Source organism: Gymnoscopelus microlampas (genome assembly GCF_963454915.1).
Source record: "Gymnoscopelus microlampas genome assembly, chromosome: 11".
NCBI lineage: Eukaryota > Metazoa > Chordata > Actinopteri > Myctophiformes > Myctophidae > Gymnoscopelus > Gymnoscopelus microlampas.
In genome coordinates, this window is record NC_139948.1 from 29,294,675 (window position 1) to 29,403,175 (window position 108,501).

At 41.7% G+C, this 108,501-nt stretch overlaps 8 protein-coding genes across 18 annotated transcripts in view; 4 read left to right on the top strand and 4 right to left on the bottom strand.

Annotated features, from left to right (window-relative positions):
• Positions 1 to 435, bottom strand: part of slc25a39 (solute carrier family 25 member 39) — an 11,258-nt gene extending 10,823 nt beyond the window's left edge. For both annotated transcript variants that reach the window (XM_084072681.1, XM_084072680.1), the window contains exon 1: positions 119 to 435. In XM_084072681.1, the coding sequence (XP_083928807.1) occupies positions 119 to 136 (18 nt within the window). In that variant the 5' untranslated portion in view covers positions 137 to 435. The remainder of the gene's footprint in view (positions 1 to 118) is intronic.
• Positions 436 to 1,010: 575 nt separating this feature from the next.
• grna (granulin a) lies at positions 1,011 to 23,022 on the top strand. 6 transcript variants are annotated; one of them, XM_084072661.1, is made up of 18 exons: positions 1,014 to 1,273; positions 2,688 to 2,828; positions 3,542 to 3,679; positions 4,560 to 4,706; positions 7,193 to 7,346; positions 7,903 to 7,974; positions 8,292 to 8,425; positions 9,443 to 9,733; positions 10,149 to 10,439; positions 11,214 to 11,480; positions 11,842 to 12,111; positions 12,515 to 12,781; positions 19,176 to 19,442; positions 19,844 to 20,110; positions 20,263 to 20,553; positions 20,825 to 21,061; positions 21,279 to 21,554; positions 22,183 to 23,022. In XM_084072661.1, exons 1-18 carry the CDS (start codon positions 1,265 to 1,267, stop codon positions 22,324 to 22,326), a joined length of 3,663 nt encoding a protein of 1,220 aa, XP_083928787.1. In that variant the 5' UTR covers positions 1,014 to 1,264; the 3' UTR covers positions 22,327 to 23,022. The 6 variants fall into 6 exon arrangements, with proteins under 6 accessions (XP_083928792.1, XP_083928790.1, XP_083928787.1 ...); XM_084072666.1 differs by lacking the exon at positions 19,176 to 19,442 and having other exon boundaries at positions 1,011 to 1,273; positions 12,515 to 12,684; positions 19,984 to 20,110; XM_084072663.1 differs by lacking the exon at positions 19,844 to 20,110.
• Positions 23,023 to 26,346: 3,324 nt separating this feature from the next.
• On the top strand, positions 26,347 to 31,711 carry rundc1 (RUN domain containing 1). Its single transcript, XM_084072669.1, has 5 exons — positions 26,347 to 26,879; positions 28,622 to 28,780; positions 29,025 to 29,223; positions 29,372 to 29,467; positions 29,604 to 31,711. Exons 1-5 carry the CDS (start codon positions 26,493 to 26,495, stop codon positions 30,464 to 30,466), a joined length of 1,704 nt encoding a protein of 567 aa, XP_083928795.1. The 5' UTR covers positions 26,347 to 26,492; the 3' UTR covers positions 30,467 to 31,711.
• Positions 31,712 to 34,879: 3,168 nt separating this feature from the next.
• On the bottom strand, positions 34,880 to 38,087 carry rpl27 (ribosomal protein L27). The gene is made up of 5 exons (XM_084072682.1): positions 38,026 to 38,087; positions 36,975 to 37,057; positions 36,366 to 36,535; positions 35,643 to 35,753; positions 34,880 to 34,965 (listed from the first exon to the last, which is right to left on the bottom strand). The coding sequence occupies exons 2-5, from the start codon at positions 37,053 to 37,055 to the stop codon at positions 34,917 to 34,919; spliced, it is 411 nt and encodes a 136-aa protein (XP_083928808.1). The 5' UTR covers positions 37,056 to 37,057; positions 38,026 to 38,087; the 3' UTR covers positions 34,880 to 34,916.
• Positions 38,088 to 41,417: 3,330 nt separating this feature from the next.
• ifi35 (interferon-induced protein 35) lies at positions 41,418 to 45,862 on the top strand. Its single transcript, XM_084072679.1, has 10 exons — positions 41,418 to 41,454; positions 41,708 to 41,748; positions 42,190 to 42,267; positions 42,465 to 42,623; positions 42,994 to 43,110; positions 43,580 to 43,727; positions 44,104 to 44,213; positions 44,355 to 44,538; positions 44,969 to 45,078; positions 45,412 to 45,862. The coding sequence occupies exons 2-10, from the start codon at positions 41,734 to 41,736 to the stop codon at positions 45,613 to 45,615; spliced, it is 1,125 nt and encodes a 374-aa protein (XP_083928805.1). The 5' UTR covers positions 41,418 to 41,454; positions 41,708 to 41,733; the 3' UTR covers positions 45,616 to 45,862.
• Positions 45,863 to 46,513: 651 nt separating this feature from the next.
• Positions 46,514 to 67,008, bottom strand: LOC311056215 (branched-chain-amino-acid aminotransferase, cytosolic-like). 2 transcript variants are annotated; one of them, XM_084072677.1, is made up of 18 exons: positions 66,763 to 67,008; positions 66,611 to 66,649; positions 66,320 to 66,417; positions 65,484 to 65,550; positions 65,273 to 65,364; positions 64,797 to 64,901; positions 64,629 to 64,696; positions 64,390 to 64,486; positions 57,059 to 57,130; positions 56,145 to 56,345; positions 55,052 to 55,162; positions 53,644 to 53,763; positions 53,146 to 53,309; positions 50,652 to 50,794; positions 50,419 to 50,504; positions 49,035 to 49,175; positions 48,793 to 48,867; positions 46,514 to 48,623 (listed from the first exon to the last, which is right to left on the bottom strand). In XM_084072677.1, exons 1-18 carry the CDS (start codon positions 66,851 to 66,853, stop codon positions 48,582 to 48,584), a joined length of 1,812 nt encoding a protein of 603 aa, XP_083928803.1. In that variant the 5' UTR covers positions 66,854 to 67,008; the 3' UTR covers positions 46,514 to 48,581. The 2 variants fall into 2 exon arrangements, with proteins under 2 accessions (XP_083928803.1, XP_083928802.1); XM_084072676.1 differs by lacking the exons at positions 64,390 to 64,486; positions 64,629 to 64,696; positions 64,797 to 64,901; ... (3 more) ...; positions 66,611 to 66,649; positions 66,763 to 67,008 and adding an exon at positions 58,241 to 58,270.
• Positions 65,563 to 74,185, top strand: kcna7 (potassium voltage-gated channel, shaker-related subfamily, member 7). Of its 4 annotated transcripts, none has more exons than XM_084072672.1 (4): positions 65,563 to 66,128; positions 68,708 to 68,742; positions 68,994 to 69,709; positions 72,353 to 74,185. In XM_084072672.1, the coding sequence occupies exons 3-4, from the start codon at positions 69,044 to 69,046 to the stop codon at positions 73,316 to 73,318; spliced, it is 1,632 nt and encodes a 543-aa protein (XP_083928798.1). In that variant the 5' UTR covers positions 65,563 to 66,128; positions 68,708 to 68,742; positions 68,994 to 69,043; the 3' UTR covers positions 73,319 to 74,185. The 4 variants fall into 4 exon arrangements, with proteins under 4 accessions (XP_083928798.1, XP_083928797.1, XP_083928796.1 ...); XM_084072671.1 differs by lacking the exon at positions 65,563 to 66,128 and adding an exon at positions 68,228 to 68,314; XM_084072670.1 differs by lacking the exon at positions 65,563 to 66,128 and adding an exon at positions 68,269 to 68,321.
• A 6,553-nt stretch (positions 74,186 to 80,738) lies between these two features.
• On the bottom strand, positions 80,739 to 96,920 carry slc1a9 (solute carrier family 1 member 9; the record flags this gene model as incomplete). The annotated part of the gene is made up of 10 exons (XM_084072668.1): positions 80,739 to 80,924; positions 81,083 to 81,527; positions 82,821 to 82,955; positions 84,052 to 84,246; positions 85,162 to 85,395; positions 88,026 to 88,152; positions 88,270 to 88,375; positions 92,211 to 92,470; positions 93,207 to 93,359; positions 96,776 to 96,920. 10 exons carry the CDS (start codon positions 96,918 to 96,920, stop codon positions 80,739 to 80,741), a joined length of 1,986 nt encoding a protein of 661 aa, XP_083928794.1.
• Positions 96,921 to 108,501: the final 11,581 nt, after the last annotated feature.

Below are 108,501 nucleotides of genomic sequence, written 5' to 3' on the forward strand. Positions count from 1 at the left end.
GTAACATCATCTCAAATCAATATGGTGGTACATCATTGGCTAACAAGAGCAGATTAGCAAGGTATAAAGATAGAGATAACATTATGGACAGCGTGGCTTGAATAGGTTAAATACTCACGGCTTCTTTTCCTAACATTGTCAGTGTGTCGTTGAATCCGACGTGTTTTCATTCATTTTGTTCACAATAACGTTACCACGTTCAAGTGCTAACGTTACATAAACGCATGCTAGTAGCTCTCTGTACAGTCCATAGAGTTTAGGTACAGTCAGTCAGTGTCCACCATTATTACCAACCAGCAATGCATGTTTCCAGCTTGCGTTTTCAGAGCCGTTCATAAGTGTGAAATCGTGCTCAAAGATTATATGCAGATCTTTACAAACTGGAGAACACTCATTCCATACGTAAAAGCGATACAATACCCTGCAGACTGCTGGGAGATCAGTTACATTTTGCCAGGAACCTTTAGCACCAGTGTTGCCATACTTTGTGTGAGAAATAAGCAACCAGGTTTAAGAAAACAAGCCCAAACAAAGCAACTTAGGTCACATGAGCAGTGAGCACTTTAAACCTATATCTATTTCAAAATAGCCGATCTACTTGTAGATCTGCTATTTTCAAAAACTCTTGAAATAAAATGTAGAATATTTGGAACATTTTTTCGGCTGGCAGCCTGGCACAAAACATTTTCATGAAAATATTTGAGAACCACTGGTTTAAATAATATTTGGAAGCAAGCCTAAATAAGCAAGTAGGCCTACACTTTAGAGACAAGACCAAAAAAACTACAAACCACAACTACCAATTTTACAAGCAACTTTACAGAAAAACATACCCGGCTTACATACGCTTATAGTAAGCCGACATGGCAACGCTGTGTACCACGCCTCTTAAAATTATAGAATCGCTACTGTTTTCCATGTCCAGTATAATATCAGACAGAATCTCCAGCGCTCCCTGGCGGATTAACCTTGACGTTCATCATAATAGTTGGCATTTGTAAACGAAATATTTCCTTCCTAAAAGGTGTTCGACCTCTGGAATGAGCGCAGTCTCAGTGCACTCTGTACAATTTAACAGATTCAACAGCATGAAGATGTTTTTAATTTTTTAATCTGTGAATTCATTAAAACATGTGTTTGCAGGTTTTGAATAGCGGGAACTCTCATATAGGGATGTCTTTCGATTTATCGGGGGCGTGTACATGCTTTGTAATATAAAAGAAACTTCCCAAACACCTGACTGACCACAGCAGCCTGGACGTCCATGGGAGAGGTAATGAGCTATTTACCGTATGCATTAGCGTTATAGTATAATATATAGGCCTACATAGTGGTGGAAAAAGTACTCAAATGTTTTACTTAAGTAAAAGTATCAATACAGCAATGTAGAAATACTCTGTTACAAGAAAAAATCCGGAATTCAAAATTTTCTTGAGTAAAAAAGTATAATACCAAAAGTACAATTATTTATTATGCAATTATGCAAGGTCCTATATCACAAGTTTTCAATTGTATAAAATGTGTAAAGTCCTTTGAAAATAGCAGATCTACAAGCTCACAGCGCTTCCAAAGCGACAATAATTGTGAAATCATAGATCGGCTATTTTCAAATAGCCAAAGTAATATAGGGCTTAAGTGGATAATGTATGTTTTAAGTAGCTAGTAACTCAAGTCTTTAGTAAAAAAGTACAATATTTGACTCTGAGATGTAGTGGAGTAAAAGTGAAAGTATAAAAAAATCGAAATACTCCAGTAAAGTAAAAGTACCTAAAAATGTTTACTTTACCACTCATAGTATAATATAGCCTACTGCCAAAATTGTACCTATTATGCAATATTCTCCTTTGTGGATATGCAAAAGTTTTTCATCCGTTTCTTTTATCAGTCCAATGTCGTCACAGTCCAATGTCGTCATGATGACATGAGGAGTAAGAGGGATTTTAGAAATGAATGCGTCCACTAATATAGCTTAATATCACTAGTAACTATTACTAACTTGTGTTCTGCATAGTATTTTACTTAGCTTTAGCTAAATAACATTAAGAAAAGGATTTAAAAATGAAATCTTCATTATTATTTTATTTTGATATGTGCTTTTAAAGTAATATTTTATTGGTAAATTAAGGGACAAGGGTTGTTATCAGGAACTGAAACAGGTGGTCTTTTGAGATGGTTCAATTGTATGTCAAAACATTTAAGTTCCTTCCCTTTGCAGTAGGCTGACAATGACATCCAAGTGAGAGAATCAGGTGCACATCCAAGGCCTTTATTTTGTCATGGCTTGCTTGGCAAAGTTAAAAATACAGTTGACCGAATATTGGTACGTCAGTTTGTGGGGGGAAAAATAATCAAATTGAAGATATACCATCATTACACAAAATGATATTTTTAGGAAACATTTCATCTAAAACCACATGAACCCTATAGCATCCCTATTCAGGGCATGTTAAAATAGGCACACATTTTGCGAAAATTTCAGATCTACAACGCACTCACAACGCATTGCCGGCGGCGTTGCAAGCTTGTAGATTGTTTATTTGTGGTGAAGTGATGTGGTGTAGAGGATGTAAAGGACCCCTCCTTTTCACCCCTGGGGGACCCAAGTGAGGTCGAAAGAATAAACAACTCCTACTGAACCATGACCTTTCATTCTCTCTGTTTCTTTCTTCCCCTTTCTCTCTGTACAGATGCAGAAGTGGGTTGTATTGGGTTGGGCCCTGCTGGCCCTGGTTTGTGCTCATGATTGTCCAAACGGAGGCCATTGTGAGAACGGCCGCACATGCTGCAGTTCCCCGGAAAATGGCTATGACTGCTGCCCATTTCATCAGGTACACACAGAAAAATAACGTTTTTAAATGGTTCTTTGAATTAAAGCCATTTTACCATTTTATTTTGTGAATGGTTCTTCATGTTCCTCATATGGTTCTAGAGAACCTTTTTTTGCCAAAGTTCTTTAAGGCACTTTTAACCACCATGTCTTAATAAGCGAACAGTCGCCAAAAGTCGAGTTGTTGCAAAGCGTTGTGAGCTTGTAGATCGGCTGGAGCGGGCCAAGTACAGAGCCCTGAGAGACAGCGGCCAATGAAGTATATAGGATTTAAAGTGTTTGAGGGGTCTTTCTAGAACCATTCAAATAAATGGTTCTTTAAATAACCTTGGTCTAAAAGGTTCTTTCTGGAACAAAAAAGGTTCTTCTTTGGCATCACTCTGAAGAACTAGTTTCGGTTCCAGTTGGCACCTTTAGTGTTCAGTGTGTACACATAATTCTGAATGCTTCACTTTACAGTCACTCAACCACAGATACAACAATGACATATAGTAGCTGAAAGTTATGGTTGCTGAAATGTACACAGAAGATATACTGTCTCTCAGATAACTCCTACTCTAAAGTAGATAGACCAATGTTTGCACACTGATGCTATTCATCTTCGATTGTATTTAACTGTTTTATGAGATTGCCAGTACCATAAACTTCAATGGACCTGTATGATAGGAGCTTTAAAATCACTTTGGTAGTCAAATTCCATTGTTCCCTCTATAGGCTGAGTGCTGTGAGGATCATATACATTGCTGTCCTGAAGGCACACTCTGCAATGTGCAGGAGTCTGGCTGTGTAAATGCAACTGTTTCATTCCCATGGGCTAAGAGAGTTTCTTCCGGACCACTCAGACTTTCGAAAGTAAGAGATGTTACCAGTGGTGGACAGTAACAGAGTAAATGTACTTGAGTACTGTACTTAAGTACAGAATCTGAGGGTCTGTACTTTACTTGAGGATTAGATTTTAGTATTAGATAGATACTTATTACTGTTACTTGACAAATGTTTCCAAGACAAATATTTTACTTTTACTTGAGTACATTTCTAGGAAGGCTATAAAGTACTGAGTACTTTTAGGTTGGCTGTTTTTTTTTCTTCCCTAAAATGCAATTGGGCACACTTCTGCTCTCACACTAGCTGTGTTTCTGGCTTCCCCCTCCGCTCACCTCTTTGTTACATCTTGTATGGGTGTATAGGAGTAAAAGTATTTAGTTCTGGTCCCTCAGTCATTTCAACCATCAGCAAGTACATCAGATGCAGTGCAGGTAGAGTTACTCTGAAACAAGAGTTACAAGGTCCTATAAATTCATCGTGAAAACATTACAGCAATATATCATTGATATAAAAATTAAGAAATGTACTCCTTATTTTACTTTTACTTGTACTTGCTTTTTTAGCAATGACTTTTTACTCTTACTTGAGTAACATTTTGACTACTTTTACTTGTAGTGGAGAGATTTTGTTAAAAAAAAAACTGTACTCTTACTCAAGTACTGGGGTCGAGTACTTCGTCCACCTCTGGATATTACCCCCTTACTATTTCCCTGTGTCATATGTGCTCATGTTGTACTTAACCACTTACCCAAAGCTGTTGTGAGCTTGTACAGTAGATCTGTTATTTTCTAAACACTTCAGAAATTGTTGCTTATACTGACATGACCAAAATTGTGTCACCAGGGTTAAAATGTGTATATCTGTACATCTACTCTACTTGTCTAATAAAACGATGCCATCCCTGCAGTCTTTTCGAATGATCAGGCCATACTTGGGGGATGATGATGAGCTAGTTAGTGCAGTGATGTGCAGTGACGGGAAATCTGAGTGTCCTGAAGAAACCACCTGCTGTGAAGCCCCAGATGGGAACTGGGGTTGTTGTCCCATGCCAAAGGTACAGATCTACTGAGGGTCTTTTCTTTACTGTATAGAGTAGACAGACATCCAAAGATGCTGACTTTGGAAAAAAGATCATTCTATGGTCTTTGTGGTCAGCCATGTCTTTAAGAACTCGAGGGTCTTTTTGGTTAATTTTGGTTAAAAATCCAGAGAAAATATACATTCATATCGTTCTCTGGACAAACATGCTCAGGTTTGGATTTTTGAATGTGAACCCCAACTATTTATATCAGGGGAGTGGCACACCGCAAATCAGCATATCATTGGTCCAGGTCCATTACTTGTTTAGTACTAGGCTACTGCTACAGTATTTTTCAGATACAGCTAACAAGACAGTTTAGACAACAGTATTGAGAATGAGTTCGGGAAGCTACGCCATGAGACAAAAGGCACATAATATCAAATCATATCAAATGGAAAATTTGTTTTGCGACAAGCAGCACCCATCAGGACCCAAAAATCACAATACATAAACAAATACACAATACATAGACAGATCACACAATACATTGACAATACTACACAACAATAGAGAGGAAATGGAATATGCTACCAGTCATAGTTCGAGAGGCATCACATTACACATTATGCGCAGAACTGAGATTGAGCCTGTTTGTTCAGAATGCCTATACTTGTGGGGACAAATGATCTCTGAGCCCGAGCTTGCAACTGTGGTACTGTGTACCATCATCCTGATGGTAAAAGGCGGTATTGACTGTATGGTGCGTTCTATCTTGCTGGATACATTGATGATTTTATGGAGTTTGTTTATATTAACCAATAACCAATGATGTTGAGCCATACCAGTCAACAAAACAATAAGCAAATGCACTCTCCACGAAGGATCGATAGAAGAGTACCATTAGACTTTAACCACGTTATACTGTCTCAGTCTGTGCATCAAATGTAGCCTCTGCTGACCCTTCTTATAGATCATCAGTGTTGGAATTCCATGTCAGCCTAGAATCAATCGTTGAAGAAAGGGAACTCGGAAAGACCCTTTCTGACAAACAAATCATTTCACTGACTAAATATTTGACTCATCAGCTACAACTGTGCAGCGATGGAAAAGAAAGGGAACTTGGAAAGACCCTTCTGAAAAAATACAAATCCTTTCGCAAGACTTTTCCAGCAGACAGTGAACTGAAAAAAAGAAAGAAGGAACTGAAATCTCAACCATAGTGTATTTGTTTATGTCTACTGTACATGAAACTGGATTAAGTGCTGTCTTCAATATCTTAGTTCCATAAATCATATTTTAATTATTGTTTGATGCGCAACACGTTATTATTACTAGACCGTTGCTTGCCTGCTCAGAGCGATACAAGTCAGGAACAATGCATGCCCCATCCGGTTATCCAATAACCGTTGTCAAGAGTACCCGTTGTACCCGTCTGTCTGTGTCCCTTATGCTCATATATTATGGAGATCTCTGTATCTGTCAGTTTGTCTGCTGTGTCCCTTTTATGCCCAAATATGGAGATCCCTGATGTCAACAGTATATGCCCATATACTGTATGGGCATGACCATACAGTATATGGGCAATGTGATCAGCTGTTCTGGACAACCGGATCTCCACATATGCCTATATATGGGCGTATCGGTTGGATCCGACCGTCTTGACACCACACATACAGACAGACAGACCATAGAGACAGGTATACAGAGATTTTGCTTATTCATTATTGTCTCCGCCAGGAGACATTGTTTTCACTTTCCACATGTCAAGCTAACATTGGTCAAGCCTCACGTGACACGTGACAATACGGTGAAATAGTGTGATCTGATTGGCTAGTGACGTATAGCGGCCTATAAATACATGTGTCACTTTGAAAGAGTCTTAGCCTCTTTCAAAGTGAGGTAAGACAGGAATAATCACGAAATGGCTGAGAAATGGCGGATACTGTAACAATTGGATAGGACACTTACACAGACAGGACAGATAGGACACTTACATAGGACACTTACATAGACAGGACGGATAGGACACTTATACAGACAGGACGGATAGGACACTTATACAGACAGGACGGATAGGACACTTATACAGACAGGACGGATAGGACACTTATACAGACAGGACGGATAGGACACTTATACAGACAGGACGGATAGGACACTTATACAGACGGATAGGACACTTGTGAACATTCCCAACATTCCCAAGTCTGCTGGCGGAGACTTGTGCTCCGAGGAGCACTTTTTCTAGTTTTGTATTTGTTTTACTTATGCTATTTTTGCATTATTCTAATGCAACTTATAATTAGACATAAAAACTTTTTTTTTTCACTGTCTGGTGATGGTACAGTAGTTCTTCTCACTAGCCTTGGAAAAGAGTTAACCAGATCTTGTGCCTGAAAAGGTTGCCCACCAATGGTCTATGAGGGAAAAGAAAAAAGACACTATCAGGTTATTTGACCTCTGTGGCTTATTATCCCATTGTGGTTGCTAGGATATACTTAATGTTTCTTTATTAACAGGCTGTGTGCTGTGAGGATAAGACACACTGTTGTCCCAAAGGAAGCACCTGTGATGTGAAGCAGTTGAAATGCATCTCCTTATCCACCAATAAAGCTATGCCCATGTGGGCCAAGCTGCCTGCCAGAAAGAGAGCAGACTGGGAGAACCAGAAAGGTCAGGAGTTACATGTTTTATACGAATCCAAACTTACTTCCTGCTCTCCCTGTTCACTGTCTATATGGGTGCAGTGGTGGAAAGTAAAAGTATCAATACTGCAATGTAGAAATACTTGTTATAAGTAAAAGTCCGGAATTAAAAATGTAAAAAAGTTTTCAAATGTATAAAATGTCAAAAGATCTTTTGAAAATAGCTGATCTACAAGCTCACCAAGTGTTGCATCGCAACTCATTGTGAGCTTATAGATCTGCAATTTTCAAATGGCCAAAATGTAAATAGGGCTGCAGTGTATGTTTTGTAATAATAATCAAAATCTACAAAGTATTAGTAACTAAAGTTTTCAAATAATTGTAGTGGAGTAAAAGTATAATATTTGCCTCTGAGGTGTAGTGGAGTTAAGTAAAATTACAGAAAATTGGAAATACTCCAGTAAAGTAAAAATACCTCAATGTTTTACTTAAGTACAGTACTTGAGTAAATGTGCTTAGCTGCTTGACATCACTAGATGGGTGTGTGTTCATGCTGCTGTCTCTGGGTCTATGCTCACTTTCAGAAGGTGCACAAGTAACAGCACAAGTTATAAGAGGGAATGAAGTGACCACATCACCTTTCACTGAGGAAGCAGGTAAATGCTTTGTCCATTGTGGAAGGTTCTCATTGATATCAATTCATGTTTTCCAAAATAAATAGGGAACCGTTGGAATGGAATATTGCCCTCTAGAAATAAGCCAGTGGAGGGGGGGGGGGTCCAGCTACATTTCTTAACACAGCATCATAATGATTTTAACCACTTTATCCAAATTTTATACATTGGCTATTCAAAAATAGCAGATATACAAGCTCACAGTGCGTCTCTTCGTGCCGCACTTTTCTTTTTTAATCTCGAAAGTATTACGATATTTTTCTAACACAAATCTTCTCTTCTGGGGGTCCCTGGCGCAGAGCATGTACTAACAATGCTTAGAGAAGGCGAAAAGGCGTGTAATGTATCGTGTGACTCCACCACCTCTTGTCCAGACAAGACCACCTGCTGTAAGACTGCAGAAGGAGGATGGGCCTGTTGTAATCTAACTGAGGTAAAGAGAAGTAAAAGTAAATTATCTTGAAGTATTTAAGGAAGAGATAATGCAAGGTTTCTAAAAAGGTTAAGTCAACGTTATTGAAAAAAGTCAACATGACTACTCTAGACTGTTCTGTCCCTTTTAAAGGTAAATGAAATAAAGTAGCCTGATGAAAAGGTGCCTTTTGGTCTAAGGGTGGTGCTAGAGGAAAGGCCACAGGGTCACCAAATTCAGCATGGTTCATTCTTCAGGGTGGCAGGTGAACTGATTAACAACCCCCTCAACCTAGAATAAATAAGAAGGATGGATTACAGGGGCGTGCTGGGGGCGTGTCCCAGCGTAGTACCGGGGTATTGCACATGCGCAGTGTTATCAGGAAGTGCACGACGGAGTGTTCCAGCAGAGGCGCTACATAAAACCCCCCAGGATCCCTTCTCAGTCGGTCGAGGTGTGTGTTTGTTGTTCTCTCCACTCAGCACCTAAACAGCTGGAGGTTTGTAATTCTAATACACAAGTGGACTAAATGACTTACATAGTTATAAAGAACAACAACAAAGTGACATAAACCCCCATATCCAAGTTTGGGCTAATATTCATTCAGTGATATGCCACACAATTGTGCCTATTATGGCACTAAATAGGCCTACTTGTTTTGGCCATATTAACATTTAATTTCAGCAAATAAAGATCTTCAGCAGGTCTCCGTGGCTACTGAAGTGACACAAAACAAACACTACCGTTTAAGGGTCACACGCTGCCATCTACTGAGCCTTTTTGTATGTTCAGGCAGGATTTTACTGCGCATGTGCAATACCCCGGTACTACGCAGGGACACGCCCCCAGCACGCCCCTGTAATCCATCCTTCTTATTTATTCTAGCCCTCAACAAGGAAATACATGGACTTTTATGATGACTTGCTTGGAGAACCAATTGAATGAAAGCTTTTCGATAACTTCAACAATTATTTTACTTTGAGCCCAACCCCTTGAGTAGTGGCCATAATCTCTGTCCCTCTCATTTTCCTCATACAGGCTGTGTGCTGTGCGGACCACGTACACTGCTGCCCCCATGGCACCACCTGTGATCTGGCCGCCCAGAAATGTCATGGTCCTTCGGGGTCTGTGCCCGCTTTGAAGAAGGTACCAGCTTATACAACGGTGCCCCCCAGTAGTCAGGAAAACACCCAGGGCACAGAGAATGTGCCAACAACCTACGATGAAAAGGCATTTAATGTAACATGTGACTCCACCACCGCTTGTCCAGACAAGACCACCTGCTGTAAGACTGCAGAAGGAGGATGGGCCTGTTGTAATCTAACTGAGGTAAAGAGAAGTAAAAGTAAATTATCTTGAAGTATTTAAGGAAGAGATAATGCAAGGTTTCTAAAAAGGTTAAGTCAACGTTATTGAAAAAAGTCTACATGACAACTCTAGACTGTTCTGTCCTTTTTAAAGGTAAATGAAATAAAGTAGCCTGATGAAAAGGTGCCTTTTGGTCTAAGGGTGGTGCTAGAGGAAAGGCCACGGGGTCACCAAATTCAGCATGGTTCATTCTTCAGGGTGGCAGGTGAACTGATTAACAACCCCCTCAACAAGGAAATACATGGACTTTTATGATGACTTGCTTGGAGAACCAATTGAATGAAAGCTTTTCGATAACTTCAACAATTATTTTACTTTGAGCCCAACCCCTTGAGTAGCGGCCATAATCTCTGTCCCTCTCATTTTCCTCATACAGGCTGTGTGCTGTGCGGACCACGTACACTGCTGCCCCCATGGCACCACCTGTGATCTGGCCGCCCAGAAATGTCAGGGTCCTTCGGGGTCTGTGCCCGCTTTGAAGAAGGTACCAGCTTATACAACGGTGCCCCCCAGTAGTCAGGAAAACACCCAGGGCACAGAGAATGTGCCAACAACCTACGATGAAAAGGCGTTTGATGTAACATGTGACTCCACCACCGCTTGTCCAGACAAGACCACCTGCTGTAAGAGTGCAGAAGGAGGATGGGCCTGTTGTAATCTACCTGAGGTAAAGAGAGTAAAAGTATATTATCTTGTATTTAAGGAAGAGATAATGCAAGGTTTCTAAAAAAGTAAAGTCAATGTTATTGAAAGAAGTCTACATGACTACTCCAGACTGTTCTGTCCTGCTGTTGAAACAATCTTTCAAGGTGAATCAAATAAAGTAACCTAATAAACGGTGCCTTTTGGTCTAAGGGTGGTGCTAGAGGAAGGGCCACGGGGTCACCAAATTCAGCATGGTTCATTCTTCAGGGTGGCAGGTGAACTGATTAACAACCCCTCAACAAGGGGCACAGTAGCGGAGTCTGTAGCGCTGTTGCCTCACAGCTAGCAGATCCTGGGTTCGATTCCCGCCGGAGACGCTGTAGGTGCTGGGGGCATGTCTTCTCCTCTGCGTCATCAGCGACCATACCCTAGGTGGGGTTGAAAGGGCCGACTCTGTGTGGAGTTTGCATGTTCTCCCCGTGTCTCCTAGGGTAGTTAATACCCTCACAAAAACATGTAGTAATCCTGGTCGCCATACCGCCTCCCCAATGACAGCCGGGGCGCCTGATGGAGGGGAAGGGTACTCGTTGGAATAACGTGTTCCTTCCATGCGCTACGTCCTTAAAAAAAACTCAACAAAAGAAAATACATGGAATTTCATGATGACTTGCTTGCTTAGAGAACTAATTGTTTCCTTTAATGAAGACTTTTCGATAACTTCAACAATTATTTTACTTTGAGCCCAAACCCTTAAGTAGTGGCCATAATCTCTGTCCCTCTCATTATCCTCATACAGGCTGTGTGCTGTGAGGACCACGTGCACTGCTGCCCCCATGGCACCACCTGTAACGTGGCCACCCAGACATGTCAGGGTCCCTCGGGGTCTGTGCCCACTGTGAAGAAGGTACCAGCGTATACAACGTTGGCCCCCAGTAGTCAGTCAACCTACAGAGACAATGAAAAGGCGTTTAATGTATCGTGTGACTCCACCGCCTCTTGTCCAGACAAGACCACCTGCTGTAAGACTGCAGAAGGAGCATGGGCCTGTTGTAATCTACCTCAGGTAAAGAGAGTACAAGTATATTAGTGTGAAGAAAATGCAAGGTTCATAAAAAACAAAACAAAATGTAACTGTATTGTGAAATAATTAAATGAGGAACATTTAGTTGAAAGAAGATTAACAAGATCATACGCTACCAGACAATTGTGTTCTGTCTGTTGTAAACGAAGCAAAAGCTTATAGTTGAATAAAGTGCAATATTAAGAAAAAAGCTAAAAAATGCCTTTTGACCTAATAGCGCCGCTAGAGGAAAGTACTTGAATCCTTAAACTTATGCTTTTCTATACAACAACAATTATTTTACTTTATGCCCAAACCCTTCAGTAGTGGCCATAATCTCAGGCCCCCAATGTTCCTCATACAGGCTGTGTGCTGTGAGGACCACTTATCCTGCTGCCCCCATGGCACCACCTGCGACGTGGCCACCCAGTCGTGTAACGGTCCCTCAGAGTCTGTGCCCGCTGTGAAGAAGAAGGTACCAGCTTATACAACGGTGGCCCCCAGTAGTCAGTCAACCTACAGAGACAATGAAAAGGCGTTTAATGTATCGTGTGACTCCACCGCCTCTTGCCCAGACAAGACCACCTGCTGTAAGACTGCAGAAGGAGCATGGGCCTGTTGTAATCTACCTCAGGTAAAGAGAGTACAAGTATATTAGTGTGAAGAAAATGCAAGGTTCATCTGTCTGTTGTAAACGAAACAAAAGCTTAAAGTTGAATAAAGTGCAATATTAAGAAAAAAGCTAAAAAGTGCCTTTTGACCTAATAGTGCCGCTAGAGGAAAGGCCTCAGGGTCACCGAATTCAGTAGGGTTCATTATTCAGGTTGGCAGGTGGACAGCCGTCCTTAAAGAGCAAAAATGTCATTACCACCCCCCTACACACACAAACAAAATACACAGTATCTTATGATGACTTGCTTGGCAAAGTACTTGAATCCTTAAACTTATGCTTTTTTATACGACAACAATTATTTTACTTTATGCCCAAACCCTTCAGTAGTGGCCATAATCTCTGGCCCCCAATGTTCCTCATACAGGCTGTGTGCTGTGAGGACCACTTATCCTGCTGCCCCCATGGCACCACCTGCCACGTGGCCACCCATACGTGTGACGGTCCCTCAGAGTCTGTGCCCGCTGTGAAGACGTGGCCAGCTTATACAACGGTGGCCCCCAGTAGTCAGTCAACCTTCAGAGACAATGAAAAGGCGTTTAATGTATCGTGTGACTCCACCGCCTCTTGTCCAGACAAGACCACCTGCTGTAAGACTGCAGAAGGAGCATGGGCCTGTTGTAATCTACCTCAGGTAAAGAAAGTACAAGTATATTGGTGTGAAGAAAATGCAAGGTTCATCTGTCTGTTGTAAACGAAGCAAAAGCTTAAAGGACGACTTCACCCATTTTCAACCTATCTTCATATAATTGGTCCTCACTAATACTCATGATAAAATGGTACAATTTTTTTCTACTGGGTCTGTGTCTCATAGGAGGACTGTGGACAGTTCAGAAACCCGTCTACCAGTGACATCATCGTTAGGCAGGAGGTTTTTTTCCAACAAGATTTAAATGTTTTTATTTCAATTTTTATTAACGCGAGAACAATGGCTTCTATTATTGCATTGCAACTTTCCAGGAATACAAAGCCTGCAGTTTCTATTAGCTTGGATTCCCCATCGATGATTTCACTGGTAGACGGGTTTCTGAACTGTCCACAGCCCTTCTCTGAGAGACAGACTGAGTAGAAAAAATCACACCCAGTGTGAAATGGGCGGTGTGTGGTCATCACAACATGACTCACTTTTAAAAGGATAAACGACTTTTTTTAAAGTCCATACTGCTATTCATAGGGCTGCACATGTGTCATGTGTTTCGCTAGCCAATCACAGTCCTGAATTTGCAAAGTCAGCCAATCACATTACAGTTAGTGGTGATGACACTAGCTGTAATGTGATTGGCTGATATGAAAAAGTATCGATTTGCATTAACAATGGAAGGGTTAGGGGGTACACAAATTTTTGGTCGGTGTCCAAAAATCACTTATAGGGGGCGGCTACACCGCCCCAAAAAATGTTACCATTTTATCAGGAGCATTAGTGAGGACCAATTATATGAAGATAGGTGGAAAATGGGTGAAGTTGTCCATTAAAGTGCAATATTAAGAAAAAAGCTAAAAAGTGCCTTTTGACCTAATAGTGCCGCTAGAGGAAAGTACTTGAATCCTTAAACTTATGCTTTTCTATACAACAACAATTATTTTACTTTATGCCCAAACCCTTCAGTAGTGGCCATATACCCAGGGGGCAAAGGGGGGTATGCTGCATTTGCTCTGCTATAAAAGGTTGGCCACCAGAAATAATATCTATGACCCCGTAGGATCACAACCTATATGGACAACCCGGTCAATTTTTTGCTGGAAATCCAATATGGCCGCCTCAATATTGGCCCCTATCAGTACCCAGGGGCAAAGGGGGGTATGCTGCATTTGCCCTGCCATAAAAGGTTGGCCACCAGAAATAATATCTATGACCCAGTAGGATCACAACCTATATGGACAACCCGGTCAACTTGCTGCTGGAAATCCAATATGGCCGCCTCAATATTGGCCCCTATCAGAAAATAGCTTTGGCAATAACTTTTGAACCAGATGGGCTAGAAATAAAAACTTGGTGTCTATTTCATGGTTTCAGAGCATGAGAAACTCAATGGAATACTTATCTTTATGATTGGGTGTGTCTGGACCTTTAATTTGCATATTTCCAAGATGGACGCCACGCGAAAATGAGTTTTACCATGACTTTTACAGTGACAGCTGTTATGGCAAAAAGTCAGCTTTTTAAGCAATATGAACACATTTGGTCAGTTTGAGCTTTCATTTCTATTTTGTCAATATGGCTGCAGTCACAAATAATGTATGGTATTACATTTTCCCCCAGATTTATTGATTTATAGATCTATAGTTGTGGGGATGATTGCAGAGAAAAATCGAAGAAAAAGCCCACAATGCATATTATGTATCATTTTAATAAACTAAATACAATATAAACATACACATGCACACTCCAAGACTTGCCAAAAACTTCAACTTTAGGGCTATACAAATTAACATAGTGGTATGCATTCAAGTAACATAACAAAATATAGACTACTTAGTGACAAATAGAGTAAAGGCGGAGTTGATGTTGCCTACAAAAGGTTAATTTTGACCTCTATGGTGCTGTCTTGCCTGCTTCTAAAGCCAATGATACTATGGTACAATGCTATTCACTGTCACTGTTGTCATGTGTTGCACTGATCCTGCTGCATCGTGTCTCCAGTACCTGGCAACGGCATCCTAAGTAGCATGGAATTGCCTTCTTTGGACAGGAACAGAGGCATGATATTGCCTTGTTCATTGACAAAGGCAAGGCTGGCTCGGTAGATGCAAGGGGGACTGCATTGCTAGCACTGAGAGACCATCCATACTCTGTGAAAGAAGGAATATCCGGCTTGGCGATATGTGCACATTTATCTATTATGGTTGCTAGAGCAGCTCTTCTCAGGTGCAGGTCAAAGGCATTCTCTGTCGGAGGCAGCAGCTTTAAGAGGGTTGATATATTATTGAGGAACTTGTACACTCTAAGCTTACTCAGGTCAAAATCCTCCGGGTGGTCCGCTTTGGATGTATATACAGCAATTGTGAGGTCTCGTGCCTGATTGATGACGTCATATGAGAGGGAATCAGAAGAGTTTTCACCAAACTCCTCAAGTGCAGGGAGATCCAGACGCATGCTGGCCTTGAACCATGACTTCTTCCCAGTGAAGAAGGGATAGCTGGTGGTATCTCTGCCACTTAAACTATGGATAAAGGGCAGGGCACGACACTGTGCAAGCCCCAGTGCTGATACCATTTGATGGATAGGAAGGTATGAATTTTGTTTTGTTCTCACCCACAGTTCTGGAAGGCATCTGAGATGGGTTGCTGCATAGTAAAGGCACATGATGATGATGTCTGTGTCATTGGCATGGATGACAACTCTGTCAACTTTGTCATTCTGGACACTGTACAGGGTGTGGAGTATTATTCTTGTATCAGCTTCCTGTTGTGTGGATTCTAGTGCAGGGACATCTTCAATAGACCCCTCCTTGATCACCACACTCCTTGTCTCTTCTTTAAACCACCCACCCAGGTAAAGATGTGTTGGACCAAGGGCCGACTTAAGTTCTCATTTTCACACCATTCGTCACAAACTCAATAGGTTTGCCTTGTTAGCTGACACAGCAAAAACTCCTGAGGATCTGGAGCTGTGTAACGCATACTGACTTCATATTCTTTGGTAGGTTTTGGTCGAGCATATCTGTGTTCTTGCTCAGCTGTCTTAAGACTAGGTCCACTGTACCGGTCAGAACAGAAGTGAATGATCTCTGTGCCAGCAGGCACATCATTCAACAGCAGACGTTGGTATCGTTCAGCGATTGTTCCAAATGCTTCACCTTTCAGGAACGACCAATGGCGTATGGCATACATGGCATCAATAACTACTGCTGTTTTTCTGTCTTCTGTAGGCAGGTCAGGGATGCATGCAACTTTGGTCTCCTCTTTCAGGACCTTCACAAGGCTTGCCTTGGTACCTGTTCTCATCCTGCCATCTTCCTGGAAGAGGGAAGGGGGAAAGCCACTGCACTCGTGGTTGCCTATAAAGTCAACAAGGTTGAGTTCTCCACCACTGGCTATGATTTGGGTCATGTGCAGGAGGCCAGTAATTTCATTGCTCTTGCCAGGTGCTGAGGTTTTCCCCTTAGATTTTTTAGATTTTGTGTTTTGAGTGTGTTTTAAGCTTCATTATGCTTGTCTTCTTCTGTTCACTGGACAATGACTCACACAGTGCCTTCAGACCCAGTTCTTTCACACTCATCAAGTGGTCCTTGACTGTGGAATCAGCACACTGTCCTGTAGATATGTTGATCGTGGATGATGTGCTAACTGTAAATGGGTTAGTCTCCACTGCTGCCATGACCTTGACTACCATCTCTGCATCCCGGGTTACACGACTCTGACCAGACTCATGGTGTGAGTTGGAGGAGTGGAGGTGGAGCATAGACTTGAGCTCTGCAGAGACAGCTGCAGTGAGTGGTTTTGTGTAGACCCATTTTGTCCTGGCAGCAGGGCTGAGTGTAATGCCATCCAGACTGCTTGCTTCCTTGGCATCGGCATTATAGGTCTGCTCCAGTAGCATGTCAAGAGAAACACTGTTGTGGCTGCCATCTGCTCGTCTGCCAACAAATACACCTGCCATCAGTGCTTCATGTACCTCTGAAGCTGTTTCTGGTAGTTTCTTCATCTCAGCTAAATACAGAGGTAAAGATTGCTGCCCGTACTTGTAGTGGCCTGCTGCAGTGAGGTAGGGTAGTATTCTTGCTGATTCACAGAGATGTCCTGTCCAGTCACCTTCCCGATCGTAGTAGATAAACCTTTGGAGAATATCTGACATCTCCAGGAAGGTTGCCCAGAGGACTGCAGTTGGTTGCCCATTCAATGATTCCTGAAAAAGCAGCAGCTGCTCTCTTAGGACTGGCATCTCTGGACTGCCATCTCTGTTGCCATAACAGTCAGCTGTCACTGTAAAAGTCATAGTAAAACTAATTTTTGCGTGGCGTCCATCTTGGAAATATGCAAATTAAAGGTCCAGACAGTGATGTTGCTAGGTTTTCAATGTAATGGGTCCTGGGATGCAAGGGTGGTCTTTTAGATGGGTCCCAGGGACATTTTATGGGTCCCCAATTACACGTCCCCCCCCCTATCGTTTTCTTTGATCTCCAATCTCCATATCTTCTATGCGTGTGTGACTGTGTACATTATATCCTGATGCAGTGGATCTCAACCTTTTCAGGCAGCGACCCCCCAAAATAATCATATTTTAACTGGGGACCCCCCACCCTGAGGAATTAGGAGTTGAGGCACTTAATTTAGTTTGATTCAGTTCCACAGATACATTGTGAAAATAGCAGATCTAGATCAGTGCGACCCGTTCCTGCTTTTCAAGACCGATACCGATATATATACATATATTAAAAAATCATAAATATATTTTTTCAAATGTATATGATTCTGTAGTATTAGCACACCTTATGGTAAGAAATACTAGTAGTGGGCAACAGGTGGATTTAACATACCTTTGACCAATAGAATACATTTAATCATAGAACCTTTTAATCATTATTATTATTTTATTTTGTATTATTTATGAATGTAGAATTTATTTTTACTATTTATTGTGTAGACTGAAAACACTGGCTTACAGTGGAAGTATTGGCAAATAAAGAAATAGGAATTCAAGAAATAATGAAGACAAATACTGACAATGCCTATGAACATTGGCTTGCAGTTATTGCACATAGTCAACATGCAATAATACTATTAGGCTTGTCATTGAGAAAGGAAAATAAAGTTGTCTTTTTGAGGAGAAGTGGAACCTTATAAGTCACTTTAAGTTTAGCATGAGGGAGAGGGTCTACCCTCTTCAGGGAATTAATTGTTATGATATCTCTAAGCTACAGAAAACATCCAGTTGCCTATTAAACATACACAAGACACAGACGATAGACAACCGGTTACTTACAGCTGCCATTAATTAGTGCTTTTGTTTGCCTTTGTGGTCAAATCAGGGTCAAATGCATAGGATCAACGAGCCATCGTTAACCTGCTAATGTTACACAGCTGATTGGCAACATGCGTTAATCCACCACTCACTCTGATCTCCAAGCAAGTGGGAGAACACTCTAAAATCGGGGATTATACTTAGGCTGGTCAATTTAAGATGACAACAGCAACAAAGATTAGTAGTAGGCCTGTATGTATGATGATCAGTTATTATTCCAGACAGTGGTCTATCCAAGACGTTTTAACACGTTTAAGAGCAGGTCCTCATGCCGTCTCTCTCTCTCTCTCTGTGTGTGTAGCGTAGACTAACAGCGAGGGGCTGTGCTGCTGCTTCTGCCACACAACGCCGTTTAACCGAGTTATACTTCTCCAGTACAACGGTGTCTAACCGGAGAGTTATACTTCTCCACCAACGGTGCCTAACCGAGAGAGTCCATGTAGATCACAGCTGACAAATATTATATATTATCGGAGCTAATCGGAGCTGCGTCCCATGGACGCACTAGAGTTGTCATGAATGCGTCCTTTCGCAATATGGTGCGTCAGCGACGCAGGACGCAGGCCTACGAGCATCTCTGTCCAGACACACTTAATCATGAAGATAAGTATTCCATTGAGTTTCTCATGCTCTGAAACCATGAAATAGACACCAAGTTTTTATTTCTAGCCCATCTGGTTCAAAAGTTATTGCCAAAGCTATTTTCTGATAGGGGCCAATATTGAGGCGGCCATATTGGATTTCCAGCAGCAAGTTGACCGGGTTGTCCAGGTTGTGATCCTACTGGGTCATAGATATTATTTCTGGTGGCCAACCTTTTAGGGCAGGGCAAATGCAGCATACCCCCATTTGCCCCTGGGTACTGATAGGGGCCAATATTGAGGCGGCCATATTGGATTTCCAGCAAAAAATTGACCGGGTTGTCCATATAGGTTGTGATCCTACGGGGTCATAGATATTATTTCTGGTGGCCAACCTTTTATAGCAGAGCAAATGCAGCATTCCAAAAAAAAGGGGGTTTTGCCCCCTGGGTAATAATCTCTGGTCCCCAATGTTCCTCATACAGGCTGTGTGCTGTGAGGACCACTTATCCTGCTGCCCCCATGGCACCACCTGCGACGTGGCCACCCAGTCGTGTAACGGTCCCTCAGAGTCTATGCCCGCTGTGAAGAAGGTACCAGCTTATACAACGGTGGCCCCCAGTAGTCAGTCAACCTACAGAGACAATGAAAAGGCTTTTAATGTATCGTGTGACTCCACCACCTCTTGCCCAGACAAGACCACCTGCTGTAAGACTGCAGAAGGAGCATGGGGCTGTTGTAATCTACCTCAGGTAAAGAGAGCACAAGTATATTAGTGTGAAGAAAATGCAAGGTTCATCTGTCTGTTGTAAACGAAGCAAAAGCTTAGTTGAATAAAATGCAATATTAAGAAAAAAGCTAAAAAGTGCCTTTTGACCTAATAGTGGCGCTAGAGGAAAGGCCTCAGGGTCACCGAATTCAGTAGTGTTCATTATTCAGGTTGGCAGGTGGACAGCCGTGCTTAAAGAGCAAAAATGTAATTACCACCCCCCTACACACACAAACAAAATACACAGTATCTTATGATGACTTGCTTGGCAAAGTACTTTAATCCTTAAACTTATGCTTTTCTATAAAACAACAATTATTTTACTTTATGCCCAAACCCTTCAGTAGTGGCCATAATCTCAGGCCCCCAATGTTCCTCATACAGGCTGTGTGCTGTGAGGACCACTTATCCTGCTGCCCCCATGGCACCACCTGCGACGTGGCCACCCAGTCGTGTAACGGTCCCTCAGAGTCTGTGCCCGCTGTGAAGACGTGGCCAGCTTATACAGCGGTGGCCCCCAGTAGTCAGTCAACCTACAGAGACGATGTTAAGGCGTGTAATGTATCGTGTGACTCCACCACCTCTTGTCCAGACAAGACCACTTGCTGTAAGACTGCAGAAGGAGGATGGGCCTGTTGTGAAATACCTGAGGTAAAGAGAGTACAACCAATTAGCGTTAAGAATTTAAGGATGAGAAAATGCAAGGTTTATAGAAAAAACGAATTTAACTGTATTGTGAAGTAAAGGAGGAAGATTATGTTGCAAGATGATTAACAAGACCATCACTCATTTTCCCAATAAAGGCTGTGTGCTGTGAGGACCATATACACTGCTGCCCCCATGGCTACACCTGTGACCTGGCCTCCCAAAAGTGTAACGGTCCCTCAGATTCTCTGCCCATTGTGAAGAAGGTGCCTGCTTATACAACGGTGGCCCCCAGTACTGTGGAAGCCACAACCCAAGAGCTAGAAGAAGAAGAAGAAGAAGGGGCAGAAGACGGAATTCGATGTGACCAACACACCAGCTGCCCAAAATACACCACCTGTTGTTTCATTGATAAAATTCAAAAGTGGGGATGCTGCCCAGTGCCAGAGGCAAGCTACTCTTGATAACTAATAACAATTTCCATCTTAAGACATTATTATAGACTATATTCACACACTGGCCCTTTTGCCGTTTTGCACACTGTTGAGAAACTTCAAGTACTGTATAAGAATGCCAATACCTATATTGTATGTGTACAATGAGTGAGAAACCTCACTCTGAATATGATCAATAGATAACCATCATACCACTCATGGTTAATAAAAGCACTAATTAAGACATGAAGTCAATTTGAATACTTCTTCTCTCACTTCTCCATAGGCGGTATGCTGTAAAAATGGAGACCACTGCTGCCCCAAGAGCTACTCTTGTGATCCGGATAAAACTGCGTGTCGCAAAGGGGAAGTGGTGATTCCATGGTACAACAAGCTCCCAGCTACTAACAGCCAAAACGCTGCTCCCAACTCTGTGGAGTGTGATGTCCAGAATGCATGCCCTGAACACTCCACTTGTTGCCGGCTCTCCACAGGACAGTGGGGCTGCTGCCCTCTACATAAGGTGTGTGTGTTTTGTGTGTGTGTGTGGGGGGGGGGGGGGGGAGAGACAGACAGAGGTAAAAGAGATTACATAAGAATTTTGTTTCATCAGCCTACATGACATGCAATATCACTATGGATTAACCTTATCAGAATGACTAAATGTAAAACACACATGCAGCGTAGTATAAATCGTCTATTCTTTACAGTAACATCCTTTGTATCTTGTCTTCCTTCAGGCTGTGTGCTGCCCAGATATGGAGCACTGCTGTCCACAAGGTTACAGCTGCAACCTAGGCTCAGCATCCTGTCTGAAAGTCACCATACTACAGCTACAGAGAGTGCCATCAACCCGGGTTTCTGGGCTACCATCACTGTCGCAGCCCAAAACCCAACCCAAGTTGTATGACTTAGGGAGGGTTGTCCAATGTGAGGGTGCACCTGGTACCTGCAAAGATGGAGAGACATGCTGCAGGACATCCACCACTACATGGGGCTGTTGTCCGTCTCCGAATGTATGACATACAGTACAATAACATTATAGCACATTTTATAGAAAGGAAAACAAGCACCGACAAGTGAAAAACAAAACACCTACAAAATGAAGTTTTATTCAGGGTTGCATGTCTAATTGCTACTTGAGGCTGTAGCCTACGGTTAGTCTCACATAGCCAGACGATCAGACATCTCCGCCTACTGATATGTCTGGGGAAGTGGGTGTGGACGCTGAAGAAAACTAGCTGTAACAAACCTACGCGTGCTGCTTCGAAAACCAATCCTGAAAACGTCCCATATGAAGGCACGCACTAATTGGTACTGTGATGCTGTTTTTTCAGTTTTACACACTGGACTGAATTTAGATCAGACATATCATTCAGTTCTCTGATGGTCTGGCTATGCGAGACTAGCCTACAGTAAACCTACAATTGTCTTGCATACTTTATATACCGTAATTGAGCCGTGCACGTTTCCACCATAGTTATCAAACTGCAGTTGTATCAACAGTAGTAGAAAGACACCATATCAGTATGTCATTTAAATATTGCCTTCGGCTGAAGGAGCCATATTTGAATATTCAGTTCCATAATAACTGTCATGTCCTTCTTTCCTCTCCCTATTGTTTTATTCCCGACTGTCCACCAGGCGGTGTGTTGCAGCGACATGAAGAATTGCTGTCCTGCTGGCCATACCTGCAACAAGGATGGGACCTGCTCACAGAACACAGAACTCAGCTGGGACAACTGGCAGCAATTCTTCTTCAACAAGAAACGAGCTCTGCTTTTGTGAAAACACACTGTGTCTCTCTACTGTACTTCATTTCCAAATGCAATGTAGTTTAGGGAATTAGACAATGAATAGATGCTCTTTTTCCTCAGGGGACATTTTGAATGTAGGTTGGGATACTAATTGCACTACGCTTGCACTCAAAGACAAAGACAAATTGCACTATTGCTATATTTGCTACTTGAAACCACCCTTTGGGTTCAAAATATGTGTGTTTAATTTGAAACACTTCAGATCATTTTGGTTCAATGTTGTCATTTTTACACTGCCAAATAATAGCCACCATATTGTGTTTGTTTTAATTTAAACACACTGCTTCTGCTGCTTGCTTCACAGGGTACATTTTTCTGTAGGTACAGAATGTCCTTCCAATTTAGTGTTCAAATGAAAATGAATGAAGTGAAATTGTTAGCTGATGTTACATTGTGATATTTGTATTGTTATATTTTGTGTAACATGCATTTCTCATTGAGTTCTAAAAATTCTACAGAGTTCTACAAAGATTTCACATCAATTCTACACCTGTGGCACAGCTTCATCTCAGACCTTGTATTGGCCTACATCACTTTCTGACATTTCTACATTCAGTAGGCTTATAATTTGATTTGCGTTTGTATATTTCCACCACGAAATAATGGTGCACAATCCAATATAAACAATGATTTGTATTTTTGGTTAATTAAATAATTCTGATGAAAACAGTGTTGTATTTAGCGGACAACAAAATAGCGACATTTTCTTCTTGTGTGTTAATTCTAGTGTGACACAGCTAATATAATGATAGCATACTATCATTGGCCATTCAAATCAAAGAGTCAGAGAGAGAAAGCCCTGAAGATTTGCACTTTTATAGGAACTCAGAGACAAATGTAATCAAATGGACTTTACATTTGTACACTCTGTTAAATCACTGGGGATTTTACAGTGCAAGTAGTGTGCCACTGTCAGTACTTTGCAGGGGTGTGAAGCAATCCGAGAAGGGCATTAGGACAGTAGTTAGTGTGTTTGTCATTCGAAGGGGAACAGTTTATCTGGACTATGTGTTACAGGCCAATGCCATATGAGGTGTCTCAGAGAGTAAGGACATGGTGCAGAGGATGTGGGAAGGATAACCATTATGAGGAGGATCACAAAGTAGAGGAAGAGGAAGCAGTGTCTGCACTTTGAGGGGAATTACTGCAGGCTCAGCACATATCCATTTCACTTTCACTAAGAATGAAGGAAGTGAAAGTTTAAAACAATGCGTTTGTTCCTTTTGCATTTAACAAAAAAATATTCTCAAACATACATCTCCCACCCACCACCCTCTCCCAGCCTCTCCTTGACAAGAACTCAGAAAAACTAGACATACAGACATTAACACATTGAATTAAAGATAACAAAAACATGAAGTAAAATAAAGGTGTGCATCTCACCATCACAGGCAATAGTCTAACTCTGGGTTATTGAATATGACCCTAAGACCCCCACATCCATCTCCTCCTGTTGCTGTAGGTTACTGTACCAACACTGGCATTACTTTTAGTAAGTGAATAGGTCTCCAGATTTCTTCAAATTTGTGAGTTTTTTGACTAACAATACAAGTAATCTTTTCCATGGACATAGATGAGGACATTTCCGTACACCACATATGAATCTGTGGGCATTAACATTTTTCCAGCCTAAAGCAATTATACATTTTGTTTGTAGGATACTCATGTCTATGAATTTAATTTCTTCTCTTTGCAAAACAGGGGTCTCAGGGTAAAAGCCCAGAATACAAAAATTTGGGTCAGATGTTCACTTTTACGCATTCCCAAATACAATTAAACAATGTTCCTCTTTCTTGAATCATGCCATTTAATGCAGGTATGTGGGATGTTATCATTGAACTTGTGCAGTTTAACAGGGGTTATGTGTATGTGCATCAACCATTTATATTGTAGTGATTGCATGTCTCCACTTTCCACTTCCAAAAAAGTAAGAGTTGCCATGGCCAATTCATGTTTTTGAGGTAGCCTATTTGAAGAAGTGTTTTCTTGGAATGTCTTATTTAGCTGACACTTCTTCAAATTACATAAAGAACTGCATCTTTGTAGAAGGAAGTGAAAGTGCAGAAAAGGCGTTGTCTTATGCTGAAGCTGCTAAGACATTGGAGGGAAATGGAGGCAGTGCAAAAGGAACTGGAGGAAAAAAGGAATGGAGCTGAGCTGACCAGAATATCTGCATACCATGGACAAGAAAATATATTTGGCATTCATTGCCATGGTTATAAATTGTGCTGTTGAAATACAGAAGACATCAGAAAGGATTCAGATAGGGGCGGACATAGCTGAATGGGTAGACTCAGAGAGGCTGCCTGGGAAACAGAAAGTCCCAGGTTCGATTCCCAGCCCCAGCAATGTGTTGAGGTCTTGACCCCTAACTTGACCCCTAACTACTCCCCCCTGCACTGACTACTTGGGCAGCAATCAGCTGGGTGAAGCTGAAAACTGAATTTCCCCTGTGTGATCAAACAGGTCTCGTCTTATTATTAATTTATTGTTCAGATGATGCAGGATATAGCCAGGAGATTTTAGAACATTGTGTGGAGATCTAGATGATACACAGAGGGAAGGACCCCGATTTGCACCAACTCAAGACAATTCAGGCTGGATTACAGAACAGAGTAGACAATGTTGTGAATGCTATCACTGGTGGACAGTGGACACTAAATTAATGTATGTAATTACTGTTTATGACCCAGTAGATGGCGGTAACGCAACATTATGGATGCAAACTGCCATACAAAAATCAACAGTGTCATTAGTTTGGTTTCTCTTTGCAAAACAGGGGTCTCAGGGTAAAAGCCCAGCATACCGAAATTTTGGTCAGATGTTCACTTTTACGCTTTCCCAAATACAATTAAAAAATGTTCCTCTAGAGTTTAGGGGAGCCAAAAGGATTCACTCATTGATCTCTCCCTGTGGACCACCACCACCAGTCCTTTAGCGATCAGGTCCGGTACTCCGACCGCTAGCCAGGGCCCAGTGGCCGAGTCCGAGGGCCACCAAGTGTGGGCCAGTCCGAATTTGGGCACATTCTGGGCCCAGCACGGTTTGAATTGGTCTTCAGCAGCGGATCTCAGACACGGTCCTCACACTACGTTTTAACAGCGGGCGTTAAAACGCACCGTTCAGAGTCGCCATATTTTCTGTCTGTGTCTGTTGGACTAGGCTTTTTAAAGAAGGAGCGGTCAGATACATCACATTTTAAAAGCTCACTGAGAAAGTGTAGCCAGAACTTTTAAATGGGTGGGAGTGGGACCCTTTAATCCCTTCAGGAAAATAAGACATTGAAGTTTTTTGTTTTAGTTGTAGTAGGGGCAGAAAAAGATAGGCAGTATCTCCGCCAAGAGGTGGAGAAGTGGGGCCAGTCTTAGCCATAGAATGGCTGTGATATTATTACTGTATATTATTTATTACATATATGTATGTAATATCACAGCCATTCTAGGGCTAGGCCAGTCTATGACTTATCTGACTGACACCATATTTGGGCCTGTTCCAACCGCCCTTGACTTCCACACTTGTGTGTGTGTGTGTGTGTGTGTGTGTGTGTGTGTGTGTGTGTGTGTGTGTGTGTGTGTGTGTGTGTGTGTGTGTGTGTCTGTCTGTCTGTCTGTCTGTCTGTCTGTCTGTCTGTCTGTCTGTCTGTCTGTCTGTCTGTCTGTCTGTCTGTCTGTCTGTCTGTCTGTCTGTCTGTCTGTCTGTCTGTCTGTCTGTCTGTCTGTCTGTCTGTCTGTCTGTCTGTCTGTCTGTCTGTCTGTGTGTGTGTGTGTGTGTGTGTGTGTGTGTGTGTGTGTGTGTGTGTGTGTGTGTGTGTGTGTGTGTGTGTGTGTGTGTGCGCGCGAGACAGTCCTTGTGCGTAGAGGGGTGTGTTCTGTGATCTCTCCTTCTTTAACATACTCCTTAAGAAAATACGGAGAGTTGACGTTGCACTGTTTTCAAGTTTCAACTCCTCGCCCCTCCCCTTGTTTGACGTATGAATCATCCCTTTCAAAGATGGCGATGCACCTGTTTCATCGGCGGTAATCCCTAACATTACGGCGTACAACCGTAGAAAACGAGTGGAAGCCCTGTCACAACAATAAGACCACCCGGTGTTCTTTAATAACGGACTCAAATCGACCCCTCGGGTGAAACAACAACATGTCTACAGAAGAACTGTCCACCTCGGACAGCGAAGGCGTCACAGCTGGCGCTGGGGAGCGATGGGCGCCCGTGGGGGCTGTTGCCAGTCCGACTCCCGAGGACGCAGACACTCCTTTACCGAGGCAAGGAGCCGCGTCCTCGGCCACCGAGGAGGAAGGGTCCGCCAGGATGAGGAAACTGGAGGAGGAACAGCAGCTGCTCAACTCCTCTCTCCTCGCCCTCACGTCCCACTTCGCACAGGTGCAGTTCCGCCTGAAACAGATCGTTCACGCTCAGAGCGAGGAGAAGGAGAGGATGCTGGTGGAGCTGGAGGAGTTCGCGTTCAAAGGGTGTCCTCACGTTGTGGGCTGCAGAGCACAGGATGCCAAACAGATGGAGAACGCGGTGAGTGTTGTTTATGTGATGTGATGGCGGGGATAGGATCGATCTATGGCTGTGTATTTGGAATACATGAAATGTTATGTATGTAATGTATATCACAGCCATTCTAGGGCTAGTGGTCTGGTTGTTCGTTCATTTTACACGATCAAATCCTGTGTTCATTTAACTCTGAGCATGAATGTTATTGTATAGCCTACTCTCTCAGAGTTACAAGTGGATAACATTAATATTATGTGAGTGAATTAAGTGGATAACCAGTCTATAGCAGATTATACAACTGAAATAGGCATACAGTATATGTATGTAGGTACCATTCTCTAAAACATTTTGCTGAAATGATATAGGCAGAATTACTGTGCAGTTTCCTGCACACCGCAGAAGATGAGCATAATGTCCAAAACTGTAATTACATGCTTTTTTGTGTCCACAGTTGATTCACTTTCTTTGTCAGTTGCATTGTCTTGTCAAACAAAGCAAGCCCCCTGAGGCACCTTAGTGAATATAAATGACCTAATCTAGCTGCATCTGCCGGCCCATATCACCCAGTAGATATCAGCACGACCAAACGACATGTCAACACTCTCACAATGCAAACATGTTGACATTCACACACGCACCATACCCACACATATGAGTGCATATTAAAATAAATGACATATACACAGACAACACCGACACACACAGAGAGCAGCGGCCACAGTTCACAGGAAATTAAATTATCCTGCTGGGTGGCTGCAAGGCTTCTGATTAAAGCTCTGTCAGTGCCTGTTGCGTCACACAACAGGGCTGTGTTTGTGTTCCCTGAGATCTCTTATCTGTGGAGGAAATCACAAAATGGTGGTGTTTGACAAAAGCGGGTGATTCAGAGCACAGGCTCAACAAACATGCCTCTAGCAGATCTGTAGTACCTGTATAATGGGCCTAACAGCTTCTATGTGCACAGCAACATTGAACCGAAGCACTTAGGCCCTGCCATTGTTTACTCCCTGGTCCCGGGTCCCCGCCTCTTTCCATTTAGAGAGACATAACCTGTAGGACTTCACCTCCTTTTGTAATCAAATTCCAATTATTTCTCTTCATGTTTTTCTCTTTTGACATGCTTTACATGTAGGAGGACTTGGTGAGTATGATACCTATAGATTGTGTCAATAGATTTCAGGGTTTTGTATGTACTGCATACTTTATTGTAAGACTTAGTCGAACCCCTGCCCCCAAATGCTCAGCACAGTAGATTACATAAAATTGGTAGATTAGATTTCATTTCAAGAAGTTTTCTGTATTAGGACTTCATTAAAGGATTGATCAAACATAAATGCTATTTACGCTTAACTTTGCTCATTGTTCAACTTGTTGTGCCCACCATTTATTGGAGGTAAATATATATTTAGCAGTTTGGATGTATATGTCCAATATTCTGTACATTATACATATTGTAAATAATAGGCTAATGGATACAATTGTGTCCTATATTGATTAATAGAATATTGTGTTATAGTCAATCTATTTAGGTATATCCCCTTATTTTCTGAAAGAAGTCCCCCGTACGCCAGTGCGTTTGTTCCAGTGTAGCAGAACGTGCAGCTCTACTTCAACCTCTCTCTGTGATAAACGAGACATCAGACCTCTCCTCTCTTGGCAGGCGTCCATGTCTGCCTGTGCCTCAATTCCTCAATAGAAAAGGCTGCCGTCACTCTGTTTTGTAGATTTGTCTCTCTCTGACTGTGCTGTTCTGTTTGTCCTGTCAGAGTGAGAGGGAGAAGAGGGAGCGCCTGGAGGCTCAGAGGGAGAAGCAGAAGGACCTCATTGTCCAGCTGAAGACTCAGCTGGATGACCTTGAACACTTTGCCTACCAGGAGGGAAGCTACGACTCCCTACCGCAGTCGGTCGTGATGGAAAGACAGAAGGTACAGACCAGTCTATTGGGGGAACGAAACCTAGTTTATGTTAAATCCTAAACCAAATTTAACCTGTTGTGCAAAGTACAAGGCTTTACATTGCCCTCAAGTGTCTGTTTGTTTAGGCAAAATTCATATTGAGCATTCAATGTGGTATTGCTTCCCTGTTCTTTTGAGTGAGTTACAACACATGTCACAGCTCATCGACTGCATTGGCCACTCTAACATTAACCACCTGTCTTGCACGTTTCAGGTCATCATTGATGAGCTGATTAAAAAGCTGGATGTGAACCTGAATGAGGACATTGGGAACGCAACGCCTGAAGAGCTGAGGCAGAGAGTAGATGCTGCCATTGCTCAGATCGTCAACCCAGCCAGGGTCAAAGAACAGCTGGTGGATCAGCTTAAAACCCAGATCAGGGACCTGGAGATGTTCATTAACTTCATCCAGGGTGTGTACTGTAGAACCACTTGAATCGGATGTTAATCATTTAGTGGTTTGTATTTCCTGACACTGTCCACATATTTCCTTGTGTATGACTCTTGGCATATTTTGCTAGTTTGGTTTCATAATTATGTACCTTGCTCCTTTCCCAACAGATGAGGTGGGGAACCCTCTTCTGTCCGATTGCGAACAGAGCCAGCAGCCACAGGCAGCAGGGACTAACCCCAGAGCTCCAGGGGTGAAGAAAAAAGGTCAGTCGGTCATTGTATACCTCACACTAACTGTAGTCAGCATGCACAATGTCTTCACATTGTAGTATAGTCTGCTGCACAGTTCTGGACATACTGTAGTGTACATATTCTGACGGATCTCCTGTTCCTGCCGTAGTGGACCCAGAGCAGGCCCAGAAGATACGGGAAACAGGCCTGCAGCTTATCCAGAAGGCACTGGCTGTGCTGCAGATCTTTGCTCTCAGCCAGTTCGGCTGTGCGGCCGGGCACGTTCCCCAGAACATGTGGTCTCAGGGCGAGACAGGACAGGATTATGGCCCCCTGCTGCAGCGTCTGGAGGCAGCTGTGGACAAGGTGCGGGTGCAAGCTTCGTGCAGACAATCTTCTGTCGAGCATGTGGTGAACTACACCAGTAATCCCTCCCTGGGGCCCAGAGATGAGCTGACAACGTCTGTGAGGAAGGAGCTGGCCATGGCCCTCAGAGATCTGCTGGCCCACGGCCTCTACACACCCTCCCAGGGCATGAGCCTGGTGCTCGCACCCATCTCCTGCCTGCTCCCTTATAGACCTGGTCCACAAACCATGCACCCCTGGGAACTCTTTGTCAGCTATTACCATTCCAAAAATGGAAAGGCCTTTGTGGAGACTCCAGCCCGCCAGCTGTCACAGTCCTATAGTCTGCCTGTGGGGGGTGGCCCAGTCACCATCACTCCTAAACAGTCCTTGCTGTGGGCCATTCACACTGTGCTTAAGGAGCACGGACGCTACAAACGAAGTGCGGACTCTGAGTTTAAGGCACTAGTGTGTATGGCCCTAAATGAGCAACGGCTAGTGTCATGGCTTAACCTGTTGTGTAAGTCAGGAACACTCATATACCCACACTACCAGCCATGGAGCTATATGGCCCAGACTGGTTTTGAAGGGGCCCTACGCACCCTCGGTCGCATCAGCCACCTCAAATTCAACCTCCCGGTGGACCTGGCTGTTCGGCAACTCAATAACATTAAAGATGCTTTCTGAAACGGACCAAAGCGGCCAACATATCATGGATTCATCAGAAAGGGCAGAAGAGATAAAGTTCTTTATAAATTTGATTCCTTTAGGCCTATATGTTCTGTAACATCTCTGTTATTTATGGTTACCCTGTACTGTCCTTACCTGGAAATTAAGACTGTACTTATGCCTTTATTCCTGAAGTATTGCACCTTTGACTATACTACCCATACCACACCCCTTAAAGAGGTTACTTAAACAGCCAATCAACTAAGATAACGTATGTTATGTGTGCATGCATGGATGATTCAACTGTATGTTGTGTAAATCAGCTTTCTGTCAACCATGTTCACTAGCCCACAATTCTGAGATGTCACAGGGTCTGTCTGGAATAGCATAGATACTTGTACTGTTACATGCCTTGGAATGAAGGATGAGATTACCTCTTCATTAGTCAAAACCATTGTGACCTGTGCTTATGATACTATGTCCCTCTGTAGATTATATTATCCTGACCTATGCAACAGATGTTGTGGGATGAGGTCTGTCGCACTAAAGATCTGATGGGATGCATGATCACCAGTGAGACATTTCATTTATTGTGTACATGCTGTGGCTGTTACACAGAAAACAAAAGCTTGCCATATATTCTGGTGCTTGTGCTGTTACCTTTATTTTAGATGGAAAGATAATGTGCAAAGATTTCTACAGTGGAAGGAATTACTTTTTGTAGGAAATCAGGTCTTGAATTTGTAGCAATTAAGGCTAAACCGTGCACTCAGGACAATAGGAGATGGAGCCGGTGGTATGGTACATTACAGGAAATGTAATTTTAAAAAGTGCAGTAAAATTGCTTCAATGAATTACAACTACACAGGTATTACCCTTGGTGAGTGATGTTCCTCTATTGAAACTATTAAGATTTTGTCAGTTCTTGCACATTATGTTGGGGACCTTTAGACCCTGTATTAACTGCTGCTTTTTTCTATTCTAAATATAGTAACATTTGAAAGAAAATGATGTATGTAAACAAAACAAAAAATCATTATGTATTGCTACATATTTCATTCAAAATCTAAGATGATTGTTGGATGTGAAAGGTTTTAAATTTGTTAGTTTTCTTTTAAATAAGGAAATTCAATGTTTTATCTTTTTGTGACATGTGAATCACATGTAGTCTATCCTGAAATACTGAATGTAAAAACCACAGATGCTGTCAAACTGACTTATGTTGCGCCTGTGCCACATTAAAGTTTGTTCATAACTACTGTTTATGTTTTCTCAATTTCCCATTTCTGTGGTACTGTACTTAAGCAACCGTGTTAGAACTGGAACTGCCAAGTGTTGATAGAACGATCAGTCAATGGTTTATACTGAAAAGTGGAACTGATCCTGAAATGAAATGCCATACATTTTTGGCAGCATGTTTTTGTTTAGTGTGTATATAGAAATTGGTATCACAAATATATTAAAAATACATTGCAGTGGCTCAGGAGGTAGAGCGGCCGCTTGGGAAATCGGAAGGTTCCCGGTTCGATCCCGGGCTCCCACCACTGTGTTACTGTCTGAGTGTCCTTGAGCAAGACACTGAACCCCTAACAGCTCCCGTTGAGCAGGTTGGTGCTTTGCATGGTTTCCTTCGCCATCGCGTGAATGTAGTGCACATTGTAAAGCTCTTTGGCTACATAAATGCACCATTTACATCCATACATTCAAAGGGTTGTTTGAATAGGATTTATTTGGTTTGATATTAAATACAGCGAAACATTTTTTTTTTTGATTAGTGGACATGTTGAGATACGTGGGTCGCACTTTGTTTATTCGTTTTTTTGCCTGGTATACTTTATATTCTTAATGATGGCGTAAATATGTAATCTTAGTTTTTATGTGATGTAACATACAGTATGTTATTATAAACTTGTAGCCAGAAACAAATATTTACAACGTGTAACTCCACAACATAAGTAATGCATTAATGTGTCACTTTAATGCTGCAGCTGGTAAAGGTGAGGCTGATTTTAGTTACTTTAGTGTGCTGCTGGGTAGCACAGTGGTTCTCAACCTGTGGACCTGGACCCCAGATGACAGTTAAGAAAACTAAAAAGAAAGAAAAAATACCATTACTGCATCAAAAGTATAGAACTGGTCAAATATAGGCCAAATAATCTAAGAAAGAGGCAAATAATTTGAAAATAGCCGATCTACAAGCTCACAACGCCTCTCAACGTTGTGAGCTGTAGATCTGCTATTTTCATAAAATGTATCTGGAACCGAGTCGAACACAATATAATGTCTCAACTCCTACAACTCCCAAGTGCTTGTAAAACCTTTTGGGGAGTCGTGGCCTGAAAAGGTTGAGGACCATTGGGGTAGCACATAAAGTAGCTGGGTACAGGCCTACAGGGTACCTATCATAATAATGAAAGGGAACGCACATCGACTGGTGGGTGCTGGGCTAAAGAGCCTTCAGTTAAAAGAGGGAAAAACCTGCATAAAGCTGGACTGTCAACAAAGCACTTCCGTTCATCAGCACCTGAAGTAGTAAGAGCACAGCAAGTATGGCACCTACAACTAAACATGGACGAACATTCAATGTACATTGTTCTTTTTAAAGATGGATACAAGCCGTACAAATTATAAACAATATATTGATATTTTTTTGTGATAATAGAACCAATGTCAGTGGTAGAATGCAAGTTAACTGAATGTTTACTTAAGTAGTACTGTACTTAAGAATTGTACTTCAGAACAATTTTGAGGTACTTTTACTTTACTGGAGTATTTCCATTTACAAGTCATTTACAAGTATTTAGTTACAAGTCTTTTTGCAGATTTGTGTTTTCTTTGGTGCTCTGTATTTGCTACAACTGCACACTAGCAATTTAACTAACTTTCAGTTACAGGTAGGATGATCTGAATGAGTGGCAACCCTGTACACATTATCCTGAGACCCCTGGTATCCACTGCCTTAAAAATGTTTTTTTGATTGATTGATACCAGACATCATCCACACTAGCATTAATAAAACATATGTACAGTAAACAGTTGGGGTGGGGTCATTTCTGGTGCTAAGCTTAGACTTAATAGGACCAGTTACCATTTGCAGACAGGTGCTCTTTTATGGCAGTTTTGAAGGTAAGTCAGAGTCACACATTGAGGTCTGTAGGTAGGACCAGGGGTGCAATGCTCAGTGGACGGGGTTGCACGCCAAGCAACCACTTATTTGGCCAGGGGGACGCGCAGGCACACGCATAGATTTAAAACTACTTTAAATTCACACTTCAAAGTTTACAAAGGCTCCCGACTCACGCCAGGTACATTAACATAGGAATTAGCCTATATGCATATCAATTGTCCATTGTGTGACCTGTAGTGACGTGCGCGTCACGTCATTAAAATAGAGCAACCACTTCTCAAATGAGCATAGCATCACTGGGTAGGACATTCCACATTCTGGTGGCATAGCAGTAACCACTTACTATGTGAGTAAGGGCTATGGGGTGCCATTCATTTAGGCTGCTCACTTTCTGCTGCTTGGGAAATGGGATTTTGATGCTAGTTTTAAAGCAGGTGGCGACAGAGCTGAGGGAAAGAGTCTGGTTGAAAATGTCAGGGACCCACACCATGACAAGCACTTGGAATTGTAGGCATTACATTTAGTTAGACTCGTTTCCACATATTAATATTGTGAAAATAGCCAAAACACAAGATCGCAGTGCTTGTAGATCAGCTATTTTCACAGCGTTTGCCTCTTTCTCCCATGACAATTTGGTTCTAAGTCAATACATTGTAACGTGCCGATACCCTGTATACACTTACACTGCATGTTTGTTTACTGTTGAGTGAGAAAACAATGTTGCACATCACGCTCATCTGGGGAGCCCCCAAATGAATTTGGCAAATTAATTTGGGGACCCAAACCTTCAGTTTCAGAACCACTGCACTGTCAGTGTTTATTAAACTAGAAAATACTGTTCCAGAAGTGTGGGTTGCCATGTTGAGTGTTAAAGGTCTAATATTCTTATTCTAAATTATAAGTAGACTTAAAAATGATCAGTTTAAGTCGTTATTTTAGTCATCTTCACATTATCTACAACTGTGATATCACCATATTGCAATTTATGTTAACTCATGACGCATTGTATGCCAATTTTTTGTAATCCATAAGATCCAATGTTTGCAATCAATTATTCCCAGAATCATACACCAAGTAGTGGAGAAATACACTACTGTGATGGTTGCCAGTTCCGTTTTAGGAGCCACCAACCAGTAATACTAATCAGACACCAGTTTATCCGGGACACTAGGAGAACAATTAACTGGAAAAACGAACAGTACCATAAGATGTCAATACAATTAACACATTTTATTCAAACTACTTTTTCAAGCCACATCCAAAACATGACAAATATAAAAGAAAAAAAGACAAAAGTCATGTGATCAATTTTTATACATTTATTTTGGGAACCAATGGAGCCTAGAATCTGAGCTTCTGGAAGAACCATTTGTTCTTGCCTGTCTTGTACCTGTGGAAAAAACAAAGACTTTAGAAAATACTATTTACAGCAGAGCTAACACTGTACATTTTCACGCCAACACAAGGTTGTTAGACATAACCCTTTGACAGAAGACAAAGTTAATCATAATTAATTAACTCAATTCTTTGACAGTGAATTTAAAACCATCTTGTCTGGGAGAAGGTTGCCTTTTCAGCAGAAGCATGTTTTCAAAATAAAATTTCAGATAGAGCAGTAATTCTGCCATGCTACTTTTCTGAACAGAAGAAAATGTACCACTTTTCTGTAATTTCAGAATTAAGAAGCAAGGTATTACTTGGTTTACAGGGCAAATAAGACTTGCTGCCCAGAGTTAAATGCAGACTTGATGTCATGCTCAGTTGACTGGCTGTTATAGGTGATCATTCAATACAAAAAATTAACTGTTACAATGACATGGCAGTATACCAAACCATAAAAAATGTAATAATGCAGCAGCATATCTAAAGCCTCACACCACTTAACAATTTTGATGTGCACAAGCATTAAGCAAAACAGATGAATTTTAACTTTTTAGAACTTACGTTGTGCAATCATGTGGACTTGTATGTAGACGGTACATTACAGGTGGATTTTATGTCCATATACATTTCGTCAAAGACCCCAAAAAATAAATTGCTCACAAAAAAAAACTAAAATAGTCTCACCTCTCCTCAAACTTGACCTTGGCTTCCCGCCTGGCTTTGCGTTTCAGGGCAGGGTCCCTAAAGACATCCTTGTTGACGACGGTTTTGTCCAGAGGAATGTCCACAGAGTATCTGAAAAAGAATTAGCAGTAATTAGTCAAAAGCCCATAGATTTTTAAACACTTTTGTTCAATGCATTTCCTGATCATGCAAACTTTAACTAAACCACGCTTTACATTTACTGTCAAATCTGAACACCATCTAGTCGAGTGGCAACAACATTGAGCGGTGTAACTATAGCAACTGGGGGTTGTGAGCATTGTTAAAGGCAGCAGTGTGGTTGTTGACGCAGCTATCCTAGTTTATTAAGAGGTTGGCCTCTGTTGCGCTGAAATTTCTCTCAAACCAGAGTTTGCTGGTATGGGGCACACTAGATCAGTCACAATTATTACCAATTTCCTGATTGCAATTATTTGAATCGTTAGTCACGAGTTGTACTGCAATTAATGGTCAACAGAAATGTCAATCGTGACAACTACACACCAATGTGGTACACTCACGCATGCAAAAGAACAGAAATGCCAACAGGACTTTAGCAGTGTTGGACGGTCTATGACCAGACTGTTAAACCTCTCATTTCAACATAATCTGTTGCTTGTTCAATGTAAAACAATATATATAGTCTGTTATAGAAAACATCTTATTAGATGAAACTATTATCCACATCCATCAGCTATTACTGACCTGGTGGGCATAAGGTGATTGTAGTTGAACACCTTCACGAAGGCCTTGATCTTGGACCTCTTGGCAATCTTCTTCTTGCTCATGGTTGCGGTCACCTTACGAGGGTAGCGGTCGATACCTGAGACCAGAGCGTGGCTGTAGGGTCGGTCAGACGTGCCATCATCGATGTTCTGCAAAGAGCAGCAAAACGTGTTGCTATAGTGTGCAACAAGACAATCAACCCCAGTTCAAAGAGCAGCAGCTTGGCTGCTTGCACTGAATTATGACCAATTAGCTGTGTATAATTACATTAAGTCATGTTTCCACTTGAATTCAATTATTTCATTGAAATTAAGCCATATTAAACAATGGTGAGTCAAATTGGGGGTAATTGGAGGGTATTGACATGTACACACAAGTAGGTGAATATATAACTTGAAACCCATGAAAATGTGACATGCCATTTACTGCTGTCTCAGTTAATTGAACCAGTTAATTGAACCTCAATGGAAATAAGCCATAGGCTTGTTTGAGTTATCCTTTTGTATAAGTCTGTACCACTGTGCCTTTATCGCAAACTGTTCAATCAATCAAGTATTCAATCTACATATTTATTAGTGTAGCCTTTACCTTCACGATGACGGCTTTACGCCCAGCGTAGCGTCCAGCGAGGACCATCACCACCTTCCCAGGTTTCATGAACTTGCCCATATCTGGAACAAACAAAACACAGTAAGCTCTCTCTCACACACACCACATGTTTATATAGACACCGGAGGCTTTGCATGCCGTCATGTAAACTGCACAAGCAAACAATATATTATGTGGAATCGTATGAGTTATTATGGTTCAAAGCAGCCAGCTTGATTACGCAGCAGTGTTGCCAGATTCTGTGAGAAATTAGCAACCAGGTCTGGAAAATGAGCACATAAGCAGCGACTATTGGTCACATTAGTGCTTAAAACATACATCGGATATTTGAAAATAGCCAATCTACAAGCTCACAACGCACATATAGGCTACAGGCTCACATCGCGAGCTTGTATATGGGGTCCCTGGCACATACTATTTTCAGATGGGGGGCCGGGGGACAAATACATATTATAATGTCGGGGTCCTTCCCATTCAAATGTTTTAGAGACACTGGTTTAAACATTAGGAAACGAGCCCATATAAGCAAATACACAAGCCCAAAAAAAACGCAACCATCAATATTTACAAGCAACTTAACAGAAAAACAAGCCCGAAGTCACTTATAATCAGCAGACATGGCAACACTGTTAGCCAACCGAGCTAACATTAGCCAGTGGCTGCGGAATGCCGGTTACAACCACAAAAGGTTATTATAAATATTTCGGGTGGCCAACAACTCAATGTGAGCAGATTACGCATTGAAACCAGGTCGGTGTCCAGACACCTAAAGCCAAATAACAGTACGGTTCACACTGTAATGAACAGAGAGAGCATCTACGTGCAGGAAGCTGCCATGTTGGAATGCTGGCTACAGAGACCAACTCTTAAAACAGTTAATTTTCCTCCACTGAAAAATCGAAATGAACGGAAATAACGGACATATCTGAGCTTTATGTATGTTCACTGCACATACGTTGTAGTTGAAACGATTAAAACGACTAGGTTTTAGAGGATGATTGAAGATTAATAAAAGGGGAATATCACTCACTGGTGCTGTTCTATGGACACCGCTATCAGGAAAGGAAGTAGGAAAGGTTTTTCTAACCTTTCACACCAAATTGGTAGACGTCACTTCCTGCTGAACCGTCAGAAACAGCGTTGCCAAATTGTGTGAGAGAAATAAGCAACTAGGTCTGTCTAGCCCAAAAGAAGTGATCCGATCTACATGCTCACAACGCGTCACGATGTGACGCGTTGTGAGCTTGTAGATCGGCTATTTTCAACAACAAAAAAAGCTTCTAGAAAATTTGGGAAATGTTGGAAAATGTGGAATATTTTTGAAACATTTTAACAACTCAAATCTTGTATGGGGGTCGGGGGTCCCTGGCAAAACATATTTTCAGATGGGGGTCCGCAAACATATTAATTTGGGTGTTCTTGACTTGAAAATGTTTGAGAACCACTGGTTTAAACAACATAGGAATCAAGGCCAAATAAGCAACTAACTTTAGAAACAAGCCCAAAAAAACGCAACCACCAATATTTACAACAAGCAACTAGAAAAACAAGCCCAAAGTTGCTTATAATAAGCCGACATGGCAACACTGAACACAGGTCTGCAGGCCTGAGTCAGAAATGTGTTAGTGTTTTAACTTTAATGTTAATACTTTATTTACGATTGTGAATACATTGTCAATTAGAATGTACTTGTGAGCTAATTTATTATTTATTTGAAGGTAATATTATTATTTAATCCCAAATTGTATTTTCATTTTTTTCTTGATGTTTAGTAAACAGACTATGATGATTGTGTTGAAATAACACAAATCAACAGGACTTCATAGAAAACGAAACAAAATAAGATAAAAGAGACAATACAAAATAAAATAAGACAACTTAGCTCACTGCATATTCATGCCTTATATTCAAGTATGACATCATGTCTGTGTTTCTGATCATGGGGCTTTATCCTAACCTGACTAGCCAGATGAGGGCGGTATTGATTTGACGGTGTCAGGTTAGCTTTATCCATCCAGTTCAAATAATATAATTTCTTGCACCTAAATGTACTTTTCAGTAAATGCGTAACTTTATACATGACTAAGTTTTATTGTCCTTAGCACAAAATTGATTAAAAGTAACACATCATAAAAGTGAATTTTGGTGTGTGTGTGTGTGTGTGTGTGTGTGTGTGTGTGTGTGTGTGTGTGTGTGTGTGTGTGTGTGTGTGTGTGTCAGCAACCCCTGATTTACCATAGCAACCATCAATTTCACCTTAGCAACGGCCAGGTTTACCGAAGCAACCGCCGGTGTTACCCTAGCAACCGAATGTTAGACTCTAGCAACCAACTATTAAACCCTTGCAACAGCTAATGAGACTGTTACGTTCCACGTAGTTTTGGTTTTGTTGTCTGGGATGTCTATGTATTCCTCCTCCCCCTGTCTCTCCTTCCCTCTATCACTCTATGCAGGTCTGAAGTCACCAATCACCTCATATGCTGTCAATCAACTCATTACCTGACTCCACCTTCATCCATTCATAACCATCTGCTGGTTATAAAAAGCTGGGTCCCACCGTAGCTCATTCTCTCTCATTCCTTTGACCTGTCAGCTTGTAGCCTTATGTTTGCAGCCTTGTGTATTTGCCTTGTGTTTTGATTACCCAGAGCAACCTTTGTATATTTTCTCCTACTTAAGAAATTGTATAGGCTCTGCCTAGGGACAGGAAAGACAGAGGCCTCTATACATAGGCACCACGTAGGCAGAACCTTTTTGTTAAGCACACTTGGCCACTGTATTTTTGAACATTGTTTCGGTTAGAGTTGTCTGTTAGGTAGGCAGGCTTTTTGTTTTCACTATCGATCCTAGTTAATTAGTTAGTCTGTCTTTGTTTTCCCTAGCTGCTTATTGTTTTGGCAACATCTGTGTCCCTTTGTAGTGGCTTGTTTTTGTTTATTCCCTGTGCATATCGTGGTGTAAACAAGAAACTCACTAAAATGGCACCTTTTGCACTTTGAAACCTTGTGTGGTCTCCTTATATTTGCACCTCATGCTCAACAGCCCGATAATTCCATCTTTGTTACAAACTCATCCCTAGACCTAAAAGGATTTTGTAACAGAGACCATAGCAACCACCACATATTAGACCCTAGCAACCGCCTAATAGTCTATAGCAACCACCTGTTTTACCCTAGCAACCACCTACAAGACCATAATAACTGCTTTTACCCTAGCAGCCACTTGTTTCACCCTAGCAACCACCTATAGACCCTACCAGTACCAACCGCCTAATACACTAGCAACCATAAGACCATAGTAACTGCTTTTTAGCGGCGCTAGCCGCTCTATACCTTTAGGTATAGAGCGGATATTAGCCCTCTATACCTGGCTTTTGCGTCAACGTTCTGATTGGTCAGGTCCGTCAACGTTCTGATTGGTCAGGCTCGCCAAGGTTCTGATTGGTCAGGTCCGTCAACGTTCTGATTGGTCAGGCTCGCCAAGGTTCTGATTGGTCAGGTCCGTCAACGTTCTGATTGGTCAGGCTCGCCAAGGTTCTGATTGGTCAGGTCCGTCAACGTTCTGATTGGTCAGGTCCGTCAACGTTCTGATTGGTCACTATTCATGACATCATAGTGATGTCATGAATAGTAACATAGTGATGTCATGAATAGTGACCAATCAGAACGTTGACGGACCTGACCAATCAGAACGTTGACGGACCTGACCAATCAGAACCTTGGCGAGCCTGACCAATCAGAAATGTTGACGCAAAAGCCAGCTATAGAGGGCTAATATCCGCTCTATACCTAAAGGTATAGAGCACGAAGTTTGTACATCTGCTACAAAAAGCTACGAAGATAGAAGCTGATAGAGTGGGTACCTAAAGTTGACAGATCAGTTTTTGCCACTTACCTTGGAATGCATTTGGTGATTCGCTTCCAATGGCACTATTTAGTGCCACTGGAAGCCTTTTAATATTGTTTCTCTAGTAGAAACACATATCTATGACAAAATATATCAAAGGCGCCGCTACCTTCACACAGGTGTGATTTTTTAACATATAAACTGCCTGTTTTACCCTAGAAACCAACTCTTAACACTACTTAAAACGTGACACTGTCAATAGGCTACTTAACACCATCAACACTCTTTACACTAACAATACTTAAGCCCAGTCTGTGCACTTTGTACATTTATCATTGGTTCTTTTGACCCTCAAGTTGTTGCAAGGAACAGGGAGGGTTATTTCACCAAGGACAAGGGTCGACTGGAACAATTATGACATTCCAGGCAATAGAGCACAGCTGTGTGTGTGTTGTTCCACCATGGTTCCGCCCTAGTTCCACGCTCAGCCAGTGAGGACTCAGAACGCCCTCCAGTGGAGAGACCTTTGTATTACATACAAGCCATCCTGTTGGTGGCTAAATAGAAATAGAAACCGAAACTTATTCAGATTTAGTACACATCGACACGACTGGTGAGTTGAGACCGTATACGTAGTTGTATTACGAGTCAAATACAATACTTTTGGACAATTTGATCAAACTTGTTAAACCAATAATTGAACGTTCAAATGTTGAGGACTATTATAGATTGAGTTAAGTACGAGTCCTCCTACACAAGATGTAAAGGGGCATTTTGCTGTTTGTTATTCGTTAGCTATCTGACCAATCTTGTAATTAGACCATTAGTAGTTATATTGATTCATAATCTATGTATACTTCTTCCAGATGGTGTCAAGTGTCAACACTGTACCATGTATTCAGATGAGGTGAGGTGAACCTGTGGACAAATCTTGTGTGTGTGTGTGTGTGTGTGTGTGTGTGTGTGTGTGTGTGTGTGTGTGTGTGTGTGCGTGTGTGTGTGTGTGCGTGCGTGCGTGCCCCACATCATATCCACCTGTTTCTTGGCTGTGTGTTTTCCACTTCCTGTTGGATTTCATTGGATATCATTAGTCATCTGACCGGTTTCATTGGATTTCATTGGATCAAAAGACAGGTAGTGGAACACACTACACAATGAAAAGCCTAGGAAACAGGTGGATACATCCCATCCAGATAGATATAATTTTGACAGATGTTTGATATCATTGATTTATATCGAACATAACACATTTCAACTAGATCATTGAAGTGAGGTCAACCCTTTCATTACATTTGGGTGTTTATTGTGAAAGTGACAAGTGTGAATACATTTTGTTTTCCCCCTCCAGGATTTTTCACTTGTGTTAGAAAACAAGCAGCCCATGGAGACCTTGGAGGGAATCAAAAAGGCAATCAGCAATTACAAGGTGGATAACAAAACATTACAAAAACAATTATTGCACAAATTATGTTGTATGACTTGCATTTGTATTGAGTCTCATTTTTGAAGATGCTAAATGGGACCACTCTCTCCCTCCCTATCAGTTCTTTACCCTGAGCTGTTTGATTGGTTATGATCACTGCATCGAAAAATACAAGGATTCATTATATCCTCTGTCCACAGATGCAATATGAGCAACTCCTTCAGGAACAGAAGGAGCTCTCTGATTCCAGGCATGAACAAAAGGACATGGCAGAGAAGTTCAGGCAGCGCTCTCAAAAACTGATTAAGGGGTTGGAAGAAGACCAGCTTGCCCATACCAAGGACATTGATTTCCAGAAGGTAAGGCGTGGAGAAGTACATTGTTAAGAGATAAGTACACATTTACAGTGTCATTTAAAGGCATGCTAATCTCAGTGTGTCTTAGAAACAGGTTCTGGTCGTTGTAGCATTAAAATGTTATTTAACCACTTAAACCCAACATCCATATTGTGGGGAGAGCTTTCGCAGAAAATAGTAGATCGACAAGCTCACAACGTGTCGCACTGCAACATGTCGATCAGCTATTTTCAGCAAAAGCTTTCCCCACAATAACAGAAAACAGAAAATACACTAGTACAGAGCCCTGAGGGACTCCAGTCCACCATATAGGGTTTATGGTTAAAACCATAGAGGTTACTAACTATTCTGACTGATGTTTTTCTCCCACTAGGAGAAGCTACACAAACTACAGCGAGAGGAAAGCCAGCTAAGGAGTGAGCTCAAGGTGTCGGCGGCTGCCCTGCATGAGACAGAGGCAAATAATAGTAGTCTAAAACAACAGACTGATGTAAGACACTGGTTCTCAAACTTTCCATGTTAAGGACCCCAAAATGAATATGTGTTTGTGCCAGAGACCCCCATGCAAGATTTGTGTTGTTAAAATGTTTCACTTTTTTTTTTTTTAAAGAAAGAAATTCAGGATTATTTAAAAATAGGTTTTCAAATCACCAATGCATATAGGGGTTAAAGTGTTTAAACTGATGTTGATGCTATATTGTCTAATCGTGTAGGGTCCCCCTGAAACCCCCTCAGGGGACCCCACTTTTAGAACCACTGATGACACACCTCAAATCCATGTATACACCGTAAACTCCTCTGTGTCATTTTAACTCTTGATTTACAAACGGGGAAAAAATGATTACACTAAGGATTTTCACTGTGTACGGATTCTATATCACCCCTTGCTTTACATTGTGACTTTCTTTTTCGGGGTTCTTTTGTTCCTAATCCATTAACACAGTATATTCTCATCATAGTTGTCTACAGCTGATGTGCCTGAAAAGAAGGTTGTCTTCACTGGAGGGACTGCGGATGCAACCAGTACACAGACATTTGACATGAAGGCCCATATAGTCTATCCAATGGAGGGGGGGACTGCACTGATTACTTTTGAGGAGGAAATAGGTGAGGTTGTGATTTGAATGTGACATGTTTTATTTGTTAACAAATAGCAGGGTTTGTCTGGACTTATCCATGCAAAGGTAACATAAGCAGATGCCTAAATTGATACGTAACAGGCTACGGACTCCAGCAAAACAGTTAATCAGTAGTCCTGCATTTTCTGAAGAAAACACCACAGTCACTCAACTATTTGAAAACATGCTAAATGCTTTTACATTCTAGTCTAGATCAAAATAATCTACACATGGCTACAGTTTGAGCACATACACTGTTGGCAGCCCAATAGTAATTCCTGTTGGAATCTGAGTTCATGCACCTGACTGTTATTGACTGTTATTTTGTGGCTATGTGGACTGAATGACTCATGCTTTGTGATCAGTGGCCCAGAAAATCCTAGACACAAAGAATCACAAGGTCGACCTTGGAGACGAGTGTGCTATCACTTTGGAAGCAAAACCAATTCAGCTGATGATGCCCCACATTGTTGAGGTAATGGATTAGAAGGTGAAGGAATAGATTCAGCGAGAAATAAATCAGTGTTCTATCTTGAAGTCAACTTAGATTCCAGTGCACATTGACCTTGGTATTCTTATTATTTATGTATTTTATGTCTCTCTCTCTCTCTCTCAGATGGACACCCAGGTTTGTCCTCGGCGTATCCTGGTCTCCAATCTGCCTAAGACGGATTGCGATATTCTGCTGGACAAGCTGGAGATCTACTTTGCGAAGCGTAAAAACGGGGGAGCAGAGGTGGAGGACTGTGACATGCTGCATGACTCCGGCAATGTGGTCATCACTTTTGTTGAGAAAAATAGTGAGCCACTTCTGATTCTCTTATACCTTTATCATGACTTACTTTTTACCTGTGCAGTTGTTAAAGCAAATCGTATTTTATCAATTTACTGTATGAAATGTGTCTTCTAACTAAAGTTTCATTTGATTTGTTATAAGTTGAATTAACCATTACCATAGAACTAGAGGCCATTTTAGACGATTGGATTGGAAATAACAGCAATATCCCCCCTTTAAAAAATAAATGATTTTTTTTTGGGGCCTTTATTGATAGTACATTGATAGTAGGTTGAGAGAGATGGGGAGCGACCCGCAGCAAAGGCTGTCGGGATCGGGACTCGAACACGAGACGCGCTGTCACAATGAGCCTAGGTGCCCGGACGGCCAGCTATATCCCCCTTTAAGGACAATTTATTTGTGTTAAATTGTGCCTGATCTTTCTTTACCAACAGTTGCCAAATATTTGGCTGATAAGCAGAACCATGAAGTGGCATTTGAGAAGGGGAAGAAGCACAGAGTGAAGGTGACTCCTTTCTTGAATGGAGAGATCACAAAGTTAAAGGTAAGCATAGTTTCTTTAAATTCTTTCAGTTCTAGTCGAGCAAAATAAAGAAGGGTTTAAAAGAGTTTGTACTAACTCATTTGTTTTGAGGTTGAACTAGAGAGGTAATATTTAATCCTTTTTTTTTAATGATTTTTTCTTTTTGTTTAGGCTCTATGAATTTATTAGTTATGTGTGTTTTGGCTTTGTTTCTTGGAGGACCTTTCTGCTTTTCTGACTTGCTCTTGTAAAATGTGTCCTTGGGTTAATTAGATGTGCTTATAAATAAAGTTGAAAATGTATTATTGTTAAAGTTCTCCTTTGATGTGTGATTTTGTGTCGATTCCCTACCAGAACGAGCAGGCAGTGTGTGCTCGTACTGTGCTGCTGACGGGCATCCCTGCCATCATGGAGCAGGATAACCTGCAAGACTTGCTTGAGATCCACTTCCAGAAGCCCAGTAATGGTGGAGGGGAGGTGGACGCTTTCCTCTACAATCCCCTGGGTCAGCACACCTTAGCCCTTTTCGATGAGGAGGAGGATAAGAGGATGCCTTAATGTGTAGACAGAGCAATAGCGATGATGCACTGTGGCATCACTTTATGATGTGTTGGATACATGCCTTAATTATTGTTTACTTCCAACAGTCACATTATCTGTTAAAGATGGATGGTTGCGTGAGTGATTTGGGCAAAGATGGTATTCTTTCATTTGGGTGAAAAGTTGTAATTGGTTATAGTTTGTTATGTAGCCAATGATGAGTTTCTTTACTTTTTCGGAAATTAAACAGAAATTTAAAAATGTCTTGAAATTGTATATATATTTGAGTGAACATACTGTTGTTGTACACCTCCTTTAAAAAAAACGATAATCCTACTGGAATTTCCCAACAGTGTTATGTTATTGTGCTGTGTTATGTTATATAAGCTCCAGGGAAAATTGGGCAGCTGGCCAATCATCGCAAGCTTATGAACCTCTGTGTTGTTTTATCACTCCCCTCAACCGAGGCAAATAAGGGCTGGGTGGGTATGTAGTAAAATATACCATGAAATTGTCACTGCTCAGACAATGACAGAGCACCAGTATCAATATCTCACTCATGTATTATTGCTTAAATGACATACAACAGGGTTGTTGTCCATCTTATGTCTTTGCATTTCAAACCTTCTTCCAGGCTTAAGGAGTAGTTCACCAAAACAATTACTTATTTTCTATCAATTACACTCCCTATTGAGCCTTGAATTCATGGAGATGTTTTTGTCACATTAATTCATACTACAATGTTCTGTAATTTTTGAATAATTATTTGAAGTTTTTCAGAAAACTTAAGTCAGGATTTAGAAGGCGTTTTTAGAATCGGCCTCAGGTCTAAATGGGTTAAGGAGATGTTTTCCCCAACAGCTCTAAATAAAAGTATATTCTCAAACTTACTACTGACCATTTAAAAAGAAAAACATTGTCCACAGATCTGGTTTATTGTAAAAACACAACCAAATAAAAGTAACATTTTTGCACATTAAAAGTAATAAAGTCCCACAAATAAAACTAAACTCACATCACTAACAGAACAAAGAATCCAGCAATAGCCCCTAGTGCAGTCACTTAAAAACAAACCAACAAAGCAGGATAAAGATCAATGTAACACAGTAACAGAGATACGTAGGTTAGGCACTTTAGACAGAGGGGGAGACAGGTATATGGAGTGATAGGTATAACCTCCCATGACAACATAAAGGCAAATTTATACTTCGTTGCATTACCGTGTCGTATGCTACTGGCCATAGATACGACCATGTTGTGTGACAAAAACGACATACTTTCAACTGAAAAAAGTGTCGATTGTTGCTGAAAGTATGTTATTTTTGTTGTTCGACCCAGCTGATGAATTATAAATTAGCCTTAAAAATACATTCAAGGGCAAGAAAAGCAGCAAGAAAAGAGAAGGACATAAAGCTGGATAATTTACAGCAAACATTGGTTATACAGCAAAGCAAACACTTGGGAAGACAGTAGTTATAATTCCATACCCAAAAGGACAAACATAATTTAAAATCCCCCTAATTTGTCTTTTTTTTTTTTTTATAGAAAAAAATATTTTTTGTTACAATACAGTTTACATAATGATAACACGCAAACTAGTGCAGTGTTTGTCAGCAAATCTAAAATGGTCTCTTTCTCGTTGCTGAAGAGTAACTATATCTACAGCATCTAGGCCACAGCCTAATGTTACCCCGCTATTTGTGCATACTTACTGTAGGTTTACCTAGACCTCATCTTTAAAATCACAATCGGCAGTAACATCTTTACAGTCAAAATAGAAGGACATGTTCCTTTTAAAGTAAAACAAACATATTCACATGACTGACTGACATCCTCCAGGTCATAGTAAACCCAGTTCTACGGTACGACGCCGTTTTAAAAAGCACCTTTAGTGTCACACTGACATGGACCCATGACATCTAAAGCAATACTCTATACACTAACATCCCCTGTAGTTCGTTATATATATATATATATAGATATGACAGTATCAGTACTACATCCAAGGTTGAATTTCACATTTCTAATTATTTTTTTAAGGCCGTCTTTGCTATGAGATTATTTTCATACCATAGTAACATAAGAAAATAGAATACAATGTTGCTGTTGCACACTTAAAATAAACATGTTAAAACTTCTAAATTATGAAGAACAGTACCTGTAGAATGCACTTCACTAACCAACAAAACAAACATGTACTGTAACTGCTTCTGTATTGCTAGTACTTCAAGTCCTAGGATTGGATTATGTCATATTGTTTGCGAAGATGACCATATTTGCAAGCTTAATTTGTATATGTGCAATGAGCTACGAGGAACACTTTGTGTAGCTCAAAATGTGCAGAGATACGAATGCATACAATGATATGAGACAATATGAGACATTTAAAAATAATGCACTTTTGAATGGAGTGTAGCCATTTTTGGAAGCAGCATAATTGAGCTGTTCAGATGTTCAGCTGTTTTTTTTTATATTACCCAATAGACTTGAATCAGTCAAATCAAAGTAGAAAGGACATGACTACCAGGCCAATCCATCAAATGTCATTAAACCTGTGCAGTATCCATACAGGATACATTTTATTTTGTTGATTAACTACTTTCTTCTTGATTGGTTAGTTGTTTTTGCTTGCTACTTATTATTTTGCTTTTCTATACACAGCCGGCTAACACTGGTATTCCTGCCTTGTGGCCTACCCCTTGGGGTTAGGGTCAATGCAAAGACAGTCGACATTGCATATCATGGTTAATATTGCTTTCAAATGCAAGTTGTCACATTCAAAAGATGAACCTTATTCCTTGGAGATTCTGTATAGAAACTGTGATTAAAATATTGTGCCTGAGAAGCATAACAGGGGAGTCTTCTCTGGCCAGCCAATCAGTAGGAGTGCATTAGTGGGTTGAGGGAGGGGGCAGGGACTGCTGGTGTTCCAAGCTGGAATTATGGGACTTTCTTGATACAAATGGCATGTGCAAGTGGGCAATTTAAACCACCAATGGAGCCCAGTCACTCTGTTTGCGTCCATACTGGGTAAAGCAAGGGAGCAAGTGCAAAGAAAGGACAGGAAAGGAAATTAAAACTCGTTGAATGCTTGATTTGTTGTTTTGTAACAACAAATGTTAAGTACAGTATGATTCGTGGTGAGTGTAAAAGTATGAAGGCGAGCATTAGCGCAATTAAGGCTTTTAGGCTTACCTGAATATCAGTAAGTTCTTTATGGAATCTCTTGGCCAAGTCTGGACCATTCTGCATAGTGGGAATCTGGTATGTCTGAGAGAAAGAGACAGGTTGAGAGTTTAAAGATGGAGAGAATAGAATAAAGAATTTAATCAGTACTTTCTGCTGTTAAGGAAGAACAGAAAATGGTTTGGACTCAAAACGTTTGCAGAAAGCTAAAAGATATGAGGAAACTAGTTGGTTGCACTAAAAAGTCTTACCTTTCCTTTGTACAGCAGGCTGCCAACAGGACAAACGACACAGGCAGTCCCTGCTCCGAACACTTCCAGAATCCTTCCCGAGTCCAAGGCTCCAAGCATCTCCTTCATGCAGATTTTGCGTTCTGTCACTTTAAACTCACCCTGGAGGAAACCAGGGAAACAAGGAAGACTCAGAACAGGATTGGTGGCTTGGTGACTTTGTGTGTGCCCTCCCCGACCTCATTCACTAGCCTCAAGAGTAGAACTGCTGCGAATGCTTGTGAAGCATAGCATGTGAGCTATGGTGACCATCCTTTGGTCACCAGGAAATGTGAGAAAGAAATAAAACACCTCATAATAAATCAGCATCCTATTATTCTTGAGAAATGATTCAATAAATACATTCAAAATACATTGTTTGAATGAGGATAATCCTTACAGCCCCACTGGCACAACACACAATGACATAATTTGCATTGGCAAAACAGTTGTTGTAGGGCATGTATACAGCATACTATGCAACCTGATTCTAGGTCTCCGTCTTTAGTGATTTGTTTTGTTGTGACATTTGTGACTACCAGTATTGTGCTGTGGATTTTAGAGGATTAAATAATTAGCTTTATCATTTCAAATACCCTGTTCAGCATGTGCCACTATTAATTACTGTGCAGACAGTCTTTTTGCTTCACTTGGCATTTTGTTTCCAAGCCAAAATGGAGCTGGGATTGGCTTGGGAATTCTGTGGTCAGCCAAGATCATTAAGTAAATGCATTGTCAGAGATATTAAATCATGATGTGGAATTAGATTAGACATTTACTCTCAAGGCTTGATCAGTAAATAAGCAGAACGGTAACAACCAGAGTAACTGGCTGAGAAAGGCAAGCCCACCGTAAGGTAATACTGTAGATGACTACTGATGGTTCTCTTAAATCACAGGTTCTCAATATGGAACCCAGCAAAATGACTGATACTGGACCCGTATTTGTGCACTCTCAGAGTTAAATGAACACTGAGGTTTGTACACTGATTTTACAGTGTAGATTTGGCTCCCAGAGATAAAGAATCGTATAAAATGGGGGTACGTGGGCTACTGCATATCAAACTGGTGGTTCTTCAAATAAAAAAGGTTGAGAATGACTGCCTTTCCCTCTCTTAAAGGAGTAGTTCACCCCAAGATTCTGAGCCAATAATTTGATGACCGGGTCATCGGTCAGTAGGAGACTCAATTGAGTCTCAATTGAGTCTCCTACCGGAGACTCCACCGGTCATCAAAGTTTTGGCGCAGGAATGCCACAAAAACAAAAATCTCCAAGGCCAATTTCTACTTTGCCACACACACCTTCAATAATTGTTTTGGCATGCGACACCGTCATGCAATGAATTATAATATAAAGTAGGCGTTACCCATTTTCGGGCCAGGTCAAGCAAAGACTGCCTTGTGACTCCAGGTAGAATAATGCCATCCAGAGGAGGGGTGAGCAGCTCCTTCTCTGTAGAGACACAAACAAACTCACTCTCACAAAAACACCCATCTTTATTTATATTAATACAAATCAACCTTTCTTTCAATATGTACTGTTTAAAATGAGAACACACACACACACACACACACACACACACACACACGATGGCCTGACCTCCAGTCTCACTGGTCCAGTAGATAAAGAGGTTCATCGTGCCGACCTCGGTGATCTCCTCCTGTTCTCCATACAACCACAGCACCTGCTGACAACCCTGCTTAATTGCCTCGTTCTGCACAGCTATTGTGGGACCGTAGTTACTGAAGAATGAGAACAAACATTTACATAATTATTATCCCAATGTCTTGTGTAACAGGGTAAAAACACACCAAAAGTGAAGCCCAGGTCTTGCATCACATTAGCGGAGGTTATTTTGCAATGATGACATGTTCACTGTACATTATATTATTTCATGCCTACTACTTACAACCTAAATCAATAATGTAACATTTATTTAAAACTGATTTTTATTATAAGCTTACAATCCTCCGCTAACAATGTAACCTGGGGCAGGTTAAGTCTAACCTGAGGTAGGTTATGTCTTTTAATTTCCCCCCTTTTTTTTTTTTCTTCCAATGTAGTCACCGTGCCAATACTTGATTTCCCCATGTATTATTAGTCCCATCATGTCAGTCCTAACTCCTACAGTTAGTCCAAGAGAGAGCACAAACAACCATGTGTCTCCTCCGATATACATGACATCAAGGCCGCTTCTTTTCACCTGACAGTGAGGAACACAGTGAGGTACACGCTATTCATCCTAGTTCCACACCCCACTTAACAGGCACCCTGACAAGTAGGAGTCACTAGTGCACTAACAGGCAAGAAGGAGACACTGCGGCTGATTCAAACCCCTAGTCTCTGCACTGGTAGGCAAGAACTTTACCCCTGTGCTATACGAGTGCCCTGTTGCAGGTTATTTTTGAATGACAGACAGCAGAATGCCTTGCTTGACCAATCACAATCAAGTATTCAACAAAGCTGTAAATGCGTAATAAGCTTTGTTACAAGCAAGGAGTAGTAAACATAGTGCAAGAGCCCTGATGGATCCCTGGCAACATTCCAGTGGCGTTAAATGACAATGTAAAAGGATGTAAAAAAATAAATAAAAAGGAAATAATAAAATAAAAGAGACCACAAATAGCTGAGATAAGAGGATCATCTTAGAGATATTGGTATACAGTATGGAAATCAGTGACAGGGTTTTAGTACACTTATCATCTTCTTTAACAGCCACCACATGACACAGAAGAAAAACTAAAAATAAGCTAGCTAATGCTATAGCAGTGAGTACATTTCTAACTAGACTACAATTTAGGCCCGAAATTCCATTAAAAAAAAAACCCTCCAGTCATGAATTGTTCATATGAATTTTGTCTTTCAGTGATTATCAGCTACTCCCATCTGTAGTCTACTGAACTGTCGGGGTGGCTGAGAAAGGCAAGCCGACCGTAAGGTAATACTGGATGAGTACTTATGGTCCTTTTCTTTTTGCTTACAGGTTCTCAATATGGACCCAATCAACCCCTCTACCCACCCAGCTATGGCAAATGTTACCAGTGTCACTCTTGACTGCTGATGACTTGCTAGCTTTAGCCCTGCCTTTGACCCACCTCATGTGTGCATGTGGACACAAGATGGCGCCAGTCCTCACATAACCTGCATTTGCTAAATTTACTGGCTTGATATCAGACCAAATTCTTTCAACTAAATTAAGTTTGACCTGAATTGCCAGCCCCAATATTATACATCAGAGATTTGTGTCTACAACATTGCCACCTGTCTTTAGGACTCTGAAGCTGATGCAGCACATTCTGGCCTAGAATAAAGTCTCTGTACAGTTCCTTCATGCTAATAAGTGTCACTAAATGTGCATAAGGTGGACATGAAACTAATGTTTCTGAATTAAATGAGTGATTGACAGGTGTAGCTGCAATGGAAAACAAACGGGGAGTGGCTCCAATTCTAGAAGCTCACTCTAAACCACATATGGGCAACATGCAGCCCGAGGGCCGGAACCGGCCCGTGGACCATCTCAATCTGGCCCGCAACGTCCTCAAAGGAAAACAGAATGACCCTCCACCAAACAACGAAATGATAAAAGTCAGAATTATGTTAATGTTTTCAAGAGGAAATTATTTAACTCAATTCCAAATAATGGTAATTCATATTTACCATTTGAGTAGATACCCGTACTCAAATATTAAATGTTTGTTTATAATTGTGAAACAGTCTGCCTTGAGTCCATATTCATAACATAATACAAAACATCAAAATACATCAGAAAGACACATACTCAAAAACAATCTGTCATATCTTTAACATAATTCAACGTGTTTCAAGTTTCATTTGAACTGTCCAATGCGTGCCCCCTCGCTCACTTTATCAAAGTCACTATGGCCCTCTCAAAAGAAATGCTGCCCACCCCTGCACTAAACCCTTAGAATTGAGATCAATGTGCATAGTGTGCGTCAAGTGGCATTATATAATCTAAGCTGAGCCAATGCAGGTCCAGCATGACAAGAGTCATGTGGAACGAGGCCTGTGATTAGGATGTACATGGAATCATGTGTGGGGGTGTGGCCATATCAGGGTAGGATCCAAAACTCACCCTCCCATCTTATATTCGCCGACGCCTCCTCTCCAAGCTCTGACAAAGGCAGGGTCTGCCAGCAGGGAAACCGGGTTGAAGGAACCCGTGGCAAAGTATGGCCCCACAGGTCCAACGATTACAAAGATCAGCGCTTTACCTGCCCTGGACACTCCTAAGGAGGGCTGAGTACAGTGAAGAAGGACAGAGATTCAATATTTCTTCGGAAAACAGAACTTCACAATGTATTATACAAAATCTTCCAACATTCTGTATTACAGAACCACGTGCTCAGTTACATAGCCATGTCACTGCATGTTCTCAAACGTGCTGAGAGCATTTCATTACCCCTTAGCAACAAGTACCATTACCAGCAGCATGCATCAACCATCTGTTGAGTGCTACTAGCAAAACAAAGATGAGTCCAGTGTGGTCACAGGGGCTTATAAATGTAATGTTTGTTTTTCTTTGACTTTTTTGCCTGTACATGGAATTAGCTTAATGTCACTATAGGCTCACCTCAATTCCTATGAAGGTTGGTCTGATGTAGAGACTAGCATCCAGGGAGAAGGGAACCCACTCCTGGTCTACCTCCACTAGCTTCTTTATACACTCCAGTAGTTCTCCTTTGTCAAACAACTAGATGCACCAAAAGAGGGACAGTAGTTTAATGATTTCACTTCAAAATATTGCATACATGCAAATTCATACCTAAGATTAATTACTTGGTATTTCATAGATAAAGTTAACAGGACGATGCCTTATTAATGAACACTGATACACTCCAGGAATTCATACAGGAGGCGAACATATTTTTCTAGTTGCTTCATTCATGTGATTTTGGTCACTGGGAGAAATTTGTTCATTCGCATGTTCCCTAATTATTCGAGCAAACACTGTGACGCAAATGAGTGTCTTTTCCTCCTCCCACCTGTCAGCTTTCCTGGCCGGGATGAGATTGTGGAGCTCACACGAGGTGAGACACCAAACGTCTGAGTAAGAAGAAAGCAGTTTTGTTGACTCAAAGACCAACTGGGGGGTTTGTAATAACAGAAAATGTGAATAGGGACTCCTCCTGCATTCATTTACCAGTGTTAAGGGCCATCCACACCAAGCACTATAACTGTAACTATAACAATTAACTATATTGTTCACCACTGACGTCGTTATAGTTGTGGTGTGGACTCTACCATCCACTTGAGTTTTTTAAAACTATATATTTATAGTTATAGTGCTTGGTGTGGACAGCCCTGAGAGTGTATAAATGTAACGAAATGGTATAACCATTTTGTTACATTTGTACACTCTGTACACACCCTTCTTTTACAGAAAATACCAAGGTCTTTCTTTGCGCCATCAACCATGTCAAATATCACCACCATCGCTGCGTTGTTGTGCCCAGTGAGGAAGTCCCAGACTTGGCACAAAGCCAAACGCTGTTGTGTTTGGGTACACAATGTACCCGAACTACAGGTATGAGGTACTCCATCTCCATCCCAGCTATGGAGTGCTTAAGTCTCCGGGGAGTTGCAGTTTCATCATTGTTGTGTCAAAATCAATTAGAATTCACTGTATCTAAAAATGCACTATGATTGGCTGTTGTGATGCGAATGTTTTGCTGAAGTTGTTGCCGGTGCAAACTTGTGTCTATTTGTGTCTTGGCATTGACTTTGTAATTATGCTGCATGAAAAAAATACATTCACCTCCTGTGTGAACACACCTTTAGAGGCTTATGTTGCCTGATATATTCACTGGTAAACACTTTCTAAGAGAATGTGTCAGTGATCTCAAATGGTGCACATCTGATTTTGGATTGACAGAAACTCTTTGGCTGTCAATTATTGTTATCAGATATTTATGGTTTTACAACAAATTGAGTTTTGTGTGAGCCGTCATTAACAGGGGAACAAGAGGTTGAATGCTTACAGGGAGGCAGCTCCGGTCTGCACTGCGATGCATCCTCTCCATGTTCAACATGGGCCTGTACATACGGATGTGGCTGTCAACCCCACGGAATGCCTTCATGCCTTCAAACAGCTGACAGTCAGGAATGAATGAATGACAGATTACAGACTGATTTCATACTGACACAGTATGGGTGTTTGGATAATGGATTATCACTGGAGAGCTGACAACCACTACCAACACACAGTAAATGGTGAATGGTGCATTTATATAGCACTTTATTCAAAGTGCTTTACAATGTGCATTATATTCACCCATTCAAACACACATTCACACATCGACGGCAGACACATGCAAGACACCAACCTGCTCGTCGAAAGCATTTTAGGGGTCCAGTGTCTTGCTCATGGACACTTCGACACTAACACAGGGGGAGCTGGAGATCGAAGCAGGATGATTCCAAAGCAGCCGCTCAACCTCCTGTGCCACTGCCGCCCCAGTAAAATCCTCTGTGTTAATTTAACTCTGAGAGGGTAAAAATGTAACTAAATATACCCGAAAAAGGGTCCATTTACACTCCCAGAGTTACAAATAGATAAATTAATACTGAGGATTATCACTGTGTAAGAGCAACAATGTGTGCCAAAGTGTGTGTCAAGCCAAAGTCTATGCTAGGGCTGTCAAGATTGTGAAATTTTACATGACGATTAATTGTCACTCAAATAATTGCGATTAACGATATAATTATGTTTTTGTCGTTGAAAATTACATTTCTGTTTGGCTTTATAGGCTTTGAAGTTGCACATGGCAAATATGACACATAATCTAAATATACAAAGAAATGACTGACCTAATTAATAACTTTATACTTAAAAGAAATACATGAATAGTGTAAATAGCCAATCTACAAACTCACACCGCATCGCATTGTGACGTGTTTTGAGCTTGTAGTTCGGCTATTTACACATTTTTTTTAAATGTTTGAAAATAGGAACCATTTATCATGGAAATGATCATGATGATTATGACAAAATAATTGTGATTATCTCAAATAATTGCGATTAGACGATTATGTAATAATTGTGACAGGCCTACTGTATGCTTGGGGTCTCACCTCTATGGAGTAGTGCAGGCAGGAGGTGGCAGGGTGTAAGGACAGGTTCTGAAAGGGCTTTATCTGAGGTACCTCCCAGCCCTGCTTTTCTGACCAGTAGATGGTCAGCATGTGGTCAGAGAAGTGTTTGCCGAACACCAGGCTGGAGGAGTCAGGTTTAGGCGCACAGTTTGTGTTCCGCTCAATAGTGAGGTCTGCCGCCTGAGGTGTATTGAGGACACGGGGAGAAAGAAAAGGTCCCAGAGAAAGACAAGCACAGGAAGAGAGCAAGCAACGAATATAGTGATTTTCTTCATTATTGATGGTGCATGCTTTAAGTTTGAAATGGACTCTGACAGCATGCTTATGATGAGAATTAATTTTACATCACGAAAAGCCAAACCACAGAGTAATCGGTTCAATCATTATTGTTTCTTTTAAATTAAAGTAAATTAAATGACAACGTACACAAAGGGAAAGAGGGAAGGGGAAGAGAACAGTCACAATTGTATATACTGTAGGTCTGAAACATGACTTTACAAATGTTACTTTTCAAACTCTCAACATCCAAACGGGAAAGCATATGTGTCATTTTAGATTTTTGTGTTGGCAAAAAAATAGCAGATATACAAGCTCACAGTGTGTCACTTTGTGCCACGAGCTTGTACATCTACTATTTTTGAACATTTTTGAAAAATCTTTAAAGTGTGAGAACTACTGATTAGAAGGCATTTGTAGAATCGGCCTCAGGCTCTTAAGGGTTAAGTGAGAAAACAACAATAATGTCATGTTTGTTACAACCTTCCTTCCTGTCATAAAGACACAACAGCGTAGGCTGTGCTAAAAAACACACTCAGGCTGTTACGGTAATAAATTCCATTGGGTGGCCACTAGCCAGGGCCAGTCAAGAGACGTTTGCTTTGTTTTTAAATTACCTTAAAAGAGCTGGCAAACCGCAGTGACCCCAAGGAGAAGGGGAGGGCCTGAACAATCCGTCCATGAAGTGCCTATACAAGAACAGAAAACAAAGTTCAAATATGGGAAATCATGCAAATTAAGTGTGTAACTACTGCAGTGTGACTAACTATACTAATGTTGTGCTGAAAAATGTCCCTGGTGCAAGACATTATGCAATAGGCTTTGCACCACAGTGGGGAAAGTAGGCTATGCCTTTCAGCCAAGGTGACATTTTATTCATTTGCAGGTCCCACCAAGCCAGTTTGTGTGTTTGTGTGTGTGGGCTCAAAGAGACAAATGCATCCAAGGGGCGAGCTTTAAATAGCATCACACAAGCACACATGACAGCAGGTCTGATCAGTGACAGCAGAGTGACAACAAGCATCATGATAAAGTAGCCCAGGTGGCTTATGTATTAAAATGCTCTGTGTTTCATCCAGTTGTAACTGTTGACTGTTTGGTTACATTACACTCTCTGAGTTACATTAACCATTTTTTACAGTGTACACAATCAACAGGACAAATGGATTGATATCAGTAAATGTAACAACACTTGGTGTTTTCACAACTTCACTTTCTGAAGACAGTGGAGGGCGTGTACACCCCCCCCCCGGCCATGAAACAAATATCCACTATTAAGGTGTAATAATAACGTCGTGAATATATCAGTAGGAGACATGAAATAAAGTTGGACCCAAGCTGTTCCCTAGCAACACATTTCCACTGACAGTCAAGGACCATAACTAAACATTTACACAAAATTAAGCATAACATTTCGGCTTAATATTTAACACCCATATAACGACAACGTGACATCATCTACAGTATATAATCCACGTATTATGCAATAAGACAAACGTAATAAAAATGTGCGCCGGGCTTTAAAACCGTAAGGGAGTGTGAATAATCAATGTAACGGTTAATAACTATTTCATAAGACATGTAACCAGAGAGAAAAAACGTTTCTTCGCTTTCCTTCCTTTGAGTCTTGACGGGCTGCCCAGTCAGTAAAAAGCAATCAACCAAATATCAATCATCTGACTATTATCTGCTGACTAATGGGTCATTCCTTTAGTTACTCATTGATGGAAACCGTCCTGGGAAAGAAACAGACAATATTATTGAGAGATAAAACAGCGATCTTTGGACTCGGGACTCACCGTTCTGATGGCTGCCATTGCTGCTGTGTAATGAATTAGTGTTGCCAGGTTTTGTGAGAGGAATACGCAACCAGGTCTGTGAAAACAAGCCCAAAAGAAGCGACCACTAGGCTACATGAGTTTTGATTGGTTGAATACTTTATTTAGAAAAGACATGGAAACAGTACATGGAAGTACAATTCACAATACAAGGTCCTCAAATGTATCGCTCATAAAAGCACAATGGCTTACTTAAAATGAGATCCCCACGCACTCAAATCATGATGACATTTAAGAAAACAGACAGATATTCACTACTAGTATGCAGAACGTCATGCATCCAGCTTACAGGTTACTGGTATGAAAACAAGAAATATGTGCATACAATTAACAGTTCAAGGAGGGGGGGTTGGTTAGGACTTTGACAGGGGCCAGTTTGGAATGCAGTTTGGAATTGCAGCCTCCTGAAGGTGTTTTTTTAGGGCAGATTTGAAAGTGAGTAGGGTTTTGCACTCCTTTACTCCTTTTGGTAGGGCATTCCACATTTTTGTTGCATAGCATGAGAAATAGTTTATTCCCTTGTTTGTGTTTTTGTTTTTGAAGTACTTTCACAGGTACATGGGTATCTTAAAGACGGGGTGCTGTGATTTTCAGTGATTTTTGAAAAAGGTCTTCGGGAAAAACATTAAACATTTGAACAGCAATCTGGTAAGGGGGTCCCAGCTATTTTCAAAAGAATCTTGAAAAGAAAGACACATTTTGAAAAAAAATCAACTATTTTAACAACACAAATCTGGTATGGGGGTCCGCAAACAAATACATTTTGGGGTCCATGACATGAAAATGTTTGAGAACCAAACGACATTTAGGAAACAAGCCCAAATAAGCAACTACACTTTAGAAACAAGCCCAAAAAAACTGCAACCCGCAACAACCAATATTTACAAGCGACTTTACAGAAAAACAAGCCAAAAGTCGCTTATAATAAGTGGACATGGCAACCCTGAATGTAATGAATTCTAAATCTGCTCGTGTGGGAACACATTGACATATCAGTTCCGGTTTGACAACTGTTAAATTTTCCACGTGAAAGCTGCTTGAATTTCATCCTTAAAGCCCAAAACAATGACGCGTTTCTTATCACAATTTACTGTTTTAGGGACCATTCTTTATTTTACATTAACCCGTTTATTCCAAATTTTAAATTGCACTGAGAAAATAATGTAATATTGCTCTTCGGCTCACGTTAGATTACCCTTTTGTTTTTCTCTTATGCTTTATAGTTCTATACATTTGCATAATGATCCAAATTAATATGATTGACAACGCCAAAAAATGTTGTCTAAATACTGAGCTACACGGTGTCTGTAAAGAGTTCATACGGAAGTAATTGGTAGGCGTGACAGATGTCTGCCATGTGGTTGGACAAAAAAAGGAGGTTAGTTGAGTTCAAACAGGCCATTGGACTGTCAGTGGGGAGTGGTGGCAGATGTATAAATATTTAGTTGGTGTGAGTGTGACACTGCCAAAAGGAGGACCTTACAGTATCATGTCTACCAACCAACACACAGCAAAACAAATAAACATGTGCTACTAAAATGTATTGAAATATGAAATTAACCTTTATTTCATAATAGAGTACACTTTAGGTCCCACTCTTAGGCATGTTTAGGCTTTTTCATTATTATTATCATCATTCCTGAGTATCTATTAAACAAATGAAAACAACATTGACTTGAATAGCTATTCCTTATTAAACTAAGCAGTCAGTTAAATGAATTACATGTTAAGCTAAATCATTTCCATTCTGTCGTTGGTCACTGAAGAGGTCCAGGCAGGTACTGTTAGTTATGATGATGGGATCTGACTCTTGAAAGCATAGTTCAGCTCAGCTCCTCCACTCATCAGCACGTCGATCCCAGTGCAGAAGGTTGCATCAGCAGCAAGAAATAAGGCAGCCAGCCCCATTTCAGCTTCCGTCCCCATCCGACCCATCAGCTGTTTGAGGGAAATGACGAGTACAAACATACTTCTTAGTGCACTGGTTCTCTAAGTGGGGTCCGGGGACCTCCAGGGGTCCTTTGGGGGGATCCAGGGGGTCCTCAGCAAAATCATTAACAGTTTTTAACACAACTTTTTTTCCCCGACTATTCAAAAATAGATGATTAACAGGCTAACATCAAGCTAGAATGGCTATTAGAAAAGAGCACATCTACAAGCTGCGATGTGTTGAGCTTGTAGATCTGCTATTTTTGTAAAATGTTGACAAATCTGAACAAATCTTCTGTTATGGGGGTCCCTGGGCTGGCACAAAATATGTTCAGATGGCCAAATACTTGTCAATTTGGGGGTCCTTGAAATGAAACTGTTTGAGAACCACTGTTTTAGAATATCATATATTCCTATGTGATTCTCATAATTTCACTCAGTTGCCAACAGTGAAAGTGTGGTTGTGTTAGCTCCCACATGCGAGTGAGTGTATGGAATTTGGGCTCTCTGTGATCATTAGTGGATAAAACATTAGGGGAATTCAGTCTGGATTACCCCATTCTGTGTCAAAACACATCATGATGCAATGCATTGTGAGCTTGTAGATCTGCTATTTTCACTATTTTCTTAAAAGTTGTATTATTCTTCTTTTTTTTTTTAGTTTATGAAGTTCTTTTGAAAAATGTAACATTTTTCTTATTTCTGAAAATGTTTGATTTAGTCTTCTTTATTTTGTTTACCTTTTTAATAATTAAAACAAAAAAAAATTAGAAACGGAAAAAAGGGATATTTACTTGCGAGTCCGCAACCTACAAATGGGTCCCAATCCAGTGTCTGGGACACACTGTTTTAGAGCTCCATCAGCTAAAAACATCCAACTTGTACCATATCAAGCATTTCATTTACAAAACACTAAGTGAGCATGTAATATAGAATTAATCAGAGTTAAGAACAATATATGAAGTGAACAAAGGTCGTTATCTGAACTAGACATGACACAGTAATTAACTGTTTGTTGTGTTCTCAAACTACTGACACAAATTATAGCAGTTTTAGGATCATTCTGTTGTGTGCTTTACCCAGCCTTGCCTAACTAATTTATGTTAGCCTAGTTGATTAGTTGATCGAATCTTAGCCTAGAAGCCTAGTTGATTAGTTGATTGAATCCAACATGGAATAAAATACTGGTATGCATTTTCCCACACAAATACAGAAGGCAAGACATTTTGAAGATATAGAAATAAAATTCAGAGCAACTTGCCAACTTCATGCACCTCTATTATTCTTAAGATAAATAGAAAGTATTAGAATAATTAGATGGTGTTTTTTTTCCCCTTCAAATGAGCCTTAGACTTCAAATCCACAAAACATTCCTGTAAATAGAACAAAAGCCTTCATCAACCCTTGTGCAATGAATAATGAAGTGCAAGTTGAGACTCTACTCTCGAGCCAACATTACACACCCTGCGAAGTTAAAAGACCAGTCCCAACAAGGACTGGTTTGGAGAGAACTCTGTGTTTAACATTCTATAGGAGATAGTTAGTATAGTTCAGTATAGTTCATTCCACAGCTTGTATGATGAGAGGCGGAATCTTTAAAAAAATAATTCTCAACCTGGTTACCCGCTTAAGTACAGACATTTTTACCATTGAGCCAATAGAGCCTGCCTGCTTGCTCAGGGGCTCAACATTTGTGTCAGACACTGTGTATAGGTGAGACATGACCCAATTTGGGGGTCATGTCTTGACACAATCTAAAGATCTCAATAGAAGAGCAGGGAGACAAAATACAACCACCCCAATTGTATAAGTTATATTGTATTAACATACTCTACCATACAGAAAGTTACATAGTGCGTGAGGCTTTAACTGCACTCTTTTCATAATCTCTGCTCGATAGGCGCCAATATGATCCATCACCTCCCTCACTTGTTCTAGGTTTGAGTCCATGATGTGGTTCTTCTGTCTGGTCATTTAACAAGTACAGATTACAAAGGATCACCATAAATACCATGTCCATGTCCTCATGTTAAGTGTTGGGCAGTATTGTGTATAATAATATTATTATTATTAAACAAAAAGTAACTTTTTCACGCCCCCTGATGGAACTACGGACCAAGACATAGTGGGTGCGTTCGGAAATGCACACCGGGAGTGCACTCACGTATTAGTTTGTATTGGCCAGTGCACTCAGTGCTATATATCGGAACACACCTAGTATGTCACGTGATTATTATGATTTGGCTGTTAATCTGTTATTCTCACAACTGTTATGTTCCCATATCCCGCAGGGATGCCTTTCCAATGTCAGAACACTGATGTTCCAAATGGCATCACAACACATTTAATCCAGACAGTATTTCCTCTTATCAGGAAATACTGTCAAATGTTTCACGAACAAAATATCATTATTGTTTCCAAACGCGGTAGGAACAGCCCAATGGATTTTTTGAAAATAAATATAACAAGTAGTGTAACTAATTACTGTTGGCAGGGAGTAATAAATCACTTTTTTGAGTATCGAGCCAAACACTGCTCATGTTGTAATGGCCTTGTTTTTCTTTTACTATAGGGTACCGATGGGAGATCTGCTTCTCACAGACAGGCTGGTTGTAGTGGTAAATGGTGCATTTTTATATAGTGCCTTTATTCAAAGTAAAAAAACACTTCGACACTAACCCAGGGGGAGCCGGCGGGGATCGAACCAGGAACCTTACGTTTCCCAAGCGGCCGCTCTACCTCCTGAGCCAATGCCACCCACAGTGGTTCTTTACCACAGCCATGTGTAGGAACATCCATACAGGATGGGTGGACGAGAAGACAGCTTCAAATACTGTAGTTTCATAATCACACTGAATGGGGCATCGTAGTTGGTACGAATGGAATCCGTTTATTTAAGTGCTTTACTTTCTCCTCCATATGCATTTTCAGTTAGATCAGGACACTTATACCAGCAGTGAAGATACTGTAGCACCAACGACAACGTAGGTGAAATTACTATTAAACTATTAAAGAACCAAGGTAAAATTAGCTGACTATCTTAATCTGAGCCTATAATCACCATGAACTTTGTTTTGCTTTCATGACATATTCACTAAAACGTCCTCCAAGGTAGAGTTATTCTATAATTCTATAAGTAATATGTATCAGTCTAGCTGAGGCACAGTTCAATGGTAACTAGCCACAATGACGGAGTTGAACAATTGTATACTGTACACTGGAATGTTGTCCATGACAGAGGCAGAAACACATCTGGACTTATTCCATCAGGTACACTTCCTTTATCTGGCTTCACTCGGTTGTTAATCACATATTTGATGTCCTTTGATATGATTGGAGCACCAAAGAAATGTCACGCTCATATTCTGCTGTGCTCAGTGAGTTTATTCTTTCGCCAGCAAGGGATTGAGCAGCCCTTGCATATGCTCCTGTTTCAGTTTCCGAGGGCCTTGCTTGATGCAGGGTAGGATCAAATTCCCTTTTCCATTCAAAGGCCTGCCATAACATTTTTGCATCATCACAGTTCATTATGCGCTGCCTTCGGGGTGGCAAATATTCTGGGACTAGGGGCAGGGTGTGCTCAGCCTGAGGTGTCTAATTTAATTACATCAAAAGGCATTTCCATAGATTGAATGATTGTATGGTTTGATTCTCTTAACGTTTTATTTCTCACTATACACTTTATTTTGTATGCATGTATAAAACCTGCATTAAGTCTGATGATAGTATGTAATTTTGCCAGCATGTACACTTAAAAGTTTTGTTTGTTTTGCACACATACTGTTTTGCACACGTGTTTTTGTTCTGTTTGTTGGATTTGATTTTCTTCAGTTTTATGTACTCTTTATGTACTATAAATGGTGGTGGTGGTAGTAGAAGAATTAAGTAAACTTTTTAATGCACAACATTTACTTTTATTTGAGCATTATTCCATTATGTTATTGATTTTTTTGTGCAGTTTTTAACTACCACTGACTTTATCAGTCATATGGGAAGACAATACCTCATGGACTGACAGTGGTGGACATATAATTACCTAAGGAATGAGCAATACCTTTCCAGATTTTTGACAATTCCCAAGAATTTTGAGACCTAATCCTATACTGTTTCCAATTCTCTAGATATGTGCAGTGACCCTGTATTCAAATATGTATCTTAACTTATTCTCCTTGAAAACTTGCCTGACAATTCTCTCCTGCTTTTATGGCTGCAGCAGCATCTGTCGTCTGTCCAGCTAATTCTTCCCACAGAGGTGTCAGAACATTACCTGGGGAGAGGCTGCAATGAAAGTCAAATAGAATACAATGATATTTATTGAAATTGCAAAATAGCTAGTTAAATGGCTTTGTTTATATCACATTCTGTAAAACAGGAAACTTTAAATCGCACTACAGTATGTGAGAAAACCTGTTTGGCTCACCTATTAACTCTCACTTTGTATTGGCTCTCATCCACAGCCATTGCTCTTGTCATGGCATTTATCGCCCCCTTGTGGAAAAACATTCACACAACAGGGCTTTTTTTTTCCTATGGAGTCTGACAACAGAGAATTAGATCTGGGCATTTCTTGTCTGGTCCTGTAACTCACCTTAGTGGCGACATAAGGTGCAGCATCTTTCTGACCAATGGTGCCCACTAGACTGGACACATTGATGATGCTTCCTTGACGCTGTCGCAGGTAAGGCAAAGCAAACTGGGGGAATACGGAGGAAAAGTAATTGAAACATTGTTTGTGTGTGTGTGTGTGTGTGTGTGTGTGTGTGTGTGTGTGTGTGTGTGTGTGTGTGTGTGTGTGTGTGTGTGTGTGTGTGTGTGTGTGTGTGTGTGTGTGTGTGTGTGTGTGTGTGTGTGTGTGTGTGTGTGTGTGAGTGAGTGAGTGAGTGAGTGAGTGAGTGAGTGAGTGAGTGAGTGAGCGAGCGAGCGAGCGAGCGAGCGAGCGAGCGTGCGTGCGTGCGTGCGTGCGTGCGTGTTCTTTTGAATGCTTTTTTTGTCTTAGTGTATTGATTTGGGCATGCATATACAGGTACTTTGTCTTAATATATTAGAAGAATTGTGTATATATACTTTAGAAGCCAAGAAGTAGCTGATGAGATTCAGATTCAACAGATCTCTAAATTCATCTGCAGTGGTTTCATCAGTAGGCTTATGAGGTGGATCTGAGGGGGAGAAACAGGCACAACTATAAGTTAAGTAGCATAGACAGTTAGACACATGTTCCTACACGTTCCCACACAACATCATCTATTCTCTTCAGAGAAAAAGATAAGATACTCACGCCACCCAGCATTGTTAACCAAGCAGTCTATTTGTCCATAATGCTCAACAGTCACTGCAATGAGTTTCTGGGGAGAGATATTTACTCTTTAATTCAAATGCACTGGAAAGAAGTTGCCACAGAAACCGGTTAGGCAATTCATCATAGTCAAAGGCACAATGCAAAGCATGAACTATAATCCAGGTGAACAAACAGAAGCTCACAAAACATGGGAGTGTTGTCATATTCGCAAAGGACACTGAGCAGCGTGGGTTAATCTGCGGCAGTACTACTGTATGTGTGAGATACCTGTGGAAGAATTATATCTTATATTGTTATGTTGTTCACCTTTGGCCTGATGTTATGATCTGACCGTCTGAATATGCCATGGCACAGGCCTGGTATTTATTGTTTTGGGTACAGCTTGGTCCTGTGACTGAAGTACTTCCTCCATAATCTTTGTATATAGCTATGCTTTTTCCTTGCTTTCCTTAGAGCCATGGCATCTTGACTCTTTGATATTCAGATGGTCAAAATATATAATTAAGGCCAAATGTGAACATAATAACAATACACGGTGTAATTCTACCATAATTCTTATGATATTCATAATATGCCCCTTTCAGTGATGGATGCTTGGGGAGATGGAAACCACAAACATAAAAGGTGATGAATATTTAATTATTCTGCATAATTCCACAACGAAAGCTGCAACCAAAATTGTCATACAAACAAAGTTGTTTATGTTTATTGGCCTTGGTCAGATGAAGAATTGGATAGAATCCAAGCCAGTCTTGTGATCATGTACCATCACTAGACTAGGAAATACCAAAGTAAGCTAGCATGTATCACTTTACCTTGATGTCGTCCTCTTTGCTCATGTCACAACTCACAAATTTGCATGACCCTGGACCTGCCTTGTTGAGCTCCACCTCTAGAGCTTCACCTGATGCAGCTGAAAACATTCATAATGTTAACAACAATAATATGCATTATAGTATAATATAGATATAGTATAATTCCCATTAGTGCTCTTTCCGTTTTAATACAACAAATTAATATGATATATAGCATGTGTTTTGGGGATATTCATTTGTGTGGTAGGCAATGATTTTTTAAGGCAAGAAGTAATAAAACATTTTACCAACCTCCTCTTGCACAAAATACTACTTTGGCTCCATTCTCCACTGAAATTATGTAAGCGAAATTGTTATAGTGCATCCTTCCTGTGATGATGACCACAAACTGATTATAACTAAACTTACTGAAAAGTGCAAAGAGAATGATATACATATCCTACCAAACACTTGCACAATGCCCTTGCCAATTCCTTTCGATCCTCCAGTGACAATGGCAACTTTGTCATGGTACCGCAGTGAACTGACAGACATTATGATGCTGGCAGAGAAACGCAAAGATTTGGCTGTCAACCCGCTCGTAGGACTCAAAATGCTTGATGTGGGAAGTCACGCGACCTGTTGCACTTGTTTGTCGAGCCCTGGCTGCAGGCAAAGCTATTTGCGTAAAGTTTTACGCACTCCTGTTTCCTCAAAAGACACGCTTGACGCTTCCTTTTTCAGTTCATGTGATAAAAAGGAGGCGTGCACGGTGTCTGTCATCACAGTTTGTTTATCTTTCATTTTATTCCTTTAAGTTCAAAGTTCCCCAAAATCATGCACGACCTTGTGGGAGTTGTAGTTTTCTTGAACACAGATATCTATTATGTTTGTGTATTGTTAAATAATTCATTGTAATATCCATTACTGCTTTTATGGGTCACAAGTAACTATCCCTTCATATTTTGTTTCCTATATTTTGTTTTTAATTATTATTTCAAAACACTTTCGTTTTTAAAAAAAGCTAAATCTTTCATCCTTTCACATTTCATGAATTAATAAAAGAAAATCCATAAACTAGAAAACACATTTTAAGAAGTAGTGAAAATAGCCGATCTAATAAGCTCACAACGTGGCATGAAGCGACGCGTTGTGAGTTTGTAGATCTGCAATTTTCACTAGTTTGAGTCCCGGCCAAACATCTGATTTCTCTTTTGGGTCTTGGGCTAAAAAAGTCCCCCTTACTTTTTTATGAGCCTGATAGGTTGATTGCCTTAAAAAAAGAAGAAAAGAGCATCAGAATGGGCTAGTTTGAAAGAATCCAGAATAAAATAGATGATCAATTACGGTATATATTACATGTCAAAGAGAGAGAGGACAAGACAGAAGTACATGTAACTTTATGCCTTTACTGAAAAGCGACATGTTCGTCCCATTGCAGTGTTGTTCACCACTGCATTGCACATCTGTGGGTCACTGTTGTCTACTCTAAGTACAGTAGCTGCTCCCTCTGAGCAATGTGGATGCATGTATTTACTACGTGTCTAAAAGGGATTATTGGGGCAGGGGGGTATAGGAGGTTGACATTTTAGGGTGGGAAGGTTGTTAGGGGTGGGATAGGCCGGGGGTGTGAGGCTGCACTTGGATAGCAGAGAGTTGAAGATTGAATTTCGACCTGACAGCATTCCCTGGAGACTCCGTGGGCGTGAGAGAGCGTGAGCGAGAGCAAGCGAGGGAGACTGCAGATAGTGACCTACAAACAAGCTTAGCTCTCTTAACTTCACCCAGGGTGGGGAACCAGGAGACAGATTAACGCTGACCCTGAGGGAGCCATGGTGCTTGCCCGTCCCCTCCCAAAGTTGGCACATGAAGATGGCATGGGACGGGAAGGGTGCAATGAAGGAACGGATGGGGGGGGGGTTTGTGTCTGAGAGAGAGAGATGAAAGAAGGAATAGACAAACAGTGTAGAAGGCACACACAAGCAGACAGGCACCTGGAGGGACAGTAGCAGAGGGGTGAGAGGTCGGCTTCTATAGTAAATTATATCAGCAGTCTGGCATGCACTGTAGTAGGAAGTGGATTTGCTGTACATGCTAGTAACCTATGCGATGTTAACAAGCATGAAGCTGATACTGCAGGGAGATTATTTGCATGATGATGTCTTGATGAGTGGTCTGGGAACCAGCACTAGATTAACTTTTGAGTGGAACTGAATTTACATTACTATTTTGTAACAGATCAATCACATGGATTTCAGAACAATCTAACGTCACTTACGTGCATCCACTTAATAACTGTCATTTTAATACTTCTAGTTATTGAATAGCTTTAGTCATGGATATTCATTCATTGCTCCTACTATGTTAAGCGTCATCAAATTGAAGATTATTTCATTTTGTGATTTCCAGAACATTGATTGGTTGAATCTACAAAGAACATTCAGGTGAGATTCTATATAATATATAATGTACAGTATAATGTTCACAAAGATGTGCAATTAAATTTAGAGACTTTGTTAGACATGACTATCTTCACTTAGACCTTTGATTCTTAGACATTTGATTCATGCAAAGTTGTGCACATACTGTACATCAGTGATCTTTGCATTTGTTTGTTTTTCTTCTTCAAACTTCATGTTATTTCATGACTTTATTACGTGTTAAAGTTGAAGTTTTCCATTTTCATCCTCCCCAGAGACAAGCAGCTGACAAGTACAACATCAAGCAAAACAGTAGGACTGAGGGATGGAGAATCATGACAAGGGAGGAGAAGGTGAAGGAGGAGAAGCGGAGACAAAAGACAAGCACAACAAGGAGAACCAAAACAAGGCAGAGAAGGGAGAGAAGGAGAGCAGTGAAAAGGAGAGAGGCCATACGAGGGTGGGCCGTCGCCCGTGGAAGAGTGGCTGGACCCTGACGGAGCGTCTGGCCATCAACGTGTCAGGGATGCGTTATGAGACTCAGCTCCGCACCCTTGCTCAGTTCCCCGACTCCCTGCTGGGCGACCCCCAGCGGAGGCTGCGCTACTTTGACCCCTTGCGGAACGAGCTCTTCCTGGACCGGAGCCGCGTCTGCTTTGACGCCATCCTGTACTTCTACCAGTCTGGCGGGCGGCTGCGGAGGCCAGCCAGCGTGCCCCTGGACATGTTCTTGGATGAGCTAAAGTTCTATGAGGTCGGGGAGGAGATCATGGAACGCTTCAAGGCAGATGAAGGCTTTGGCAAGGAGGAGGAGGAGGCGCTGCCCACTAACAACATACAGCGACGCCTCTGGATGCTGTTTGAGCACCCAGAGTCCTCCCACGGATCACGCATCATTGCCATCATCAGCGTCATGATCATTGTGGTGTCCATCCTTATCTTCTGCCTGGAGACACTGCCCGAGTTCAGGGCTGATAAGGAAAGGAGAGAGGTGAGAGGGAGCGGTGTGTGGTTGGTGGGTACCGGATGGGAGGGGGTGGTAGAAATGGTATAATCAATGACCAAACAATGCATCACTGAATGACCGTCGGTGACAATGAGTGAAAACATGAAGGCATGAGAGGGCAGGTGATAGAGTGCCAAGAGAACAGGGGTTAACACAGCAAGGAACTGATGAGGCAAATGGAAGCATGACAGGTGCTGACAGGTGTCACCTTGTCAAAAATAAATGCCATCTGACTAAATATGCTCTATTTGCATAGGGTTAAACGTAAGAATTCACCTTGAGTCCAATTTCACATAAGGCAAGACATACAATACAATGCATGAGGGCAAGGGAACAAAGGCACATTATAGTAGTACTTAAAGCCGGGAAGGGGGGTTAAGGGGTAATGGTTTATGTCAACAAGCTCAGTATGAAAGGAGAGGCTACGGGAATCGATGCAGTGAAAAGGAGATGGAAGTTATGAGAGATTATTTTAGACTTGTCGTTAAATCTGATACAGTTGAGATTTACGTGGAAGGCACGTCAAGAATGAGGGGGGCAGTTAATCCACTGTGGAAAGACAGCAGCAAAACACGGAAGATGAGAGAAAAAGAAAGCAAGATGGTTATTGAAGAGGAGTGGGGGCGTGAGAGGAGAGAGAAGCAAGAGAGGGGTTCAGAAAGCAGATGTAACAAGAGCAGCTGGTTTGAGTTTTGTTTGAAGAACATTATACAGTGGTGGTGGTGTTATGTTCAGGTCTATTTGTCTACCACTGAGCTGTAAGGATCACCATAAGACCCAGCAAATGTGTGTTGTTTTGTGTTGGACTGGAGAGGTAGAGATGGTTGAACCAAGAAACGTGACAGAACGTAGAGTCGAGACTTAGGTGGACAGAAGTGTGAAGGCAAGGGAAGGAGAAGAGCTTGTCTCACGTTACCCTTTGGAGATCTAAGGAGCTATATATAGAGGAAGGACAACCCTAAGAGCACATCAACACATAAACGAATGTCTGTATTAATAAGCACGGTGACTCATGCACCGAGAAAGTGGCATGGAAAGACACTTACAGATCACCTTTTTGATGACTGTCGCAAAATGAAATTAGCGGCGCACATTTAGTTGCATGGGGACACTGCGGCTTTGGTTTGGGACACCCGTGCAGCATTACGCTGAGATGCAGCACTTACTGGGTTTACGCCCTACACTGCCACCTTCAAACATCGAGAACTCCCATACATAGACTCACTCTCATGAGAGAGCATTTAACACCATGGATGCAACATAAACAAACACAAACAAACACAAATGCACTCACTCAGTCACTCAGTCACTCAGTCACTCACTCACTCACTCACTCAGTCACTCAGTCACTCAGTCACTCACTCAGTCAGTCAGTCAGTCAGTCACTCACTCACTCACTCACTCACTCACTCACTCACTCACTCACTCACTCACTCACTCACTCACTCACAGATGATTGAGATAATGCACGATTTCAACATGGTTGACAATGCTGATGACAGATCATGATGCAAAAATTGCATAATTCTGTGACAAGAGATGAATGAGCCTCTTATGCTAGCGTTTTTTACAAGTGTCTTTCAAGCAGGAGATGTCTCTTGAGGAGAACATAAATTGTTAGCAGATCAGGTCTGCTGTATGTACATAATGCACAGACAGTGAGAGTGATAGAAACAAAACAAATACAACACAGAGATTTAAGACAAACACAATTTTGAAAGGAAGAGAGAATTAATCTTAAGAACATGGTATGGCCAGCATGTTGTAACAGCTTAGCTTAAAACAATCCTTTACATCAAACAAGCAGCAATATTTATAAGAATCTAATGTTTAATATGGCTTATATTCAGTGGTGGAAAGTAACTAAGTACATTTGCTGAAGTGCTGTACAGTTTGTAGATCGACTATTTTCTAAAACGTTTGACAAATCTGAGAACTTTTACTTTTTTGATGCCAATCCTTTTGTAACATTTTGAATACAGGACTATTTACTTGTAAGAGAGTATTTCTTGTGGTATTGCTACTTTTATTTAAATAAAAACAGTACTTCTCTCACCACTACTTATATTAAACAACAGTGTGTACTAGTGTGAAATCACATTCATCAGCCATATCAGTGTATGTCTGTAACCTAAGGCAGGGTCACATGCTCTTAATGTTTTTTTGTACGTGTTTAAATATAGACTAACAGATTCATATAAGTTTCTGTGAAGAAAAGAGGGTGAGTGTAGGAAAGACGAGCGTGTGGAGAGAGAGAGCAAGAGAGAGTGAGAGAGGGGGAATACGATATCAAAGATCTCACAATCCCAATAAGAATGTGATGACAGACACATGCTCTGAATGTGCTGAGGACAAACTCAACCACTTTTCTAATGATGATATCTTCTCACTTACCACCCACACTAACTTGTTTACTCTCTCCATGTTTTCACTTGCCTTAGGGCTCCTCTAACTTTATTCACCATAGAGCTGTTGATTATTTCACCATGCATTTATCTTTCTCACTCCTATGGGCTAGATTCATGACAGAAGATGATAGTAGAAAGTGAGTTGCATCTGTGTAAGAGAAGTTTGTTCATGTCTGAGCACAACTGTAACCACTCTTTTTTTCTCCCCTGTCCATTCCAGGCACCCTACACCATACCGCACCCCACCATAGCTAACGAAACCATCAGGGTCTTTCCTCCTTATGCCCCCTTCGAAGACCCTTTCTTCATAGTGGAGACCATCTGTATTATCTGGTTCTCCTTTGAGCTCAGCATGCGATTACTCTGCGCGCCCAGCAAGGTAGTGTTCTTCAAAGACATGATGAACACCATCGACTTATTCGCCATCATTCCCTACTTTGTCACGATTGCCACGGAGATCAACAAAGACCACGATGCCCCACCATCCGCCTACCTGGCCCTGATCAGGGTCATTAGGCTGGTGAGGGTGTTCAGGATCTTCAAGCTCTCGCGTCACTCCAAGGGTCTCCAGATCCTGGGCCAGACACTCAAGGCCAGCCTGCGAGAGCTCGCCCTGCTCATCTTCTTCCTCTTCATTGGAGTCATCATCTTCTCCAGCGCAGCCTACTTTGCCGAGGTGGACAACCCTACCACATCCTTCACCAGCATCCCAGAGGCGTTCTGGTGGGCGGTGGTCTCCATGACGACAGTGGGCTACGGCGACATGTACCCTGAGACGGTCGGCGGGAAGCTGGTGGGCTCCATGTGCGCCATTGCCGGCGTGCTCACCATCTCCCTGCCCGTGCCTGTTATTGTGTCAAACTTCAGCTACTTCTACCACCGCGGGACGCTTCCTGCGGAGACCTCTGAATTCACCCACGTCCCCACGTCTCTCTGGGAAGAGGACACAGACGTGGACGAGGAGGAGGACGCTGTGGAGGGTGAGGGCGAGGATGGTGGGGACGATGATGCGTCCCCACCCGGGGGCGTGAACGATTTCCCGCCACTTTATATGAGCAGCAACATGAACGTCTGCAGCCCACTGAACGAGAACTTCCTGTCTGAGCTGCAAGCGGGGCATGCTCATGTGGATCAGAGAGGGGTGAACTACTTCCCCAGACCAGAGCCTCTGGTCACTCAGGTCTGACAGAGGACAGAGATTGGGGTAATTGTGCCAGACTAACTTTGGATCTCTTCGGAAAGAAACTCCAGCGAGATAGAAGAGAGGACTGGGATGGCAGAGTGAAGTAGCAGAGAACACGAGACCGATGCTATATTTATACAGGGACTGACTTGCACAGACATTGCTACTTAAAGCTGCAACCTGGAACTTATTTGAATGAATAAAATGTTGTTTTAACCACTCTGTATGGTAGAGTATGTTAATTCAATACCTGCAGTGATTGGAGGTGCACTCCCTACATATCCGCTGGTGTCCGCTAGGACACCTACTTGTTGACATCTCTCCTGGCCAATCAGGGATTCCAACTTAACGGTACAACTTTGATCTCCCACACGGGAGATCTGGGTTCAAGTCCTGGGTAGGAAATGAAACTTATGGATTGCAGACTGTAATTTGAAAATGAAGGCATCTGGGTAAAAAAAGCTGGCAGATTAAATTATTATTTATTTATTAGAGTGTTTTATTTATTGTATGTTACTATCTAAATTATAAAGTGGACTGCAGTGCCATTAATTGTTGCAGTGCACAAATGACAGTATTTAATCTGAATGAATCCAACTGGTGTAAGTACAGTAGAGAGAGAGAGAGAGAGAGAGAGAGAGAGAGAGAGAGAAACACACAGACAGACAGACAGACAGACAGACAGACAGACAGACAGACAGACAGACAGACAGACAGACAGACAGACAGACAGACAGGCAGACAGACAGACAGACAAAGAGACAGAGACAGAGACAGAGACAGAGACAGAGACAGAGACAGAGACAGAGACAGAGAGACCACAGAGAGAGAGAGAGAGAGAGAGAGAGAGAGAGAGAGAGAGAGAGAGAGAGAGAGAGAGGAGAGGGAGAGAGAGAGAGAGAGAGAGAGAGAGAGGGAGAGGGAGAGAGAGAGAGAGAGAGAGGGAGAGAGAGAGAGAGAGAGAGAGAGAGAGAGAGAGAGAGAGAGAGAGAGAGAGAGAGAGAGAGAGAGATAGAGATACACAGTATGACAGAATCACAGTGCTGTAAACTTCTGCTGACAGGTGAAACACTATGAGATTGGTCAGGGGGCTACAGTGAAGGCCAAGATCACGCCTACGACTTGTCAGTTTATATGCTATAATGTAATGGATAGGTAGGCCGAGAATGTTAATCTTGGGCCAGCCACAGGGCTGCCATGGACATTAAAACGTGGCCTGTCTCGCTAACAGTGCAGAGAATAGGGGCAAATATTGTCTGGGAGCTATACTGAACCCCAATGGTCTGGTGTAGAACAAGCCACTACCATCAATACTACTTGTACTATAAATACTAATAATACAAGTTCTTCTAGTAGATGCACTTCTACTGCACAGATTTGTGAAAAGTTGTGCCTTATTAATCCTCAATGTGCTGGGGAGGAGGGTTGTCCTTGTATGTATGCACACGCGCGGGTGTAGTATCTGTATTTGTTCTGGTGAGAGTGACTGCAAGTGAGCCATGTCGATGTGTCTTACTTTATTTAATAAAGACAACTGTATTTTATCAACTGCAACAGTGATTTCTGACTTTTAGTAAAAAGCAAAAGTAACTAAAATGTCTGTCTGTCTGTCTGTCTGTCTACTCGGGACTCTTGAATCGCTGACCTCCACACTCTCCTGTCTAGCGCTGCAGTACGTCTACGTGGGTGGTGCGCCTCTTTCCCTTCCTGGCTGTGCCTTCACTGCCTTGGGTTGGCTCCCACAGTTCAGTTTGCTTGCCACCAGTTCTGGGTGCATGACAGTGCCCAGCCAGCATCCTTCTCTCTCTGACCTTGTCTGTGACCCGTAGTGGGAGGTAGAGGTACACGTTTCTGATGTGGTCCGTCCGTGTGTCCCCATGTGCCATTCGTAATATTGTTGTGTAGACTACTAACCGTGTCAGTACACATTCCTAGTCCATGTCAAGAAAACAGTTTCAATGTGCATCTCAATACGTAACAGTCCTGTTACAGATGCATTTGAGGTCCGAATCCAAAATGAAATTATTGCCGAAATGAGTACAATTTTTGGGAATTATTTTGGATAACAATAAAAAAATTGAAAGGCAGGTAAAGCATATTATGCAAGAAGGTTAAACCGAACTTAAACTGTTTTCGTCATATTAGAAGGGACTTCTCATGTAAAACTGCACAGCTGTACATGCATGCTATGATTTTTTCATACTGCATTACATCATGGTCACAATGCTCTCAAACTGTTAGGCTAACATCAATATACAAACAGGTTATAAAAATCATGGATCAGAAACCGATGAGATGGCACCATGGTGGTATTTTAAGAAAACCTTTTTACTTTTGAAAATGTTGTGGGTTTTTTGTACTATCAAATTGGTTTTAAAATGTTTACATAATCATGTTTCGTAGGCGTCAGAGCTCTGGTAGAGCAACTACACGAGCATCAACAAATGGTGACTGTATTGTTCCCATAAGCAAGAACACATTCGGACAGTCTGCCTTCTCAGTAAAGGAGGTAAACCTTTGGAACTCTTTGCCTATAGTTCTAAAACTAGAGAAGGATGGTAATGTGTTTAACAGAGGACTCAAATTATGTTTGAAATCAAATCAACTGTGCTCACATGTATACTGATTGGTTATCTGAATGATTATGTCTTCTTTTGCTTTCACAAGTTAATGTATTGGGTCTGATTTTGATTTTGATTATGTTAATTATTAGTTTATATATTAGTGTATATATATATATATATATATATATATATATATATATATATATATATATATATATATATATATATATATATATATATATATATATATATATATATATATATATATATATATATATATATATATTATTGTACCTGATTGGGTTTTGCTCTATTTTTGAAAGGTTTCCTGTTGACAGGTGTTGAAAATTAGCACTCGTGCTATATACACTTTAAACAATGCATCTGGTTTCGTCCAATGTAATTGTGATGTCCATATCAAATAAATAAACATAATATCACATAACATCATGCAATAAACACCTCATGCCTCTAGATGGCATAAGTTGTTCTAAAAACACCACCACTGCACAAAACTTGACATCACTCATGCTGGCAATGGATTGGGTTTATGCCAACTTTCTATAGTTTGAGTACTGTAGTACTCAAACTATGAAAACAACACTTAATTGTCTCCGCCAGGCCGAAAGGCATGGCGAGAGAGTATGTTTTACCCTCCGTCCGTCCTTCCGTCCGTCCGTGTGTCCGTGTGTCCTGTCTGTGTGTTACCAGCTAATCTCCGGCACCGTTGGTCCGTTCGCTCCGAAACTGTGCACACACACTCCCTGGATGCCAATTCAGAACCTCTGCCCCAATTTTTTCACATGGGCCTGTTATAGCGCCACCAGGAGGCCGATTTGTGCAAAACACATTTTTTTACATTACTTCTACAGATTTTATCCAAATGTCATGCAAATCGGTACACAGTATCTCTATAGTCATGAGATCAACACGGATCTGTCCGATTTCCCATTCCAACCTGATTGCCTATGGTTGGCTTCCAAAGTTTGCAGGATTGGTCCGTTTTGAACAAAATGCCTCAAACTATGCATGCAGCTTGCGATTTCCGTGAAATTTCACACACACATTCCCACTAGGCCGAGGAAGAAATGCCACCCTTTTCACATTGGCCTGTTATAGCGCCACCAGCAGGTCTAATTTAGCAAAACACATTTTTGGAACAAAATGCCTCAAATCATGAATGCAGTGCGTCTGATTGCCGTGAAAGACCTAAGAATAAATGGCACCCTTTTCACATTGGCCTATTATAGCGCCACCAGGAGGCCAGAATAACGTACCTGACCTGGCGGAGACCTGTGCTCCGAGGAGCACTTTTTCTAGTTGTATTTCAGACTGGTAGAATGCTACGCAGTGCACCCAGTGTGTGAACGCTCTTGTCATAATTCAATGAGTTGAGTGAAGGTGTTGTCATGTTCAGTAATTTCTTCATCATTGCCAATAAAGTAGGCAGATCGCTGTCTCTGTTATGCTGTTAAAAGTTATTTTACTGGTTGTGTGTTAAATAATGCTGATTACTGTATATAAGCTCACATTACGTTGCATGTTAGCTTATAGACTGGCAGTTTTACAAATAATTTACAACATTTTAGAAAATATTCTGAAAATAGGCCTTGGGCTAGGTGCTTAATTAAATACCTCTAAAGTCACATCTATTTTACATACAAATCACTTATGTCCAAACTACATTTTGTACATTTAAACAAAGATCACTGAATAACACTTAGTCTAAGTGAGCAATTTTATAGGTCTTTGCAATCAAGGTGAATAATGGCTGAGACATCTTCTTATAGAAAAAATGTAAAAGTAAAAAAGAACCCTTAAGTGGTTAATTGATTCGTTGATATCTGAAAGATGTAAAACATATTTTTACAAAAATTGCTTTTCAATTATTAGATTAATTGAAAAAGCAATCGATGGATTCATCGCTGAAAACATAATCAATAGTTGTACACTACATGCAATGGGTGAGATTAGTTTTATTTCACAGACATCATCAGCTGTTGTAACTTTGCTGTGGGCAGTTTTTATTTGCATTATGGTCTATGTGTGAATAACTCACAATGTTGTTTGATATGCCTACCGATCAGTGTTGGGGAAGTTACTTTAAAATGCTACTTATTACATTCAATGCATTATATTACTTTTGCGTTACTTTCACAAAACACCCTTAAATGAAGCAGAAAAGGACTAGGCATAACATTAAATGGAAGAGATTAGTCTAAATGGAATAGAGAAGAATGGCATTATATTCTATTTGTATTAAAATGTCACACAAACAACTCTGCTGCAGCACCATCTATTGGTACAGGGTATATATTTTGCTAAATCAAATATAAGTCTGTAGACAAACTGCATTGTCTTTAGTGTGCATCATGAATGTGTGAGTTCAATAATATTGCGTTACCCATCCAACACTGCTACTGGGAAATGAGGAAGAGTCCTGCAGACCTGAAGCGTCTATCTTTGTCCTCTTCTTGCACTATCTTCCCATCTATCCCTTTAGTTTATATGATGCTCTAGCGCAGGGGTCCTCAACGCTTTTCAGGCCAAGGACCCCTTAGCTGAGAGAGAGATGAAGCAGGGACCCTACATATTGGATTCATGTTAAATGTGTGTTTTCAGACATTTAACGACTTAAACCCTCAATACTTTGCAAACTTGGCCTTTGGCTTCGTACTTGGTATGCTCTTTTTTCCCTGTACACCAAACCTGTTTGCCGAAGCGTTGTGAGCTTGTAGATCTGCTATTTTTGTCTAATGTTCCCCCCAGAGTACGGATGCTAGTGTTCAAGTGGTTAATGTAAAAATAAAGATAAAAGTCCCTATCACTGTTGAAGACCCCTGCTCTAGGGTCATAGAAAGGGATAGATAGAAATGGACCAGCACTAATGTCAGTCCCCTTTGCAATCATCCACAATGCCCCTATGCTGTCAGGGAAGAATGAGAAGGATTGACGTCTTTCTGGCCATCTGCCGCCCTCCTATATCTCTCCCATGTTTCACTCTCTGTCGCCTTGCCCATCCCCAGCTCTTCTTTGAGAGGATTAAGTGTTGGTACTATGTGTGTCTTCATCTGTATGTTGTTGTACATTGTGTGTACATGTCATGTAGTACTGTGTGTAATTTTCTTGTGTAAGCGTGTAATCACTGTGGCGTTCATCGCAATGCCAGCATCCAATATCATTGCTGTCCACATAATTTGTCCTCTGTCTTAGTCACCACACACTGTTGTGTGTTCCACCGCCCCCCCCCCCCAATTCCATCACAGTTTACAAGGTTCTTAAGCGGCACAAAAATACCATGGAATTGTCATTCATATAAATCTCCAAGATTTTATTACATATCTTACACATCTGGGCCTGTAAAACCGATTTAAGACTTTGGGGAGGCAGTCAATGATTTTCTGTTTGAAACAAAAGGCAATTCAGACACGGAGACAGAGAAGGTACAAGGTAAAGTATGATAAAACCCGATTATGTTGTTTTACAATCTTGAAGAAGTCCGCAAGAACAAAAATATGAGTAAAAGTAAAGTAGGCCTAATAACTTAGAACATGGAACAAATTTAAAACAAGTATTGTGCATTTGAGCAAAGACAGCTAATTATCAGCATTTTGGAAACCAGACCACAAAATAACTTACAAAACAATAGACCAAGTACAGTAAATGACAAACACTTCATGGGGGAGAATTTGGTTAAACTAAAGTGGAGGACAAATGACAAGAATACAGATTAAACAAGGAAGCTGACAGCATAACTATAATGTTTGCTGACAGCGCAGTCTTTACATAATGCAGTTTATATTCTTGAGGTAACTTGAGTGATATTCTTTCATTCACTTCCTTGTATAAGGAGAGATGCATGGCACTATACAGTATACAAGTGAACAACTGAAGAGATTTCATAGTTTCATAGCATTTCCTGAATGCTACCCAAACAAGACTATATAAATAAATACATCTAGCCGCAACACCACAATACTTCTCTCATCAGGGGCAGACATACAATTGACCGGTATCAGGCAAATTACATGAAGGATGTATGACTTTGGTCATGAAATGACGGCAGCAAGATAGCGATTTCTGCAACTGTAAATAGGAATGAACCTTGAACCTTGAAGCGAGTAAAACAATCCCCATTAAAGTCTTATTTTACAAACATTGAGCAAAAGCCTCTGGCTATTTTCGGCGAAGAGATTTGGTGTAGACGGGAAAAAGGAGCGGGCCTACTATAGTGCTTGGCAACGTGTCGTCAACACGGGGGGGGCGGGGGGCGTGGCATAGTAGCTGACATATTGGCGGGGTAAGAATCAATGTTAAGTCAAGCTGTTTATGACCCAACAAGATGTCCGCCGCTACCAAGTGACACTTGTTGATGCCCCCCTTCAGGTTTTTTTGCTACGCACTAGACCCCCGGGGCACTACGGTCATTGAAGTATATAAGTGGTTAAAGGGTGTTGCCATGGCAACATAATATCTATGAATATTATGCTGCAAATAAACGTATTGATTACTCGAATCGAACAGGAATCATATCGACCGAGATGAATGAATGAATGAATAGTTTATTTCGGTCATTAAGCCATGTACAGAGTTTGACATTTCCAAGGAAGAAAAATAATACAATTCATGGACCGAAAAGGTGTAGGCTGAAGCCGTAGCTTATAATGAGATCATTGAAATCAAACAATAATACCTCTAAAAGGTGATCATTTCATGTGCCTGAAACCCACTGTGGGCCCTGGAACCCATAACCACACCTTTGCAACACAGTGGAGAACTGTGTAAACTATGAAAATGGGGGAAGTGGCAGTACAACGGAAGCAGATGTACAGAGAAACCTTTGTCATGGAGGGCTCCCATCAAGGCAGGTCAATCAGTGGAATGGCATGCCTCCTATCATATGCAGTGTCGTCACTCTCCTCCCCGTCGCTCATTTCTATCACCAACTCTTCCTCCGTTTCGCTTTCGAATCGTAGACGCTCTTTTTCCCTTTCCCTTTCCCTTTCCCTGTCCCTCTCTCTGTGGGGACGGGGAAGCGTTGTGATCTGGACACACAAAGGAGAGAGAACAGACAAAATGGCAGAACTGCAACAAATGCAGGCATTATAAAGAATACATTATTTCACCATATTATATACCATATTAATACGTGACTAAGTATGTTCTGCAACTGTAGAACCAGAGGCTAGCGTTAAAGTGATACCTGGTTATCATGGCTGGGCACGGGACAGTAGCCAGGCTCTACCCTGTGCAGAAGGCATGGCGAGTGGGGGCTGCGGAAGGCGGGTCGGGGGGAGCGGGAACAGACAGAGCGAGGGGAGGGGGAGCAGATTGTTTGCGGTGACGGAGAGCGGATTGAACGGGCTGGTGAGTAGGACATGGAGAGCGACTGGGAGAGGGTGGGGCCGGTGTGGTTCAGTTTGGGCGGGCGAGGGGAGCGTGGGGGTAATTCTGGTGGTTTGACAGGGTCCATCAGGTCCATCTCTGTGAAGATCGGAGGAGGAGGGAGGAAGTCGAGCTCTTCCTCCTCGGGAAGCATTTCCATTTCTGCCATGTCGAGCTCAGCGAGCTCCGCCTTTGACAAGTGGTCCACGATCCCAGCACCGAACGAGTCGCCCACAACGTTAATAGAAGTACGCATCCTGTCACTGCACAAACAAAAAGTATGAAGTGGCAACAAGTAAAACGGATGAATTGCATCTTTTTTTCTTTTTAATTTATGTTTTCTTTTTCAACTCTTTTTAGTTGCTTTTCTTTTTTTTTCATCCCAAAAGCCTATTTCCCCCATGTTTGCATAGTCCCCCGTCAACACCAACCCCCAATGCCTGGTCTGGGGAGGGTGTAAACCATAGGGTGTTGGTTTCCAAACGGTGTGCATGAAGCACACTGGTGTGCCGTTAGACAAGTCCAGGTATGCCTTGGGATTTTGCGGCAACCACACATTATTAGGATTAGTTTTTAGTTTTTACTTATATAACAAATTCAAATTGTATACCCTAAAAACATAGGGTTCATATTTTGGGCATGTCATTATAGGCAATGTTCCTTATATATATTTTAGATATTTGGACTTGCCCATTGGTGTGCCTTGGCCCTTGGGCACCAAAAGTTTGAAAACCACCGGTGTGTAGACAACCAAACACATGGAGTCGACACTCGCTTCTTTTTTCATCTGACAGTGAGGAGTTACACCATGTGGAGGAACACGCTCCCTCCCCTGCCAGCTCCCCACCCACAAAAATGGCCAGTTGTGTTCATTGGAACACCTGGCCAGGCCAGAGAGAGGCACCACGGGACCCCAGCCTCCATGGTGGCAGGAACTGGAAGTACTGAAGAAAAACACTAGATGTCGTCTATCTATTTCATGCTTTTCCGCCCAACACAGTAGGGGTACAACAATTAATCGAACTAATTGATTTAATCAATATTCGGTAATCGTAATCATTTAATAAAATAATCGATGAATAATCAATTGCAGCCCTACACAGTACAATTAAATAATGGTGACTCTCACTTGCAAACCACAACCTGATTGCACATTATGATTGAACAGCAATATAAAGTCCTGTTACAGTGTGATTACTGATATATTTGTTCACAAATGTCCACAAGACAAAACCCCTATCCATTCTATGGAAAATAAAACAAAAAATCTGACATGAACAATCTCTCTCACATACTGTGCTGTTGATACTGAATAGACACAGGTTATTGCTATTGTGTGCTGTAGAGCAGAAGCATGACATATCAATGCCATAACTTGACATCCAAAAGGAAACGTATCTGACTCATTTTTCTGAAAATAAATTACTGATAACTTGTGACTTACGAGTTCCCAAAATTCCCTGCTTTACACTGCTTATAACTAGGCACCGACCCCCTTCGTGCCCCTACGGCCCAGGGACAGACGTCCCTCCCTACCCCCCAGACACCTGACTCACAGCAGCCAGTCAACAGCGATGAGCAGGCTGATATCCTGAGTGGGCAGACCCACGGCTGTCAGGATCAGCAGCATGGTGACCAGGCCTGCACTGGGAATACTGGCTGCCCCGACACTGGCCAGGGTTGCAGTCATACTGAGGAGGAGAAATTAGATAAAAGAGAGAGATAAAAATAAATACGAAGACAGCTACAAAACATAAAACCATTTTATCTAGTGTCAAGTGAGTAGTTGCATTTATATTATGTTTTGTTCACATTACAACTCTACAAATAAAATTACCTCACTTATTTTTCCTTTTTATCCAGACAGTAATCTGTGTTTGGCAACACAAGGGAAAATAATGGTTTTCTTGATGTGTCCATATTTAGGGGATTAAGACGCAACCAGATGTGACTGCAGGCTACGCTTGGTTCCAAGATAAAACATTATTTAATGCCTGGTATTTAATGCCTGCTGTCATTATGATAAGCAAGCATATTTACCCTTGCGTGATCCTGGACTCAATTTTGACTTGCCTACTGTATTTTTGCTAGTGTAACTTTTGTGATTTGTTGTTGTACCTGTAACTTTCTTAGCCAGGGCACTCTTGAAAAAAATTGAATTGAATCTTTTCGGTTAAAAGGATAAATCAACAAATAAATAATCATTCATCTGAATAATACACATCTAAGAAGACTGTATTTCATTTTCCTTGTTACAAATCTAGCTACAACACTAATTGACATATCACTGTGGCAGGGGTATTAGAAGAGGCTTATAGAGATTTTGCACACATATGGAGCTAATTTTAAAACAATTTCACCCACAGACAATATGGTGCTCATACTTTTCCACAACTATCTGGTAGGCAGATGATGAAACAGCAGTTGGTGAACAGCAGCCCTTGGACAGCGTAATTGTGGCCACGACATGCAGGGCTGTATCTAATCAAAATAGAGTGGCTCCCCTCTGGGTAGACTGTTTTGCCGAAACCAAAGAAATGATCCCACCACATAATAACATCAATCATTTATTTTGAGTCTATTCGGGTGCACGCTGAAACTACCGCACGTAGTTTGTACAAAACACAAACTAATGAGTTAAAATGCCTCCAAAAATGTTATGTGTGTGTGTGTGTGTGTGTGTGTGTGTGTGTGTGTGTGTGTGTGTGTGTGTGTGTGTGTGTGTGTGTGTGTGTGCGCGCGCGTGTGCGCGCGCGTGCATAAGCCAACCACCTCCAGGGGGTTTACCTGACAGTGAAGATTTGTCCTAAATCTAGGTTGATGTCATTCATCTGGGCGATGAAGATGGCCGCCACAGCCTCATACAGGGCAGTGCCATCCATGTTAATGGTGGCGCCAATGGGCAGCACAAAACGCGTTACGCGTTTGTCAATCTTCAGATTCTCCTCCAGACAGCGGAAGGTGACGGGTAATGTCCCCGCGCTGAGAGAGTGGAAGAAGAAGAGGCTGATAAGTAAACAAGTTCTGCCAATTAAAATTACACAAAAGTTGGATTCATTTCAAAGGCATAAAAGCAGGAAAGTATAATGGTAGACAGGTGGTGAGGAGAAATCCTAAGCAGAGAGTAGGGCTTAAGTGGAAAACAATAGACAGCGAGGAAGGGGAGATTGATAAATTTGGCTTAGAAGCACACAAAAAAAGAGACAAAAAAGTCTGCAGAGCATGAGAAATTTGAGTAGAGTGAGAGCCTCTTCCTAACAGCTGGTGCAGGCCAGTGTTGCAATCCTCCAACATATGAATTAAAGGAATTTGATTCCAGCCCCGGCAAAGCCTGGGTCATCATAATATAATTAGAGAAAAAGTTGATGGGATTACCCATACTCATGTTTTCAGCATTATCCCAGGCAGGGCAAGCCAAGCCAAGCTAGGATACAGGATGCAGGGCAGGGCCAGCTTGTCCAGTGACGACTAATCCAGAGGCTTAAACATTTACAACACAGAATCTGTCAGACATGGACTTGTCCACGATAACCCGAATTCAGACACCTACGGCCCTGCTGCCATGGGTTGCCGTTTCAGTTGCATAAATATAGTATTTAGTATTCTGCCATCTGCAATTCAACCCAGTTCAATGAGTGAAAAGCAAATACCCAGATATGCCATTCAATCATAATAATTACAGCAATTGTTGAAGGCTTGTCTGACCATGAAAAACAAAACAAACAAAACACGAGACACATACACGTCATATACAGTACATGCAAGTATATTCATTCACCCATGCACAAGCACAATCTCTCTCTCTCTCTCACACGCACGCACGCACGCACACACACACACGCACACACACGCACACACACACACACACACACACACACACACTATGCAGGTCCGTACCTGCTGGCAGTGCCCAGAGCAGTGATCCAGGCTTGGAAGATTCCTTTGCAGAAGGTCAGGGGACTTTTCCTGGTGACACCGAAGAATATGGCAGGAAGGATGATTCCGCCATGAATGAGAAGGCCTACAATCACAGTGACCATGTACAAGCCGAGCTGCCTGGCCACTATCTCCAAACTACCGATGGCTGCGATCTTTCCCGCTATCAGAGAAGCAATGCCAAAGGGAGAGTACCTGTGCACACAGTAAACAAAAACCATCATCAAAGCTGAAATGAACAAAAGTTAACCAAATCAAATGTGGTACAGACTACTAATGCTAAACAGAGAGAATTTAGGTTTATGCAGTTCACAACACATCCCAAGTCAGTCAAGAGTAAAAGTTATGATAAGCACTTCAGTTGTTGTACAGTATGCTTGTCAATGTCAACACCTTCACACGTTGACATGCAGGCACAGAGGTTGTATGTGCTGAGCATTACCATGCTGAGAGACAAAGTTGAAGGCTGGAAATACCTTGGAGACAAAAGGATTCTTCATTTGGACTTTTGCCATCCACACTATTTCTATCATTAAACCTGATATGAGCTATCTACTGGAAGAATGGACTGGCCCAGTTAAGCCTTCTAAACTGTGCGACAGTGATACTAGCATGGGAAAACTGCGTCTGCTGATCACCGTCTTGGAGTTCTGTTCCTGACGCTCATCAGTGCTCATTCAGTATGAGGAGAGATTAAATCCATTTACACATTACAGGGAAATATTTTTGGTTGCAGGCACGCTAGGCCTCAGGTGGGCAATCTAAATGAGCGTAGTAATAGATTGTTAGGCCTATTGTAGCCCCGTAACAAAAAGGCACAGAATTGTAGCATCAAGGAGAGCTACTTTATATTGTAAATATTTACAACTGCCTCAAAATAGCAAGCTTTTAGCCCTGGCAGCAAGCGAGTCCTGAGTCCTGCCCCTAATCGGTGATGTCACACCGATGTACAGCTCATGGAGAATGAACTGAGATGGAAAAGATAACTGTTACATCATCTGGGATACGGGTACGTGTTATTGTAAAGGCAAATATTCAACAAGTTTCCTAAATCAGCGTCCTATTCATCGTTATTAGAGCATCTCCACAATGTACACAAAAACATGAGAGATTAGACTCAGATATGCTCGGTTCAGCATATCTGAGTCTAATCTCAGATATGTTCAGGTTTCTGAATACCAATTGTCCTGGTGCTGGACATAGGGAATAGAGAGATATAGGAATCAAATTGATGGGTGGTTTTCCATTCAAGGCCAGTTTCAGAGAAGCTCCCACAACCAGCTTGGCTCTGCACTAGGATCAGGTTGTGACAAACTGCATGTAACTGGGCGGATGTCAGTTGCTGGTGACAGTTGTTGCAGCATATATGAGCTTGTGGTGTATATGATCTGATGGAGGCGTTGTGTCGTGTGATATGCGTTTTGTATACACTGGGCTCTCTGTTTGGCTGGCCCTGTACTCCGTAGGCTCATGAGTAATATGTTTACACTGCTGAGTGATATGAGCAAGGGTACAATTCCTTTGGTGTACAGCTGCTCATCTAGATGGCCTAGCAGAGTGGCGAGACAAGCATGCTGCTGTTTTTCCTTCCACACCCCCCCCCAAATCCATCTCACTCAGTGCGACTGGACTCTCTCTCTCTCTCTCTCTCTCTCTCTGCGGTGCTACTAGCCGGTGTCCTGTGAAGCCTCAAGGCTTACATCGATCTCTAAGGCATGCACTCACACGCATCTTGCCACGTCCAGTGTTGCCAGATTCTGTGAGAGAAACAAGCAACCAGGTCTAGGAAAACCAGCCCAAAAGAAGCGACTATGGGCCACACGAGCACTTTAACGTATACATCAGCTATTTGAAAATAGCAGATCTACAAGCTCACAACGCGTCGCGATGTGACGCGTTGTGAGCTTGCAGATCGGCTATTTTCGAATAAAATCTTGCAGGGAAATCATAATAAGCAGATCTGGCAACCCTGGCCACGTCCCCCACTGTCCCCCTTGCAACTGCTCTCTGCTTTACTGCCAGTGGGGCTCCACTGCTTTACGGTCTATGGATGCATTACATTCTGGAGAGCTTCCACCCTGCGTCCCCTGGGAGCCTACAGCACTGCTCTGGCCCCCCCTTGCTGCTGCTGCTCCTCGGCATTCCTCAGACCCCGGCATGTCCCGGGGAATCCCTCTCTCTCCCCGTCTCTCCCGGTGTCTCTCGCTCTCTCTCTAGCTCTCTGGCTCCTTCCTGTCTCTGTCCATCTGTCCCTGTCCTTCACCGTCCGTCTTTCAGGCCCTCTTGTATGCCTCTTCCGTCTTCTCATTTTCACTGTTTTTAAACGGTCCACCGCTGTTTGCTGGTTCCCACAGCGCTTCTTATGTACACAGTCAACGCTTTATCCATCACTGTCACTGGTCTTTGTGGGTGGTATCTCCACTATGTCCAAGCACTGCATTTTGAAGGAAAACAGGGAGACAACTGTGCATGCATACAGTCGCAAACATTTTGCATTTTTGCAAACACATACTGTACAAGGCCATACATATACACACACACACACACACAAACAAACACACACTAGATACTGTTTGGGATTTTGGTTATCGTGATATTGTTTAAACAGTAATGTTTCTTGGTGTTAAAGGCTGCATTACAGTAAAGTGATACGATATTCTGAACTTATCAGACGGTAGCTGAACAAATGCCTCTATTGGTCATGATATCCACATTATGCACCAACAGCTAATGCCACATTATCAATATCGAGGTATTTGGTCAAAAATATTGTGATTGTGCCAACATTGTCCAGACCTAGCAAAGGAAAAAAGCAAGCCACTGACCACATGATCATGGAAACCATTGTCATGATGATCTCGTTGAGGACGGTGAAGAAATCACACATGACTTTCCCCCTCTCTCCCATCTTCCCCATGCATATCCCAAAGGTGATGAAGAAGCCAATCAAGCCTTCGGAAAACAATCAAAGCAAAAGCGTCATGCAAGTTACAGACAACATAAAACAATCGTCCCTCAAGCTCTCGTCTTTCAACAGAATGAAGCAGGCAAAAACGAATATGAACTCACCAAGGACATTCATGCCCCATTTGTACTCCAGCCTCCTCGTGCTGACCACCACAGGTTCTGTTTGGTTCGGTGGCACCACTGATTCCCTCTTCACCACCGTCGAGACCTGAATAGAACACATAGTGGACATTGCGTCAGTGATTCACATGCAGAATAAATGCCACAGAGCACACGTGTGAGTGTGACTTCACAAAAAAGTTGTATGATGTGTCAGCAACAGAAACCTTGTCTGCTGAATTACAATTATATTAATTAATTAAGCTATACTGCCTTTGGACACTTGCTTATCAAGCAGCATTTAACCACTTGAACCCCTGCATCCATAATCTGGGGGGAACATAGGCCAAAAATAGCTAAAAAGCTTTGTCGAAGAGATTTTGTGTAGACGGAAAAAATAAGAATTTAAGAGGTTTATATCTATGAAGTTTTACATCAATCAAGGAATCTTTCAGGAAGTTAAAGCTATTTAACTTTTAGGCCACGCCTTTCAAATGTATTGGCTTATATCTATAACAACCTGTGAAGACATTTTAAAGAGCTTTGTTCAGACATGAGTCTGCCAAGATTACAGAACAGTGTAGTAGGAGTTTGTGTTTTGCTTTTTTTTATTTTTAATGGCAGCCCTTCAGGCTTGAAACCTTAATGATAACTTTGAAAGAATCGCTTAGCCCCCCATTCCTAAAAGAAAGAGACAATGACAGACGGACAGAAACAGACAGTGAATACAGGGCAAAGGAAAGAGAGCTTGTGCATAGTGATGCACCGTCTCCGCCAGCAGATGCCTTACTGTGGCAAATAAGGATGCAGCAACCCAGATGTACAGAGATTAGCAGTGGCAGAAAGGTTGACCCTCACCCAGTCTAACACAACTATTTCTAATCACTGAGACACACGCATGAGGGAAGATGAGAGAGAGGGGGGAGGGATATGAGAGAGAGAGAGAGAGAGAGAGAGAGAGAGAGAGAGAGAGAGAGAGAGAGAGAGGATTTGGATGAAAGAAGGCAAACGTCACAACATGATTGAGGCTTGGATTATCATTTAAAAATCATCAGCTTGGATAAACAAGCTAAATCTCTCAGTGGTGCTTTATGAATCCCACAGAGCCTTCTCCTGGCCTGCATGGCCTGGACACACACCAGCAAACTGACCGTTATTAGGTTACTAGGCTGACACCAAAACATGTCAAAGCTAGAAGGATGGCTTGGAATTGAGAATGTACGAGTATAATCCACCTCCACCCTCATTTAAACACAACATTTAAGTACAACAACTAGAAAATGTGCTCAGTAGAGCACAGACCTCCAACATGGTGTGTTTGTCTATGTGTGTTGCTGTGCTTCTGGCACCAAATCTCCTTTTTGGCTAATATAACTTTATAGTGCACTACAGCACTAGCCCACACATCATGGGGTTCCAACACTCAGTGGCAACAAAATGATATGACCATTTAGTCAGTTCTTCCTGGGTCAATGATAAACCTTTTTCCAAAGTATTGCGGTGTACCGTTAATCTGTTCAGAAATGTGCATGCCAACGCAAATTTGGGCCAATAGGCTCTATGCACAGCAGCCATATTGGGAAGAAATTGGGCCTCTTCTTACTTCCTTCACAGGTGTTACCAATGATACTAATGAAGGCTCTGTTCCATTCTGGTCAGGGTGCTGATATCGTGCATGTTGGCTCACTAGAAACACTCCATTTTGGTTCCCAAATGGCCCCTTATGTGGGTGTGTAACTCTGAGAGTGTACAAATGGAACCAAATGGACCCGTAAGGGTCCATTTGGTTCCATTTGTACACTTTAGTTATGGGGGTCCTTGAAAATAAGACAACCACTATGCCACACTAAATGGAACAGAGCCTTAATTAGTATCATTGGTAACACCTGTGAAGGAAGTAAGCCCAATTCATTCCCAATATGGCTGCTGTGCATAGAGCCTATTGGTGTGAAAGGTGAATCATTATTTTGTTCCTTGGCCCACGAGTCCACGACCAACCTTTCAATCAAGTTTTGTGCAAAGTTTTGTGTAAACTGTTCAATATATCCTGTTAACAGACAGACAGACCGACATGGACAGAGGTGGGAAAACTATTACTCCTTTGTGGAGGTAATAGAAGAAAATCATAAAAGCCCAAATAGAAATCTAGACAGATCAGAGCAAAACTGCTGTAGGCCTATACCACTATAGTCTTTTTCAGGGTATTATTATGCACCTAGGGGTGACCCCGACTAGAAGAGGATCTGTCTGGGTATCTGTCTGTATGTTTGTCTGCACCTAATCTCATAAACCAAACCACCGGACCGATCAGCGCCAAATTTCTTAAGCACACTGCCAGTGGGCCAAGGAATTCAATCCCTGATCACCTTTCACATAATGTAAATATTTTTGAATTCACAAAACCTGTCTGTCTGTATGTGTGGCTTTCCCAGGCATAACTCTGGCACCGTCCAACCAATTGACTTCAAATGTCGCAGATGACCCGGGGGTATAAAGTGCAGAGTGGCAATTCTGTCAGAACAGCGGTTGTACAGAACCAGAAAACCACAGATGTCTGTATCTGTCTCGACTGTCTGTCTGTGGTCTGTGGAAGACACACAGAATCTCTGTCTGTGGGGGATGTAGGCATCGGCTTCCCTGATTGGCCAACCCAACCCATCGGCTTCACAAATTGGATAAACAATATAAATGGTAGCGTGCACAATAGAACTCCATTCTTTTATGAGGTGATGCACAACATATTTGTATCTGTCTGTCGGTCTGGGTGTCTGTCTGTCATCTATTTATGTCCATGTACATCTTCCGCACTGAGTACTCTGACAACAAGTATAACAAGTACAACGGGCATTGCATAAACAGGTGGGGCATGCATTCCCAACTTGAATCGTTTCTGAGTGGTGCCCATTTGTAAATCAACATTGATTGTAATATCTAAAATTATTAGTACTGTAGTAATGGCTGCCGCACTGGGTAACAACGGGTAAGCACTCTGTGACAACAGGAACAACGGTTATTGCATAACCGGGTGGGGCATGCATTCCCCAACTGCATCATTCCCAACTTACATCGTTCCTAACTTGCGTGTTCTCTGAGTAGGCCGGTGTCCGAGGGCACTGGTTTAGTTTTGTGAATTCATACATTTCAAATCCACTGTGCCGCACGCCATCCCTCCATGTTTGGGCAAGGCTGAGATCATCAATATGAGATCATCAATATGACATCATCACCATGACATCAGAGATCCACGGGGAAGCCACACTGTTATTAGACCATGTCTTGTTTCTTTAGAGCTGGCCCGTTCCGTTATCTGCACCTTACCATGGTTTTGTTTTGGGTGTGCATCACCAAAAATTGTCAATGTCATAATAATGACTTAACAGTGACATCGTGAATTACTTCAAGCTGGTGTAGACAGTACATGTTATGGAAATCAAACAATGTGTCCTTAACACGTAGCATAAACATAAAGCAGTGGTCTCAAAATAGTGTATTAATTGCAGCATTTAATTTGGAGTAGGTGCCAGTGAGACTGACAGTAAATGTTATGTCAAATATGTGAGAGCCTTGTTAATCTATATGACCATATCAGTGAACTCAACAGACGTAGACACCATAACAAGCAGGTATGCTAAAACAATCAGCCGATGTGACCTGCACTCTGATTATAATCTGATTGAACATGCTTTAAATGACTTAAAGGTCATTGAGAAAATGGGTCAACGTTGAAATAATTTTAACTTTAAATAGTTCCAGGCAGTGCCTGTCGCCTAAAAGTAGTAAAGGGACTTGAAAAGGAGATATTTGATCTCAAGTGACTTCCTAGTAAAATAAAGGTTACATAAAGTAACACCACTAGGTTGGGCGTCACGGCTCTCTCCAGTCTCCACAGAAAAACAGTGCACAGTGTTTTACTACTCAGCATGTGATGCTCGCTTAAGTTTTACCTGTTGGAAGCATGCTTGCACAAGGTTCTCTGGGAAGAGATTCCTGATCAGGTCCATGAAGGCATCCATGCTATTAATGTCCTGGGTCCTCGGGGGTAAATTGGCTGCAGCTGGCCTTCCCCTTAGTTTGGGGTTCCCAGGGTGGATACCGATGACCAGGATGACGCCTAAGATAGCAGCGATCACAGTAGTGGACATGTAGTATACCATGGCCCTGCTGCCCATCCTGCCACTGGAGCGAGCATCCAGACCGGCAAGCCCTGAAAGGACAAATGGTCACAATATGAGAAAGAAAGCACCTGAGCAGCTTGGACATTTATTAAAAAAAGGTGCCAAGTAAAAAATGACTAACATTTCAAAGTTAGTACATCTTAATCAGAGTCATGGTCACAATATGACTATACAATGAGAGATCAACATGCACACTGGAGGAATTCTGGATCAATCAGTAATTGATGATAGGCAAATGGAGTCAGAGACACTTATTTCAAGGTGGTGGTTGTGCTTTAATACATGATGATATATGATCTCATGGGGAGAATTAGACACACATGCTGGTCAGTGGTAAAGTAGTTCTGCGTCGAATACAGGGATCAGACCATAGTTATACTCAAGATAAGAGGAAGGCTGCTTGTGTCACAGGTACCCTGCTGTACCCAAAACAATAGATATCAGGGCTGAGCCATGGCATCTTGACTCTTATGCAGAATTAAATGCATACTCCCGCACACACTTTTCTCTGCTTTATTAACCAACGTCTCGATCACATAGGGACTTTTATCAGGAAGTCCTGACCTGATGAAGGTCCGTCCCTATGTGACCGAAACATAGATTAATAAAGCAGAGAAAGGTGTGTGCGCGAGTATGCATTTCTATGTGAATGTCACAATAAGAATTTAGAAATATTTCTGCATCATCAAGATATGTAAAGTGCATCTGTTTGTATATCTGCATGCATGTGTCTAAATGTGTAGGCCTATGCTAAGTGTATAGAACCTGTGATAAGGCTGGAGATGATGAGGGGCAGGATGAGCATCTTCAGCATCCTCATCAGGATGTCTCCTGGGAAGGAGATCATGGCGAGGGTGCTGCTTTCTGTCACCGACATATACCGCAGCACCACGCCAAATGTTGAGCCCAGAACAACACCTTAGAGGAGAGGAGAGGAGAAACTGTGCGTAACATAACAGTATGACAACAATATTATATTTTAGAAATTAGACCTTAGGGACAGGTCAATTTTTAAAGAAGGGTACCCCTGGAGAAAATGCACGTGCCCTGATCTAAAATGCCATGACCCTCCCTTTGACTAAAAATAAAAATCAATGACCCTCCCCAAATGATCAAATAAAAAAAGATTAACCCTCACCGCCTATAGGAGTGTCACGATATATTGTCCCACGATATAGCCTATCGTGGTATTAAAATGTGACGATAGGTATTGTCAAGATGTCATAGTGTATCGTAATATTTTTTTAATTATTTTTCTTTTCTTTATTTGTTTTGCCGGTGAAAGTTATAGGAGTTCTTACTGTATGGTGTATGATACGAAATGTAAAGCTTATCATAATCACAGTAATTATTAATCATGTCTTCCATCATATATATTTTGGAGAGAGATTAAAGGTGTAGTGAAATGAAAAATATGTTTTTCACACTTTTAGAGCATATCCGTGGTCATCATATGGGCACACCTAACAATAGATGCCCAAAAAAATGAAAAAAACCCATTTTTGTGTATTTTTATATCTAAAGCCCCTAAAAAGCCAATCTTAATTACTTCCTGTAAACGAAAACGTGCTGCGTGATGACATCAGACAGCCTTCATGAATATAAAAGAATCTTGATTACGTTCACCTGTTTGATTCCCATAGCTGCACGTTCTTCAAACACAGCTGATTTTAATTACAGAGATACTCCGTTTTGAATCTCATTGAAGATGAGTGTATTACTCATTTTAAACTTCATCTGCACACTAAAATATGTATCTGAAAACATTATAGGTTAGAACTAAGCCAGGTAGTAGCAAACGCGCTTCACTGGCCGTCTCTCTCTCACTTGTAAACAAACACTAGCCGTGTTGCCCACGGCTGGAGTGATTGAGATCCAACGTCCCATAGCCTGAAGGGATGGGACCTTCTGATTGGTTTAGAGTCGTTGAGCCGGCGTTTCAGGCTGAACCTTCAAAATAAAATGACCGAAAATGTCACTTCAGTGCGTCTTTAAACAGACTCCAGTGACTTTCAGTTTAAAGCACTGCAGAGGGGAGGTGCTGTGTCAGCTGATGCTTGTTGACGCTCGTTAATGTGACATGCATGCGTCAAAGCAGTTATGCCAGTCTGCACTCTCAAATAGGCCTACATCTAATCAGAGATTGTTTACAAGGTATTATACTGTATCTGGTATTATAGATTTTTTTTGAGCTGTTGGAAATAACTAGGCTGCACTCGGTTCGTAACGTAATGATGACGCATCAATGTTGTCAGTTACTTGGAAGTCGGACATCCGACTCCGGGTCAGACATCCGACTTCCAAGTAACATCCGACTCCGGGTCAGACATCCGACTTCCAAGTAACTGACAACATTGATGCGTCATCATACATCAAATAAAAGCCTGTATTTACCTTGATGCACTAAAACCTCCCTTAAATACTTCCACAGAAATGGGAGTTAGAATTTAAAGGGAAACTGTACCGGTTTACCTGGTTGAGTCATCATTAGTAGGAAATGTGCCCATATCAATCGCATGTGCTTGCATGTACTTGTGCAATTCGAAAATGGCCCCTGTCTAAGTCTTAACAATTATCAATTATGGCCTGATGATTCTGGTTTTACTTGTGGAGCTAGGCTGGCATCTATGCACAACTGTCCATATAGATCCAAATGAATCACATGCACAGAATTACTTCAAATGATTATGAATATCCAGTTATAAATTGGTCATTGTAACCTACCTGGTGTATGTAATTCTATGAGCAACAAAAACACTTAAAAGAGGATATCTCTGTGTTGGAAATTGGGATAATGCATCTCTCTAATATGCCTAACACCTGTTGAAGTGTTGCTTAATTGTTCAACCACCATCATTAAGACGCTGAATAGATTTGACTGGGTCGTTCACACTTGCTGTGCGTTGATGGCTTGTTAACGACCGTCATTGATTCTAAATAGACCACGGTGTTACTGGATTTGAATCCTTCGTATCATTTGAAATAGAGAGGGGTCATTGACCACTGTTCTGCTGTACTAAAAATGTATATAAAAACAGACTAGTTTATCAATTCAAAATTGCATGACCCTCCCTTGGATTCAAAGTAAAATTAGCTGACCCTCCCTTGTACTAAAATTAGAAAGGCATGACCCTCACCTATTTTCCTCCAGGGACCCCCTTCTGTAAATTTCGACTGGTCCCTTAGGTTTAATTATCCTACTATAAAATGGAAAAAATGATCTGTCCTTTGGTATTAGGAGTCGCTAGTGCAGCAACAGATTGCCCTCCCCGCCCGGCTTCCCACCCTGGAGTCATTTGTGTCGTTGACCGTGCGTCTGAATTGCCATTCGGCTCTGCACACATCGGGGTTATACAGTATGAGACACAAACCCTCTTGGTATTCGTCTCTCTTTGTTCCTGAGATAATATGACTGATTATGTCATTTTGACCTTGAACTTGATTGGGACCATGACCTTTTCAACCCACTCTTTGGAGCAGCCTAGAGATCTTTCATCACCTATAGAAAATCTGGCCATCCAGGGTCAAGTTAAGACACAGGCAGGAGTGATTACAATATATATATGATACATTATTATCATATTATCTGACTGAGGAGGGACCTCTGACTAATAACTAATTTATGTTTTAATTTAACTATGCACAAGTTTGCTTCAAATCAAGCTTTGGTCAACTTCATTACTGTTGACAAACAGGCTGAAAAACAACACACCACATAACTTTGAGGCCTATTTTTGACACAGAACATAGCAATACAGAAAAAAGCCAACAAGTTGAAAGATATGTCAACGATCAAGCACAGATATAGGGCTGCAAGCCTGCAACTATTATGTTCTATTATAATTTTTTTAAGGATTAATCAAATAATCAAAAAACATGGTTTAAAAACATATATATATAATTTGATATATCAATGAATCGATTAACCACTTGTTATTCCTTGTAACCACGTGTTATTTTATACTTCATTGTACAAAAATAATGAAAATAGTGGATCTACAAGATCACAATGCATCGCGATGTGATGCATTTCACCTATGATGACATGCTCAAAATATTAATTGATTATTAATCGATTATTTTATTAAATAATTGATTATATTTTATAATCGGTTAAATCGAGTAGTTCATGAATCAAGAACCAACTTTATTGTCACATCACTTGTTGACAGGTGTAAAGATGTGGATGAAATTCCTTTTTGCGCAAGCTCCATCAGTTTGTAAGAAAGAAAAGGGAGAAAAATCTAACATTAAAGAAGCATGTCATGTCAAGGAGAACACATTTGATTATAGAAATGCTAAATGAAATTGAAAACTCTTGAGAACATCCATACCAAAGACAGTGAGTGCAAGCAACAGGGCGTTTTTGTCCCGTTTGGGGGGCTCATCGTGTTGAACTTCTTCTGTGTTGTCATCTTGCTGATTCTCCTTCTCCTTGTTGTTCTTGTTGGACTGGTTACCTGTTGGCTGATTTGTCATCCTGCCTGCTGTAATTGAGAGGTGGGTCACTGTCTCACAACGTCATATATAAAACATAAAAAAAACAATGTCCTGTTTGGTCTTCTTCAGAAACATTTTAAACTCCATTGGCTCCCTAAGCCATCTATGTTTTCAAACTCACAGTTAACTAGAAAAAGTGCTCCTCGGAGCACAGGTCTCCGCCAGGTCAGGTAGGTTATTGTGGGCAGCAACGGAATTCGCCAATCAGGATGGAATATAAAAAATCGGACAGATCCATCTTGATCACTTGACTATAGAGATAATGTGTACTGATTTGCATGATGTTTGGACAAAATTTGTAGGAGTAATAGAAAAAAGAAACATCTGCCTCCTGGTGGCGCTATAATAGGGCAATGTTAAAAGGGTGGCGTTTGTTCTTCAACGCGAATGTGCGTGCAAAGTTCCACCGCAATCGGACGCTGCGTTCATGATTTGCGGCATTTGTTCAAAACGGGCTACTCCTGCAAACTTTAAATGTCAATGTTAGCCAATCAGGATGGAATAGGATAAATCAAACAGATCCATCTTGATCACATGACTATAGAGATCACGTGTACCGATTTGCGTAAAATTTGGATAAAATGTGAAGGCTTAATCTAAAAAAATGTGTTTTACATAAGTCGGCCTCCTGGTGGCGCTATAAAAGGCTAATGTGAAAAATACAGGGCAGTTTCACGCAGATCGGTGCAGTTATAGTTAAAAACGCAAATCGGCCTTTTATAGTGCCACCATGAGGCTGATTTGAACATTTTCAAGTGGCATTTCTTCCTCGGCCTAGTGGGAATGTGCGTGTGAAATTTCACGGAAATAGCAAGCTGCGTTCATGATTTGAGGCATTTAGTTCAAAATGGACTAATCCTGCAAACTTTGGAAGCCAACCTTAGCCAATCAGGATGGAATATGGAAAATTGGACAGATCCGTGTTGATCACATGACTGTAGAGATACTGTGTACTGATTTGCGTGATGTTTGGATAAAATATGTAGGAGGAGTACTGTCAAAAAATATGTTTTGCACAAATTGGCCTCCTGGTTGGCGCTATAACAGGCCCATGTGAAAAAATTGGGGCAGAGGTTCTGAATCCAGGGAGTGTGTGTGCACAGTTTCGCTGCGATCAAGCCAACGGTGCGGGAGATTAGCTGTTCACAGGCGGACACACACACGGACGGACGGGCGGACGGACGGACGGGCAGACGGACAGGGGGTAAAACATACTCTCTCGCCATGCCTTTCGGCCTGGCGGAGACAATGAATAGTAGTATATATTTCTAGCAGTCTTGTTCTTAAAGGGGAATGCAAAGTTGGCTTTGCATTCCCCTGGCTGCAAGTGAGACACTGAGAATCTACTGCTCTTATTTTCAATTCATTTCAGAGCATTTTTGTCAAATTTGGTTTAATTTCAAAATGGAAGACAAAATGGCGCAAACCAATCAGCCCAAGAACAACACAAGGCAAATGAACCTGATAGGAAGAGAGAACTGGGCTGATAGAGCTGTAATAGTTTGATATTAAAGTACTGTATCTGAATCTAAATACAGCCATTTTACCGGGGGACCCCCTGAAACCCCTTCAAGGACCCCTGGTGGTCCCCAGACCCCACTTTGAGAACCACTGTGATAACGAAAGACACATGGTGGATGAAGAGCAGAGAGGGTCAATGGGATACCTCCAGGCTTGCCTCAAGGCTGACCATGTTTGATTGACAGGTCTGACACTGGACAACCGGAAGTGATGAGACAACACAGTAAGGCATTTTTTGGCAGAAACAGAGCTGCTTATGGGCCTTCATAGTAACAACACAGGCAGAAAGAAGGTTAAGCACCATTATGGACATCTGGTAGTGATGACATTTAAGCTTGGTCAGAGGTCAATAGACAGAATGAGACTGAATGGAAGTCGAATAATGGGTTGGCGTACACCACAAACAAGGCTATTGCATGAAAGAGTGAATATTTCATAAGCCGTGACATCTCGGTCCAGTGCAATCGCCTTGATAAAGTGAGAGTCAAGTAATAAATATGCGATGTTTGGCTCGAGTGTCTCTTTCCTCTGCTGAGGTTCAGCGTCCAGCAGCGTTCTTCATGACCACTCAATGGAGAAATGTTGGAGTCCCCTCCCACCCCCACCCCCACCTCCAACCCCAAACACAGATTATAAACACATCTGGAGAGGAACGCAGCCAAGTCCAAGTCCAAGTCAGAACTATGAATGTCACATTTACTAACAGTCTGACTCAAGGAGACAATTGCAATCAGATGTGATTATAATCCATCAGCTGAGGAGATGGCATTTCTAGTACAGCGGTCACAAAAAAAGGCACTCCCAGTATACCACCAGCACACACATATAGCAGACAAGGACCTGAAGCCACTCAGGTACCTGGCAGCTATGTTTTCACTCCCCTGGGGGGTGGGGGTGGCGGGCTCTCTCACTCTTTTAACTCAACTCTCTCCTGTGTCTGTCGCTGCTGTATCTCTCTCTCTCTCTCTGGTTTAGCCATTTAAACCCTGTACATAGTTGACCAGATTCCCAAGGGCTCCATGCTAGGCCACCTCTTGCGCTCTACACTAAATATCTTCACTGAAAATAGCCGATCTACAGATGTTTGCCCCAGAATAGGGATGCTTGGGTAACGGGTTGAAAAGTGCAAGCAGCATAGAGAGAGACCTCCAGCATGATCATAAATGGGGGGGGGCAGAGAATGAGACTCAAGCAGTCAAGTTTCAATTGCAGAGATGTAAGCCTCAGTGAACTGAGCAGAGGAGAGGTGGGGGAGGGGATATACACTGTATACTGTATATACAGTACAGTCACTCCAAATCCTCTTTTCAGCCTTCCGCAGTGTTTCCCCTATATGCATTACTGTAAGCAGTGGCGGGCCGCCACCCCTTAAATCCGACCGCCACAGTACGTTTTTTACAGAAAAAGATATATCAATGCTCAAATGCATTGATATAAGGCTCAAATGCTCTCAGGCAGGATGCCATCTGTGCCATCACTAGTTGTTGATGTGTGACTGACTGATTTGTATACTTTTGTCTATACTTTTGTCTAATAAAAGTATATTTTCCTAAATCTGGAGACATTTCATATGTAAACTATACAGATTATTACTGTGCACTGTACTATATAAGATATAAGACTTTGTGTTTGAGCATAAATACGCATTTTGAGAACCAAATTTTTTTTCGGCACGCACGCCAACGCATTCCTCCCCCACACCTTCAACATCTGGCTAGGGGAAACACTGCTTCATCATGTCATTCTTAACATGAACAACGTTTACCAATACCATGTAAGCTGATGTAGCCTACTGTACCTCTGTGCCAGACAAATCTACTGTGTGTGTGTGGCTTCCACCCACTTTTTACCTGATCAGTAATAAACTCACAAGAAACATGAGAACTCCCCTCGGGAATATGAAAAAGGAAGTTCATGAACTCTTGTACTGTATAATGTATAGCTTGTATAATTCAACATACTTAAGTCTTCATAAATTAAAGCAACAATCTGGGACTGGAATGGAATAAACCCTTATTTTAGCAAATCTGTGTAATAGAGTATGTTATGTTAATACAAAATAACTAGCACAACTGCAGTGATTGGATGTGGTCTCACACCTGGCTGACAATGTCAATAAAGTTATTTGAAGCAGACGGTGCACCAGATTGGACAGTAGATGCACTGCCATCTTTATTGTAGTTTGGACATCGTTGTAATTAGCTCTCTCCGTTAGGAGAGAGACTACGCACTTAAAATGTAGCCTACGCATTGTTGTTGATTGTTGAGAAAAAACAGTTGCACATATTGCTCTGCCAAAGTATAAACAGGCAACATAAAGACAATCAATCGGCGGGAATAACAGAGTCACATCCACCACGTTTTTGGCAGTGAAGCTGGATATTAAACCTCATGCTTTGAACAGGTCAGATGCTGGGTTAATGAGTCAACAGCTGTAATGTGAAGAGGGTGGCGAAGATTTCAGCTGCAGTACAGTATAAGTTGAAGGGACATCCTCAAGAGCCCAAGGCTATGCTGCAAATCTATCTTACTTTCCCGGCTCAGGGATTATTTTTCTTCTCCAGGAAATCCTAGAGCAGCCTGAAGACAAAATCTAGTCTTCATGAGTTTCTTGTGGTTCAACGGGTGAAGTTGAATGTGAATGCATATGAATGTGCAAAATCTGTCTCATAAACTTTTCTGCGTGCGCTCACCTCTTTCTGTCTCTTTGCCAGTAATTTTCTGTTGTGTGCTATTAAAAAAATAAGAAACTTGTTGAACAATAATATTTATAAAGCAGCTGACAAGAACAACTGGTAGACATAAAAGACGGAAATTCTATACAGTTCAACACAGGTTTCTTTGTACGAGTCAAAGAATCACAACAGTATGCCTGATTTAGCAATAGCATCCACTGTTCATATTATAGCCTATCTATTACATCATATTAGAGCTTAGCAGCGGTAAAAAGCAGCAATGCAAGTCAGCGGGTTCAAAATGTTTGAGCGGAAAGCCTTACGGCAAATCCAGGATTTAGTAACAACATGACACAGGCATTACCTCTCTGCCAGGTAGGCTGTGGACCAGGTACCACTCCCTTTGAAGGGAAGTAAGGTCCTTGAGAAAGCTTTGGAACACATGTTAGTGATGAGTGTTAGGGCACCAGCAGTGAATCGCAGAGGACTTCAAAGCAGCCAGGCTGATTATAAGACAAGGCTGCAGCTTCTACCGGTAGGCCAGCCTTGGTGTTACGTCCATGTTTGCGTGCCCTCACGGGCCAAACGCAGCGCCAAGACAGGAAGTCTCCCACAGCTACTTTTAAAGTGCATACTGTTATGATAAACAACGCACTCATCAACATGAATATCCTTGTAAACCATCTAAATTAAACAGAAAATGTGTCAAACATTATGTGTGAACTCATAAAACACAAACTCCTAATGAGCCATTTAAGATTCCAGAAGCCATCCACCAATGGCCACCAACACAGCAAACACATAATCACGTACATAGCATAATATCCAAATGCACCAATAGTCATCTAACACTTACGACATATCTTCTTGATCGTCATGGTGGTCAGGAGGCGTGGTGCCAACAGGACGAGTTAATCTCCCTGCTGAGCAGGCTTTGATCACTGTAATTGATCCTATGGCGCTGAGCTATAGGTGCGCATACCATCACTGTATGTGAAAACAAACTACCTCAACCCTCATTTCAATCTGGCGGTCGGCACTGGCGAGGCAGCAGCTGATCGTGAGTGACAGCAGTAACCTTCCCCTCACCCCCACCCACTCACCAAGCCAGCTAGTCTTCCCTATCAGGGACCTGGCCGGACTCTGTCCAATCGGTGATGTTGATTCAAGAGACTCAACAGATGTGTGGCAGCTATACCTTTTATAGCTACAGCTGCAACCCCCACCCTGACCTCATGTCTGCATCGGATTGAAACTCAACATTGAGCTGTTGCATGGTTCTGAATACATGCACTGTATATGAATATGTGTTATTTTGCCATTAATCCCTTTTAAACAAGTGGCAACTCAGGTTGGAGGTCAATTTACATTTGCAGTTCCATAATGTAAGGCATAATCAAGAATGATCTATGGTTGCGCATATTGTGTATTCTGTGTCATAGTGAAAATACTCCTTTAAATAGAATTGAATACTTCAGTAATAATTTCAGTCATTTTGTGTGAATGTTAAGCACTCTCACGAAGGGAGAAAATCAATGTTGTGATTTTTTTGTGAGGTCATCAGGAGACAAAACATTGAAGTGCTCCACTGACAATGAAATGAAAACTGGCTTTGTGGATTCGTAGAATGTTTACTTGTGCTTCTACAAACAAACAAGCATTGCTCCATTGTGGTGTTAACATCTATAAACCACAATGTGCCTATATGCCCATGTAATCCCATTTTGTCTTGTAATTGAGCCCACAAAATTGGTTTCCCATTTGCTGCCAGTGGAGCAGCAAAACCATCAACAGCCCTTGGCTCTGTTATCATCTCTGGAAGAAATCATGGATGCTCACACACCAAGATTACAGAGTCCCAACTTCTAGTTATAATGTGAAAATCATTACAGGAGGATTTTCCCTTAATCTACATAATATGGATTCTAATGATATTGTGTGTGTGTGTGTGTGTGTGTGTGTGTGTGTGTGTGTGTGTGTGTGTGTGTGTGTGTGTGTGTGTGTGTGTGTGTGTGTGTGTGTGTGTGTGTGTGTGTGTGTGTGTGTGTGTGTGTGTGTGTGTGCGTGCGTGCGTGTGTGCATGTGTGTGCGTGCATGCGTGCGTGCGTGCATGCGTGTGTGTGTGTGTGTGTGTGTGTGTGTGTGTGTGTGTGTTGGGGGATTATTTGCTATGGTTGATTATTTGGTGTGAGCTTTGCAGAGAGATCGAGATATAATCCCATAACCCCAGCTCCCTCATCACAGAGAATAGTGAGAGGATGGTAGCAGTGAGTGGACAGTGGCACTACTATGCAGCACTACGGCATATGGCATTAATACGGCCTCCTAACACATACATACACATAGTAGCTAATGCATTGTAACGATCTGTACATACAAACTATGGATATTGTGTATCAAACAATGGCTAAAACGTTGGAGTAGTACATTTTCTATCTACGGCATGTGCAGAAATTGCATGTACACATGCATACACACACAAACGCGAGCACGCACGCACACGCACACACACGCACACACGCACACACACACACACACACACACACACACACACACACACACACACGCACGTGTCCTTCCGTTAACTTCAAAGCATAGACTTAACTAACTGCTACAACACGCAATACACAGACATGCCGCCAAACACATTTCCGGCACATGTCTTTGTCACTCCATAAACGTACAGTAGCATTAGCAGAGGAATACTAATGTGCATTAAATCAAACTAGTCAGTGTCAGTGTTGATCGTCTATTGAGCACTGTGATTTGATATCATCCATGAGACTATGACCGCAGCAATGGGATGTGTGTTTGTGTGTGTGTGCTTGTGTGTGTGTATTTTGGGTTGGATAGACCCACTGGTTCTCAATGTGCGGTCTGGGGGCCATCAGGGGTCCTTGAGGGGACTCCAGTCCCCACTCCCCAGCTAAATTATTTATAGTTAGGAAACACGCTCAGAGTTGAATTTGTAAGTGTGGGGTCCCAGAGAAAAACCTGTTATCAAATGGGGATCAGCGGTAGACAGTGGGTGTCGATGAAAAAGAGAAAAGTGTGATTAGTCTGCATCTGTGTATGTTTATGTGTTGTCTGTGTGTATGTGTGCGGCTGTGCGCCCTGTGCACATGGCAAGCACACGTCACAGGTCACGCCCACCCTACCGGTCGTGTCTCTCTGAATATAATCTGAGTGTATTAATCTGTTGTTTGAACTCCTTAAGCACAGACTGTCTATCACATCTGCTCTCTTCGCCCTTCTAAAGCTTTGCTATTTATAAACTCTGTCTCTTTTTTGATTTGATCTCGTCCACCCCTCGCTCCATCAGGACTGAATTTCACACAGCTCAAATCGTTCTTACCTCCTTCTCACTTGGCCTTACAAAATCTCTCCCCTTTTACATGTAAATCTCTTAAGATTCTCTCTCTCTGACTTCCAAACAGCACATTACTTCAGTCCTAAACATGTGCTATCACAGGTCACTTACGTTCAAAAGAAGAAAAAAATGAATGTTTTCACATTTACAATAATCTCCTATTACACAGTGGCTATTCAGGGAACGTTAAATTCATTCACATACTCGTCAGTGAAAATATACAACAGCCAAACGAACAAGAAACAAATAATGATCATAAGATACAATTTTTTACAGCTACAGCAAAATACATATCAAATAAACAATGATTGTGACTGAGTTATACCCAATCAAATTAATCTAAGCAATTTTGTACATTTCAAACTACAGTAAAAATATATATATATCTTTTTACAGCAGACAAAAAGATAATGCCTAAATTTCAAGTTATATTTTAAGTCATAGTCCTGGAATGACACTGCAGAGTGCAGAGAGGAGAGGCAATCAAGCCTACCTTCTGTGTGTCGCTGACTCCCATCCAACAAGAGCAAGGCATCAGGAGAGACACAGTGAGTGAAAGAAGGGATGTAAAGATGAACAGAGGGAAGGGAAGGGAAGGGAAGCAAAGTCACAGTCTTTGCGTCATCTGAGAAAATTTGCAGATTAAAAGAACAGCTTGGTACTCTAAGCTCTCTCTCTCTCTCTTTCCCTTCTCTTCTCTTCTCGCTCCCTCCCTCTGCCTCATTTACTCACTGTCTGTTGCTTTTATTCCACTCTGTCATTGGTCTCTTTATTGCCTGTTGATTACACTGTTCTTTGCAACGCCTCTCATCCGTAACCAGGAGAGGGTGTCAACACAGGTGTTTTCAGCAGTAAGCGTGGCAGATCTGACAAGAGAAAGAAGAAAATAACCTTAATGTTTCTTGTCATGCAGACCAAGGGGATGTGTTTGTGAGTTTGTGACTTTAAGTTCACCAGATGGGACCATGATGATTGGCTTTGAATTGAGGCTATACCCTCCCTTCCACAGGAGGGCACTATGGCTCTGCTCTGGATTGAGAAATACTTTGACTTCCCTCAGAGGGATCATCTGACAGATATCAGTATCAGGCGCTGAGGACTCAACATGAGGAGCGCATGTTAGATGGAGGTAAGTGTGTGGAGTGGCCATGAGCACAAGGGGCTAGCATTTAACACTTCCTCTGCAACGGACACAAGATTTATAGCATGCTGGCCTGGTAACACCACCAGGTTTAAAAAAGGGCCTGATGAGGAATCTAAAAAGTCTCTGGCATGGTGTCTTGATCTTGAATCTTGAATGCCATAACACATTCTCTCTCTGAGGGAAATCAAGGCACTGCAGCAAAGAACATTAGGAGTGGAATCGGACTGAATGGTGAGCAATCAGACCAAGGAAAGTGTAACCTCTGCTCTTCATTCAAAATGGAGATTCATATGATGCCATGATATTGCAAAGCAAATTAATTAACAAACAAACATGCCTTCTGATGGAATGCCAAGTGCACATTCTCACAGCACTTGGTCTCATGGCGCTCATTATGCACAGACAAACAAGTCTACATATAGGATATGTACACACAGGCAAGCAACACATGCACACAAGCTTGCACAAACACACGTACACAGCTGCACACTGCACAGACGTGCGCACGCGTAGGTGAGCACACATACGCACACGCACGCAAACACCCTGTCCCACAGGACTGACAGATGGAGAGGGGCAGATGAACAGAACGGGAGCAGGGGCTTGTGATACAGGGTTGGTCCTTCCATTGTGCAGTAGGTGCGCTGTAAGTCTATACCCTGCTAATTGCCAGAGCAGTTCAAACACAAAGTCTGCCTCTGAAATCCTACCCTACAGGGTGTCGTACAGTGAGTAAAGTTTACAATGTGTAACATTTTCCCCTGGCAAAAAGGGGACAAAAAAAAGACATATGGAAGAGGGGATGCAGAGATCACTCAGGAAGAAAGCAGGAGCGAGACAGAGGGAGTGAGACAGAAAAGTGGACAAGCACAACAGAAGATGCATCAGTGCATGACGGAAGACGGTATAGATTATGTTGGTTAGAAAAAGGGGCACAGCTATAAAGAGATCAGACACCATTTAGGCTGCAGTTCTAATTAAGAGGCACCCAGAATGCAATGAATCCGTCGCAAGTGAATGAAAGTGTACCCCGGTTTAAGTAGATTGGGTACTGTAATGCGACACTGTGGAGAGACAGATAAGGAGGAGAGGAAGAGTGATTGAGAGGTGATCTGGGGAGAGAGAACGAGGCGCTGTAAGAAGAGAAGGATCAGTGAGGCGGATGATGTAAACAAGACAAGTGCAGTGTGTGTGCACATGGTGATGATTTTCAACTGCAGTGTTTGTACAGTAGGCATTTCATTAACTGATAATGAAGCTGTTCTGTGTATGGAAAATAATAATGAAAAACCATCAACACATCATCTGACCGAATGCGCAAACTCAGAAACCCGAGGCCAGACGATAATGCAACAGAGTGCCAGTCTGTATTTTCACCCATTCAAACCTGGTTCTCATTAAGCATTAAATAATTACCAAAGTATGTCCTCCATTCCTATAATTGGGGCAGTGACTCTGATGTACCCGCCTCCCCAGACCTTTTCCTAAGGGTTAACATTCCACACAATCTGTCTCATAGAAGAAACCTGTAGGTACGCGATATGTTTGTGTTCCTGCGTGTATGTGTATGTGTGTGTGTGTGTGTGTGTGTGTGTGTGTGTGTGTGTGTGTGTGTGTGTGTGTGTGTGTGTGTGTGTGTGTGTGTTTCTTTGTGTTTGTGTTAAACAAGTGTGGACATACATTCCTGATTATGTTGGTGTGTGTGTGTGTCTTGTTGTTGACATGTTTAAGTGTAGGCTGGCTGTGATAGTCACCCCTCCTGTTTGACCTTTACTACACTGTGAAATTTAATTTCAGGCTTGAGTGGCTTTTCGGCAAAATTCTACACCTGTGCCATATATGTCTGTAGGGAAGTTGGACAGAGGTTAACGCAACCCGGGGCCAAGGATGTCGATCCACCAAGACAGACAGACAGACAGACAGACAGGCAGACAGGAAGACAGCTGAGAGCGAGACATTCATCGGAGACTCTGACCTCCTCCAAATGACCCAACCTCTGACCCTGTACCTCTTTGCCACCATGGCTGGTGACTGGGGCGTTTCCAGGAGGCTCTGGCTAATTGGGTCAGATTGCGGTGAGTGGAGCATTACGCCTGAAATTGGAAACACATGCCGCCAAAGCCGAGCCTGCAAAGAAAAAAGAAAATGATGTGTACAAGCGTGAGCGTGTGTGTGCGTGTGTTTGTGGGGGTGGGCTGCTTAGGGCTTTTTCATGAGCAAGAAGTTTGATTTTGGGAGATGGGGTTCACCAGTGAAAGTGAATAAAAGGGGGATGAAAAATAAGAGATGAAACAGACAGACAGAATATGAAAGGGGAGAGAGAGAGAGAGAACAGGAGTAGTGTGAGAAGTGTGTGAGGTCCCTCAGAGAAGAAGAGATGTGACTGCCTGGGGAGAGGGCTGATTTGTAATTGAGTAACTGACGTCTAACTTCGTGGTCTTGTTGGGGACAGACAAGCCTGTTACCGTCGCCTTGACAGCTCTGCTATTTTCAATAATTACCATAATAGCTACATTCCAATTACACTCAGATCCAAGTTTCAAACTAAGCACACAAAATATTTTGTGCGTAATGATGTGCAGGAAAGGTTTAATCGGAAATTGTAAGGTTGTTCAAAGTAGTAAAAGTGACATCAGTCACTATTTATCAGAATTCTCTTTTCTTGTTTCAAATCTAAAAAAGAGTTTACAGTGAGAAGAATTGAGTATGGAAAATCAAAATGCCTTAACATGTTATCAGATGAAAGCTATAGATTGTTTTTCAAAGGTTGGGTTTGAGATCATAGCTAGGTCCAGGTAGGGAAGATTAGAAAAGATATGACTAATTAATTGATATTTACATTTTTGGCTA

What these genes read in the sequence shown, in the direction of transcription:
- grna (XM_084072661.1), top strand. An exon ending in GTTGTTGTCCCATGCCAAAG is followed by an intron (nt 4,707 to 7,192) that starts GTACAGATCTAC and finishes CTTTATTAACAG; the next exon opens with GCTGTGTGCTGTGAGGATAA. An exon ending in GCTGCTGCCCTCTACATAAG is followed by an intron (nt 21,062 to 21,278) that starts GTGTGTGTGTTT and finishes GTCTTCCTTCAG; the next exon opens with GCTGTGTGCTGCCCAGATAT.
- rundc1 (XM_084072669.1), top strand. Translation starts at nt 26,493, where the DNA reads ATGTCTACAGAAGAACTGTCCACCTCGGACAGCGAAGGCGTCACAGCT. An exon ending in TCGTGATGGAAAGACAGAAG is followed by an intron (nt 28,781 to 29,024) that starts GTACAGACCAGT and finishes TGCACGTTTCAG; the next exon opens with GTCATCATTGATGAGCTGAT. An exon ending in TCCAGGGGTGAAGAAAAAAG is followed by an intron (nt 29,468 to 29,603) that starts GTCAGTCGGTCA and finishes TTCCTGCCGTAG; the next exon opens with TGGACCCAGAGCAGGCCCAG.
- rpl27 (XM_084072682.1), bottom strand. Translation starts at nt 37,055, where the DNA reads ATGGGCAAGTTCATGAAACCTGGGAAGGTGGTGATGGTCCTCGCTGGA. An exon ending in AATCACCTTATGCCCACCAG is followed by an intron (nt 35,754 to 36,365) that starts GTCAGTAATAGC and finishes ATTCTTTTTCAG; the next exon opens with ATACTCTGTGGACATTCCTC. An exon ending in AAGGTCAAGTTTGAGGAGAG is followed by an intron (nt 34,966 to 35,642) that starts GTGAGACTATTT and finishes TTTTTTCCACAG; the next exon opens with GTACAAGACAGGCAAGAACA.
- ifi35 (XM_084072679.1), top strand. An exon ending in TGATGCCCCACATTGTTGAG is followed by an intron (nt 44,214 to 44,354) that starts GTAATGGATTAG and finishes TCTCTCTCTCAG; the next exon opens with ATGGACACCCAGGTTTGTCC. An exon ending in CACTTTTGTTGAGAAAAATA is followed by an intron (nt 44,539 to 44,968) that starts GTGAGCCACTTC and finishes CTTTACCAACAG; the next exon opens with TTGCCAAATATTTGGCTGAT.
- LOC311056215 (XM_084072677.1), bottom strand. Translation starts at nt 66,853, where the DNA reads ATGTCTGTCAGTTCACTGCGGTACCATGACAAAGTTGCCATTGTCACT. An exon ending in AGTATTTTGTGCAAGAGGAG is followed by an intron (nt 66,418 to 66,610) that starts GTTGGTAAAATG and finishes GAATGTTTTCAG; the next exon opens with CTGCATCAGGTGAAGCTCTA. An exon ending in GCTACTTCTTGGCTTCTAAA is followed by an intron (nt 64,902 to 65,272) that starts GTATATATACAC and finishes GTATTCCCCCAG; the next exon opens with TTTGCTTTGCCTTACCTGCG.
- kcna7 (XM_084072672.1), top strand. Translation starts at nt 69,044, where the DNA reads ATGGAGAATCATGACAAGGGAGGAGAAGGTGAAGGAGGAGAAGCGGAG. An exon ending in CTGATAAGGAAAGGAGAGAG is followed by an intron (nt 69,710 to 72,352) that starts GTGAGAGGGAGC and finishes TGTCCATTCCAG; the next exon opens with GCACCCTACACCATACCGCA.